Here is a 114,671-nt window from a genome sequence, read left to right as displayed (position 1 = left end):
TGATGGGAGTGACTGGTTGCTGCAATGCTTTGAAGAAGTTTTCTTTTCTGCTAGTGTTGGAGGGTCTCCTGCTGAGGCGGGAGGTTGGCTCACTGTGGGGACAAGGACACTAGCAGCAGAAGTTCTGGGAAGTAGTCTGTGGCGTGAGCCCTCCCAGAGTCTGCCCAGACCTGTCTATCTCTTCCTCCCCTCTAAAAAGATTTTTTGCCTGTACTTTCTAACTCAAGTGGTGGCATCATTGTCCATACAAGTCCTACAAAATGAAAACCTGTGTATCGCTCACAACTTTTTCTTTTCTTTCCAGATCTATTAGCCGTCAAGCCATTCCAGTTTTACTTCTGCACCCCTACTGTTTTTGCCATAGTTCAGTTTCTCCTCACTTCTATCCTGGACTGAGGGCATAGTTATTCCTGGACTGAGGGCATAGTTATCCCTGCTTCCCGTGTTGTTTTCCTCAAATATACCCACCAATGGCTACCAGAGTGATCTGTTATGAAATACTGACCAGGTTACTCTTCTGCTTAAACCCTTCATTAAATAGCTATCTGGAATAAAGTTAAAATTCCTTAGTATGGTATAACGAAGCTCCCTAACATCCAATCCAGTCTCGTACATTTATTCCAACTCCCGTACCTCATGTTAAGCTCCAGCAACATTAAAATGCTTTTAGATTCCCCATACCCACAATTACTGTTTGACTCTAGCCTTTTCCTTATCTATCCCTTCTGTTTGGAATCCCATGACTACCTCTAACTCATTAAGACTCAGTAAGAAGTCATCTTCTCCCAAGAGCCTTCCCTGACTCCCTCTCCTCTCAACCCCCAGGCTAGCTTCAGCACTGCAGTGGATTATCAATCTTTTGGGCAGCTCTGCACGTGAACCTCAGTTCTACATGGACTCCTCCAACTTAAGATTCTTTGTGGGAGACCAGGGTGCAGCACTGTGATGAGTTTCCAGTAATCAGATACACCTGTGCCAGATTTTGATTCAGCTGCTGGAGACAAGAAAGAGGGAAATGTGTTTTGGCAAAGGTGACAGTCACTGTCATTGTCCAAAAGTAGGCAGGGGTGGTGATTAGTAGCAGGATCCAGTGACGTTGTGGTGTGATACTGAGCATTGTTCCTGGCTTCAAAGACTCAAATCTGGCTTTCTTATCCTCCCAAAGAGTCGGTGAGCAACCTATTATTATTTGAAAACTTCATTTCTGCTTAAGTTTATGACTTGGGGATTATTGTGTACACTAAATAATGCTCCTCAGCACACTTAATTTGCTTTTACTGTATTTAGTTAGATAATTTTCTGTTTGCATCTCCCTCACTAAGCTCTGAGCCTCTTGAAAATAATTTACTCTGTTTTATATCTCCAGTGGCTAGAATATAGTAGCTACTCGTTTTTGTGTTCAAAAAATATTTATACAAAATACAGTGGAAAAATGTATGCCAAGAGTACAGCAACAGAATTGAAGATGACAAAGTAACTCCAACAGAAAGAATATACCAATCAGACCTAAATTTTTTGCCAGGAAGTATCTGTTGAAACACCCTCTGAAGAAATTTTTCCTTTTAGGTAACAGAAATGAATACATTTAATCACAAATTCACACTGATCATGACTTTACCTAAAAATTAGCATACAATATTGTACAAACACTGACATTTAAATCCCTAAACTGCTGCAACTTAGATTTAGTTAGCAAAAACCATATTCAACTATCAACATGGATTTAGTGTTCCACATAAATTAGACACTAAAACCGGTTTTTGAAAGCCTTCATATTGTTTGAAGACTAATCAAAAGTTGTAAAAATGTATGAAAGAACTAGCTATAAGAATCACTCCATTTTCATAGTATTCTTTTTTACTTTGTATGCAAATAATGGGTTATGCTGTAGAATTTAATTGCTACAGTGAAAGACTATTTTGGGGGAATTCACTGTGGTGCAGTGGTTAAGAATCCACCTGCCAATGCAGGGGACATGGGTTCAATCCCTGGCCCAGGGAAATCCCACATGCTGCAGAGCAACTAAACCAGTGTGCCACAACTACTGAGCCTGCATGCCACAACTACTGAAGCCCACATGCCTAGAGCCTGTGCTCCGCAACAAGAGAAGCCACAATGGGAAGACTGTGCACCTCAATGAAGAATAGCCCACACTCGACGCAACTAGAGAAAGCCCGCGCACAGCAACAAAGACCCAACACAGCCAAAAAAAAGACTACTTTGGTTCTCACTGAAAAAAAAAAAAAAAAAAGACTAATACTGCTCTTTTGTTCAACTTTAAAAGTCTAGGCCCTCCACCATCACCCTGATACCAAAACCAGACAAGGAAGTCACAAAGAAAGAAAACGACAGGCCAATATCACTGATGAATATAGATGCAAAAATCCTCAACAAAATACTAGCAAACAGAATCCAACCGCACATTAAAAGGATTATACACCATGATCAAGTGGGGTGTATTCCAGGAATGCAAGGATTCTTCAATATACGCAAATCGATCTTAACAAATTGAAGGAGAAAAACCATATGATCATCTCAACAGATGCAGAGAAACCTTTTGACAAAACTCAACACTCATTTATGATAAAAACCCTGCAGAAAGTAGGCATAGAGGGAACTTTCCTCAACATAATAAAAGCCATATATGACAAACCCACAGGCAACATCGTCCTCAAAGGTGAAAAACAAAGCATTTCCATAAGATCAGGAATAAGACAAGGTTGCCCACTCTCACCACTCTTATTCAACATAGTTTTGGAAGTTTTAGCCACAGCAATCAGAGAAGAAAAGGAAATAAAAGGAATCCAAATCAGAAAAGAAGTAAAGCTGTCACTGATACAGATGACATGATACTATACATAGAGAATCCTAAAGATGCTACCAGAAAACTACTAGAGCTAATCACTGAATCTGGTAAAGTAGCAGGATACAAAATTAATGCACAGAAATCTCTGGCGTTCCTATACACTAATGATGAAAAATGTGAAAGTGAAATCAAGGAAACACTCCCATTTACCACTGCAACAAAAAGAATAAAATATCTAGGGATAAACCTAAGGAGACAAAAGACCTGTATGCAGAAAATTATAAGACACTGATGAAAGAAATTAAAGATGATACAAATAGATAGAGACATATACCATGTTCTTGGATTGGAAGAATCAACATTGTGCAAATGACTCTACTACCCAAAGCAATCTACAGATTCAATGAAATCCCTATCAAACTACCAATGGCATTTTTCACAGAACTAGCACAAAAAATTTCACAATTTGTATGGAAACACAAAAGACCCCAAATGGCCAAAGCAATCTTGAGAACGAAAAACGGAGCTGGAGGAATCAGGCTCCCTGACTTCAGACTCTACTACAAAGCTACAGTAATCAAGATAGTATGGTACCGACACAAAAACAGAAATATAGATCAATGGAACAGGATAGAAAGCCCAGAACTACACCCACACACATATGGTCATCTTATCTTTGATAAAGGAGGCAGGAATGTACAGTTGATAAAGTACAGCCTCTTCAATAAGTGGTGCTGGGAAAACTGGACAGGTACATGTAAAAGTATGAGATTAGATCATTCCCTAACACCATACACAAAAATAAGCTCAAAATGGATTAATGACCTAAATGTAAGGCCAGAAGCTATCAAACTCTTAGAGGAAAACACAGGCAGAACACTCTGTGACATAAATCACAGCAAGATCCTTTTGAGCCACCTCCTAGAGAAAGGGAAATAAAAACAAGAATAAACAAATGGGACCTAATGAAACTTCAAAGGTTTTTCACAGCAAAGGAAACCATAAACAAGAGCAAAAGACAACCCTCAGAATGGGAGAAAATATTTGCAAATGAAGCAACTGACAAAGAATTAATCTCCAAAATTTATAAGCAGCTCATGCAGCTCAATAACAAACAACCCAATCCAAAAATGGGCAGAAGACCTAAATAGACATTTCTCCAGAGAAGATATACAGATTGCCAGCAGACACATGAAAGAATGCTCAACATCATTAATCATTAGAGAAATGCAAATGAAAACTACAATGAGATATCACCTCACACCAGTCAGAATGGCCATCATCAAAAAATTTAGAAACAATAAATGCCAGAGAGGGTGTGGCAAAAAGGGAACACTCTTGCACTACTGGTGGGAATGTGAATTGATACAGCCACTATGGAGAACACTATGGAGGTTCCTTAAAAAACTACAAATAGTAGGACCCAGCAATCCCACTACTGGGCATATACCCTGAGAAAACCATAATTCAAAAAGAGTCATGTACCACAATGTTCATTGCAGCTCTATTTACAATAGCCAGGACATGGAAGCAACCTAAGTGTCCATCATCAGATGAATGGATAAAGAAGATGTGGCACATATATACAATGGAACATTAGTCAGCCATAAAAAGAAACAAAATTGAGCTATTTGTAATGAGGTGGATAGACCTAGAGTCTGTCATACAGAGTGAAGTAAGTCAGAAAGAGAAAGACAAATACTGTGTGCTAACACATATATATGGAATTTAAGAAAAAAAAGTCACGAAGAACCTAGGGGTAAGACAGGAATAAAGACACAGACCTACTAGAGAATGGACTTGAGGATATGGGGAGGGGGAAGGGTAAGCTGTGACAAAGCGAGAGAGAGGCATGGACATATATACACTACCAAATGTAAGGTAGACAGCTAGAGGGAAGCAGCCGCATAGCACAGGGAGATCAGCTTGGTGCTTTGTGACTGCCTGGAGGGGTGGGATAGGGAGGGTGGGAGGGAGGGAGACGCAAGAGGGAAGAGATATGGGAACATATGTATAACTGATTCACTTTGTTATAAAGCAGAAACTAACATACCATTGTAAAGCAATTATACTCTAATAAAGATGTAAAAATAAAAAGTCAAGGCCCTGGTTAACACACTGGTAATCTCTTGATTAGTCACCTTGGTCCTCATCATGATAGCCATCTGGCTATTCTGCCTCAGATAACCACTGTCACTGATTTCAGATCCACTTGTCCTGTGGATGACAGGCTCTGTCAGAGCAGCAGTCTTTGGAATGTTCATTTGCTGCTCAAGCCCATAGTCACTTGTTCTCACTGGGAAACAATCCTGTTGGTATCCATCTGTAAAGACTGTCGAGTTGAGAGGGGAGAGAGCAGAAGTAACAAGAACTACAATTCTGCAGCCTGTGGAACAAAAACCACATTCACAGAAAGACAAAATGAAAAGGCAGAGGACTATGTACCAGATGAAGGAACAAGATAAAACCCCAGAAAAACAACTAAATGAAGTGGAGATAGGCAACCTTCCAGAAAAAGAATTCAGAATAATGATAGTGAAGATGATCCAGGACCTCGGAAAAAGAATGGAGGCAAAGATTGGGAAGATGCAAGAAATGCTTTAACGAAGACCTAGAGAAATTAAAGAACAAACACCTAGAAGAATTAACAAACAAACAGAGATGAACAATACAATAACTGAAATGAAAAATACACTACAAGGAATCAATAGCAGAATAACAGAGGCAGAAGAACAGATAAGTGACCTGGAAGACAGAATGGTGGAACTCACTGCCATGGAACACAATAAAGAAAAAAGAATGAAAAGAAATGAAGACAGCCTAAGAGACCTCTGGGACAACAGTAAAGGCAACAACATTCGCATTATAGGGGCCCCAGAAGGAGATGAGAGAGGGAAAGGACCTGAGAAAATATTTGAAGAGATTATAATTGAAAACTTTGCTAACATGGGAAAGGAAATAGCCACCCAAGTCCAGGAAGCACAGAGTCCCAGCAGGATAAACCCAAGGAGAAACAGGCCGAAACATATACTAATCAAATTGCAAAAATTAAAGACAAAGAAAAATTATTAAAAGCAACAAGGGAAAAATGACAACATACAAGGGAACTCCTGTAAGGTTAACAGCTGATTTCTCAGCAGAAACTCTACAAGCCAGAAGGGAGTGGCATGATATACTTAAAGTGATGAAAGGGAAGAACCTACAACCAAGAGTACTCTACCTGGCAAGGATCTCATTCAGATTCAACAGAGAAATCAAAAGCTTTACAGACAAGCAAAAACTAAGAATTCAGCACCACCAAACCAGCTCTACAACAAGTGCTAAAGGAACTTCTCTAAGTGGGAAACGAGAAGAAAAGGACCTACAAAAACAAACCCATAACAATTAAGAAAATGGTAATAGGAACATACATATCGGTAATTACCTTAAATGTAAATGGATTAAATGGTCTAACCAAAAGACACAGGTTTGCTGAATGGATACAAAAACAAGACCCATATATATTCTGTCTACAAGAGACCCACTTCAGACCTAGGGACACATACAGACTGAAAATGAGGGGCTAGAAAAAGATATTCTATGCAAATGGAAATCAGAAGAAAGGTGGAGTAGCAATACTCGTATCAGACAAAATAGACTTTAAAATAATATTATAAAACATAAGGAAGGACACTACATAATGATCAGGAGATCAATCCAAGAAGATATAACAATTATAAATATATATGCACCGAACATAGGAGTACCTCAATACATAAGGCAAGTGGTAACATCTATAAAAGAGGAAATCGAGAGTAACACAGTAATAGTGGGGGACTTTAACATCTCACACCAATGGACAGGTCATCCAGACAGAAAATTAATAAGGAAACACAAGCTTTCAATGACACATTAGACCAGAAAGATTTAATTGATATTTATAGAACATTGCACCCGGAAGTGGCAGAATACACTTTCTTCTCAAGTGCACATGAAACATTCTCCAGAATAGATCACATCTTGGGTCACAAATCAAGCCTCAGAAAATTTAAGAAAACTGCAATCGTATCAAGCATCTCTTCTGACCACAACACTATGAGATTGGAAATCAACTGCAGGGAAAAAACTGTAAACAAAACAAAACACATAAATGGAGGCTAAACAGTGAGCTACTAAATAACCAAGAGATAACTGAAGAAGTGAAAGAGGAAATCAAAAAATATCTACAGACAGGGCTTCCCTGGTGGCACAGTGGTTGAGAGTCCACCTGCCGATACAGGGGACACAGGTTCGTGCCCTAGTCTGGGAAGATTCCACATGCCGCAGAGCAGCTAGGCCCGTGAGCCATGGCCGCTGAGCCTGCGTGAGCCTGTGCTCCACAACGGGAGAGGCCACACAGTGAGAGGCCCGCGTACTGCAAAAAGGCAAACAAACAAAAAAAAACCTATAGACAAATGGCAACAAACCATGATGCTCCAAAACCTATGGGATGCAGCAAAAGCAGCTCTAAGAGGGAAGTTTAGAGCAATACAATCCTACCTCAAGAAACAAAAAAAATCTCAAACAATCTAACCTTACACCTAAAGGAACTACAGAAACAAGAACAAACAAAACCCAAAGTTAGTAGAAGGAAAGAAAAGGATCAGAGCAGAAATAAATGAAATAGAAACAAAACAATAACAAGATCAATAAAACTAAAAGCTGGTTGTCTGAGAAGGTATAGAAAATTCATAAACCCTTAGCCAGACTCATCAAGAAGAAGAGGGAGAGGACTCAAATCAATAGAATTAGAAATGAAAAAGAAGTTACAATGACAGCACAGAAATACAAAGCATCATAAGAGACTACTACAAACAACTATGCCAATAAAATGAGCAACCTGGAAGAAAGGGACAAATTCTTAGAAAGGTATAACCTTCCAAGACAGAACCAGGAAGAAACAGAAAATATGAACAGACCAATCACAAGTAATGAAATTGAAACTGAGATTAAAAATCTTCCAACAAACAAAAGTGCAGGACCAGATGGCTTCACAGGTGAATTCTATCAAACATTTAGAGAAGAGCTAACACCCATCCTTCTCAATCTCTTCCAAAATACTGCAGAGACAGGAACACTCCCAAACTCATTCTACAAGGCCACTATCACCCTGATAGCAAAACCAGACAAAGATACTCTAGAAAAAGAAAATTACAGACCAATATCACTGATGAATATAGATGCAAAAATCCTCAACAAAATACTAGCAAACAGAATCCAACAACACATTAAAAGGATCATATACCATGACCAAGTAGGATTTATCCCAGGGATGCAAGGATTCTTCAATATACATAAATCAATCAATGTGATAAACCATATTAACAAACTGAAGAATAAAAACCATATGATCATGTCAACAGATGCAGAAAAAGCTTTTGACAAAATTCAACACCCATTTATGATAAAAACTCTCCAGAAAGTGGACATAGAGGGAACCTACCTCAACATAATAAAGGCCTCATACGACAAACCCACAGCAAACATCATTCTCCATGGTGAAAAATCGAAAGCATTTCCTCCAAGATCAGGAACAAGACAAGGATGTCCACACTCACCACTATTATTCAACATAGTTTTGGAAGTCCTAGCTACAGCAATCAGAGAAGACAAAGAAATAAAAGGAATACAAATTGGAAAAGAAGTAAAACTGTCACTGTTTGCAGGTGACATGGTACTATACATAGATATCCTAAAGATGACACCAGAAAACTACTAGAGCTAATCAATGAATTTGGTAAAGTTGCAGGATACAAAATTAATGCACAGAAATCTCTTGCATTTGTATACACTAATGATGAAAGATCAGAAAGAGAAATTAAGGAAACAATCCCATACACTATTGCAAACAAAAATAATAAAATACCTAGGAATAAACCTACCTAAGGAGGTAAAAGACCAGTACTCAGCAAACTATAAGACACTGATGAAAGAAATCAAAGATGACACAGACAGATGGAGAGATATACCATGTTCTCAGATTGGAAGAATCAATATTGTGAAAATGACTATACTACCCAAAGCAATCTACAGATTCAATGCAATCCCTATCATATTATCAATGGCATTTTTTACAAAACTAGAACAAAAAAATCTTAAAATTTGTATGGAGACACGAAAGACCCCAAATAGCCAAAGCAATCTTTTTTTTTTTAACATCTTTATTGGAGTATAATTGCTTTACATTGTTGTGTTAGTTTCTGCCGTATATCAAAGTGAATCAGCAATATGTATACATATATCCCCATATCCCCTCCCTCTTGCGTCTCCCTCCCACCTTCCCTATCCCACCCCTCTAGGTGGTCACAAAGCACTGAGCTCTGTGTGCTATGCTAGCCAAGCAATCTTGAGGGGAAAAAAATGGAGCTGGAGGAATCAGACTCTCTGACTTCAGACTATACTACAAAGCTACAGTAATCAAGACAATATGGGACTGGCAGAAAAAACGAAATATAGATCAATGGAACAGGATAGAAAGCCCAGAGATAAACCCACGCACATATGGTCACCTTACTTCTGATAAAGGAGGCAAGAATATACAATGGAGAAGAGACAGCCTCTTCAATAAGTGGTGCTCGGAAAACTGGACAGCTACACGTAAAAGAATGAAATTAGAACACTCCCTAACACCATACACAAAAATAAACTCAAAGTGGATTAAAGACCTAAATGTTAAGACTGGACACTATAAAACTCTTAGAGGAAAACATAGGAAGAACACTCTTTGACATAAATCACAGCAAGATCTTTTTGGACCCACCTCCTAGCATAATGGAAATAAAAACAAAAATAAAGGGGACCTAATGAAACTTAAAAGCTTTTGCACAGCAAAGGAAACTATAAACAACACGAAATACCAACCCTCAGAATGGGAGAAAATATTTGCAAACGAATCAACAAAGGATTAATCTCCAAAATACATAAACAGCTCACGCAGCTCAATATTAAATAAAACAAACAACCCAATCCAAAAATGGGGCAGAAGACCTAAATAGACATTTCTCCAAAGAAGACATACAGATGGCCAAGAGGCACATGAAAAGCTGCTCAACATCACTAATTATTAGAGAAATGCAAATCAAAACTACAATGAGGTATCACCTCACACCAGTTAGAATGGGCATCATCAGAAAATCTACAAACAACAAATGCTGGAGAGGGTGTGGAGAAAAGGGAAGCCTCTTGCACTGTTGGTGGGAATATAAATTGATAAGAGCCACTATGGAGAATAGTATGGAGGTTCCTTAAAAAACTAAAGATAGAATACCATATGACCCAGCAATCCCACTACTGGGCAGACACCCAGAGAAAACCATAATTCAAAAAGATACACGCACCCCAATGTTCATTGCAGCACTGTTTACAATAGCTAGGTCATAGAAGCAACCTAAATGCCCATCGACAGACGAATGGATAAAGAAGATGTGGTACATATGTACAATGGAATATTCCTTGGCCATAAAAAGGAACAAAGTTGGGTCATTTGTAGAGACGTGGATGGACCTAGAGACTGGGATAGTGAAGTTAAGTCAGAAAGAGAAAAACAAATATATATTAACACATGTATGTGGTATCTAGAAAAATGGTACAGATGAACCAGTTTGCAAGGCACAGAGACACAGATGTAGAGACCAAACATATGGACACCAAGGGGGGAAGTAGAGGGTGGGTGGTGGTGGGATGAATTGGGAGATTGGGATTGACATACATACACTAATGTATATGTATAAAATGTATTTTTTTATATCTAATATGTATAAAATAGATAACTAGTAAGAACCTGCTGTATAAAAAAATAAAATTCAGGGGCTTCCCTGGCGGCTCAGTGGTTGAGAGTCTGCCTGCCGATGCGGGGGACATGCGTTCGTGCCCCGGTCCGGGAAGATCCCACATGCCGCGGAGCGGCTGGGCCCATGAGCCATGGCTACTGAGCCTGCGCGTCCGAAGCCTGTGCTCCGCAACGGGAGAGGCCACAGCAGTGAGACGCCCATATACCGCAAGGAAAAAAAAAAATTCAAAGATAAAAAAATTTTTAAAAAGCCTGTTGAGTTGTCCTCTGGTTGTACCTCTGAGCACAGATATCTCCCCTGGTACTTGGTGCTAACATTCTTGCCTGCTGGCTCCTCTGTTAGTCTGCAGGTACACTGTGATCTGGTTTGTCAGGGTTTACATTCTGGCATCATAAAGATCTCTCATAGTTCCATAAATATCTGCTAGACTGATACATTAGTTCAAATCTGTAAACCAATTCCACTTTGGCTAGCTTTTCATTTTCTTTCATCAAAGCATCTAATTTTTCACATACGTGGCTTCAATGTTAATGGTGGCACAGAACCCTTTTGTTTTAGCGGGACGTAGAGTTAGGGTTATGGCATAAGAGCAAAATATGGCCTGCTGTTCATAAATAAAGTTTTTTTGAAACACAACCATGCTCACTTATTTCTGTATTATCTATACCTGCTTTCATGTCACAATGGCAGAGTTGAGTTGTGACAGACTGTATGGCCTAAAAAGCCTGAAGCAGGGGTCCCTAACCCCCAGGCCGTGGACGCATACCAGTCCTCGGCCTGTTAGGAACCAGGCCCCCCAGGAGGTGAGCAGTGGGCAAGCTTGCAAAGCTTCAACTGCTGCTCTCAATTGCTCGCGTTACCACCTGAACTATCCCCGCCCCGTCCGTGGAAAAACCGTCTTCCATGAAACCAGTCCCTGGTGCCAAAAAGGTTGGGGACCGCTGGCCTAAGGTATTTATTATCTGACCTTTTATGGAAAAGGTTTGCCAATTCCTGCTCCAGAATCAACAGTGTAGTCTGGACTGGATCATGTTTCCATTCTCAGAAAGACAATTCGCCTCAAAAATGTCATGTGGCTCCGTACCTGCAGTAGATAGAATAATGGTCCCCAAAGATGTCCATGTCTGAATCCTCAAAACCCTGGGGATTTACCTTACATGGCAAAAGGGACTTCGCAGATGTGATTAAGGATATTGAGATGGGAGATTATGCAAAGTGGGCCCAGTGTAATTACAAGGATCCTTAATAAGAGTCAGGAGGGTCAGAGTTAAAATGAAGATGATGTGATGACAGAAACAGAGACATCTGAAGATGCTATGCTGCTGGCTTTGAAGATGGAGGAAGGGAACACAAGCCAAGAAACATAGGCAGCTTCTAGAAGTTGGAAAAGGCAAGGAGACAGATTCTCCCCTGAAGTCTCTGTAAATAACCAGCCCTACCAACCTTGACTTTAGCCCAGTGAGACTGATTTCAAACTGCTGACCTCCAGAACCGTAAGACAATAAATTTCTGTTGTTTTAGGCTACTAAATTAGCAGTAATTTGTTAAAGCAGCAATAGCCAACTAATACAATACCATAAGCCCAAGCAGCTCTGATTAAAATTGCCAATATTCTCCAACTGAAGTCAGTTTAGCAATTCATTGATCTTCACTGAATCCCACTGCAGTGTGAATTTGTAGAGGATTATGTTATCTTTAAAGCCCAGCTAGAAATGGTCTCAGTGCTCATGGCTATCACCCCTTCTATCAAATTGCAAAGATCTTATTCAGCTTAATCCTATTTGGAGGCAATCTTTTGATCTCACCTGAGAGGCTGCAGGAAGGTCCTTTGTTCAAATTAGTCACAGTGATTCTGACGACAGGAGGCGGCCATGACAGATCGGTAATCTTTCACTCTCAGCTTCCCTGATCCTGGAGCTGGGGAAGGGCTGCCACGGGGAAGGATTAGAGCTTGACTCCTCTTGAAGTCCCAGGGGACACCCAGGTGGGTGGTGCACAGGCAGTGCCTTGTGACATGGTCCTGCTGAGTCTGCAGACCCCCACGGTCTGCTGCTGAGTCCCACACAACTGCCCGCTACCAATAAATGTTCCCGAATGAACACATTGCTCGCTCCTACCACCACATCACAACTTACCTCTGGGAAAGCATTACCTGCTCCTTCAGGGTCACCTCTGAGTGGTACTAAGGAATAGATATTCCTATGCAGCTTGCAAAGCCTGCAATTTGTTGTAGAAAACTCCCTTATTGATACTCACAAAACACTACTATCGATCTTCACTAACAATCACAGTGGGCTGGATGAAACAAAGCAGCACAAACTGGAGATTGGAGATGATCATCCCTGCTCTGTGGCACTGAATGTCTGCCACACCCAGCCCAGGTGAAACAGTACAAACTTCATCAATATGATGTACTAATAGATGGGAGAGTTTAAAATCCTGAGTTGTGTGTAGCGACCAGAGAGAGAATTTAGAATTAAGTATATGATGCTCAAGGTTTCTCGGTCCTCAGGCCTAAGGTTCTGCAAATGAAACACAATTCAGAGCACACTACTCCTGACCCTGAAACAAAATGCAGAGTTCCAGCTTCACAACTAAGTAAAAGGCTGACATAAAATCCAATCTTTACTAAAACCATGTATTTCTAGAATTCACAGTTCACAAAAAGTTGCAGAATCATCTTATTTGTTCTCACAACAATCTTGAGAGAGAGGTCAGAAATCTACATGTTTCAGATGATGATAGACTCCCACCACCACTCCCTGTTCTCCGAGGACACTTGGGAGAAAGCATAACTGAAGAGCTACTTCCAGGCAGGAAAGGGAGCAAATTCATGACAGGAAGTAAGCAGGCAAACCGGATTTGGAAATTTTCTTCAACATTTCCTTCTGTTGTGCAGGAAACATCTGACACCCTTTCCTTCCTTGGTTTTTGTAATTCCTACTTTTCCAACAGTAGAAAGTTCTACTAAAAATAACTGCCTACACAGGTACTTCTCAAATTTAACACGCACACAAATCACCTGGTAACTTGATGCCGTTGGCCTGGGGTGGGGCCTGCATTTCCAGTAAGCTCCCAGGGTACACGGATGGTGATGCTGCTGGTCTGAAAACCACACTTATAAAATCACCTAGGGACTTCCCTGGTGGTCCAGTGGGTAAGACTCCATGCTCCCAATGCAGGGGGCCTGGGTTCGATCCCTGATCGGGGAACTAGATCCCACATGCATGCCACAACTAGGGAGTCCACATGCCGCAACTAAGGAGTCCATATGCCGCAACTAAGAGCCCACATGCCACAACTAAACACGTCGCAACAAAGATCCCATGTGCTGCAATTAAGAGCTGGCGCAGCCTAAATAAACAAATATTTTTTAAAAAAAGCATCTAGCAACCACTGTGGAGAACAGTATGGAGAGTTCCTTAAAAAAACTAAAAATAAAGCGACCATATGATCCGGCAATCCCACTCCTGGGCACATATCTGGAAAAGACAAAAACTCTAATTAGAAAAGATACAGGTACCCCAATGTTCACAGCTGCACTATTTACAATAGCCAAGACACAGAAGCAACCTAAGTGTCCACCAACAGATGAATGCATAAAGAAGATGTGGTACAGATATACAATGGAATACTACTCAGCCATAATAAAAAGAATGAAATAATGCCATTTGCAGCAATATGGATGCAACTAGAGATTATCATACTAAGTGAAGTCAAAGACAATTATTGTATGATATCACTTATGTGTGGAATCTTAAAAAATGATACAAATGAACTTATTTACAAAACAGAAATAGACTCAAAGACATAGAAAACAACTTATGGTATACGAAAGGGGAAAATGGAGGAGGGATAAATTGGGAATTTGGAATTAACAGATACACATCACTATATATAAAATAAACAACAGGGACCTACTGTATAGCACAGGGAACTAGAGTCAATATCTTGTAATAACCTATAATGGAAAAGAATCTGAAAAAGAACATATATGTATAACTGAATCACTTTTCTGTATAACCTGAAACACTGTAAATTATACTTCAATAAAAAATAAATTAAAAATAAAGAAAAAGCAAGACCTAGCAGACATCTAGTGTTTACAACAATACTCATCTTTTCATAAACTTGCTACCATCCCAATGACCTCCCCTTTGTTAGGGATTCATCATTTCTTCAATTTCATAATCTTTATAGGATGTTGCTGCTTTTTTCCATTCTCAAGCAATCTTAAGCCTCATCAGTTAACTCTTTCTTAATTAGATTTTTCCGGCCTTCGATCTGTCCTCCCTCCAAATCATCCTGCTATCATTTAGCTTTCCTACAACAAGGAATCCACCTAGGTAAGGAGTTTCTCATGAAATCTAAATTCCTTGACTTGGACCTCGGGGCTCTCCAGTTTATTGTTCACTATGTGCCAGCGTTCTAGCACTGTCCACGTATTAACTCATTCCATCCGTACCACAACCCTGTAAGGCGGACAGTAGTATTTTCTCTACTTTAGATGAGGAAGCTGAAGCACAGGTTAGGTAAGTTGCCAAGGTCACAAAGCTCTTAAGTGTCTGAAGTCAGTCTGGCTCCAGAGCAAGGTGGAAAGGCTCAGCCTGAGGCATAAGTTTAAATTCAGGATCCATCAAAAATTGATGCGAGACTTGGGCAAGTCACAATATCACTGGACCCCATCTTCCTACCTCATAAAATGAAAGAGTTGGCCTCACTGGCCTGTTTCTTTCCCACGGAGTCTATTCACCTACGTTTCCTATTCCTTAACAGTATCAGGTGATACTTCTGTCACCCACTGTCTTCAGTGCCACCTCCGCTAGTGCTCCTGCCACTTCTCCCCCTCCCACCCCCTATCTGGCTTGAACTACTGTGTGGACTTGTTAGTTCATCACTAGTGCATCAGTTTCCACATCTGTCATGGCTGGGAAATACTTACCTCTTCAAGATCCCAGCTTTTGTGTTTTGCTAGGATTTTGTCATAGGAAATGGCTTAATGACGAGGCCTGCAACATAGACATATTTTGAGTATACAGTGATTCTGCTGAAATTATATTTGACAAAATGAATTTTTAAAAAATAATTATTTTATTTATCTCTGGCTGCGTCTTCATTGCTGCACGCAGGCTCTCTCTAGTTGCGGCGAGCAGGGGCTACTCTTTGTTGTGGTGTGCGGGCTTCTCATTGTGGTGGCTTCTCGTTGCAGAGCACAGGCTCTAGGCGTGCAGGCTTCAGTAGTTGTGGCACACGTGCTCAGTAGTTGTGGCTTGCGGGCTCTAGAGTTCAGGCTCAGTAGTTGTGGCACACGGGCTTAATTGTTCCACTGCATGTGGGATCTCCTGGACCAGGGCTCGAACCCGTATTCTCTGCATTGGCAGGCGGATTCTTAACCACTGCGCCACCTGGGAAGTCCCGACAAAATGAATTTTTGACCTGAGTTTCTTCAGTTAGTCTCTCCCATCTCTTGGGATCTGAGCGTTACTGGGTTGTCAAGAAGTTACCCCCAGAAACGTGAGAAGGTTCAGGCTAAACATGGAGGGAAATCAAGAAAACATACTCATGGCCCTTAGAAATGCTTTTATTTATAAAATAACTACTTAAATATAAACATCTCTAGATACAAACACTATTCACAAGAGACTCTTGCCTTGCTTCCTTCTGACCAACCAGCAGACTCAGGGGGGCCAAGGAGTTCACAGGTGTCTCCCAATTCATCATAACTTTAAGGCAAAGGTGCATTTGGAGGAGCAAGGGCTGTAAGGCTGTTCTTAATTCCCTTTCTTAAAAGACAAAATTCACGGTTTCCTGTTCCAAGGTAGGCTTTCTTGTCTGGGGCAGACCTTAAGAATCAGAGCCCTGCTCAAATAGAAACTTCAGAGAGAGATTCTTAGTGTTAGGATTAGTAAATATCTTCCTGAGGTGGAGGGAGGCACAATCAGGCACTTTAGATTCTGTTTGGCTTAGACCGCGGTCTCTGAAGCACGGGGGCTGATGAAACAGGAAATGCTTATTTCCAAGTCTAGGATAAGCTACTTCTGGGACTGCTTATCCGAATTCAAATAAGACACACGCGTTATGTTTTCTGCATCTGTGGACAGTAGTGTGCTTGGATGAAGAGGAGAGGCATCCAGCCTCCCAGCAGGCTAGACTGGCTTCAGCCCATCGCAGAATGAGTCCCTCTAATGAAATGGCGGGAGCTCTGATCCTGTTCTCCTAGGAGAGTCTATCAGATATTGAGCTTCAGGAGAGAGACCAGGAGACATTATCACGCACAGACCATATAAAGTAGGATGACTGTCAGCAAGGTGTGGAGGATAGCACCTAACAGGAAGAGAACCTTTCAGATGAAGGTTCAAGGAAAAGAAAGACCCTAAGCATTTTTTAAAAGGAGAAAGAAAGTAGTTGAATTTTGCCCAAGCAATCTGGAAGTGCAGTGAAATAAATAAGAAAAGATTACAGGTGGTAGCGTTTTAGGGACCTTTAGAAATAAGGGGTGTGTGTGTGAATGTGTGCCAGACACTGAGGTTTTAAAACACCAGATTTGGTACAAGGTCGACAAACTCCTTGCCACATGCAGAGGCGCAGCCTGAAAGGGCTCCCAGAGAATTCTTTTCATCCAAGTCGGTTTCCAGTCAGTCGATCATGGCGCATGGGGCCACCCCAAACTCAGTATGGCACAACCAACACCAACTTCTTCTAATGCTATAGCACAGCTTCCAGCATATATTGGATACTGGTCTTCTGACTGGAAATTTCTCGTTTCCAAAAGCTGACCCCAGGATTGGCCTCTCTTCTCACGGTCACTGAATCACTTGCAAGCCCCAGGGTCCATTTCAAATTCTAGAAATTCTAGCAAGCATCAAGGTTGACAGCCCAATCAAAGAGAGCAAGACTTATCTTGTGCCCTACTGTGCCATGGTTAAGCCATGCAGGCAGGGCCAGTGTCTCAAGAGCAGGCGCCCTCTCAGTGGACAACAGGACCCTTCAGCAGAAGGAAGCAAAGGCAGCAAGGTTGAATGGGAGGCAGAACAGGTTCAGGTGTACTCAGTTTTGCAGATATAATTGGATGGAACATAGCCCTTCTTCCCATTAACTTCGGCTAACCACCATTCTGTATTTCCTGTAACATCTTTAAACTCCAGGATCTTGAGTCTCTGATTGGCTGACACACTCAGCTCATTTGGGTTCCGTGCCTTGAAGGTATAGACAGCAAAATAGACCTGTGTGAGGAAGAGAAAGTGAGTTAGGAAATGGGAAACAGCTTAGAGCAAAGCTGCCCAACAGAACTTCCTGTGGTGATGGGGACCATCTGTATCTGCACCATGCAATATGGCAGCCCTTAGCCACATGGCCATTGAACACTTGAAATATGCCTAGTGAAATGAAAGAACTTAATTTTAAATTTTGTTTAATTTTACCTAACTTAAATAGCTACATACGGCTTGTGGCTACCCCAATGAACAGGTCAGATTTAAAGAAAACCAAAATTCACATATTTTTACTTTCAGAGTTGCCTTAAAGAGTGAAAGAAGCTGCAGTCAGCATGGAAGATGGATGAGACACAAGGATGCCCTTCCATACCCCTAACACAGAAATTCTGAATTTAAAAAACTTAAAAAAAAACCCAAAACACAACTAACCTCAAAGTGAGAAAGGATGCTCTCTAGGTGCCCATAACAAAGCTATCATGCAAAGCAAGGGTGGTATTCAGTGATCAAAAGGAGAAGTCAGGAGGCCCGCAGGGGCACAGGGATGAATACACACCCGAAGGCTGGGGTTTAGGACCTGCTCAGGAACTGGAGCTTATGACGCTAGAAGTGAGCTCCTTGCACAAAGTCAGAATCTAAGAAAGGGCCATTTCCTCCCTTATCACATCTAGAAAAACTGCCTGCTGGTGGGTCCAGAGCTGGGATGTGCGTCCTGGGCTGTGGTTTGTAACAGAACCACAGAGAGCTCACAGACGAAGGTAAGACACACACAGAGACTCACTGCTGCAAGTGAGCAAAGGCAAGAGGCAGGTGGCCAGGGATTCCTCAGCTGTGGATGTGAAAGTGGCTTTAAAATATGTAGGTTTAAAATGTTTAAGATACAAAGACAAGAGCAGGCCATTATGAAAAGAACAGGAAAAACTGAAACAGAGCCAGATTTTTATTTCTGAATTCTAGAAATAAACATATAGTTATTTGAATAAAAAACTAAGTGGACGAGTTAAACAGCAGACTTTATACAATGGAAAAATCAGCACACTGGAAGAGTGGGAAAAGCTTCATGGTAAAACCCTGTAAATGCCCCAAGACACAACAGCCTGTGAAGTCAGCCAGGGAAGGGCCCAGAAGGGGTGGAGCTGCCCACTCTTACAGCAGCGAGTTTCCACAAACGCTTTAAGGATTTGTCTGCGAGCCCATCTCCAGGTCACCCCCAGGCCCTGGGAAAGCCTCTGACTCACCCACTCCTGGGAGGGCATCACCTGCATCTGCTCAGGTGCAGTAACCACAGTACCCAGGCCGCACTCACCTGGTTGCCTTCCGCCTCGCTGTTTTCCAGCTGTCCGTTTCTGTCATCCAGAGACAGGGCTGTTCTTGCACATCCTTTTACGAGGAGGTCTCTACCCTGCCCATTTCGCCCTGGCACGGAGTAAGCAGCCATTTCTGGATGCCTGGGGTTTCGGGAGCTCCTCAGAGTGGGAGCAGGCTGCTGAAGGTCTCTGGCAGCGTCTACCGAATCCCAGGGCCCGTGCTGGGAGGGGGAGTCTGGGTCCGAGGGGCATCTGGAAGGGCTGCTCTCTGAGTTCAAGGATGCGCTGAGAGTTCCTTGGTCAAATTCCGTCAGTGAAGATGTGTCTGGAGGCTGTTTCTGGGAAGGCCCTGAGCTAAAGGACACGGCCACACTGCTGGGGTTGAAGGTCAAGGTGCCGCCGCTGTTCTGCCGCCGGGGGAACCTGGGGGAGGAGCTGCTGTGCTCCGACTCAGTGGAGGAGTGGCTGCCCACGGAGGCGTCGGAGTGGCTGCGGCGTGCATTGTAGGGCTTCAGGAAGGAGCTGTACACAAAGCCTTTGGTGACTGCGGGCAGGAAAAACAAACATGAAGAGCTTTTCGTGGGAGGAGGAGGGTGGAGGAAATCAGGAGAGAAGAAACTATGGTTTAAGGTCAATAGTGAGACAAAATAAGATTCCTAGAGACCAACAGAACAGACACCATCCCAGGGCACAATGTGGGTGGTAGAGACAAGATGCTGTGGCCTCCTGCCAGTTCACACCTATTACAACCGCACCACAGGTGAGTGACAAGGGGCTTTGCTGAGAATTAAGAGACAGTAACATAAACAACCACAGACCACATGTCTGAGTGAGCATGAGTAGATGAAGAAAACAGAAGGGCCAGACCATGGGAACAAAGGCTAAGGGGAAGACTTAACTAAGGATGTGTTCAATTGTCCATCGAGTGTGGTAAAAAGGGATTTTAAAAACCATCCTCAGCATGACAGAGGCCCTCGGATATGCCTCCCTGCCCTCTCCAACCACACACTTGAATCTGTCCCTGGTTTAGGAATGAGGTGGGAATCCTGTGGGAACTAGCTGCTTACATTAGTTAGAATACACATCGAACACATGTTCATATCAATAAACTGCCTAAGATGAGGACAGAGAGGGCCCTCAGCTAAAACTTTTAAGCATAGATTAGGGATTGAGATCCCTAATCCATAGGAAAAATTGTTATATTTATTAGGAAAGAATTATCTGTTAAGGCAGGGACCCAGAGTATGTAACCTCGACTTGAGCAAGGGCCATCTCTGTCTTGATCTTCAGAGTGTTTCCTGGACCTAAAAAAAAGGCCAGCCTGCACTTGTTCTATCTGCTGGGCAATGGGGAGGAGTCCCCTGAGCAGATGCCAAGGGGTGGAGGGTCTAAGAGCTGATGCTATGAGCTTCTGGCTACCACTTTACTCAGCAGGATTTAGCAGATAAGGAAGAACCCCAAGGACAGGGGGGGCTCAAACATCCTGGATCTTCACTAGGAGTTCATCTGTCTATCAGTGGCTCTCACCTGTCATCACCCTGGGGGCCCCATCCTTCGTCCTTCCTTTCCCACTTCAATCTTTACTATTTTGGGTAAGCAGAGCAGGGGGCTGAGGGAGGAGAAAAAAATCCACACAACACTTTTAAAGAAACTGAGAAATGTTAAAATTTTCAGTTCTTGTGGTATGAACATAGATGTTTATTATAGAGGCCCACAATCCTTTTCTAAAACACTCGGGGCCAGATGTGTTTTGGAATTCAGATTTGGGGATTTAGGAAAGGTAATTAAGTATACTATAGATTTCATGATATACCCAGCAGGGTCTGGGTCAACACCCCATAGTCAAACCCATTCATGTTTCTGTAGCAAAACGTATGCGACTAGTCACACCAAAAGGGAAGAGTAATGATCATAAACAGCCTCACATCATTTGTTCAGGTTTTGTCACCAAATGAGTTCAGATCAGGGCAGGTTTTGGCAAATTAGTTCTGAAAAAAAAACCTCTGATATTTCAAAGCTTTTCAGATTTTGGAATTGTTATTCATTATTCTTCTTTGTACGTTGAAAAAAAAATTCTGTATGCCTTCCCCACCCCCACTCCCAACAGAAAAAAAAGCTGTAAGCTGTTTTTAAAGTCATTCCCTAAATAGTCATGAAGTAAAATTGTTTGTTGGTTGGGGGCAGGGGTAACTCAAAAAGCAAACAACCCCTTCTTAAAGGTTTTAAATTCATATGCTCACAAAACACACCTACAGAACTTGTGGTTCACTCAGGTTAGAATCGAGAGGGCAAAGGACCCTTCAGGCAGGATTCACTGTCTGTAAAGGTAAAGCAAGGCAAGATCTTGCAAGGTAAGTAATGGAGTCTCCTCTGGAATTTTTAAAAAAAACAAAAACAAAATCAAAGACTGGTTTTGTTTCAGTAATGACTTGAGCATTACACTCTCTCGAGATGGAGACAACTTTTAAGGTTGCTTTTCCCTTTAACCGAACACTCTCATATTTTTCTCTGGCCTACCCAGGATTCAGGCACAGCCCAAATCACTCTTTCCTCATTCAGAGTTACAGTAATCTGTCGCCTACTGTTCTTACCTCCATTGTCAATCAGCCAGCGGTTCTGGCTGCCCATGGGGTCCTTTTTCTTAATCACGCCCACCAGGTCACCTTCCAGAAGTGAGACGTCCAGGTCCTGGGCAGCATTGAAGTTCCGTTCTGCTTGGAAGAGCTTTTCAGGGGGATACCTTACCAAGAGGGAGGCCCGGAGTTCTTCCGACTGAAGCATGTAACTTGGCTGAAAGGCAATATAAGAAATACAATCATCAGGCTTCCCTGGTGGCGCAGTGGTTGAGAGTCTGCCTGCCGATGCAGGGGACACAGGTTCGTGCCCCGGTCCCGGAAGATCCCACATGCCGCGGAGCGGCTGGGCCCGTGAGCCGTGGCCACTGAGCCTGCGCGTCTGGAGCCTATGCTCCACAACGGGAGAGGCCACAACAGTGAGAGGCCCGCATAACGCAAAAAAAAAACAAAAAAAGAAATATAATCATCAAAACCCCTTCCTGGCCGTTATCCCAGCAGCTCTATTTAATCCCGTATGCTGTCAGTCTCAGAAGTGGAGGCAATGACAGCCAGCTCCCTACTCCCATCAGATGCCTTTGCGCCTGAGTCAGTCCATGTGGCTACAGGTAAAAACTGTAATCTCTTGGGTCACGTTTTGGTGCCTTTGTAGTAAGAAAATTTAACACACCCTTAGTTTTATATCTGTTATCCTGTAACAAAAATATGTGATTAAAGTGCCACCTAAAGAATCAAAATATCTAAGTAATATGAGTAGGTCTTCTTGTATTTTACTGTATGAATCTAAACAACTGAGACTTTCCTTATCTAGACTTCATATCTATAAAAACAATATTCATAAAAATAAAAAGTAAACGTGATTAAAAAATCTGATTTCCTCTTTTAGATCACATAAATTAATGTCTATGGGATTACATGGGGCAAAAATATTGTAAGCACAGATAAATCAGCAGTCTTTTAGGTTTTTACCCCATATAATCTGGTATATCTTACCGTACTTTTCAGAATATGCAAGAATCGAGTTCAAAAAGAAAGTAACTCCAGGTTAAAAAGTGGTCAGCCATTAACTGTTCGGCAGTGTATCAGATAACCACCTTTTCCAATACATGATCAAAAATACGGAGCCTGGCAGAATTAACATACCCTTAAGCCAGTTCCTTTCACTGATCAAAGTACTAATATTAATCCTTTACTAACTCCTTTCATTGTATAGGATAGGATCCAAGAATGCTTTTCAGAGGGCATTGTGAAGTCTGTACCAGGAGGCACACTAGTGGTGCCTAGTGATAGTGAGTGAAGGAATGAATGAGAGCATGATAGATTTGAACTCAATAACCTTTATTCTCCAATTATAATAAAATATTTAAACTCCTATTAAATTGCTCATCTGTAGAGACAGAGCTGAGTCCATCAATATTAATAATAATGATGATGATAATAGCTTACTTGAATAATGCTAACTAATAATGGTGTCAGGCAACGTCCAAGTGTTTTACATATTTTAACTCATTTGAATCTCAAAACAACTCTATGATGTAGGTATAACTATTATCTGTGTTTTAGACATGAGGAAACCAATGAAGCACTTGCTCAAGGACACAGAGTGAGTCATTGTCAGAATTGGGATCTGAACCCAGGCGGTCTCACTCAGGAGTTCACACCTTAACCACCAGGCCATATGAGCCTCTCCAGTTCCACTCACCAGGCCCAGGAGTGGCTTTCGGGTGGACTGGCGCTCCATAGTTTTCCTCTCAAATGACCTCTTGGTGGCAGGAAGAGATTCTGGGAAGAAGGTGAAAACCTGGAGTTGCTGCAGGACCCTGCTGTGCTCCTCATGGAAGACGGCAATCAGGTTCCCTTCCCTGCTGGTGACTTTGAGTAACTGGAGTCCATGCACAGGGAGACCAGAGACAGAGGAAAGAAGAGAACACACGTGAACGATCCCAAGACTGGCACAGTCTCCTTAAAACTCCTCAAGTGTAAGCCACCAACACCGCAGCCCAGTGCCCGCAGCCCAAGCTGGCTGGCTCCTCCGGGATCTCTCAGGGTGGAAAGAGAGCCATTTAAAGGCCACAGGTTCCCCGGCTCCATCAAGGGATCAAGAATTCTGATTCCCGACAGGCCTGACCCAGTGACATACTTAATCTACCTAGTTTAATAATGTCTCTGACAACCTGGCTGTGTATTCCCAGAAAAACTCCAGGAGAACTTGGGATTCTACCTCTCCATGGGGAGGGCGGGCCTCACCGAGAGCAACGGCTTCAGCTGCTCCAGCGCCTGGCGCACGAAGTCACAGTGGGCCTCGGCGTAGCCATGCACACAGTTGCTGAAGAGGCCCTGCGCATACTGATGGAACTTGGGCAGCTCGTCCAGCAGCTGGGCGTTCAGGGCCTCGTAGTTGTTCCGGGCCGACTGCAGCTCCTCCAGGGTCTTCTTGTCCTTCAGCTTCTCTGCCCGTTCTGTACAGTTATAGAAGTCCAGAAGCTTGTCAAAGCGTTTCTGCACCAGCTTGTGGGGCCCCGTGAACATGTTCAGTAACTGATTCAGGGGAGAGATGACCAGCCGCTCTGTCCTCTCCTTCTGTGGGGACGAGAAAGGCATGGCGTTCAGTGTCCCGAATTTGTTATGCTCAAAACTATCTTCAGGTGGATTTTGTTATGTCCTGTACCACCTGCTTTGCTCCTAGTGCACAAGCTAAACCCATGCAGATCCGACACCAGATGTACGCACATATTCTACAAAGCTTCTCAGCTTGTAACTCTTCACCCAACTATTTGCTCACGCCAAACAGTGTGCAAAATAGCTGCATAGTTGATAAATGCTAAACTACATACATGAACATGATGTTTGCATTACAACCCATTTGTGACCATCTGTCTGGTATCACTTGCGTGTATGTGTCTATATATAACTTGAATTTAACTTAATATTTAGTTGTTAAAAATAGAATTACCATATGACCCAACAATCCCACTCCTGGGCATATACCCAAACAAAACCATAATTCAAAAAGATACATGCACCTCTATGTTCACAGCAGCACTATTCACCATAGCCAAGACATGGAAACAACCTAAATGTCTGTTGACAGGTGAATCGATAAAGAAGATGTGGTACATATATACAATGGAATACTACTCAGCCATAAAAAGAACAAAATAATGCCATCTGCAACAACACGGATGCAACCAGAGATTATCATACTAAGTGAAGTAAGTCAGAAAGAAAAAGCAAATAACACATGATACCACTTATACGTGGAATCTAAAATATGACACAGGACTTCCCTGGTGGCGTAGTGGTTAAACAATCTGCCTGCCAATGCAGGGGACACGGGTTCGAGCCCTGGTCTGGGAAGATCCCACATGCCGCGGAGCAACTAAGCCTGCGTGCCACAACTACTGAAGCCCATGCACCTAGAGTCTGTGCTCCACAACAAGAGAAGCCACCCAATGAGAAGCCCATGAACTGCAACAAAGGGTAGCCCCCACTCTCTGCAACTACAGAAAGCACGCGTGCAGCAACAAAGACCCAATGCAGCCAAGAATAAATAAATAAATAAAATATGACACAAATGAACCTATCTATGAAACAGAAACAAAATCAGTGACATAGAGAATACACTGGTGGCTGCCAAGGGGGAAGGAGGTGGGAGAGGCTTGGATTGGGATTGGGGATTAGCAGATGCAAACTGGTATACAGAGAATGGACAAACAATAAGCTCCCTCTGTGTAGCACAGGGAACTATATTCAATATCCTGCAATAAACCATAATGGAGGAGATGCCGCCGTTAGCCCTGCAGCCACCGCGGAGCTGATACTGCTCTGAGCCAGCCAGCCGCCGGGAGTGGGGTGGCGGCGCAAACATGAATGTTGGAGCTGCCCAGAGTGAGGTGAATCCAAATACCCATGTAATGAACAGCCGGGATATGTGGCTGACATATGCTTTGGGAGTTGGCTTGCTTCATATCGTTTTACTCAGTATTCCCTTCTTCAGTGTTCCTGTTGCTTGGACCTTAACAAATGTTATACATAATCTGGGCATGTATGTATTTCTGCATGCAGTAAAAGGAACACCATTTGAAACTCCTGACCAGGGTAAAGCGAGGCTCCTAACTCATTGGGAACAACTGGACTATGGAGTACAGCTTACATCTTCAAGGAAGTCTTTCACAATTTCTCCAATAATTCTATATTTTCTGACAAGTTTCGATATGAAGTATGATCCAACTCACTTCATCTTAAACACAGCTTCTCTCCTGAGTGTGCTAATTCCCAAAATGCCACAGCTACATGGTGTTCGGATCTTTGGAATTAATAAGTATTGAAATGTGTTCTGAAATGAACAAAAATTTTTTACAGCTACTGAGTCTTCCGTAAGGAGGGAGTGGTTAGTAAACTGCACTGTCTCTGTGATAATGTGAAATGAGAGGTAGCTGCACTGGAGAGCCGGCTGCGGGTGCTTCAGAGGCTGTTTTGAAGTGCAGATTCTTACAAGAAGATGCCTCTGTTTAATGAATCTGGTATCCTTCTGACGAGGGGCTTTAGTTAAATGGCTATAAAGTAAGGGTGTAGTAGATAAATCCAAGGAAATAAGAGATTTATAAGAAACCAAGTCCAGCTTAGCTTATAATGAATGGGCGTTATGTTAGGAGAAGAAAATGTTTAATCATTCAGTCATGGTCAGTTTAAGCAGAGTTACATGTAAACCAGAATCATTTCTTTACAAGTTTATTATAGATTGTTTTTATTACCATGCATATTCCTCTTGTGTTATCTAAGAGGATATATCCCTCTTGTTTTATACAAACCAATTCCTACCTTACGAATGTACTTTTTTGGTTTTGCAGGCTCAACACTGTGTTGATGGATTTATTAAGTTACTGAGTTCAGGAAGGTCCACCTTCACGACTCATGGATGATAGAAGGTAGTCAGGCACCTTAGACGCAGCCTCTGAGGCGGCCTTCTAATTTTGGAACAAAGTGGGTTTTGCTGCCTTTCCAGGTACAAGGCTGCTAAACCAATTAAGAAAATAATTTATTTCTCATAATTAAAGTATATGGTAACTTAAAGTTCTGCTTATTTGGTTGAGCAATCGAATTGTTGAAGTCTGCCATTCTTTAGCGTTGGAAATTTAAAATGGACAACTACATAGCCAACCTGTGATCTGGCAGAAACTGCTTCTCTAGCAATACTATCAGAGTAAATAATGGAGTCTTTTTTTAGCAGGTCTGCAGTAAAAGGTATCTTTCCTTAGTCCTCCTGCTCTCAATCTCCATACTTTGCCCATTAATATTTTGCCTGTCAATGCACGAGTCTTAGTATAGATAACTCAGAATGGTAACTATTTCCAAAGCAGCAACCATATTGAATCCTTGTGACTTAAGAGAAGCTTTCTATAGTTGCTGACATTAATTGCAAGAAATAACTATATTCTACTTTGAGAAGTAAACATGTCAAAAAAAAGTTCTGATATGTGATGAAACTGAAAAACCTAGAACATTTGTAAGCAAAACTGAGTGAAAAGAATTATAATACCAACTTAAAAGTCAATTTGTTTCAAACTGACTTTTGGAGGTAATGATCATTGTTTTGTATTTCAAAAGTATTGAGTTTAGGAATCAGTTGTATGATAATGCCTTTGTATGTTTGTCTTTTCTCATGTATTTTTAAATAACCAGTAATCTATACTTTAATAAATTTTTCTTTGGTGTAAAAAAAAACCATAATGGAAAAGAATATAAAAAAGAATGCATATATATGTGTAACTGAGTCACTCTGCTGTACAGAAGTTAATTAACATAACACTGTAATTTAACTATACATCAATAAGAAATAAATTTTAAAAAGATTTAGTTGTTACATAATCTGGGGTAGAGAAACTTTCACACACCCATCATACCTCTTCTACTCATAACTACTTAGTAATAATCTGTTTTCACTTTTCAAAAGTTTTTGTCTAATTCTTTCTAGAGGGATAGACATAGAGGGCACAATATTGACACAAAAGAACATAAACAGGTGCTTAGTAAATTACTTTTAATAAGATGCTACTGTTAGAATAACCGTATGTTCCCCCAAGTTCCCCCAATGTTTTCTAAAGATGCTTCAAGCATCCAGAGATCTCCAAGAAACTATCAAAGCCCACCCACTTCTACTCAGGAGATATATATAGAATATATATTTAGAATTTCCCAAGCAATTTGGCATTTAGTAGTCTTTACAAAATAGTTTGTGCCATTTCAAAAATCTGTTTGTTACTCTCTTAACTATGCAAAAATATTCCGTTTTAAGTTATTAGTTCTTTAGTTATTTTCTTTTGATCAGTTATCAGTAGTGATACCAGATTAAATTTCCTGGTTTTCCTTTATCCCCTGAAACTGGGCTGATCACAATTATAAAAAAATCTATTTGCAGGGCTTCCCTGGTGGCGCAGCGGTTGAGAGTCCGCCTGCCGATGCAGGGGACATGGGTTCGTGCCCCGGTCCGGGAAGATCCCACATGCTGCGGAGCAGCTCGGCCCGTGAGCCATGGCCCTGAGCCTGTGCATCCGGAGCCTGTGCTCCGCAGCGGGAGAGGCCACAACAGTGAAAGTCCCGCATACCGCAAAAAAAAAAAAAATCTGTTTGCATACATGCAGGTCCTATCTGTCCTTTCAGCTGATTGAAAGTCAGGTTCTGAATATAAAATTCTGATATGAACTTAGCTAAAGAACACTAGGATTCCTGGTCCATGGAAGCGTGTCTCTATGGAATTAACTTTTCCATGAGCTGGATGTTAGAGAGAACCCTGGGAAGAGACCCAGCCTGAAAAAAGTGGGCTGAAGAGTCACTTACAAAATTTGTGAAGAGCTGGTCACTGATGTAGCGATGCACCTTCTCGAACTGTTCCAAGTCTCTGTGTCCCTTCTCCATGCACACATCCCACATGCTCACGGCAGCCACCACCTTCACACATGCCGATTCCTGCAGCCAGTTACAAACACAGGTAAGACCAGACAGAACTTCTAGCCTCCATCATTCATCCTAGATAGCAGTTAGCAGTCAGAACCAAACCGACCTGCCCGTCCAAGGGCTGTCACCCATTGCTAGGGAGACAAGCCTTTTAAGAGTTGGGTGCTCAGGTGTATACTTGCTACACATTTAGATAACATGGGGAGAAAATAGCCAATAGGGAGATATCAAAATTAGAGGAATTGTAGGGTAAAGTCCTAAGGCAAGGGAACCATACTTGGTCAAATCTCTCACTTTAAGCCAATGTGTTCCTGGAAAGTCTTATAAGCCCTCAATTTTACTTGATCACATTTTCAAAACATGAATGGAGAGAGTTTGCTATTTAAAAGAAGTGTCGGAAGCACTTCAAATCAGTGGGTATTACTCAATAAATGATAATGACAGGTAACTAGATAAAAAACAAAAAGTTGGATTCCTATATACTAATATAAATTCCAGCTAGATTGACTAATATAAAAAAATAGAATGATAAAAGTACTGGAACATAGGACATCTTTTTAAAATTATCTTGGAATGGAAAAGACCTTTTAAAGTATGACACAGAACTAAGAAACCATAAAAGTTTAGTTAGACTACACAAAAATAAAACTCTTCTACACAGAGAAAACATTTTAAGCAAATTCAAAAGTCAACAAACTGGGGCAGGGGGTATTTGTAAGCCAGCAACTCAGAAGAAGGGCTATTTTCTCCAACATATACAAAGGTATTACCAGTCAATAAGAAAAAGAACAATAAATCAATAAATAAGTGCCCCCAAATATAGACAAATCACAGAAAAAGAAATATAATGATTCAAACATACAAAAATATCCTCAACTTCATTCATAATATGAGAAATGTAAATTCAAACTATATTAAAATAGCAATTTTTACCTTTCTTGCCAGCAAAGATAAGACATTTTGATTTTGATAACACTGTTTGTTAGCAAGGGGTGGGGAAACTGTTTCATACATTGCTGGTGGGGAGTTTTCACTGGTATGATATCTATGAAATTTGCATTGCTTTATGATTTGGCTCAGAAAATCTAGTACTCTGGCCTTCAGATATACTCACATAGATCAGAAAAATGATCTACATGCAAGGATATTTCTCGTGCCAATGTTTCTAACTTTTTGCAACAACTTAAACATCCATCGATGGGGACTAGTTAAATTTATTATGGCATGTCCATAACAATTAAATACTATGCAGTTGTAAAAAAGAACAAGGCAGCTCTGTGTGTGCAAATATGGAACGATTTCCAAAATGCAAAACCCAAGGTGCTCAACAGTGCGTGTGTGTGTGTGTCTCTCTCTCCCTCACACACATATCTCTGACAGAAGAATCTGATAGATGTGTCCGCCTCTATAGATGACTAGGAGACAGGGGAGGGGGAGGAGTTATTTTTACTTTATACTTATCCCTTTGGTAGTTTTTGAATTTTGTACCATTTTACTTAAAAAAAAAATAACAATAATGATTTTTAAAAAGCAAAGGATCTCTTTTAAAGGAAATTATTTGTTTCATGGGATGAGATTTTCCTGTGTGAGGGACAGGGGTACATGGTATACTTATATAAACACTATTCTATTAAATCAACAGAGAAATTACGGGTTTTAAGAGAAAGGATTCTAGTCCTGGTTCTGATTTCATGAAGGAAGCACTGCCTGAGGGAAGGAAGACCAGGGCCCGCCTGATCTCCCAAGTTCTTGCAACTCTCTAGGACCTATTCGTGGCTCTAACAACCTTAGAGGCCTATGTACAGTTGTAAATAAATATTATTATTAGGAAGCACACCCCACAGGAACCATTCTCTTACTATTTGATCTTCAAAATGATTTTGACAAAATGAACTGTCACAAGTGCTTCTTCTATAACTGGGTACAGGAGACAGGGGGAAAAAAGGGTGATGAAGCTCGAAAGAGAGGAAGGAAAGAGCTAGGTCCCTTTACTATGAATACAACAGTGCTGATCTTCTGACATTGTTTAACTTTTAAATAACCTGTAAGAGGGCCTTCCCTGGTGGCACAGGGGGGTTAAGACTCCACGCTCCCAACGCACAGGGCCCAGGTTTGATCCCTGGTCAGGGAACTAGATCCCACACTCATGCCACAACTAAGAGTTCGTGAGCCACAACTAAGGAGCCCACGTGTCGCAACTAAGGAGCTGACGAGCCAAAACTTGCTCACCTGCCGCACCTAAGACCTGCTGCAACCAAATAAATAAATAAAACAATAACAGGAGGATATTCGTTCAGTAGTTATATCTGTAAGAATCCCAATAAAAAGTCTGTCATGGCATACTGGTCATTTGAGTCCAGGTTATTCCACATTCATTAAGCAATATGCGGATGAACAGGAGAGCGGATGGAATTATACCATATGTGATTCCTTTTTTTTTTTGGCTGGGATCTTAGTTCCCTGACCAGGGATTGAACCCAGGCCCATAGCAGTGAAAGCACCGAGTCCTAACCACTGAACCACCAGGGAATTCCCCACTGTACATGATTCTAATGAGAGTGATGTCTTTACTCACCCGGATATGCTGGAGGTAGAGAGACAGGTCTCGGATAAAAGATTTGATCAATCTTTCTTGCATTCGGAAGTTTTTCTCTGTTTCTTCAAATACTTCATCTTTAATCTGTTCAAAATAAAAAAGTGCTGTTAGCAAATTGGGACTCTCCCTCAATAGATCTTATTGGCAAAATAAGATCTTTCTTAAAGCATCTTTTGTTTAAATTTTAAGCCTTTGATGTTTCCCTGAATCATACTGAATTGGATTTGACAGAGCTCCTAAGTACACACAGGCCCTCCTGGCTCTAACTGACCCCCTCTGTTCCTGATGGAAACCCTTTGCTGGTCAGGCTGTTTGCTTCACCAGTATTGTTGCCTTGCCTGGTTTGCCCTCCTCTCTCCCTATGCCAAACCTGCCCCTCTCCTTTAAGACTCAGATTAAATCTCTTGCCAACATGAAACACACTCTCACGGAGCTCCAGTTTTTTTAAGTACCACAGCGTGTAGAGAACAAACTACAAAGCTTAGCAACTGATTCTTTAGCTGGTATTTTCCACCCACTGTATCACATACACATGGTTCAGTGCATGAAGTCTGGAGACTGGATCTACTCTGTTGATAACTGTTTTACAAATCACTCAAACCTTAGACTTTACATTTCCTCATGTGTGACAATATGGTGTTGAACAAGGTGATCTCTGAAATCCCTTCTAGCTTAACATGTCTACAATTTTAATTTTGTCTCCCCAAATAGATTATAGCTCCTTAGGGGTGTCTAAAACCATGATAACTATTACATGGTGACCGATTTGGCCTCCTGATTTGCCTTTATACACACTGTAAGCAGCTCACCAAGGCTCGGATGGAGGGTTGGGTGGATGGATTTAAACGAACAGTAGCTGCAGGGTCCTGTATCCACCAGCTAGCAAACACCAGGGGAGGTACTAAGAGGGGAATCTTGCCAATTCACACCATGCAGGCTGCCCCGTGGAGCCCTGAAAAGCAGCCAAAGACAGGCTGAACCTTCAAGCGCAGGAACCTCACCTGTGGGGCAAAGCCAGTGAGGTGCTTCAGGTGACTGCTAACCCGGTTGGATTTCTTGATGATGGAGTGGATGTTCAGTTTAGAAATTTTCTCCATGAGGCTATCTTCATCACCCTTTCGGTACTTGAGGACTGGGGAGTGAGTCAAATTGGTGAGTGAAGAAAGCCCTCTTCTGAGCATGGACAGACTACAAATGAGACTAACAACCCAAACTAGAGCTAGTGCTTGTTTTCAATGAGCTTATAACTGAGTACGCAAAACGTTAATCCAAATCACCATTTATGGACAGATCAGATACCTGGAGAACAGCAGAGACTGTGCGCAGACTGGAGAAGGTTAGAGACAAGGAAGGAAGGTCGCAGAGGTGTAAGGAACAGAGCCTAAGATTTGGAGTCAAGGAAACCTGAGTTCAGTGCCTGGGTCTGTCATTTCATCAAGGTGTGGCCTTAGGGAATTCCCTGGTGGTACAGTGGTTAGGACTCTGCACTTGCACTGCCAGGGCCTGGGTTCAATTCCTGGTCAGGGAACTAAAGTCCTGCAAGCCATGGGGTACGGCCAAAAAAAGGTGTGGCCTTAAATAAGCCACTTAACTCCTCTGAGCCCCATTTTCCTTTCCAATAAGATGTAGAAAGTAACAGTACCTGACTTACAAGACCACCTTAAATGGTCTCATATACAAACAAGATATTTATATACAATCGTCTCATAGTGAAATGCTATGCAGGAGTTTTTGATTAATCTATGTGTCATGCATCAGGCACAGTTTGCAGAAAAGCCTGGAAATAAGAGTAAAAGGGTAGCAAGGGAAGGCTGGGTGGTAGCAAAAAGGCACACTTTACTGTTGTAGGAGATTAAGATGACATTACATGAGGAGATATGAACCAAGACAAAAGGCCAGATGGCCAGAGAGCTTTAACATCCACAGTCAACATTAAACACGGGTGTCATGGCTGAAGCGGAAGGGAAAAATGATTTTAGATAAATATGGAGATTAGTGGAGAGACAGGCAAAGAGGCTATATTATAGATTCTTTGAGGATATGAATAATAAATCAGTTTAGCATGGTCACCATGCTATACTCATTGAGTGTTCAAAATCAAAGCCTCAACAAGAGATTTGATGAGACAAAAGAAATGGTTCAGTTTGTTCTATATTATAAAGAAAGAGAGGGTGTTTGGCAACTGACTGCACAGTTCTGTGGGGGAGGGGAGGGGCACAGACCAGAGGCAGGACTGATGGGACCAGGGAGGCGGGCAAACCCGGGTCTTCTGAAAGAACACAACAAAGTTCTAGCTTAAGTGGAAACACTGAAATATCCAACCAGACGTGCGGAGCAAACACACATAAGCATGGACTGAAGAGGACTGCCTTCAATGAGTTGAGAAGGCAATCACTCATGCTTGAAGGAACTATCCTGATCAGCCATTCTCTAATAGGTCTTTATATCTCTTAGGAAAGACTCATTGCTATAAGCTTTATCACAGGTGCCTTATTTCCAACATGCATGGTTGTGCTTTTATTATGATCACTGTTTTTTTTCTTCCATTATCTCATTTTCCCCAAATTCTATTACCATTTCTTCATCACAGCCCTATTACCTACCATCTGCTTGTCCACCTCTGGTGAAGTAATTAATTCTTTTGAGAAGGAGAACATTCTCAAGGGTATACCTCCTTTTCAGCAAGTATGCTTTTCTTACCCAGGTCCTTTCGACGTTTATATTCATTAATGTTAACGTTGATTTCCTTGACTGCAAGGACTGCATTGGTTAAAGGCACTTTATCTGGGTGGGACTCGGGGGTGGAATTCAGCAACTCCATCAGCAGCAGTGGGTAGCGCATTACTCTCTGCACTGGTTTGATGAGGAAGGAGCCCAGGTTAATATAATTTGTGCATCCCCTTCAGGAAAAGGAAAAACAGAGACTTCAGTCAACTGTCAGTAACACAGGGCCTACAGGTAGTATTTGTTATTCCTAATATAGCTCCGTTCTTTCACCCTACTTCCCAACTTAATTCATTCACATTTACTGGGCACCTAATAAACACCAGGCAGTGTTCTAGGTGCTGCGGATTTAGTAGTGACCCAAAAAAGTCCCTGCCCTAGTGGAAAGAGGCAGACAATAATCAAACAAACATTATATGAAGTGTCATTTGGTGGTAAGTGCTACGGAGGAAAATACAGCAAGGCAGGTCTACTTCTAGGTTTCTGTCTATAAAGGAAGAAAATAATGAAACGAGCTTCTGCATCAAGTGGCAAGAACTTACCATTCATTGTACAGGCTCCTACAGGGCAGTGAGCATGAAAAGAAGAAACAACTGATTAAAGAAAATACTGATGCTGATTTTCACATTCCTCTCAGAACATGTTAGTCCAACTAATGCCTATTAGCTGGGCAGACAAAAACCACATGGGACAGAAGGGGAATTGTGAATGTCTATGGTGGCATATCTAGTCTATTAAAAAAAGTCAATAAGCCCTTAACTTCACTTTGACCTACTTAGACATATATTATATCCTTATAGCCTGCCTCCCTAAGACAGGAGACTCTCACCTGATGGTCAAGAATAACTGACTTTATCTTCTTACCTTTTCTCTCATTTGGACCAAACTATCTTCCTGGCAGCTTCTTACCTGAAAATGCTAACTTAATACTTTGTGTGTATAGATAAAAGTGATTTTAATGGATAAAACTACAAGCAGGAAGCTACTTAAGATTTCCATGATACAGAATGGGAAAAGGCAAGTTACATAATAGGACCTATGATAATGTATCACTTATGTTTAAAATATGATAGATCCATAACATAGACACGGGAGTGACTTCCAAAAGGCAGAACTGAAGAGCTATGATGGAATGAAGTGCTCAAAACTCCTACTTAAGATCTGCCAAGGAGTCCTGAAGATGCTTCTGGATCTTCTCATCCTTCTCATATATTTCCAGCAATGAGATGGCCTCATCATGATTCTGGCAATAAACCTTGTATGTTCCTTCAAGCTCATCTCGGTGATCAAGAAACACCGGTCCTTTGGAATATACACAAACATACAGTGTTTTTTAGTAACTTTCTTCTCAGCATACTAAATGGAAGGTATATAACCAAACTTTAATACCAGATAATCCTATCACAAGAAATGAGAATAAGACTATCCTTCAAATTAATATGATATTTCCATGTAACCGCTTAAAATTCTACTTATTTAAAGCAAAATTTAAGAGAACTATCTCATCCATGTATTTATTTTTCAGAACGCACACACATGCACACGTGCATGCACACACACACAGCTGGTCCCTGAAACAGAGTCCAGTCCCTTTTCTGTCAGGCAGAGTAAGGCATTTGCAAGTACTCTCCGTATAGGCATGTGATCAGAACCTGTAAAGACCCCTCAGCTCTCTAAGCCCCAAATCTCCACAGGGGTGAAGAGATCCTTCTACGGCAGCAGCTTCCAACCTTTTCTTTGCACATAAATACACAAGACTATGAAGTTTATCATATTAATAAATACATTAATTTATAATATAAATTATATATAAATATATTAATACTATATTATATAAATATAAACCCTCTGAATCTATGATATAATAATATGTGTACTTCTTTATAAAGCACTGAATAGCAAAACATAGCAATGAATCTAATAATCATCATAATTTCAAAGTATGATGAGTGACACAAGAGACTGGTATAACGTGTTGTTTCTGGTCATTGCTGGAATTTCGAGATACTGCAACAACTTAATGTGATACGAGCAGGTGACTTCAGTTGGTGACAAAGTCACTGTTCCCTACAGTCATACCTTAAATCAATGCTAAATTTCTGTTATAAATAAACTTCTATACAAGTTGGTGGAGTACTTGAAATCTACTCATGGACCCCTGGTCTACGCCATTTGGGCATAGGAATAATTCCTAAGCAAACTTCCCCGGAGCAAGTTCATTTAGATCAGCTGCCTGAATGTGCCCATTCCCTGAACTGTTAAAACTGCTCTTCCTCTTGCCCCTCTTCCCTCTGTGTACCTGGTCCTTCCTTCTTCAGCTTGCACTGCTCCCCAAAAGACAACGTCCTCTCATCCTTGAGCTCCTCCCTCAAATTATGACCCTACTTACTGCTTCCCCTATAACTATTTCTCCCAGCCGCTGTGGGCATAAACCCCTTCCCTCAGGGAACCCCATCCGTTTCTCTACAAGGTCACCTCTGTTCCCTCCATGTTGTGTCCTATGGAATTCCCTATTCTCGTGCAGAGCACTTTCTATTTAAATGAAATGTATTTCCTTGATTATAGCTCCTTCCAAAAGAGAGCCTTGACTATGTCCATACAAACCACACTCATGCTGCCGTCCAACTGGCAGCCTTTCTTTGTCTAATCCTGTGACTCAACAGGCACAGGAGTTAAGAGTGGGGCTGCTTCCTTTTGACGTTCAGGGCCACTTTGGAATCCCTGAGCCACCAATGTCTTTATCCAGTTTCACCATCCGGTATTTGCCTGTCTTCGCCCCTTCGTATCCATTCCCCACCAGCACTCCCAGAACCTTCACTCTCACACCGGTTACACTGTACCTCCTCCATTCATGGGTTTTACCCTCCCTAATGGTGACTCTTCTACATCAACTACAAACTAACAAAGCTACAACTTAATTTACAGTGTCTTTCAAATTTGGGTCAAAACCCATGAATGGGTCATGGAATCTACTTTATGGGTATGATCAACACATTTTTGAGGAAATAAAATGGAATAGAAAAGAACAGAAAACATTGAACACAGTAAAAGTAAGCACAGACACACACACACAAACATGTATCCTGGTCATTAGGTAAAATGTATTTCTTTCTGTGGGACTTGCTTAAAATAATAAAAAAAGCCAGTTCCTTAGATATTACTACATATCCAGAGTCTCCTTGTACTTCTTCCTCATCTCAACCTCCTCGTCTTCTAAATCATCCAAGCCCTGAACACCTACCAGTCTCTCCTTCCCTGTGGACCCTGTCCTGGCTGTAACTAGAATCCTTCTCCAATCAGGCTTATAAGTTAATTCAATGATGCTTTTTCCAGCATCCTGGATTACCCTGGATTTTCACCAAGTTATCCCCTCACTGTATACTTTTCCATTTTTATTCCTGGATCATAAAAACTGCTTGGAAGGCATACTTTTATTAAAAGGGGAGTTAAGGTGTAGTGCAGAACAGTTTGAATAGTATGCTACTGTTTATATAAAATTTTTAAAATGGGGATGGGGGACCAGGGTAGAGAAATATATATGTAATTGCTGTTATGATAAACTATCTCTGGAAGGAGATATAAGAAAACTGGTATCATTAGTTGCTTCTGGTTGAGAAGAGCTGGGTGGCAGGGGACAGATAGAAGAGTTTTCATTAAGCAGTTCTTGGTACCTTTCAAATTTTGTGCCATGTGAATGCATTAAAAATAAGTTACATTTAAAATATACTCAGGGTTTCCCTGGTGGCGCAGTGGTTGAGAGTCCGCCTGCCGATGCAGGGGACATGGGTTCGTGCCCTGGTCCGGGAAGATCCCACATGCCGCGGAGCGGCTGGGCCCGTGAGCCATGGCCGCTGAGCCTGCGCGTCCGGAGCCTGTGCTCCGGAACAGGAGAGGCCACAACAGTGAGAGGCCCGTGTACCGCAAAAACAAACAAACAAACAAAAAACAAATATATATATATAATAATAAAATATGTATTATATATGAAAATAAATTAAACTTAAGCAAAATAAAACATTGCTTATGCAATTCATGTCAATCTGCCCTTTGCTAGTGGCTCAGTGAAGCTTTAACTTGCCTTCCCTGACTTCTCAGAACCTTCCCTTATCAGACACTCAAAACCTTGTCCTTTATTAATTCCCCACTGAATGCACTGCTTGGCCTCCTGGTGGACCAAGACTGGAGCCCCCAGGCTGGTGCTCTCATCCAACCTCGGCTTCGCCTATTGCATACCACGGTCACTGCACACTGTCCCTCCTTGTAAAGCTCTGAGCCGGACGGTTCCTAGGCCCTCTCCTCCCCCATCCTCCGCATGCCTTCAGCTCATCTCAGTCGGCTACCTAAATCCTCGGTTGTCTTGGGACAAGAAGGGGAAGGGAAAAACAAAAATAAACAGCTGATATTGTATGGGGGTGAGATTATGGATATTCTGTTTTCATTTCCTCTTTTTACTGTTGTCATAATACACAGGTAATAAAATAAATTGAAAAAATGTTTGATTAATAATTAATTTCTTTCAGATACCAGTTTCTCTCATTTCTTTCATAATTCAAATTAATAACCTACAGATACTTATTTCAAGTGCCTTATGAAATCCTATAAATTGGCTTTTATGCTTTATAGGGTGACCCCTATAAAAATGAGGTCACCATGGCTACCTCTAATCAATGTGTGCTTCTTCTTCCTCAACCTCCCTGACCTCTGACCTCTCCAATTAAACTGAGAGCAGGACCCCAGGCTTCAGTTTCTCTTGCAGCTGTTCTGTACAGGATTTAACAGCCTATGCAGAGATGACAGAAAAGACCTGAGTCTGAATGTTAGTCCCATCAAGTACTAGCCATGTGACCCTGAGCAAATTACTTCCTGCTGTAAGTCTCAGTTTCCAATCTGTAAAGTAAGATTAATAGCAGCTAAACCTCATAGGGTTGTTATAGGCAACAAGTGTGATAAAGCTTGACATACCTTGAAAGGGTGTGTGGAGTACAATAAATACCAGAGAAATGTTAACAAAGTTGCACTATCACCTAACATCCCACAGCCATTCCTGCAGGAGGGCAGAGCCGTGACTGTTCTTATGTCCATTTCTCTCCCAGGTGAGTCAGGTCAACACCACCTAGCCTAAGTCAACATAATGAGCCTACTCCCCTCTCTAGTGATCTGTGTAGGCATACGCATGTGACCCAGCTCTGGCCAATGAGAAACAAAGAGAATTCTGGTGAGGGGGCTCTGGAAAGGCTGCTTACTATTAAACGACACAGGGTCAATTTTTCCTTCTGCTAGATGTTGTGATGTGTGTAGTGGAATGGCTAGAACTGTGGTAGCATCTTGTCACTATGATTCCAATAATATAGCAAAGTGATAAGATGTCCCCCTCCCACAAGGCACCAGAGCTGGTCTGTATGACCAACAGAATATGGCAGAAGTGATGGTATGTAGTATCTGAGATCAGGTTATAGAAGACACTGGGGGGACTTCCCTGGTGGCACAGTGGTTAAAAATCCTCCTGCCAATGCAGGGGACACGGGTTCAAGCCCTGGTCCAGGAAGATCCCACATGCTGGGGAGCAACTAAGCCTGTGCACCACAACTACTGAGCCTGCGCTCTAGAGCCCGCGAGCCACAACTACTGAAGCCCATAAGCCTAGAGCCCATGCTCTGCAACAAGAGAAGACACTGCAATGAGAAGCACCCCAACGAAGAGTAGCCCCCGCTCGCCACAACTAGAGAAAGCCCGCACACAGCAATGAAGACCCAACGCAGCCAAAAATAAAGATAAATTAAAAAAATAAAAAGAAGACACTGGCTCCCATCTTGAGCTTCCTCTTCCTCTTGGATCACTCACTTTGAGGAAAGCCAGCTGCCATGTCCTGAGGTCATGAAGATGGTGAAGAGGCTCACATGACAAGGAACAGAGGCTTGATGAGCTGAGTGAGCTTTTGGAACTGGATCACTGATTGAGCCCCAGATGACAGCAGCCCAGGTAACAGCTTGACTCCAACCTCATGAGAGACCCTGAGCCAGAATCACCTAGCTAAGCCACTCCCAGATTGCTGAATCACAGGAAAGTGACCTAACGTGTTTCTAGTTTTAAGGCACTAAATTTTAGTATAATTTGTTACACAGCAATAGATAACTAACACAATTCCTTTGTTTATAAGAAATAATTGTTTTTCAAACATTTTGACAATGACCCACATGAATAAATACATTTAAAATCATGACTCAGGGCTTCCCTGGTGGCACAGTGGTTGAGAATCTGCCTGCCAATGTGGGGGACACAGGTTCGAGCCCTGGTCCGGGAAGATCCCACATGTCGCGGAGCAACTAAGCCCATGTGCCACAACTACAGAGCCTGCACTCTAGAGCCCGCAAGCCACAACTGCTGAGGCCACATGCCACAGCTACTGACACTCACGAGCCTAGAGCCTGTGCTCCACAACAAGAGAAGCCACCGCAATGAGAAGCCTCCGCACCGCAACGAAGAGTAGCCCCTGCTCGCAGCAAGTAGAGAAAGCCCGTGTGCAGCAATGAAGACTCAACGCAGCCAAAAATAAAATAAATTAAAAAAAAAAAAATCGTGACTCAGTATACATATACAAAAAATTGGAAAAACGTTTCAAAAAACTATAGTTATTATTTACAGTACATTCTGATATTTTCTATTTTATTTTATTGGAAAAATATATATTGGGTGCTAATTTTTTTTAAGAGACCATTCAGTAGTTTTTTTTTTTTATTAATAAGACTATAAATAAAGAAAGGCATCCTTTTTTTTTTTTTTTTTTGGCCACATGGCTTGTGGGATCCTTAGTTCCCTGACCAGAGATCGAACCCAGGTGCCCTGAAGTGGAAGCTCAGAGTCCTAACCACTGGACTGCCAGGGAATTCCCAAAAAAGGCAACTTTTTTTTTTTTTTTTGCGGTACGCGGGCCTCTCACTGTTGTGGCCTCTCCCGTTGCGGAGCACAGGCTCTGGACACACAGGCTCAGTGGCCACGGCTCACGGGCCCAGCCACTCCACGGCATGTGGGATCTTCCCGGACCGGGGCACGAACCCGTGTCCCCTGCATCGGCAGGCGGACTCTCAACAACTGCGCCACCAGGGAAGCCTGAAAGGCAACTTTTTGAAGATCAATTCTCCACGGCATTTCTACATGACTTGGGACAGCTCTTGTCCCAGATTATATTTCCAAGGATGTTTATATAAACAGAAAGCCTTGGAAGATAGAGATAGATTCTCCTTCCTGGACAGACGGCAGGTTTGATCCTGACCAGAATAACAATGTCTTCTTCCTGTACAAAGTTGGACGAATCTGCCAGAAGCCTGCTATAATACTGCAGTTTATCTAAGTGTGATTGGTTCTTTAGCTGTAAGATAAACCCACTGTGTTACTGGGTTCTAAACTGATCTCATGACCCACTAACAGGCTGCAGCTGTTGGTCTGAAAAACATCATATCATGTGACAACAAAAATTTCTTCTATTGCAAGCATCCTCTGTCACCTCAAGGTATATAAAAGGAGAAGCAGGGGCCAAATAACCTTCGAACTAAGTAATTAACACTTATTTTTCCTAACAAAACTACTCAGTACCAGCTGGGCCCTTCCCCTGCCTCCTACCTATGAAATTAAAAAAACAAACAAACAAAAAAACCTGCTTCTGAAACAATGGCAGGGGCTCATACCTACGGCATCGCTGATTTCCAGATCAGCCAATAATTGCTTTGAGACCTTAATCACCATCTGCATATTTCCAAAAAGTCCCTCAAAATCAATGTTTGGTATCTGAGAAAGGAAAACAAAACAAAGATGCATAGAAACAAAATTAATGGCATATCATTCACATTAAGAACATCTCTTCAAAGGATGATACAAAAGCTGCTCAAGGTTATCTTCACTCACTCTCACGAAGTTTCCAGAATGGGAACATCTAACATCGCCTTTAGTGTCACCATCTGTCCTTGATCCAACTACTTTCTGCTCCCCCCTCCCCTACTACCACAGTAAAATGACCGTAGAACCAATTTCTATAATTGTACTGGGACACAAATTCCACCCAGTACCCAAAATCAGATGGCACCGTCCACTTCCTAGAGAAGTTCTGCGAGTGACTGCACCAGAAGTCCACACTCAAGCTGAGCCCAAGTGGTCAAGTAACAAGCAATAGGATTGTAAATCCCTGGGATATAACGTTTTTTCCCTATTTTCGGCATCTAAGAGAGTGTCTAGCATACACATATTAGTAAGACTTTCTGGAATAAACCTTATACAATCAGGTGCTACAGCCAGGTAACCCACCATCCCCAGACTTCATTATATTATTGCACAGCCTCCCAGTAAAGTGACAATCTCAGACTCACTGGAACTGTTTTCAGGAGCCACAGAAACAGGAAATGTCCTAGGAATTATTGCAGTAACTTAAGTTAATAAGTTAATAATGGACTTGATAAGTGACAGGATGGTGAACGCTTAAGTTGATGACAAATGTAAACTGGGGCCCTTGAATTAAGAGCAGCAAACCCAATACATTTTATTTCAAACCCAATAAATCTTTGTGGTGAAAGCTCCCGTACCCTAATGCATCAGGCTTGGAGAACCACGTTCAAGGCAAAGCTAACTTTCTCCCACAGTTCCCACCTGTGCCTGCTGCAGGGGTACCATGATCCGCTCCATACACATTTCCAGATCCCGAATGTAGTCTCTCTCCGTCTGAAGAAGTTCCTCTATCACCTTGGCTCTCTTCTCCAGCATCCTCTGCTCTGGGCTTTCAGTGGACACAGACCCAGAAGGGGCCACTAGTGCTGAAGACTGGGAGGAGAGGAGTGTCATTTCTAGAAAGGAAAAGAGAACTGGTCAGTAGCTCTGGGTGTAAAAGCAGGCCTCTGCAATAGTTTCAGTTGAAAAGAACACATTCTTTGAGAACCAAAGGTCTCGCAATTGTCAATCATCAGGAAATCTGATCCTCAAGTCAGTTCTAATCACGAAGATGAAGAGCTTAGAAAGCCATCCCTGCAGAAAGAACTTCTCCCATCTGCGATACCATTTCTAGAATCTGTCCTAAAAACAAGTCGCTGGCCCATTTTATGAGGACAAATCAGCGTCTACAACCTCCTTGGGAAAGAGGTTGAAAGAGGTGCTGTTCTTAAAAAGAACTGCTTGGTTAAGAATCTGCCAGCCAATGCAGAGGACATGGGTTCGAGCCCTGGTCCAGGAAGATCCCACATGCTGCGGAGCAACTAAGCCCGTGCACCACAACTACTGAGCCTGTGCTCTAAAGCCTGCAAGCCACAACTACTGAGCCCGCGCGCCACAACTACTGAAGCCTGCGCGCCGCAACAAGAGAAGCCACCACAGTGAGAAGCCCGCACACTGCAATGAAGAGTAGCCCCTTGCCACAACTAGAGAAAGCCCGCGTGCAGCAACCAAGACGCAATGCAGCCATAAATAAATAAATAAATAAAAAGAACTGCTTTCACTTAGTTAGGTATAAAACCCGTTTCATGAACTTAGCAGCAGAAATACCAAGCTGGAAGTTACAAATACTGATACAGCACATTAAAAATAATATTATGGGGAACATAATAATGCCAACTAAGGGAAAGACAAAAATTAGGTAGGAATTATCTGTCTGAGATCTGGGTGACTGTAGGGCCCACCTTATTCCAGTTACTGTGATGGTGGATTAATATTAGCATGTAATAAAATATGTAAAAACTGTTTAGATTCTCCCTATCATAACATTAATGAAGGGGACTTCCTTGGTGGCTCAGTGGTTAAGAATCCACCTGCCAATGCAGGGGACACGGGTTTGAGCCCTGGTCCGAGAAGATCCCACATGCCGCGGAGCAACTAAGCCTATGGGTCACAACTACTGAGCCTGCGCTCTAGAGCCTGCAAGCCACAACTACTGAGCCCACGTGCCTAGAGCCTGTGCTCCCTAACAAGAGAAGCCACCGCAATGAGAAGCCCGCACACCGCAACAAAGACCCGACGCAGCCAAAAATAAAAAAATAAAATAAATTTATAAAACAACAACAACAACCAAAAAAACATTAATGAAGACCCACAAGCAAGTTTTGCTACTTCAAATGTCCTGGAAGATACAAATGTCCTATAAGTACGAAGTTCTTTAATAGTATTTTCAATAAAAAAAACCTCTATAGAACCATACCACATGATCTAAGAATGAAAACAAATATGTATTTTGTCATTAGCTTTTACAAATACCTGTTACTTAGATACATATGAGGAGAGAACTATTATCTTATGCATGAGATGGCATTTGTTCATTTAAAATGAATGTTAAATGCTAAAATAAACTGAGAAAATTTCAACAGTGAAGCAATCTCTGCTGTTTACTTCAAATTCCTTAAGATCCACTTTAAAAAATGACAAATTTGGTAAGTAAACATACTAGCAAGTCTGAGTTTGATTACAAGAATATTTTTACCCAGATCTAAGAAGCAAAAACACAAGTGTTCAAACTACTTACGGAAAACTAGGCTTTCACAGCAGATTTTAGTCTCCAAAAACCTTCCCCACTGCTCCTTCTCTAAGAATTTAGGAATTCCAATGTTTAAAAAGTGTAACCCAGATTCTGGCTTCTAAAGACTACTCTTCAGTAAAAGGAACCAGAATTCTTCATGTGGAAAGGGCATGGAGCCAACTTGAAGGAGCTCCCACTGGCCAAATCTGTACAATTTGAGTATCAAAATAACTAAGCACAGCAAAGCATTGTAATCCATTGACTAAAGTAAGAATCCACGAGCTCTTATTGATAGTATATAAGTATATAAATAAATGGGGGAGAAGAGAAAGCTCTTTCTTATGGTAGAATGTCAGCTAATAAATATAGAACAATGGAATTAGAAAAATCAGTATTTTGCAATCATCGGAATAAAATTTGGTTCAGGAACAAACCATCAGTGAATGATTCTGGTGTTGGTGGTAGGGTTTTGATGATGATCGGGATATCTACATAGTTTTGAATTAGTTATTAAAAATTATTTATTACAGAAATGAAAAAGTGACTCTAGAGTGGAGAAGTGGGTTACACCATAACCTAGTAATCAAAATTAACACGACCAATTAGGGACAAATAGACATCATGTGCTACCAAATGTCAGGTCTAGAAGTAACACAATAACCCTATATAGAAAGACAGTCGAAGATGCATAATCTGAAATGAATCTTGAGGAAACATCAGACAAACCTAGGGGTTTGCATCCTTCAAAATGTCATGTCATAAAAGAGGAAGCCTGAGGAGCAATTCCCAATTAAAGGTAACTGAAGGACTTCCCTGGTAGTCCAGTGGTTAAGACTCCAAGCTTTCACTGCAGGGGGTGTGGATTCCATCCCTGGTTGGGGAACTAAGATCCCACATGCACATGGTGCAGCCAGGAAAAAAAAAAAAAAAGGAAGAAAAGATAACTGAAGAGATGACAAATAAATGCAATGTGTGATCCTGAACTGAATCCTGATCTGGGGAAAAAATTGCTACAAAGGACATTAATAGGACAAGCTGATGAAACTGGAATATAGACTATAGATTGGGTGTATGATTAAACCAATTAAAAATTTCCTGAAATGGACAGCTACACGTAGAAGAATGAAATTTGAACATTCTCTAACATCATATACAAAAATAACTCAAAATGGATTAAAGACCTAAATGTAAGACCAGGTATTATAAAACTCTTAGAGGAAAACACAGGCAGAACACTCTTTGACATAAATTGCAGCAAAATATTTTGGATCCATCTCCTAAAGTAAAGGAAATAAAAGCAAAAATAAATGGGACCTAATTAAACTTAAAAGCTTTCTCACAGCAAAGGAAATCACTGACAAAATGAAAAGACAACCTACTGAAAGGAGAAAATATTTGCAAATGATATGACCGATAAGGGATTAATATCCAACATATATAAACAGTTCATACAACTTAACATCAAAAAAACAAACAACGCAGGACTTCCCTGGTGATGCAGTGGAGAAGACTCTGCGCTCCCAATGCAGGGAGCCTGGGTTCGATCCCTGGTCAGGGAACTAGATCCCACATGCATGCCGCAACAAAGAGTTTGCATGCCACAGCTAAGGAGCCTGCTGGTGCAACCAAATAAATTAATAAATATTAAAAAAACGCTATTTCAAAATGGGCAGAAGAACTGAATAGACATTTTTCCAAAGAGGAAATGTAGATGGCATATGAAAAGATGCTTAACATCACTAATTACAGGGAAATGCAAATCAAAACCACAATGAGATATTAACTCATACTTGTCAGAATGGCTGTGATCAAAAAGAACACAAATAACAAATGTTGGCAAAGATGTGGAGAAAAGGGAACCCTCCTACACTGTTGGTGGGAATGTAAACTGGTATAGCCACTGTGTAAAACGGTATGGAGGTTTCTCAAAAAACTAAAAACAGAACTACCATATGACCCACCAATTCCACTCCTGGGTATATATCTGAAAAAAAAAAAACACTAATTCAAAAAGATATATGCACCCCAGTGCTCATAGCAGCATTATTTACAATAGCCAAGACATGGAAGCAACCTAAGTGTCCATCAACAGATGAATGGATAAAGAAGATGTGGTGTGTATACATATACACACACACAATGGAATACTACTCAGCCATAAAAAAAGAACAAACCTTTGCCATTTGCAGTAACGCTGATAGACTTGGAGGGAATCACGCAAAGTGAAATAAATCAGACAAAGACAAATACTGTATAATATCATTTATATGTGGAATCTTTTTCTTTGGCCGCTCCATGCAGCACATGGGAGCTTAGCTCCCTGACGAGGGATTGAACCTGCGCTCCCTGCATTGGAATCTCCAAGTCTTAACCACTGGACTGCCAGGGAAGTCCCTTATATGTGGAATCTAAACAATACAACAAACTAGTGAATATAACAAAAAAGAAGCAGACTCACAGATATAGAGAACAAACTAGTGGTTACAGTGTGGGCGGGGAGGGGCAATAAGAGGGTGGGGGAGTGGGAGGCACAAACTGCTGGGTATAGCATAGGCTCAAGGATGTACTGTACAACACGGAGTATACAGCCAATATTTTCGAATTACTGTAAATAGAAAGTAACCTTTAAAAATTGTATTAAAAATATTTTTTAAATAAAAAAAATTCCTGAAATGGCACATCTATTGTGGTCATGTATGAAAATATCCATATTACACACTGGCACTTACTAAGGGGCATGATATATGCAACCTAGTCTCAAACAGTAAAGAAAAAAAAGTGTGGGTGTGTGTGTGTGTGTGTAGAGAGACAGGGGGAGAAAGTAAGCGAGAGAGAAAATGAAAACAAAAATATGGCATAATGTTAAATACTGGCAAATGTGAATAAAGGAGGATCTGCGTACCACTGCAATTTTCTATAAATTTGATATTATTCAAAATAAAACTTAAAGACATAATTAGAAAATTTCTCTTTTTTTGGTAGAATGACAAAATTTCAAGCATAACTCTTATTTCATCAGAAATTAAGTAAATTATGATTAAATTGTAGTGTACAAAAAATTGATTTTCAATGGCCTTATTTTAAATTTTCTTCGTGATTTCAAAGCTACAGAATTTCAGTCTCAAATATGGTTTCAGAAGCTGTAAGTTGAGAAGAGAAATTCACCTTAAACACAGGACTAAAAAGCTCTGGAAAGGGAGAACACTCACTGAATTCCTACCACGTGCTAGGCGCTTTACGTGTTATGGCCCTGAACTCATTTAATATTCACATCAAAACTCTAAAGTAGTATTATTATTCCCATTTAACAGATAAGAAAACCTAGCCTTTGAGAGACTGACCAACTTGTCCCAGCCTATGTAGTGAGTAAATGGCAAGTCTGGAATTTGAATCTAAATATATTTAAATCCAAATCCTGTATTTAAATCCACTTAATCCTGCACTATTCTGCCTCTCTAGCCTGGAATCTCAATTTTAAAAGGTCAGGGCCTATTTGCTTCAAATCTTAAAAATTCCCTGGAAACTATTATCTCTCAAGAATCAAAGTTCTATTAATTATAATACTTGAAAGCATAAAATACCAGCAAGCACTCATCAATTAGAAGTCAGCAACTTACAACCTAAGAGACACAATTAGATTTTTATTTATATTTAAGAAGAGAAAAAGAAATGGTAACAATTCTTCTAAAATATCAGCATGCTATTTTTTCCCTGCAGGTGGATTTATAAATTCTGGAACAGACTTTAAAAAACAAAAAGGAAAACAGTTTAGCTCAATCAAAAATCCCTGTGGGGTGTTTTTGCTAAATTGTAGTTTCCTGGGCACCACCCCTGAGATTGATTCAGCAAATCTGGATGGATCTGCAGTTTTAACAAAATGCTAGGTGCTTCTGAAGATGCAGGTGACCTCCAGGCTCCACACACACATGAATTAATACTCAAGGATTAAATCAAACTAGGAATACCTGGCTTGAAATAGCTGCAAATGTAAAACTGTTTTTCCATTATTCCAAATATACCCTAGGGGGAAAAAAATGATCAACAATTTTACTATCTGGGACACCAAAGTGAGAGAGCGGGCCCCTCACTCACCCTGAAAGCCTTTGAATCGTGCACTCCCCCACTCTTTAACTGGGGGAACCCTGAGAAAGTCCATTTTCACCTCTGGGCCTCAACGTCCTCATACGTACAATGAGGATAATAATACCTGTTTTGCAGAACTGTTGAGCAAATTAAACAAGGTAATTACTCAACACAAGTTAGTTCTCCCACAACGGGCCAGAAAATGCTACCTGTACCAGGTTAAGGTAAAATGCACCGAGGAGAAATGGTTCAGATACCATAAAGTTCCACTTTTCTATAAGAACAATAAAATCTGGGGATGCGGAAGCACATGGAGGAAACTGAGGCCCAGTACCAGCCTAACAATAAAAGTTGCAGACTAGCCCCACTTTCTTCCTAGGGCGGCCCGGGAGGCGTTAGGAGCTGGGGCTGACTGCACAAACTTACTACTGTGATAAAGCAATTAGGGATGGGTTGTTTTTTTTCTTTTGTCCCACCCCATCCCCTCCCCCGCAAAGTCCCCATTCCACTCCTTCTCAAGATATCCTCACCCCCTCAGGTTAGTGCATGGTCCCAGGCTCATACCTCAGTGTTCCTAGGAAGCGATTCAGTTAACCTGCAGCTTCCCACAACTCTACCAACCACATTCCAAAGCAGAGTTAAAGAGAAAAGCCAAAAGCCGCTCACTCTTCCCTTGCCTCTGAAAGCTGGCTCCGTCTTTGCTGGGGAAAATTTTTGAACCCCTGCGAGGTCCCAAGCGGCACTTGAATGAGGCGGCTAACTGTTCTACCTGCTTTTGTGAGGCTCCAGCAACCCTGGGACGTACCTGCAGCGCCAAAATTCTGGTGCAAATGTTCCCACGGGTGGAAGGGCTGGCAGGCAGAGCAGAATCTTCCCAGAGCTCTGGAATGCTCCACAACCCCCTAAAATCCTTTGAATAGGGTAGGCATTTCCCCCAGGCTTTCCCATATTTACATATGAATCGTCCCGAGTCCTCCAGGCTATCACAACAGGGCCTGTTCTAAAGGACGGAGCTGGAATCCTCCACTTCCTGGACTGAGATGCAGAAGAGCGGGCCCAGCTCTGCTCAGAGTCAATGCCTTTTCCCTATTCGCTTTCCTTTCCTAGTCCTAAAACAGCCACAACTCCACTTCAGGAATTGTTTTTTTTTAATGTATTTATTTTTGGCTGCGTTGGGTCTTTGTTGCTGCGTGCGGGCTTTCTCTAGTGGCAGTGAGCAGGGGCTCACTCTTCCTTGCACGTGGGATCTTCCCAGACCAGGGCTTGAACCCGTGTCCCGTGCATTGGCAGGTGGATTCTTAACCACTGCGCCACCATGGAAGCCCACTTCAGGAGCTTTTAATCACGAGTTTTATCTCTTTTTCCTACCCCTTGCTACATATTGTGTTTTTTTGGGTACTCTTTTCAGGGAAGCAGTCTTATAAGAGGCAAGGGTGTAAAGGGGGCAGCATTTGTCTACTTTTCTGCCCTTAGGACCTCTCATTCGGCAGGCAGTCCCTCTCCCTGGCCAGGCACAGGCCTCACTTTCCGCGCCCCCTCCGCGCTCCCCCCCCCCCCCCCCCCCCCCCCCCGCACCGGGTCTTGGTACTCTAGGTACCTTACCCTAAAGCCATCAGAATGCATATCTTACCAGGCTGGTCCCAGGACAGCAAGAACAGCACAGAGTAATTCACTGGAATTGGGAGCCATGCTCACAGCTCACAAACATTTACATTTTAAAAGAAAGTGAGGAAAAGAAAGTTGCCGAACAACATGTCATTTTTGTTTAAAAAAAGAAGGTGGAAGAAGAGGAGGAGAGAGAAAAAAAGGAGAGAAAACATGCAAAAACCTCTACATATTTCCATATACACACATATAATATGTAAGTGCACAGAAAAAGGTCTGGGAAGAGAATACACTACACTTCTCAGCGAGTTTTGCCTCAGAGAGGGAACTGGGATTTGGGATAGAAGGATCAATGGGGACTTGAGCTGAATCAGTACTTTTTAATCCCACAAGAATCTATTAATGTATTGCCAGTAATTTAAGACAAACTGTCATGCTAGCCAAGATTCATCTCTACTAGTGAAATTTTAAGCAATCTGAGAGAAGAACTTTTGGTAAAGAGCCATCCCACTGCTACTAGGATGGCACCATTGACTCCTGAGGCTTTACTGGATGGTGCCTAACTCCCGGGTTGTTGCCTCCCATCACCATCGAATGCAACTCTTTTTAACTTTAAATTTTACCACATATTTATATGGCATTTACTCTATGTGTCAAGCATTGTTCAGGCACTTTACAAATACTGGCTTATTTAACCCTCATCACAATCCTACTATCGTCCCCATCTCACTACTGATGAATGAAGAGAAATTCAATAACTGGCCAAGTATGTGGAAGATGTGAGCCCACACTGGCTCCAGAGCCTGCAATTGCTACTCTGCCTCTAGTGCTTTTTCCAGGCAGGCAAATCTTGGGAACTGTGACCTGGAAATCTACTTGTGGGTTTTGGTGACCACCTGGTAGCTAATGATAAAATGATGTGATTTTAAAGCACACTTAACCTCTGTATAGCCACAGGTCACCCACCATTAAGACTGTGAACAATTATGTATTTAATCACATATACATATGTTCACATCATTATAGCTGTAAAACCCTACTCAGTATAACGTAAATAATCCCCCAGACAGAATCAAATCTAGCAGTGTCATACACAGTAAATATTCAATAGTATTCCAGACAATTTATGGCAGAAATTATGTGCAAGTGAAGGGATGTTTATCAGTGCATAAAGAAAATTTAGAAACCACCAAAATTTCTCCCAAAAGGGGCCTGTTAAATAAATTGCTGTGTATCTGCATAACAGAATACTATTACAGCCACTGAGATACAGATTTATATTCATTAATACAGAACATTGTCCCATGTGTGTTGTTAAATGGAAAAAGATTACAAAAGAGTTTGTGAGAGAACTGCAATTTTGTTAAAAAGGGAAAAATATTTTCAATGCACATATTTGAAAATGAAAAAGTCTTGGTGACAAAATTCTGATTTTTTTCTTTTCTTTTCAACTTACTGTATTTTCTAGTTTTCCTCTAGTGAACATATAATATTGACATGACAAATAATGAGGTGGAAAAAAGAACATGTGCTATACAACAAGAATACTCTACTACTCAGTCCTCTCTCAATTACCCTGTTAAATCCCTTTCAAATTCTTTCCTCACTTTTTTATAATCTGAGATTTCTTTCCTGACCTAATCCCTTCAAATTGCTGAAGAAAATGGGTAATAAAACACTTGAAATAACAATCTGCTAGTCTAATAAGAAAAGCAAAAAAAAACCCCACCTGCTTAGCAATCTGTCTAGAAAACTCTGAGAGGAAGCGATCTTTGTAAATTTGTTCATATTCCCACCAGGCCAAGTAGGGGATCATTAAGTCCTGGTTTTCCATGTGACCACATCACTCCAGCCAGCCCACCTAGCCCCACCACTTCTTTTCCTTCAGTACCTATGTTACTTGTATTTGGAGAAAGTTTATCCTGCTCAATGTTAAACTTTCAGCACTGTGGTCCCTGACTTTTCTGTAGGACTCATAGCAGACTCTTCCCGGATCACCAGACTTCAGGGAAGGATCTATTATATTTTGGTCCTAAATCTCAACAGTAACTGAAAAAACTTTCCCTGTGCCTTTTGCTCAGTGACTGCCTTGCCTATTGTGGCAAGTAGCCTCCATCCAGCACAATCCATGCTGGCAGGGTTTCCACCTCAGGAAACCCATTTCCCCCTTCTTCTACCAGACCCTGGCCTCTAAAAGAAGAGCAAACAAGAGTCAAGTGCCCAGAGTACAAGAGTCTGCAACTTCTTATGCTGCCAGGATAGCGAAATTAACACTAGATCCTCTGAAACACCATTTTTGAACACTCACCAAATCCTAGAAAGGTGTGCTGTTAGGGTGCTTAAAACTATGAGGTTATTATTATTGTTGAATCTTTAGGCAGCAGAAGTGAAATAACCAAGAAGGCAAAGATAGTTTTTGTAAAATAATAATTAGAAATAAACCATCACTGTTTAATAAGCAAATTTTGATTACAATCAGCCAATAAAACTTTAGATGAAAACTTTATTTTCAGACACACATCTGATGTTTTATTTACCAGGTCTCTTGAAGGAAGGTATTATTGCTCTCATTTTTCAAATGAGAGCAAAAAGCAATGAAATGACTTGCCTGAGACCACGCAGCTAATAACTATTCGAAACTAGCATCTCAAGCCGGTGCTTTCCATCAAATGTCAAGGCCTGTTCTGGGTTGCATGGCTTTTTGATATGAGTGTGGCTGTTTCCTGCGCTGTATTTCCATTTTTTTTTTTTTTTTTTTTTTTGCGGTACACGGGCCTCTCACTGTTGTGGCCTCTCCCGTTGCGGAGCACAGGCTCTGGACGCGCAGGCTCAGCGGCCATGGCTCACGGGCCCAGCCGCTCTGCAGCATGTGGGGTCTTCCCGGACCGGGGCACGAACCCGTGTCCCCTGCATCGGCAGGCGGACTCTCAACCACTGCGCCACCAGGGAAGCCCTGTATTTCCATTTTTGATAATAACATTACAGTGATGTCTCAAATTTTGCTCATGAACAGGACCCTCTGGTTATTTTTCTGTCCTACTCTAGAAAACCAGATTTTCTTCAGCTTCTATTAGTTTACTTTTTTTTTTTACTATTAGTTTACTTTTATTCCTTCCACTTGTTCTCACATTTTATGTATCTTTTAGAACTGTGTACAAAACAAAACAAAAACCAGTTGACCTGAGTTATAATCCCGTTCAAAGTTTTAATTACAAAAATATATGAAAATATTGAATAGAGAGCTACCAAGCAGACTGCTAGGCGATGGGGCAAAGTACAGAAAGCTGAAAAGCCCTCTAAAGCTTTCTTCCATCTCAGGCAAGTCATTTCATCTGTCTGGTCCTCAGGAATAGCAAACCAAGTGGGGTGAAACTAGGTGGTCTCAGACATAAATTCATGAAACAAAACAATAATACAAAATAGAATGAACTTAAGCATTACGTATTTTGGTTACATTAATTTAAAAGGGTGAACCCAGTCTTTCAAAATAAGGATTCTTTCCAAGTGTGATCCAATATTTTTATGGTAAAATCTGATTAAGCCTAGGATATCAGTTAGTACTATCTTATTTTCTAGCTGAAACCTGGGGAAAAAAACAAAACCTCAATATGAGGGAACATAAATTGGGTTTTCCCCGGGACCCCAGTCATTCATGCTGTACAGGCTTCAACGAGCTCTCAGCATCACAATAGTCACTCTGTTCCCCTATATCTCCCCTGGCTTCCACTTCTAGGGACATATGTGGAGCTGCTTCTAGATCTTGAGAGGGCAGCAGGCTCAGTGAATTAAGGTACTCAGACTACAAGTCAGAAGATCTGGGGGTCTAGCCCTGCCCCCACCTTACCTGAAATGTTACACAGCCTCTCTGGGCTGTTGTTTCCAGGTGTGTATAACAGAGCAGTTGAGCCTCTTTGGTTACCTCCAGGCTCTAAAATCTTATGTACTTTCCTACTCTGTTACTTCACTTACTCCTCTTGGTTTGGTATAACTACACTAGTCTCTAACTAGCTCCACAAGGAGTGTCACTTAGTGTGTCACTTAGTTACTAACCTGGGCAGTTAGTCACTTCCCCTCCCCGAGGTCTGTGCTATTACGGAATATAGCACAACATATTTTAAGTATTTGTTTCCTTATTATTCCATGAACATAACAAGCTCAGCTTGTCTCTGAGCTTTTCTGCTTACCTACTGTCCTTTTAGCCCAGTTAGATGAAGGCTTCTCTAGTCTTTGGATTACTCTTTTCTCTAAACTTTACTTCTTGGGTAACAACACAAAATAATACTATTTATCTTTTGATGTACATGTTCTGTGCCCTCAAATAGAATATTTCACTAGATAACAAATATTCATTGAGTACCTACTGTATGCTATGTAAGGGTCTGGAAACACCACCTTCACTGCCATCATGGAGATTAGAGTCTACTGAACTTTTCTGCATACCTAATCTGTACCTAATTTACAGTAGGTAGCACAGCAACCAGCACTTAAGAGAAGGCACCAATTATTATTATTATTTAGAGTGCCCTACACATTGTTCTGCATGATTGTAATGAAAAACACTATGCAAAGATTTTAAAAAATCATTAAATATCCTAATTTTTGTTTGTCTTAAGTACTTGGCTGCCATACCTATGACACTGGGGTAAATAAGGTTTCAATCTTCCCCTGAGGGGCAGAGGGTAGAGAGCAGAGGAAACTGAATTCCATATCTCCAAATCACTGAGGAAAGGACTAGAGGAATTCTACAATAATTTTTGTCTAAGTATTGCTGTGAGGTCAATGGTAAGTGGAAGCATCTCCATATTTCGGTAGATGCTAAGATGCGCACTTTTTCATATTTTAACATTCCAGAAATGGAAATGTCTTTTCCAATCAATAGTATGTTAATTAAAGTCTTCTAGGGACTTCCCTGGTGGTTCAGTGGATAAGACTCCACGCTCCCAATGCAGAGGGCCAGGGTTCAATCCCTGTTTGGGGAACTAGATCCTGCACGCATGCCACAACTAAGAGTCCACATGACGCAACTAAGGGCCCACATGCTGCAAGTAAAAATCCTGCATGCCACAACGAAGATCCCGTATGCCACAACTAAGAAGCCCACGTGCTGCAACTAAGACCTGGGGCAGCCAAAATTAAAAATTAAATAATTAATTAATTTTTAAAAGGAACTAGTTTTAAAAAATGCTTCTAATTAGAAGTCTTTCTTTTTTAAATTTTTTAAAAATTTATTTATTTTTATTTAAAAAAATTTTTTTTTTCATTTTTGGCCATGCCACTCTGCTTGTGGGATCTTAGTTCCCCAACCACGGACCAGGGATTGAACCCGGGCCCTTGGCAGGGAGAGCACTGAGTCCTAACCACTGGACCACTGGGGAATTCTCTCTTCTTTCTTTCTAATGCTACATAAATTATTCAGTGTCTTACAATAGATGGTATTTTACTTTTTTTTTTTTTTTTTTTTTTTTTTTTTTTGCGGTACTTGGGCCTCTCGCAGTTGTGGCCTCTCCCGTTGCGGAGAACAGGCTCCAGACGCGCAGGCTCAGCGGCCATGGCTCACGGGCCCAGTCACTCCGCGGCATGTGGGATCTTCCCGGACCGGGGCACGAACCCGCGTCCCCTGCATCGGCAGGCGGACTCTCAACCACTGCGCCACCAGGGAAGCCCTAGATGGTATTTTAGATTCAACGAAATGCAATATATTTCATCTGTTTGCCTCCTCTCAGCTTATGATTTGAAGGGGTTTCTTGACACCATGGAATGAGGTCCGTGATCTAGAATCTAGCCCTGCTCCCTGCTGTGCGGCCATGTACACAAATGTGTATCTTCCCACCAGAAATGACTTGCATTGCACTGTCACACCCCTGTGACTTTGACAGCCTGATGTTTACACAGTTCGGGCACTTTCTGGTTTCTCAGGAAATATCAAATTGGAAAACTCTGTGTTAGGGTGGGAGTGTCAAGTTTCTGAGCTCCCAGCCCAACATTCCTTTGAAGGCTGGGCCTGCCGTTGCACTGCAAGTCAGCTGCTTGAATTAACCCCCCTCCCACTGCCCCCCCTTCAACATCCTCAGGTCCACAGGAATGACAATGCCCTAGAACACTGCCTCTTCCTATCCTACCTCAATTTCTTGCCTTTCCTGGTTATCTTGTTGCTTTTACAGAGACCTGGGATCTTCCCAGAGCAATATTCCATTATCAATGATGAAACATTACATAAAAATAATGTAGGTAACAGCTTGTGGAGAAAGCAGACAGTCTAGCTTACTGAGACTACCACACATGATCCCAGTAGGCAGGACTGCCTTACTTTCTCTAAAGCTTCGATTATCTCCCAACTCTTGACAAAATAGGGCCCTTCATTTATTTCCTTTGGCCTCCACATATTTTCTCATTCCCTCTTCTTTGCTTCCTACCTACTCATCTATCTTCAAACAAGCACAGACATCTGATTTTAAAAAGTAAATACACGAAAACTTTGTTCAACTCTGTGCCCCCCTCAGCCACAGTCACACCTCTTTGATGCTTTCTATGCAAGGTCTTGAAAGAGTGGTCTTCATGCCCTCCCTCTATGACCTCCCTCCCCCATCTAAATCCTTTGCAATTAATTCTGTGTCATCACTATATGCCAGTAATATTGCCTTTTTAGTCAGCCGATAACCTCAACAAACCCACGGCATCATCCTTGACTTCCCTGCAGCATCTGAAAGTGTTGGCCATTCTCTCCTACTCTATGCCCTCCGGTTTTCTTCTGCCCTCCCCTAGTGTTCCTGCCATCTCTCCTCCTCCTGTCCCACGCTGTGGGCATCCCCTAAGCCTAGTTCTCAGATGCTTGTGCTTTCCCCAGCCATTCCCATCCTCAGAGAAGTTATCCACTCACAGTGTCAGTGATCACATCTCAGAGGGTGAATCACCATGTGCAGGTCCAGCTCTGACTCCTTCCTCAGGTTCTGGTCCAAACTCCCATCTGGTTTGTAAGATTTCAATACGCTAGTTCTTCCCCACACCGTGTTCCTCTTTGTCACCACAACTCTGCATCTTTGCTCATAGGCTTTCCCCAGCTGGGAATTTTCTCCTTGCTTCTCTCTTCCTATCTCAACCCCACTACTCCTTTAAGCTTTAGCTCAAATTCAAACATCTTCCTAAAGTCTTTTCCATTAACTCAAGTAAAAACTGAGCTATTCCTCTTCTGATTGTCCATAGCATTAACTGTCTATGCTAGATACTTCTCTACTTTATTTAATTATTCATATTTTTACATTTTTGTCTCTTCAACTGATCTATAAACTCCCGTGATGGGGAGGGGTCGGGGGGGAGGTATCCTTCCCTGGATACCCCAATGCTTGGTACAGTGCTAAGTACAAACACTAGTTAATAAACGCCTGTTGAACTGCATTCAAAGGGGATATGGGATCTATGTGCTGGTATAGTATGATTGATGATGATGATGATGATAGCAGCTCATGTTTATTTAGCATTTACTATGTGCCAGGCTGTGTTGCACTATTCTGAATATTTGCCCATCTATAAACTCACCTATTCCTCATAATACTATCATGTACGTACATTATTTGGTTTTGTTGATGAGGAAACTGCAGCATAGAGACAATAAATAATTTATACAAAGTTACACAGGTAGCAGGGCCAAGGTGGGGGAAGGTACCTAATAGTTCTTCTTATTGCAGTTATAAAATTGTATTTGAATCATTTGCTTATATGCTGCTTTCTGTTTAAAACTGTGAGTTCCTGAAGGCAGGCACAAGTCTTACTCATCTTATCCAATGTCTCATTAGGGACACGGCTTGCATTTGGGGCAGAACAGTTCTTCACTGTGTAGGATGGTCCTACACCCTGAAGACATTTAGTGTCCCTGGTCCTTGCCTCATAAATGCAAGTAGTCCCCTGCACCCTGCCATTGTAACAACCAAAAGATATCTCCACCCATTTCCAAATGCTGGGGCTGAGCTCGCCAAGCCTCAGAAAGCCTGCCGCCTCCAGAGCCCTCTACATACCAAATCGACACCTCAACAGTCCCTAGAGCTCTGATTTAAGCTAGGTGATTCCTCATCCCAGCCTTCACTACTGCCATTTGGACCACGGATGGATACCTAATCAATGGATACCTAATCAATTCATATGATGAGGCCTAACTAAAAAACTCAAGCTGAGTCAATTATACTCTCTCCTGGGAATCTGAATTAAGAACTACCAGGCAGGGCTTCCCTGGTGGCGCAGTGGTTGAGAGTCCGCCTGCCAATGCAGGGGACACGGGTTCGCGCCCCAGTCCGGGAAAATCCCACATGCCGCGGAGTGGCTAGGCCCGTGAGCCATGGCTGCTGAGCCTGTGCGTCCGGAGCCTGTGCTCCGCAACGGGAGAGGCCAAAACAGTGAGAGGTCCACGTACCGCAAAAAAAAAAAAAAAAAAAGAACTACCAGGCGGATTAGATAGAACAGAGGCAGAAGCTGCAAGAATGCCCCAGAGAGTGTTGGGACAACTATGGTTATGTGCAATCTAGTGAAGGAGTAGAAAATATAAGTGGAAGGTGTTGGTCTGTGGTTAGAGAAGACCAAGGCAGAGGCTCAGAGAACAGCAAAAACATCTTGAGGAAAGATGGCCTGTGAGAAGAGGGATACAGAGAAAGCGAACAGCTGGCCCATGGGGTACCTGGCGTCAGTCCACTTGTACTACAACAGCAGCCTTAGCCCTCCTCAGGGTCTTAAGGTCGTTTCTGTCTAACCAGAACATAGTACAGTGTTTGGTACTCAGTAAATTTGTTAGATAAAGATACGTGAATGGCTCATGTTTGTTAAAACAGAACCAAATTAGAATAAAAGCTGCAAAAAGGGCTCTGAAAACTGTAAAGCATGTAAAGTAAAATGGTACCACTATTACTACTACTGATGATGAAATGCCACAGTTCATTCTGCTGAACTTTTGTTACTGCCCAGTTAATTCCTAGAAGCAGGCCCCTGGTCTCTGGAGGGGCAGAGACCTCTTGGCACCTGCTATACTCATGGCTTGTAAGCAGCCTATGAAATTAAGAAGGATACAAAGCTAATGCCTTGGGGACTTCCCTTGTGGACCGGTGGTTAAGAATCTGCCTTCCAATGAAGGGATGTGGTTCAATCCCTGGTCAGGGAACTAAGATCCCACATGCTGTGAGGCAACTAAGCCCCCATGCTCTGGAGCCCACATGCCACAACTAGAGAGAAGCCTGTGTGCCACAATGAAAGATCCCGCATGCCACAATGAAGACCCCATGTGCCACATGTAAGACCCAATGCAATCAAATAAATAGTAAATAAATATTAAAAGAAAAAAAAGCTAATGTCTTGGATTGGCAGATATTTTATTCCAATAGTCTGAATATAGACTGTAGCTATAGAGATATATTCACATACTCGCAATGAAAAGAAACCTTGACTCTGAGAGTCTTAAAAACTTTGAACTATCTGTGTAACACTGGGAAAAGTGCCTTCAAATCTGTGCAGGTTTTTATCTTGGGAGAAAAACAAAACAAGATTTTCTTGCTCCACTGCAATTACTGTCCAACCTTTTAAGGAACCGCTTTTACAGTAGGCCCTCTGTATCCACAGGCTCTGCATCTGCCAATTCAACCAGCTGCAGAGCGAAAATATTTTTAAAATCCAGAAAGTTCCAAAGCAAAACTTGAATTTGCTACACTGGCAACTGTTTAAACAGCATTTACACTGCATTTACAACCATTTACAGAGTATTAGGTATTATAAGTAATTGAGATGATTTAAAGTATATGGGAGGATGTGCATTAGGTTACCTGCAAATACTATGCCATCTTATCGAAGGGACTTGAGCATCTGTGGATTTTGGTATCTGCAAGGGTGTGAAGGTGGGGGTAGGGTGTTGGTCTTGGAACCAACCCCTCGCAGATACAGATACCAAGAGATGACTATATATCCCTCATCACCACTTCCCTCCTAAAATCCCTGTAATATGCCTTGTGTCTCTGTTGCTCCTATTCCTCACCTCATGTCCCAAATGGTCTTTACTTAGAACACGTCCTCTCATAGCTTTGCCGCATGTAACACAGTTGAACCCACTCCATTCGAAGCCCTTCTCTGGCTCCCATAACACAATACTTTTCTGTTCTTATGTTCATTTATTTGAAATGAACCTAAACCTGCACTTCTGGCTTTAACTGTGGTGGTGTAGTAAAAGCACTGGTCTGGGCATCAAGAGACCCAGTTTCTATTCCTGGTCTAAGGATCGACCAGTTACCTTGGCCACACGGTTCAACTTCTCTGAGCTCTGTCTCTTCATTTATAAACTGAGTGAGTTGGATTTAAGTACTTTTTCACACTGTGACTCACATTTTACATTGTGGTTCAGTAGATACATACATACATTTATCTAATCCATGTATGTATGTGTATATACACACACTAAGAGGTATTACATGCTTACTTTTACTACATGAGATGTACTTGAAACTTTCTATTCATTTCTATTTTATTTTTCAAAAAATGCTAGTTGTAACCCACTAAATAGACTTCAAAACCCAATCACGGGTGGTTACCCACATGTATAAAATACTAGACTTGTTGAAATGTCACGTTCCTTCTAGTAATAATATAAGAGGATTTTGTGTTGTAGCCTTCCAACCCTGAACCATTAGCCTTAACTCACATCTGAATTCCAGCTTCCTATTTCTCTCTGTAAGAGTTCTTCATTTAGATATCATAATATATCACTTAAATTAACCTAGTTAACATGGAATTTGAAGCACCAGGTCCCCTTCCCATCAAAACTATTTATGTTATTAGCAAGTGTAAAATCCTAGTGTTGACTTTTGGTCTAGTAATGGTAGAGTAACCTACATTGTACTAACCTCCCTACTGAAAATTATTAGCAACTCTGGACAAGATTTTTTTTTTTTTTTTTTGTGATACGCGGGCCTCTCACTGTTGTGGCCTCTCCCGTTGCGGAGCACAGGCTCCGGACGCACAGGCTCAGCGGCCATGGCTCACCGGCCCAGCCGCTCCACGGCATGTGGGAATCTTCCCGGACTGGGGCACAAACCCGTGTCCCCTGCATCAGCAGGCGGACTCTCAACCACTGCGCCACCAGGGAAGCCCCCTGGACAAGATTTTTTTAAAAAAAATAACTGTGTGAAGACACTAGAAAGCCACCAAAAGCAGCCAGAAACTGGAGGGGATACGACTTGAAACATGGCTGGAAAACTAGGTAAGATCCCTATGTACCTGATACCTCCTCCCCCTACCCCAAGGCAATCCCTAGTCTTTCAGCATGCTGGAGAATAAAGCAAAAACTGAGAGCCAGCAAGTGGTAATCTTACTGGGCTGCAGAGTCAAAAAGGTTCTGGGGCTCTGAAGTGGCTTGATGTTAAGGGAGAAATCCTGCAAAAGAGTACGCTGCAGAGAGGACAGCCCCAAAATCTATGCAGAAATTCCCTTCAAATCCTTGAACTGTACATGCAGTGATGAGACTCCAGGGAACCCAGCAGAAAGCGATAACAGCTGGAGGCTAAAGAGCCCGGCAGATATTCACAACTCTCTGCAGCTGGGAAGACAGTTTGAAATCTGAGTCCCTTCAAATCAGGAAGTTCAATACATATGTCCAGTGTTCCACTTAGAAACCTCTGCAGAGCCGCACCTTAGGAGTAAGGCCCACCTCCCAGGAGCCATACCCTAGGACTAAGGGCAAAACCATAACAAACCTGCCCTAACAAGAATCTAAGCTTGAGGCCTTCACAGGAGAAACTGATAAGAAAGGTGAGGGGAAGGAAAAACCCTGGCAGAACAACTTGGTTTCTAGCCTGGGAGATGGTCAAGGAGCAGGCACTGAACAGCGCTTTGTCTCTCAGATGCAGCAGGTGGAGGGTGGGGAAGAGTGGGGGAGAGGAAGGCACGGGCATTCCACTTGGGTAATTACACCTGCAAACACAGGGTGTGAGGGCAGATGTCTGTCCAGTTGGGGGAGGGGGGTCAGTCTGGATCTCAGCAGGGCGGGGACCATGCAGTGACAGTCGGGGTAGGGGAAGGATTTGTAAGGGGGATGAGAGATGGGTAGATAAAAGATGAAGAAATCATAACTTATGAGCACCTACTATGTCCCAGACATGTGATTAAGTGTTTTATTTATATTATCTCACTATGAGACAGGTATGATCATCTTCAGTTTACAAATAAGAAATCCAAAGCTCAGAGAAGCTAAGTAATTCGTCTAAAGTTACACTATTAGTAAATGGTGGAGCTGAGATGTGCATTCAAGGCAGAAGACCAACTCCAAAGCTTGTTTCCTTTCTGTTATCAACTGCTGTAACTGTAACTTTCAGGAAGGGCAGTGGCACATGTGCTGTAAAACAGCTAGCAAAGAACATTAGAAAACAAAAAGATCTCTGGGACAGACTAAGATTTTGTTACAAGTCAAGGAGGATATTAGCGGTATAAAAAGGGGTGTCAATATGAATATACTATCAAAAGTTAAGTCCTCAAGTAGAGAGAGAGTTGTAAAAATGGAAATGGTATAAAATGGAACTGAGCTGATTTCAGAGAGCTCATAGGGCATATTACAACACTCCAGAGAGAAGGGTTTGACTCCTAAGTCAAACAGAATAAACACAATTAGGAGGCTTAATACAATAAGGAACTAAAGATAGGAAACAAAGTTCATCTAAGGAACGGCTGTGGGGGAAGGGAAAAGGAACGATGTAAAAACTAACCTAAGGAATCACAGAATCAGATTTTTTTTTGAGCTGGAAGGAATTTAGAAGTCATCCAATCCCTATCATTTCAGAGCAAAAATGCACCTAGGAAAAAACACCTAGCTGCTAAACATCTCAGCCTCCCAACTAAAGCCGGGTTTCATTTTTATCTTTATAAATACAGGTAGAAAGCCTGCTTTGTCCAAAATGGTGCCCTGGAAATTCAAGTTAAGTCAAGCCTGTGTTGGAAGACCACTGGATAAATTCCAGGATCACACCAGGGACTTATGTTTTCAGTGGCCCCCACCACAAATCTAACCGGTGGGCCTATTCTGAAGGAGACCTGGATGAGAAAGCTTCACTTGGGAGGAAAGTGTGACATGGATTTTCCAGATTGTTCACATTTTCTGACTCTAATCCTTCTCCTCTCATCATATGCTGGACTCCCCCCAAATTGGCCAAAACCAGAAAGTCTGTTTGGCATGAGTAGAACAGATATTTAAAAAAAAAAAAAAAAAATCAAGACTTAACAGGAACAACAACAAAATAAAATAAACATAGTTCATTTGAGACCTGGAGAAGAGATGACAAACTGGCAAGAAAGAAAGAACCTCTAATGATAAAAGACTCTTAATATCCCCATTTTACAGATACCTTAGTTAAAGCTCAGTGAGATGAAGCCATCTGAATATTTAACATGTACAAAGCACCATGAAGAATATAAATAATCTTCTCATTTCCACAAGGGTTTTAGTGCTCACCATTCACTTAAGATTCCTGAATGTCAAGGAATGAACAAAGTATAAAACAAGTTAAGTCTTCTATCCCCCTAATGTCTAAAGTGTAGGGATTGAGAGAAAGAACACGCCAGGAAAATAAATTTTCACTTGGTGCCCTGGTAAAGGACTTGCCGTCTCCATAAAACAAACAAAAGATATTAAAGTAAAAAGGGAAAGATACCTGGGATTAGAGACCCTGACAAAAACCAAGAAAGGTAAAGGAGAGTTCCCATGACAACAGTCTGATTTTCAAAGCCATGTCACAAATTTACAGCACTATGCACGCTCTCGCTCTGTGATGTGCCACCCAGAAGAATTAAATCTCTAAGGCTGTTCTCACTCAAGATACACTTAATAAGAATTTTGGGGGCCAGGTTCCTTAAGTATACAAATGTACCTGGTACCTGGTAGAACCATCACCCCTTTTATCTATTTCCAGGTCTTATCCTCTAAGAAGGCTGGCTGAGTTCATACCTTGGGCTCTCTTCCTGTTTTGCACAAATTCTGAGCATCTCAGGGTGCTGGGTGCTGTGCTGCGGAAGCGGCTATTCCTTTTCCAAGTCTCTGGGCCATTTAATTTTCTATCTTCCTCTAAATGCCAGCTATTCTTCTCTAATGAATTGCCCCAAGGAATGCCACGATGATGTTCTCCTTGGTTCCCCCCGGTCCACTGATTCCGCAGACCCTCCGGGATGACCCCTCTGCTCCCAGGTGCCATCATTCCTTGTCTGTCAATGCCATTACACTCCAAAGTCTTCATTTGGTGGAGAGAATCTGTTCCTCTGTAATTCTGAAATTTATATTCACAGTTTGCAAATAGAGTATCAGAGCCTCTATTCTCCATATCAAAATTACTCTGATCCCCGGCATGAGTCTTCACTTTGAGATCGATTTTATCATTTTGATAAACATTCCTGTCCCTGTCACAGTATTTGACAAATTCATTACCTTCACTGACACCATTCAAGTCTGGGAAGTCCACAGACTGACCATTAGTATAATTCCCAGGAACATGATATAAATCATTGAGGTCTCTATAATAAAAATTAGTTTCTTTACAATCCTCAAGATTGTAATTAAAATTCCTGCGGTCTATATGCCGGTTTTGAGGCTGACCAAAATTCTCCACAGAATCATCCAAACCCCTGTAGCCAGTCCATTGTCCAGTTTCTTTAGAGTCCTCAGGATTATGATTCAGATTCTTACGATTTACGCAGCCATTCGTCTCCCCACATCCTCCAGCTTTCCAGGTTACATCTGGGCTTCCTGCAAACCAATCATCCTTAGTCGCAGGGTTCGGATTCCCATAATCTACGTTTTCTGAATTCTTATAATCATTTCTGCCTGGAGTCACGCTTCCGTGGTGCATACAGTCCTTTCTACTTTCCTTTGATTCCTCATTGTCTATATAGCTTGGTTCACTCTGCTCAAAATCCCAGTATCCACAATGCCTTTTTCTGTAAGGTCGATTCTGCCCTGTGGCCTGGTATCTGGAATCCAAGTCACCTTCTCTGTAAAGTCCATCTAGCGCTGTAAGGTCCCTTTTCTGTAGACTTCTGCAATCTTCATACTCCCAGCTGGAGCTCCAGTGCCCTTTCTCCTCCAGTTCTCTTTCTTTCCTCATCTCATGGGTTTCACACATATTCACTGTGCTCAAAGACACACGCTTTATCGCTCTCTTCCATGGACCTGGGTTGAACGGAGATGTGGACAGGTGCGGTGTAGCCTAAGCCTGAATCTGTCCTTCTTAAAGTGTCTTAAAATGTCTCCCAAAGCACTTTAAACGTTCTTCTTCCTACTCCAGTTGGAGCACTGGGAGATGTGAGGTTATTTCGACCTCAGGATCCAATCAGTGGGCTGCTCTATCTTTCCCCAGGGAGCCCAGAAGGTAATTAGTAACTAGCGTTCATGTGATTGGAGTTGGCAGCTTTGTTTGGTGTTTCCCTCAAGCTGGTCAAACTGGCTTGGCTGCTTTATGAGCTGAAGGTAAGAAGCATTTTTTTTTGCAGAAAAAGCAGAGTGAAAGAGAAAGAGCCCCCTTTAAAAGCCCGAGGTAAGATCATGTAACAGTCTCATCTGCCTCTTTAATCCTTTAGTAATCAATCAGGGGTACGAATAAATGCTTTCATGCGCAGCTCAAACGGGACCTCCACTACCTGTCCTCCGAGTTTGGCTTTCTACTCTCCTTGGACATCTGAAACTCTTCGGGATTCCCCTTCCCTTTAGTCAGCGGCAGGACTCTTCCGCCTTTGAGAGCTTTGCTTTTATGGGATTCAGGTTACCCATTAGTGTATACTCAAATCACAAGCTGTTCCAGCTCCTGTCTGCAGACACACTGGCTTATCCCACTCAGGAAAGAAATAGTACATCTTTTATTCTGATCTGGTGTATGGAATTTTATAGTGTAAAAACTCTTTCCCAAAGGAATAGTTATATATGCTTTCACACTTTCCTTGATACTTGTCATGCCAGAGAAGCATCAAAACCATTCATCTCCTAAATCTCTTTTCTAATTCATACAGCATATTTAGGAACTGGAGAATGAGGCTGGAAATCAGAAAGGTGGGTATAAAAATACCATTTTGAATTCATCAAACATTAGATTATTTTATGTGAAGCACTGTGGAAGAGAAAAGGATGAAGTTGGTCTCCGTCTCTTACCCTGCAGGAGCAACACACTATAAAGTAAGATTGCATGTGAAAAGTGCTTTGACAAACACAAATGGCAATGGCAACAAAGCAGAAGTCCCTGGTAGGACAACTGGAGGTTTCATGGAAGTGGTAGCATTTGAGCTGTGCCTTCAAGCATAAGCAGGGTTTCCAAAGACTTTCCACATATGGAGAACTAGGTAATGGGGAACACTCTGAAGAATAAGTAACAGGGATCATGCTGGAGGGGTAGGTTGCAGCAGATCCCAAGGGACTCGAATGCCACTTATTTTATTCAATGGATAATAAAGAGTCACTGAAGGTTTCTGAATAGGGGAGTGACATGCTAAGAGAGTCTTTAGTAAGATTACTCTTTTAGCTATCTGGTCATCTATCAAGTATCCTTGAACTTTTATCTAATCCCTATTTGTGAAACAATGTAAGTACCCTAAGGAGACCAGGGTTATATGCTTTATCAATAATGAGATGTTGGTCTTCCCTGGTGGCGCAGTGGTTGGGAGTCTGCCTGCCAATGCGGGGGGGGGGGGGGGGGACGCGGGTTCGAGCTTCCACATGCCGCGGAGCGACTAGGCCGTGTGCCACAACTGCTGAGCCTGCGTGCCACAACTAATGAAGCCCGCGCAGCTGGAGCCCGTGCTCCGCAACGGGAGAGGCCACCGCAGTGAGAGGCCCGCACGCTGCAGCGAGGAGTAGCCCCTGCTCTCTGCAACTAGAGAAAACCCGTGCACAGCAACGAAGACCCAATGCAGCCAAAAAATAATAATAATAATAATAATAATAATAATGAGATGTTTACTCTTGGGTAAACCACTTATTCTCTCTGGGACTCAACCGACCCATCTATAAAATGAGGCAGCTGGCCTCAATGACATCGTTGATTCCTCCAGTTTTAAAAATCCATGCTTCTATTTTCCTCGCAACTCCTTTTTCCTTTCCTCAAATACCTAATGTGCTGTTACGCACCTTTTAGGTTCTACACTAATAGTTACTGAATGAACCTCTAGATTGTTAAATCTGATTTCCATGCAAAGGTTTTTGTTCCATAGTTCTGTTGCAGTAGTAGCAACAGCCCTGGCAGCTGCCGTGTTGTCAAGTGTGTATTAAGTGCCAGGATCAGGATGAGGGGCTAGAAAGTTGATATAAATGCTTTTTGACCTTCACTAACTGTAAGGAGGATATTATGTTATCTTTATTTTACCACAGATAAAGAATCTCTGAGACTTTGAAAAACCTGTCCAAGATCACATAAACTAGTACAAGAAGGGGCCATAATTTGAACCCAGATCTGTCTGACTTCACGGCACTAGACTCAGAGGAGTATCTCAAAAACGTAGGAAAGCCTTAATTTCCCTCAAACCAAGTAAACAAACAAGTACACTCTATCATGGTCTAATTCAGGGGTGGACCACCGCTGAGGCAAGTGTGCACACACCTCGCCCCACACTGCCATTCCCTCTTTGTCTCCAGTCCTGGCCTACTTCCACCCTGCCCCAGTGCTGAACCTCACCACCCAACTGCGATGAGCACTTGTACCAGCACATTACAGAAAGACTGTCCAGTATCAACCGGCTCAATAATCTAAAACCTACTGCCTAAACCCAATAAAGACTGTGGTTTGGTTCACAAACCAACAGGATGACAACATAATTTGGGAGGACAGCTTTGACTATGAGTTATACAGAGGAACAGTGTAAAAGAGGGCACATGGGAGGAGGAATTAGGACAGCTAGCTTCTAGAAGTTCAATTTCTGCTAATAACCAGTTTGTAGCTATGCTTAACCTCTGGCTGTCAGTTTTCTTAGTGTAAAATGAAGAAGTTAATAGTTTCTCTGCCACTTTAAATCTAAAATTCTATGATCTTACTTATTTCTAAGTTAAAAGTAAAGATTTATCTTTCCCTGTTATGGAAAACAGAGTTTCCTTTGGCAACTTAAAGTCTTTGATAAAGCTAGCATGATAAGAAACACACCTAGTAAATCGACCAAGAGAACAGATAAAAAGAGGATAAATTACAGGTAAGAAGGATACTAGTTATAAAAATAATCCAGTAGTAAAGGTTACACAAAGGTAAAAAGAAATGATCTTTGGATGAGTGGAGAGTGAAGAGCTGGTTATAATATGGAGCTCCTCTCTCCCCACCTCACCCCCTTTTCTCTTTTTCTAAGCCCTACTGCCTGCAGGACTTTAAAGATATAGTCTGTATAAAAATGTAAACCGCCTCAGGTTTGCCTCATTACTGAGACCCAGAACTAATCAAAAGCTGTGAATGGGTTGCACTTTTCATGTGATAAATCTGTGTGCAAAGAAATGTGGCCCAAGGGAATGAGGAGCATAACGGAGAAATAACTTTCTTATTTTTCTCAGTCCTAGTCCTACTAGTGAAATACAACTTTGTAGATAGTTATCTTCCCTTTCACTTGAAACAACAGTCACATCCCACAGGCCCTCTTCAAAAGCCCTGAGCAGTACTCTGCCATGATGTTTGTTACTGTTACTATAGGGTGGCTGATCAGCTACAATGACCATCCCTGGATAGAAATTCTCCGAACATAATGCTAGAAGTGAAGGTGGGGCAGCAGGATTTGAAGGATGAGAGAAAAGAGGCAGAAAGTAGAGGAAAGGTAAAGGAACAAAAGGGAGGAGACAGTAAAAAAAAAAAATAAACAAATCTAGTAAGAACAGGTAATTACCTAAACTTTTCACAGTATCTCTGTAACTGCCCATGTGGTTCCTCCGGCCTGATGATCAATTCCTCCTCACTTTCTAAGACTCTGCCCCAGTGACGCTCTCTGATTCCCATAGTTCTTGCTATTTTCCAGAGCACCATGCAAATATCCCTCTCATCTTACCTGTTACTTTATTATACTTGTTTACCTCCTTTTATTACACTGAAAGCTTGAGGGCAATGACCAAGTCCAATCTCCAGCACAGCTCTGTACGTGGGGCACAAGAGGTACTCCCATGTTTAATGAGTTGATGGTGGTCATATTTATTGGGCACATGCTAGATGCAAGGCAGAGGGCAGGAGAGCTTACAAGTTAAAAGCACAGGGTGTGCTTTTTTTTGAATCCTGACTCTGCCACTAACTAGCTGTATAATCTTGGGAAAGTTACTTAAGCTCTCTAAGCCTGTTTCTTCATCTTTTCACCATCAAATCTACCATCCTACCTGCATCTGTACCCATCTGCTCTGCTTTCCCTCTTGTTAGAATGGAAGAACTGTCTCTGCTCTGATAACAGGCCAATCTCTCTCTCTCTGTTGGTTCACTGATCCACTCCCTCCTGACCCCTCAAAGACTTTGTTTCGGCAATTAGGCCCTCCCTCTCCTGCACTTCAGTGTGCCCCCTCTAACTATCAGTCTCATGAGCCTATGAATGTTTCCTATCTTTTTAAAAATTTTATTTATTTATTTATGGCTGCATTGGGTCTTTGTTGCTACACACAGGCTTTCTCTAGTTGCGGTGAGCGGGGGCTACTCTTTGTTGCGGTGCGCTTCTCATTGTGGTGGCTTCTCTTGCTGTGGAGCACGGGCTGTAGGAACGCGGGCTTCAGTAGTTGTGGCACGCGGGCTCAGAAGTTGTGGTTTGCGGGCTCTAGAGCACAGGCTCAGTAGTTGTGGCGCACGGGTTTAGTTGTTCCGCGGCACGTGGGATCTTCCCAGACCAGGGCTCAAACCCGTGTCCCCTACAATGGCAGGCGGATTCTTCACCACTGTGCCACCAGGGAAGTCCTGTTTCCCATCTTACAAAGAACTTCTGCTTTGAAAGACTTGAGCAAGCCAAATACTCAATGCCTCTATTTCCTTACCTCTCACTCTATCTTTAATCCATTCCAATAAGGCTTTTATCCCTTTGTTATCACTTTACTGAAACTGCCCTTGACAAGGTCATCCAATCCAATGTCATTTCTGAGACTTCATCTTACTTGGCTTCTCAGTAGCTTTTGGACAGAGTCACTTCCTCTTTCTTGAAGCTCTTCCTTCACTTGACTGGCTGCTCCTTTTCCTTTGCTAGTTCATCTCCCTTGTCTTCCACATTCCCAACATTGGCTGCCCCAGGTCTTTTCCTTTGTACCCAGTTACCGAGCACACAGAAGGAATTCAAGAAATTCCTTGACTAGGAATGTGGTTTCCACTCTTAGTGCAGCTGCCTCTCAGCCTAAGGGTTAATTAGGAGGAGCTGTAAAGAAGACCCTATCATTAAGGTTAAAGTAACTTGAGGGATCTCAATACAGCAACAGCCTCCAGCTAAGTGGGAAGAGGTTCTGGAAATGAGGGAGAAGACAGATACTTAAGATCAAAAAGTAAGTTCCCCAGTAAAGGAAGAGACTATGGACTAATGAAAAGACAACTGACTGGGATAGGGGAAGGCAGAAACAGAGAAAAGAGTCTGAGAGCACTGTAAAAAGAAAAATAAAGACTGCAATACAGGAAAATAAGAGGTGTTGGGGGGATCTGATATACTTTGAAGGATGTTCTAAATGGACAGGGCTGTGAGAAGCATTCAAGATGTTTTAGAGTTTAAACCTTATGATGCACTTAAAGGTGAGTTAGGTGAGGGTTCAAATAGAGAAACTGGAAACCGTGAGCAGTTTGGGGATGTTACTAGTATGAATGAGTAAACACTTTGGAAACTTAAGTAACTTCGTGATAAGCCAACAGTCAAAAGTATATCTGGGGCTTCCCTGGTGGTGCAGTGGTTGAGAGTCCACCTGCCGATGCAGGCGACACGGGTTCGTGCCCCGGTCCAGGAAGATCCCACATGCCATGGAGCGGCTGGGCCTGTGAGCCATGGCTGCTGAGCCTGCGCGTCCGGAGCCTGTGCTCGGCAACGGGAGAGGCCACAACAGTGAGAGGGGCCCACGTACCACAAATAAAGTATATCTGTGAGGAAGGATTAAATATTTTAAATATATATATGTCAATACATACATATATGCTCTTAAATCCACAGATATATGTAATTTAGCAAATAGTTTTCAACCAATCAGAGTACTAAAAATGTCACTGTTGGCATAAATTATTTTGGAAGTAAGTTGGCAAGAGTCAGTTGGGATCCTTCCACCTTGAGCACTTGTAGATTTGAGTTTTCCAACTGTTGCTTCCTACCACCCACTCTCAGAGGTCAAGCAATCCCTCCTTAAGTCAAAACACGCTGCCACTTCGCTGTGGCACAGTGAGAATGTACATAAAGCTGTGCAGTGAAACCCACCTGAATCTGAATCCTGGCTCTCCCACTTACCAACTGTGAGACTTTGGGCAAACCTCAGTTTTCTCATCTGTCAGATGTGGACAATTTGGGGAACTGGAAAAAGTGTCTAAAAGCACCTAGCACATTGTTTGACAAAGTATAAGCGCTCAATTATTTATAATTGCTGTCATCATCCTACTCTTTCCGTTCCTATCTTCCAGACAGCTCACTCCCTGGGCCTCTTCTCTTTTTCCCTATCTATACTTTTTCTGTTTTTTTAAGTAATCTCATTAAATGTCATGACTTTAAATAATGTCTATGTGCTGAAAGAATTTATGTCTATGTGCTGTCAAAATTCATTCGTCCCAAATTTATGTCTCCAGGCCTAACTCCTCTGAACTCTGGCCTGTGTATCAAATTGTGCAGTTGACCTCTGCCTTGTCCCACCTCCCCCACCAACCAACGTCTCCTGCACTCTTCACCATTAATTGAGAAATTACTGGCAACTCGTCCTTCCAGTTGCTCAATCTCAGGGTCATCTTCATCTATTTCACCTCACATCCAATCCACCAGCAAGTCCTACTGGCTCCAACTCCAATATACCTTATATATGATGTTCAAAATAACTGAGCACTTCTCCTCAACCCCACTCTGCCATCCTGGTGCAAGCTACCATCACCTCTTGCCTGGATCATTACAGTAGCCTCCTAACTGGTCTCTCTGCCTCTGCACCTCTGTCTTTTCTCAACGCCACAGAGTGACTCTGTAAAGTTCTAAGATCATGTTGCTCCCCTGCTCAGAAGCTTCCTGGGGCTTCTCGTCTTACTCCGAATGATGGGCTACAAAGCCCATGCCTTTGCTCTAGTTGAACTGGCCTCCTTGCTATTCCTCAAACAACAGGCACACTCTTATACTTGCTGGTCTAGCTGCCTGAAATAATCTCCCCCACCCCCCAAAATGGTTTGGCTGGCTTCCTACAATCATTCAGATCTTCACTCAAAAGTCACTTCCCTGATTCCATAGGTTCTTTTGCCTCCTAATAATACGCATATTTTTACTTATTGTTTGTCTCTCCCCATGGGGGCAGAGATCGCTGCTATAACTCTAGAACGCTGCCTGGAATATAGCAGGAGCTCAACGGTATTTATTGAATAAATGACTGCCCCAGAGTTTTTCATCTTTGGTGTCTTGCTACATCTGGTAAAGTGAACAGTAGTAGTCAACACGCTCAGGTAGCCAGTGGCAGCAGGAATGCCTGTGGCTGAGGCAGGAGGCTAGCTAGAGGCAGGTCTTCTCACTAAGTGCTGCAAAGCCTGGGTGAAATCTGAAACCCATACTTGAAGTCCCTGGAGCTATTCCAGTTTCTCCACCCCTCTGCCTGGAGCTGAGGTGAAGAAATGTTCACAAAGCCACACTACAAACTGCAAAGACTAGTGAGTCACGGGCTAATTATAAGTTAACCATTCCTAGCTACGGTTCTTGACATACATTAAACCCTGTCTCCTAAAAGGAAAACTAGCTTCTGTCCTGAAACAACATGGACTCTGAATGGCTTCTGACTATGGTTGCTGTTTTATGGATTTATATACCAAGATAAAATCCATTACAAGTAACTGAGCTAATTTTTACTGAGCCAACACCCTGAACTAGATGTTACAAAAGCCGAGGATATTGGGTTTTTTCTTATATACTGACAAACTAGAAAGAAAAACCATTATTTCTTTTACATGAACTTTTATATCTTAAAAGACCACAAAACGTTTTACCTTTTAAACTCTATTACCTTTTACTAGTTTGGGAAAGAATTCTTATACCTGAGGCATTCCAAGGAGTCTTCAGAATAATAAATTGCTTCTGTATGTAGAAAAACCATACTTTCAATTTTTAAAAATCTGTCTGGAATATTATGTATCACTTCAGTGTAAAGATGTTATTATTCCATATCAGTCATTCTCCAACTGGTTAACCTAATGGCTCTCTTTAGTGGACCTTAGATCTCACCCAATATCTTGGTGAAAATGTTACTTTCCTGAAAAACATATTCTGATTTGATATGCAACAGTCATTTAAAATTCAAATTAAAAATTACCCCGAGTGTCTCTGGCCAACCTTCTTCCTGGCATTACCTTAAGGGGAGACGTTTAGGAGCAAGGTTCCTGATGTGGAAGAGGCTGACTCTACAATTTACCAACCACTGCACTGATTTAGAACAACAGGGTCTTGGCCCACACAGAAATTAACTATGGCCATAATTCAAAGGCAGCAAGACAGAGAGACAGTGTGATTAAATACAGAGGTCAATATCAGTATGATCACTAGAGTTTCAAAGATACACAAATACGAATGATACTATGACTATATCCTTTTTATTAATCAGTGTATAGCCAGTGCCTGGGTCATACTATGTGCTGAAGAAATGTTTGCTGAGTAAAGAAATGAATGTACAACCCTGACTGTCCAATTCAGGCATGTGAACCTCTCCTCGAGGTAGAAAAGGACTATGATATGCTAAAATGAGATTCTCTCAGGGCCACAGGATGTAGTTCTAATAAGGGCTTCTAAAAGTAACTTGTACTGGTAAATCTGAAAAGTCTGTGGACTAATGCTGAATATTTCTACTGTTTCAGAAGCCAAACTATTTATCAGATTTGAAGGTACCATTTTTGGTTTTGTTTTGTCCATGCCCCGCAGCTTGCGGGATCTCAGTTCCCCGACCAGGGATTAAACCCAGGCCACGGCGGTGAAAGCCCGGAATCCTAACCGCTAGGCCACCAGGGAACTCAATTATTATTATATGCTTAAATTATTAAGCAATTTATTATTCTGAAGACTCCTTGGAATGCCTCAGGTATAAGAATTCTTTCCCAAACTAGTAAGGTACTGTGTTTTAGATATGGACTTCTACTTGTTAATTAGCAATTCATCTGACCAGAAGCTCCTGGAAGGCAGACAACACATCTATGTTTATTACTATATACCCTGCCCTTAACACAGTGCCTGCCACATGGTAAAAACTTAACCAACATTTGCTGGATGAATGAGTGATTGACTCGATATCATCCTGAAGCCTACAATGACATATCATTCCCCAACACACTATACTCACAAATGCCTCCTAGTATTCTACCCTGACTCTACATGATAATTCCAGACTTAAAACTCCTAATTCTCAGACATAGCCAAACACTAGCTTATCTAAAACTACTAATAAAGGACTTTCTATTTCCAATAATTGAAGTTTAGGCCAACCATCTCACAGAAAGAAAGCTTAAAAAGTTAGACGAACTATTTAAAAATCTTAAAACTATCATCAATGACAAGATGGTAGAGTACAGGCCAAAACCAAAAGGAAAACTAGAATCCAGAGAGGTAAATAACCACAGAAACTACAATGCCCTGGGGCATCTACCAGTCCCAGAAAACTCAGCTTTTGTTTCAATGGCCCTCTGAGGAGAAGAGGTCGATAACCCAAAGCCCAAGGCAAGGTAAGGAGTCTAAAAGGAGACCTTTTCTATAAATAAGCTAAGATTCCAGAGACTCCTGAGAGAGAATCAGAACTGGACCAGCCCTCCTGAAAAATTACATCTCGGGCTCTAATACCTTCACCGTCCAAGGTACTTTAAGCCTTGAAATTAGTTTAAGGTGGAGGTGGACTGAGAATGATATCGTTTCCATGTGGGAATTCCTCCTTAGCGTTCCTTAAGGAATTTATATTACGATAATATTTATATAATTTATATTACGATCTTAACGATTTCTGAATCGTAAGAAAAAATCAGCCGAGAAATCTGGAAAAAAAAGGAGAAAATACTATAATTCTCTGTGAGAATAAAGCTTAACAATAAATGTAGAGACATTACTGGTTTGAAAGAATCTACCAGTGTCAAGTTGAAAGCAAGAGCAGAAAATACTGACCCACAGAGTAACGATTAAGGTTGACCGGGACAAAAGTACATAGGAGAAAAGTGACTAGGATCTAATCAGTTAGTATTGCTTGTAACTGTTGCTATGTTATGAATATGTTTATAAAGCACGTGCGTTCATGGCCCTGTGCGCTAACAGTGAGTCACTCTTGCAAATAAAATAAATACTAATAAGGGGCTTCCCTGGCGGTGCAGTGGTTGAGAGTCCGCCTACCGATGCAGGGGACACGGGTTCATGGCCCGGTCTGGGAAGATCCCACATGCCGTGGAGCGGCTGGGCCCATGAGCCATGGCCACTGAGCCTGCGCATCCGGAGCAACGGCCTGCGCATCCGGAGCAACGGGAGAGGCCACACAGTGAGAGGCCCGCGTACCACAAAAATAAATAAAAATAAATACTAATAAGCTTATTTGCACAGTGTATTTTATATAAACCTTGTAAGTGATGGTCCAAGAAATATCAAATTTTAGAAGTAAAATAAGTCCTTAAATTGGCAATTCTGACACATGATTCTGTGTAGCATTGAATCTTGCTCAGAGGCAAATGTTCCATTATTTTAATACTACTCAAAAATGTTTGCTCAGTGTTTTCCAGTGTTCGTATTTGCTATAGGTTATAGTTCTTTGTAAGTATTTTAACAAGAGAAATGCAGAGAAGATGTGAATATTAAATATTGAATCATTATGTTGTATTACCTGAAATTAACATATTGTATGTTAATTATTTCAGTTAAAAAATTTTTCAAAGATGTGAATATTGTCACAAATTTATTGTCTAAAATTTGAATTAGCAAAACAATATTGATTCCAATGGCAAAGTCAAAATCAGAGCAAGTAGACAAAATATTTTCACTGTTAAAAAAGAATATAAGCACACATATGTATAACTGAATCACTTTGCTGTATGGCAGAAATTAACACAACATTGTAAATCACCTATACTTCATTAAAATTTAAAAACAGAAATATTCAATGCAAATAGTTGCTAGAAAATAAAAAAAGAAAACCTGTCTGTAAAAAAAAAAAAAAAAAAAGAAAGATTATGAGCTTATGCAAAGCAACATGTACCCTAATGGCCCCATCTGAAGATGTTTTTGGATACATTCTTAACACTCAACCAACATCAAAGGAAACTTTTTTCTATGTCTGGAATATTAGTCACAAAATAAAGATCAACTAATACTTTGTGTATTTAAAATTTTGTTTTAAAAATCACTTTAAATACTAAATATTTGTGGTATGATTTTACAGTTTTTAAATTATTTTTATTTAACATTTATTTTGTGTTAATATTCCCTTATTTTAATGTTTTATATTATCAGATGTCTAGTATCATGTTATTTTTCTAATTTTGATAAATATTTTTGAGTTATGTAAGATATTAGGGTTAAGGGAACTCTACTATTTCTGCAACTTCTCTATAAATCCAAAATTATTTTAAAGTAAAAAGTAAAAAATAGGGACTTCCCTGGAGGTGCAGTGGTTAAGAATTCGCCTGCCAATGCAGGGGATGCGGGTTCGAGCCCTGGGCAGGGAAGATCCCATGTGCCACAGAGCAACTAAGCCTGTGCGCCACAACTACTGAGCCTGCGCTTTGGAGCCCACGAGCCACAACTACTGAAGCCTGCAGCGCCTAGAGCCCATGCTCCGCAACTAGAGAAGCCACTGCAATGAGAAGCCCGCGCACCGCAACGAAGAGTAGTCCCCGCTTGCTGCAACTATAGAAAGCCCTCGCGCAGCAACGAAGACCCAACGCAGCCAAAAACAAATAAATAAAATTTTTTTTAAAAAAGTAGAAAATATTTCAAAGTTAATTATCAGGTAGAGAATTTTACATGTCATTAAAATATATAATCTCATAATATTTTGGTTCATAATAATAAAAACTTATGCATTTATTTCATATATATGTGTATATATACATAAAATCTCTGACACTTTTAGTATAATCCTAACACAGGAAAATTGTTCACTGTTGATTATTACAGTCATTACTGTTATTACTTAAGAACATGTAAATAAAAGTTTTTTTTAAAATACAGAATAATTTATAATTTCAGGAATTCCAATTTCTTGTTCCTGAATCTCAAAGATTACTATCCTTCAGGAATTGGGAAACATTAGCTGACCAGAAGCAGCTGACAGAAAGAAGTGCAAATCCTCTCTGGAGACAGGTGCCTTCATCTCCGGTCTTAATGTTTTCCAAATACTATGACTAGCACACAGTAAAAGGTAACCAGACACACAAGGAGTCTAGACCACATGAATAAGAACCATGTGACACCAAAAACAGTCCCACTAAGACTTAATATCTTGGAATTATCATATGCAGACTATAAAATAACTATTCTTACCATAAGTAAAGAAAATAAAAAACAAGCTGAAAGATACCTACAGGAAATAGAAAACTATAAAAGGTAACATCAGATTTGAAAAAAAATACAGCTTCTAGGAAATGAGTCCTCATGATGTAATAATTCCAGAGTTTTAAGGAGCAATATGAAGAACAGTATAAAGGCTATATATATTTAAGTGTGAGCTATATGTAAATCTATATACCATCCTATACTTAAATTGAATCCATTCAATGTATTCCCTGTTGATCTAACTAGATTCACACTTATATGCATAAGGTGGAGCTGAATGTAAACCAAACCGTCACGTGTATCCTGCTCTAAAACCACCAAGCACAAACCAGAGCCCTCAGCTGACTACAGTTCAAATAAATAAAGCCATACCCTTTCTTCTTATACTTAAGTCTTGCAATTAGAAGTGCTTCTTAATTATATTTCTTCTAATTTCTCAAACCCCTATTAAATGCCTACCACATGATAAGCATAGCTAGGCATTTGTCCATACATTTTCTTATTTAAAAAAAGAAGAAGAATAAAAAGAAGAGGAAGGAGGAGCAATAGCTACAATAAAGAACCTAATTTTGGGTCTGGCACAGCACTGGACTATTTTGCTACCACTGACTGTGTCTGACAAGGGGACCAGCATCTCAGCACTGACAGTCCTTAGCTCTCCAGTAGTCCAAGTTCAAAGTAACAATGGAGGAAGGAGATCTTTGAAAGTTCTGGAAGGTAGAGCAGAAACTTCAACTTCATTCAGTTAAACTAAATTCACCAAGTATTTACTCAGTCTACTACCTGTTGGATACTATACCAGGTGTGTGGGAAATGACAAACCAACTAATGTACAGTATCTGTCTTTTCATTAGGCTTAAAATTTTCATTGAGAGGCATATAAACAACTAAATATAATGTCAATCAGGATTAGATAAATACTGTATCAAAGTTCTTTAAATCTTATGCCTTAAATTTCAAGGTTAGAGATTGTATGGGACTGGATTGGAGGGGTAAAGCCTGGTGCTCAAACTGATTAATTCTGCCTCTTTCAAGGGACTTCTTGTATTGCTGGATATACTTTTTATGAAGACAGAAAAAGATGACCTTAAGAGGAACTGTCAGTGATTGCAAGAAATAAGTAATTTCATCATACTAGCAATTGATACAAATAATACACCTATTGAAAAGCAATCAAGTCAATATTAATACAGCCAATGCTGTATTTGGTGAATGCAAATAAAGGACAGTTTCCTGATTAAGACTATACACACCTACTGCAGGTCTTTCACAGCATTAAACTTTTAGAACTTAAAAAAAAACATAGTAAGAACACGAGCTGAATTATTAGTCCTGAAAAAGAAGGTCAATTGAACAAAAAAGAATACCAATTTCATCCCTCAGTACCAGTCCATTACTCCACATAGTCCTTTAAAAACACTGCACACTGCTTTTATGCATAGAAGACATAATATTTCTCTGGAACACTACTAATTCTAATAAGTATCATTATTGAGAAATTTTTGCTACCTGGAATTTGGGAGAGTTTTGTTCTCTGTCACCTGTATATCTAATGCAAGAACAGTTTACAAGCATATCTCAAAACTTGTATGTATGGAAGGTGACGGAGAATCTGGGGCTTGCTATGGCTTTGAGGATGTAGCGCTGAGCCAAAGTTCCCTCAGGATTCCATTTCAGGCACTCTGAAATCGTCAAGGTATCTGGCATTCCCCAAGAGTTCAGATACTCATATTAAATGAACACCCTCTTGAGGACATGTCTAGGTGCTCACCCTCGTGCTTCACCTTGAGAGCAAATGTCACCACCGCCCTGTTGAGCACAAATGACCCAGGGGCCCAGTGATCTGGCTGGTCCCTAATTCATCATCCTGCATGTGCTCCAGGACACCCTCCCGGGCCACGCCTCTGAGTTTGGAGTTCCCGCAGAACTGTGCCCACTTGCACAGCAATTCTTGCCTGAGCATATTTTAGACAGAGGTTTCCTCTCTTTCTGTAATCCGTCTGCTTTCCAACTTCCAGAAAATTACTCGCCTTCTGGCCTTCTGATAATACTCTTTCTTCTTGGAATTTTTTATTATTATTTTTTCATTCACTTTTAGAGATCTAAAGGACAAGGGAAAGTTGGTATGTGTACTTGGTCTGCCATCTTGATTTAGTCTCTCTGGGTCACCATTACCTTGTTTTCATTTATTAGGATCCTGCAACTCCTAGACCCACAGAGTGCTTTTTATTATTGACTTTCCTAAGGACATGTAGGTTCAGAGCTCTCTGGCACGCATGCCAAAAGGCATGCAGTCATGCTCTCCTCAGGCCCTAGACCAGTTGCTATTATCTCACTCTTTTCTTCTTCCTACTTTATAAATTATTTCTCTTGATAGGCTGGTGAATACAAATGAAGTCTCCAGAGCCTGGTCACCCCCAAGTTAAGAGACAGCATTTCAATTTTTGAATGTGCAAGGTGGGAAACAGTAAACCATAGTAGTTAAAGACATGGGCTCGATTCCCGGTTCCCTTAGCAAGCTACTTAATCTTTGCAAGTCTCGGTTTCCTATAAAGTAGCCATATGAATTAACCCAGTACCTTCAAGGTAACTGTGAAGATTCTTTGTGACAAATGCTTATTAATACATTATAAATGTTTGTTATTATTATTGAAACTTAGTCCCTTGACCACAAAGATACAACATACTGTTTTCTCATGAGTCTTAGCCTGGAAGTCTTTAGTCCTGAGCAGAGTCTGGTTAAAGTTAGTTATATCTGGGGACTTCCATCTGCACAACTGCTATGGATGTCACTGAGGTCTGAGCTTTTTTACCTGAGCAGCAAATGGAGTTAGGAGGCTATAGTGGTCATAGGATACATTCAGACAGAGCCATCTAATTGTGGTGACAGAGCGAGAAATTAGGTAATAAAAAGCAAACCATTCCTTAACTGTCCATCATAGATGGTAACATATCCCTAAAAGCCTGGGTAGGCTGTTACTTGGACTTGAGGGTGTCAAGAAACAAGTATATACTATCTCCTCATCACTTACCTCTAAGCTGCTGGAGTTCCATGTTCAAACTCTCAATGTTACTCTCGTAGAACTCAAGATTCTCAGGGGTCTCTGCCCTTAGTGATTCCTCTTGCTTCTCCTCTAGCAGTAAGTTCAGCTCTTCTTGAGCCCTGCAGCACATATCCAAGTCCTGTTCCATCTCCTGAATCCTCACCAAGACTAAGGGACACTGGGAAGTCTGGTCCAAAGTTTTCTCCATGTTCTCAGGGCCCTCCTTTTCTAGGCTCTCCCAGCCAGGACGGTTACAGGTTAGGAGCTTGGGGGGTACTGCATTCGTTCTTTGCTGGGCCGAGGGAGGCAGGGGAGCGGGGCGAGAGGGTCGCATTGCCAAGGGTGGTTCCGGTCTCAGGCTCTGGTCCACTGGCAAATGGGGAGGAGTGGATGCTGGAGTACAGGGACGGGGTGGCGGTGGCCTTAGAGCCTTTCTCCTCTCAGGCAGCTCCTGCTGGATGATTAGCTTCGAGGAACCTCGGAAAATATCCTTTTCGGAGTTAAAGTCCATGATTGAAAAGTGGCGCAAAATTTTATCTGGTTCTGTGCCGGGCCCTGACAAGCTCTTCTCAAACTCTATCAGTTGTTGTGTCAACTTAGAATCCAGGTCCGTGTTGCCGTCTCCCTGTGAAAGTGCCACTGCTTCCACAGCAGGTGTCTTGTCTTGCAGACCAGGCTTCATCTCTGATCTCTCTGATGCAGAGCAAAAGCTGGAAGCATTTTCTTTGGGTGTGAGGTGCTTTTTCACACACCTCGCCATGCCCTGGAGCTGAGGGCTCAACTGGCTGGGTCTGACTGCCCTGGAGGCTAAACGGGAAAAGGTGCTATGAAGAGGTGGCACTGGCTTCTGAAGGGTTTTCGGCTGGGAGTATGTTCTTCTGGGAGGTAGGCTGGAGTAGTTTCTAGTCCTTGCTTCTAGAGGAAGAGGGTCAGAGTACTGGTTGGGGCAGGGGTTGCTTCCTCCTCCTATAGAATAATACTGGTTTTTCTGCAATTCGGGATGAAAAGGTACTGGAGTTTGGGACGTAACACCATTTACCACCTCTGAAGGATCCTTTGTGGAAGAGTTTTTGGTAAGAAGCTGTTCGTGCCCTGAACCTGTGCTTCTTGGGGGCCCCTCTGAGGTGCCCACATCCCAGTGAGAGTTTTTGTCTTCTTCATACTCAGAAGTCAGATGCTCCAGTGGGGAAGTGGATGTTTCAGAAATAACTGAGTTGGACTTCTCTGCTTTATACTCATGAGATTCATGTCTTTTTCCTTCCACTTCTAAGAAGTCCTCTGAACAATCCAAAGATGTGTCAGGGATGTTGGTGAGGCTGCTTTCCTGTGGCAGATCCACGGTTTCCTCCACCCTTGTTTGAGGACATAACTTTACAAAGCGGTAAGGAAAGATGCCTGTCCTGCCCTTCAGTGATCCTTCTAGCCAGCCATCTTCCAGGGTCCCCAGGATTCGGATTTTATCGCCTACTTCGAAATCCAACTCATTTGGCTCCAGGGCTTGGAATCTGTAGAGGGCAATCCCATAGGTGCCTGGCTGCTCGCCTTCCTCTTCTGGCTGTCTCTCTTCTCCTGTGTTGGTACCTACTTCACCGTTAGTAATGCAGTCATCGCAATTTCCAGAACTTACTGACTCATCCACAGTCCTCAGGGGCCCCAAAAGCTCTACAAAACCTTCCGGAAAAATGCCTCTTCGACCCTCTAACTCCCCTTCAAACCAGCCTGGTTCAGGAACTCCAATAATGGTAATCACATCCCCTTCTCTGAAGTCCAGCTCCTCATCCAGCTGGGCAGAGAGCCCCATCAGTGCCCGGGCCTGTCCCATTGAATACTCGGGAATCTGGAGAAGGGCACTCTGTGAGTGCCACTGCCGACTCTGTGAGGAGAGGCAGAGCTCCCTAACACATGAGGATGGGAAGAAGCCCCGGGCACCCCAGCAGCTCCGGCCCTGCAGCCACCCGGCAGTGGGAGTGCCATCGAGAACCACTAGGTCACCTGAAGAAAGAGAAGAGAAGCAAAGATAATGACCTCGGTTATCACCTCAGCAGGATACTGGTATAACTAACTAACAGTGCAACTCACCATCTTAAATAGCTACCACATTCATGGGAATATAAACCTAGAGTTTTAAGTGCATGAACACTTTTTGACAATTTAGTGACAACATAGTGAACATTCCTGTAAACCCATGGTTTTCAAAATGTGGTCTGCTGAACCCTGGGGGTGGATCCTTAAGATCCTTTCAGAGGGTCTGTGAGGTCAAAACTATCATATTTTCTTCATACACTTCATATACTTCAGTCAAAACAATGTAACGTGGTAAACTGAATATAGATTCAAGTAAAAGAATCTAGATTTCTTCTATTAAACCAAGTATTAAAGACATCTGCAAAAACTGCAAACCAATGTTACTCTTCTCACTAAATTTTTTTTTGTTTAGGAAACTAGTTATTTTTCATAAACTTATTTATGTTATTAATGCTAATATGAGTTTTTAAAAATAAATTGATAATTTAAAAGATTTCTCAGCTTTAACAGCTAATATGGTAAATATCAATAGACTCACACAAGCAAGTGCTCTTTAGGGTCTCAAAAACTTCTAAGAATGTAAAGGCATCCTAAGATCAAAAAGTTAGAGAAATGCTACTACCAGCAATAGTCTGTACCACTGGATTCATTTATAAATGATGAAGAATATAGTCATGGCCACTATAGTCCTTTGAATAGACGGATCTAATTTCTCACACTAAATTATATTCAATATCAAAAATCGAACAAAGAAAGAATCTTCAGGAATGGGTTGGAAGTGTAGGGTGTGGACAACAAACTGTTCATTTATTTTCTCCAGAGCCCTTCTTTTTTTTTTTTAAACATCTTTATTGGAGTATAATTGCTTTACAATGGTGTGTTAGTTTCTGCTTTATAACTAAGTGAATTAGTTATACATATACATATATCCCCATATCTCTTCCCTCTTGCCTCTCCCTCCCTCCCACCCTCCCTATCCCACCCCTCTAGGTGGTCACAAAGCACCAAGCTGATCTCCCTGTGCTATGCAGCCGCTTCCCACTAGCTCAGTTTTACATTTGGTAGTGTATATATGCCCATGCCACTCTCTCACTTTGTTAGAGCCCTTCTTGAACTATCCTTATCCTGAAAATACATCATAATGAAATCTTAGAAGAACGTTCTCGTAATCGGCAGTTTGTTTTTGAAAATAACCAGTAGTTCCAATATTGCTGTTTCAGGCTATCTTCACAAAATATAAGCTAAACAGTTAGCATCTGCCTTATTATTGAAGAAGGTGAGGAAAGGATTTGCCCCAGTTAAAAAATTACCCTATAGTTTTGCAGCAAACTGTTTTGCAGCAAACTTTTAATTATCTGATTATGAACTATTCATTTTGTAGATCATCAGTTTTAACTTTTTTAACTAGCTCCACGCTTCTAACTTCCTTTCGTCCTCTAATTTCTTCTCTCAAAATATTTATTCCATTCGTCACTTACTCTTTGCTACCTCATCCAACTCCCATCATATCTCTCTTAAACCTCGCCCCAGACACTGTCTCTTCCAGTCTACCAAATCATTCATGCCAAACTAAGATTACAAATGTACCCATTTTATCATATCCCTCCCCTGCTCAAAAGTTTACCATGAGGCATGAAGGCTTCTTCCTACCGCCTAAGGCTTCTACTCTAATAATCCTATTATTACTACGGGAAATATATTTTAAAAAATAAGTTTGCTGTGGACACTCTCCAAAGAGGTTTAGTTAACTAAGCTACCAAAAGGCTACTCTTATGTTTTCACCTCAGTGCAAACTGGTATTCACATCCAGTCACAACCACCCCTTGCCCCATCCCCAGCTATCCAATATTATCTCACCTCTGAGACCCTATTCCACACAAGGGGACTTTCATTGTCTCCTATAGAAGCCTCTCCATCTGAAACCTTAGCATGCTTCCCTGAGAAACCTTAGAAGCCTACACACATCTTGGCCATCTGTAGCCTACTAAAGAAATGATCACTTATATCAACAATTTTGACACTTGTATTTTTATGTACTACACAACTTCTAATGTAAGATTTTGCATTTACTGGTAGGCACCCAATACATTTTCACTGATTTCATGCTGTTTCGCTTAGAAGTCCCTGAAAATAGGGTCTTGGTCCTATATTTCTATTTTCCTTTAATTCCTGATTCAATATCCATTGGTCAGAGCTTGGGGTCCTGAGAATTACAAGTGACTTTTTCCCCCACTAGTTCTAAGGCCACTCCATCAGGACCACAGAGGGAATTCACTGGAGACATGGCTACTGTTCAGACACAGTAGGTCTTTTGGTGATTAAGAATAAAAGTGTGGGCTTCCCTGGTGGCACAGTGGTTAAGAATTTGCCTGCCAGTGCAGGAGACATGGGTTTGAGCCCTGGTCTGGGAATATCCCACATGCCGCAGAGCAACTAAGCCCATGTGCCACAACTACTGAGCCTACGCTCTAAAGCCCACGCGACACAACTACTGAGCCCGCGTGATACAACTACTGAAGCCCGCGTGCCTAGAGCCCGTGTTCCGCAACAAGAGAAGCCACCGCAATGAGAAGCCCGCATACCACAACAAAGAGTAGTCCCCACTCGCCAAAACTAGAGGAAGCCAGCGTGCAGCAATGAAGACCCAACGCAGCCAAAAATTAAAAAAAAAAAAAAAAAGAATAAAAGCGTGCCAAAACTCCCACTCTCCTGGCTTTGAAATGAACTGGCTTTCTTTCCTTCCTTCTGTCCTTCTTTCCTTCCTTCCTTCCCTCCTCCCTCCCTCCCTTCCCTCCTTTCGGCTGTATTGGGTCTTCGTTGCTGCGCGTGGGCTTTCTCTAGTTGCGGCGAGCAGGGGCTACTCTTCGTTGCGGTGTGCGGGCTTCTCATTGCGGTGGTTTCTCTTGTTGTGGAGCACGGGCTCTAGGCATGCAGGCTCGGTAGCTGTGGCTCGCGGGCTCCAGAGTGCAGGCTCAGCAGTTGTGGCACACACGCTTAGTTGCTCCATGGCATGTGGGATCTTCCCAGACCAGAGATCGAACCCTTGTCCCCTGCATTGGCAGGTGGAGTCTTAACCACTGTGCCACCAGGGAGGTCCCTGAACTGGCTTTTTGCTTGTTCGTTTGTTTTGTTTTGGTTTTGGTTTTTTTTGCGGTACATGGGCCTCTCACTGTCGTGGCCTCTCCCGTTGCGGAGCACAGGCTCTGGATGTGCAGGCTCAGCGGCCATGGCCCATTGGCCCAGCCGCTCTGCGGCATGTGGGATCCTCCTGGACCGGGGCACGAACCCGCGTCCCCTGCATCGGCAGGCAGACTGCCAACCACTGTGCCACCAGGGAAGCCCTGAATTGGCTTTTTTAAACCTGCAGAATTAGAATATTTTCTTGTTTTACCAAATCTTCATGAAACCCATATAACAGGGTTTGTTTTCTTATTTTCAGTTGTTTTTTTCAGACTGTTTTTTCCCTTTCCTTCTTTCTTTTTTTTTCTTTTGGCCATGTGGCACAACTTAGTTCCCTGACCAGGAATCAAACCCATGTCCCCTGCACTGGAAGCACAGAGTCTTAACCACTGGACTGCCAGGGAAGTCCGAAAACAATGTTGTTTGTTTTTATTTTGGCCGTGCCATGCGGCTTGCAGGATCTCAGTTCCTCAACCAGGGATCGAACCAGATCCATGGCAATGAAAGGCTGGAACCCTAACCACTAGGCCACAAGGGAACTCCCTGGGTGACTGTTTTGATAAGCTTTATTACCTGGCAGATTGTCATTCTGTTGATTATTTCTATATAATAAAGGTTTTGTTTGTTTTTTTTAAGTCACAATTTAGGCCCTGAAAAGCACTTTAGAGATAATTTTGGTGAACACTTTTATTTTACAGCCTGCCCTGTTACTGAGCTTTTTGCATTCCTATGCCTTAGGAATAGAGGCTGCTTAGTGATCATTTCTAAATTTCAAAAACAACAATAAGAGGAACTCCTGGAATAGAGTGAACAAAAGAATAGGAAGTGGGGTGACTCTTAGGGTCAGCCTGAGCCTTTTGCTTATGCACGATTAATCCTAGCCACCACGTTGCTTGTTTCTTCCGGTTAGATTTTTTTATTCGAACAAGAAATGCATTAAGAATAAGATGATAAGAAAGAATGAATGTCCTAGAATCTGAATATAAGTAGTTTGACCCTGCAGTATAAAGTCCCTCACTGAAATCTACTGCCCAGGGACTCTGTACTCTATGCAGACCTACCACTCTTTACCTGGGTTTCCACACGAGCCATATCAGAACCTTAATCCTGATCTCTCACACACATGGCACCACAGATTTATGACACAAGTGCTTTAACTGATAATTATCATTTATCTATCTATTTATTTGTAAATAAGTTTATCAATTTAATTTTCATTGGTCTTTTCTGGGAGTTGAGAGGTGGCCTAGAAGCATGAGCTTATAGACAAGGGATAAGCATTCTGTGTTGTGTCAGGCAATTAAATATTTCATTGCTCTCACTAATTTTTTTTCTCTCCTCTTTCTCTGTCTTTTCCTTGTTGTTTTGTTTTTGTTTTTTGTTTTTTCTCTCTTTTTCCCCCTCTTTATTTTCTAGGACAGCACCTACATTGATCTAAGAGACAAACTTGTTTCTGAATTTAAATATAACTCAAAATACAGGGAACAGACCAAAACAAATGGAAAGCTTCGGGAAAAGGAGAAAGGGTGACACCTGCTGGAAGAACCACTGGTGGTCTGGATTCGAAATAGAATCTCCCAGGGAAAATGTACATACACACAAAACTTCACATAATTATCAGGAAATAAGGTCCCCCGAAGCACATCCATGAACCCCAAGAATCCCAGGTTGAGAATAATAAAATAGGTAATCTTTATTGGGTGCTTACCCTCTGCCAGATGCGTTACATGTATAACCTCATTTAATCCTCACAACTACCCTGATGTATGTATTATTATTTGCAGACAAGGAAACTGACGCCAAGAGAACTTAAGTAATTAGTACAGAATCACAGTTATTGAGTTGTGAAATTGGATTTAAATCTAGGGCCATCAGAATTCTTATCCCCTAAACTATACTGCCTGCCCTAAATACATATATATTTTTAATAATATAATTTTATAGTTAAAATATATAATTTTTTCTCTTATAACTCTCAATATTTCTGCAAGATAAGTAAATAACAACTAAAGGCAGCATGGTAAAACAAAACAGATCTCAAACATTATCCCACATGCTCTTAAAGGTTTCCAAATCCCTCCTGACATATATTAAATCACAGAAGAGGAGAAGCTTCACTGCTACACTGAAGGACCAAAGGAAAGGCAAAGAAACAGGGAACTGGATTAATAGTACTAGAGGACAGGGATAAAGGAATGTATATACTCATGAGCGGAGACACTGATCTAATGGAAAAAGCAGAAGGGCCATTTTCAGTCTAAGAAGTAGAAGGGCCATTCCAAGCAGTAGACTTAGATTCAAGTCATAAACTGTATATAGTATAAAACAATACTTTCATTTTTTTTAGTGATTTTGTTTCTAACTAGTAAAATATGTTATATATATAGAAAACAAGAGGAATTAAAATCATTTCTGTGTCTCAAGCTAAACTTCCCAGAAAAAGACAAATTGTATAGATACACCTACTTTCCCCATCCTCAGAGGCTATTATGTTCAAATCGGAAGACATACAGAGCTAAAATACGTGAACAGCATAGAAGGAAAGAGAGCTGAATAGTCAATGTGTTTACTGGCAGCACAGTATCACAGAAGACAAAACCACTAATAATTAGTACATCTCTTTCTACTCTCTCTTTTCCTATGTATCCCCCCTTGCCCTGCATCCTCTTCTTTTGAGCTCTGCTTATGTTTTTCAGCTCCACAGCCTTAACTTGTTAAAAGATAGTCAAGATAAGATCTACAGACTCCAGGACCCAGCCTGACCTTGAGTCAGTCTTGGTAGAGGTGACTTGTGGCTGAAAGGTCCACACCAGGGTTTTCCTGAGAATCTCAGGTGGCTCTGGGATTCCTGAGGTGGATTTTAACTTCAAATCAAGTTCAGAACATATCAGTCCAGTCTTCCCAGGAGAGGCATTCAGCAGAAAATCTGTTTAGTACCTAAGACTTGACTATGCAAGATATATTATGAAGCAAAAAAACTAATTCCAGAAGCCACTTCCTCAAATTCCTCAAATGTTGTAGACACACTGTATATTCCCACATAGTACATTGTTATACACAGTATTTGCTCCAGGAACCAGGTGTAGGAAAAAACAATGCCAGGCCACCCACATCCTCTGCACAGCTCTGGTGGAAGCCACTGTGCCTTTGCTTCTACCAGACCCTCTGAATGGTCTGATGTGGACTCAGCCCTCCTATGGGAGAGCTGTGAGTAGGGACAGACGAGGCTCCCTCCTATAACATCTTCATCTATTTCTGTCTGTCTTCCCAACGCGGATTAGCAAAAAAGCACACAGAACAGAGGTAGAGGCTTAGTGTAAAGTGAAGGCAAGAAACTCTGAAAGCTGATTTTGAGGATTAAGGTCAAAGCTCAATATTCCTTTCTTCTCACTGACTAAGGGTTAGGGACTTTGCTAGGTCTCTCTCCCCACCTCTGCACTCTCTCTGCCATATGTGTACACAGTTTAAGAAATTAAGCCTATCCCTTTAGTGCCATACTCAAAAGAGTGACAACAGTAATAACATACCTAATAAATTATACAATTTTGATGACTGTTGTGAGTCATCATAAAATTGCACTGATCATAAGCTTCAGTTTGTGGAACACTACTGGCTTCTGTGCTTAGGCAGAAGTGTATGGACTTAATCAAGTACATGTGCCGAAACGGTTTAGTCACTCTTTAGACGTTCATATGTCTATCAGAGTGTAAGAAGTGAGAAATACTTGGAATATCACTGAGACATGGCTATGACCATCCGTTTTAAACCACTTCCCTTTAAACTGGTTCTGATGAGAACTTTAATAACATTACCTAATAGTTAAATAGCAATGGGGCTGTTTTGCATCTCTCTCTTAATTTGCATACCATAATTCCTGCTCTACTATTATGCATTAATAAATAGTATGTTGTTAGCAAAGTCATATCAATTTTTACGGGAAAAAAAGATAACTGTAGTCTGAAGTGTAGCTACAACCTGGGGCAGTAGAAAGAGAATACTGGACTTACAAATAATCAGGTGATGTAACTTCACATTCTGAGGCCAAAACTTCTCAACTGCAGGTAACATTCTTTGAATCTCATTCGCATTATTATTATCACTTTTTTAAATGGTAAGTGGAGGAAGTCATTATTTTTTAAATGCAGTTAATAATACCCACTTTGCTACCTGCCAGGTCTGTGCTGAGAATGAAATGAGAATGTATTTGTGAGAAAAAAATGCTGTGGAAATTATGAAATGCTACTCAAATATAAGGCATTATTATTGTCAGCACTATCTTGGTATTACTGAAGACTCTCTAGAGGTTAGTCACATAAAAATTCAAAAAAAAGATCTAGTTGTCAAAATGGACTGACTCCACCAATCTTATTTTAAACAGTCTACTCTTGGATGATCAACTTACCTCGATGGAGGGAAAGGCTGTTCAATTCTAGGGATGTAAATTCACAGATACAGACAAACAGTCTCTCGCCCTCTTTTAGACTGGGAATGGTAACAACTTCCACAAAACTGCTGGGGAACTGTCCTGAAAATAAAAGCAAACATTTCCAATATTAAAATTCCTTTTTTCTGTCTGTGTACCAGGACAAAAAACTTTTTTCTGAGCCCATTTATAAACCCTGAATTGAAAACTCACTGAGTACTCATCACTGGAGAATATAGTATAGAAAACATGCAGTGCACAAAATCAGGTGCATGCAGAACACAGAGAGTGCAATTCAATTCAATGAGCATTTACTGGGTGTCACTCTGTCAAAGGCACACTGCAGAGGGGAAAATGAGTAAGACAGTCTTGGCCCTGAAAGATCTTAAAATTTGATTCAGATATAAAATCTAATTCAGACATAAACAATAATTCAGTTTGAAATCCAGTGTCACATCCTAGGTACACAAATTGCTATGGAAGTTCAGAGAAGGTAGGAAATGGGTCAGGAAGAAAATGAAAAGTTTTATGAAAAAGACTAGAGTTGAATCTGAAGACTGGCAGGGTTTTAACAAGTAATAATAGACAAACAGGGCCTGTCAGTTGGAACACATTGGAAAGTTTAGTTGATTCCACCTTCTAACTATCTCTTGCATCTGTTCACTTATCTCCAGATTCACCACCTCGGTCCAAGCCATCAGCACCTCTCACCTGGATTACTGCATCCACTTCCCATCCCACCTCCCTGTCTTTGGCTTTGCCCTTTCCTACCATTCTTCAATCTGCAGCATCAAGCCTTCTAAAAGACAAATCTGATTGTGCTTAAAGCACGTTTACAGTATCCTGTTTCCACAACTCCTTTCCATGGCATGCGCTGTCCTCCATGATCTAGCTTCCGCTCATCTCCCCATGCCATCTCCCCCTGCTCAACCATTCACACTCCATATGCCAGACTGAACTTTCTCAGTCCTTCCATGTTCTTTCTCTCTCATTCCAGGGCCTCTGAATAAGCAATTCTCTCTGCCTACCCTCTTTGCCTTGCTAACTCCTACTCACCATTTTTATCTCAGCTGAGATGTCACTTCTACTGGGAAATAATCTATCATCTCCCAAATGTGGCTTAAGTAACAATAAGAGTCTGTTCTAAGGATTGTATGATATACTCCAGCCCAGACTTCCATAAATATATATAAGTTAAAGATTGGATTTAACATAGATGCATAGTGTGGGGGAAAACCTTCCAGCCTTCCCTTGGCAAATTCATAAAAGAAACTGGTGCTAACATGTTTTCAAGAATAGAAAAAAGGAAGCCAGGTGCATGGAAAGTGGGAGTTAAGTGCATCTAGGGTAGAGGGCAGATTTAATAAATTTAGGACACCCACGAATCTAGGAGGGCAGCTGGTACCTAACCATGTCAACCTTTTAAAGGAACCAGTAAGGAGAGATGCAGTGATAACAGACATTCTCTCCTTGCTGGTAGAAACCACAGTAAACACACACAGAAAACACAAAAGGATCTGAAGTGTATTTATTGGGCTTCCCCTTAAACCTTTATTTTTAATATGGAAAGAAGGGAGGGTCTGTGGTCTATTTTGTACGTGAGGAATTATGAACCTCTTACCTGTCACATCCTCTTTCTTTCCTAGAAGCCAAAATTCATCCACCACTGCCAACACCTCAATAACATCTCCCACAAAGAGCGGCAGTTCTTCTGATACGCTAGGGCAGAAGTCAAAGATGGCTCGAACCACTGAGCCAGCCTCCATCTTTTATAACCTGGAAAGAAAGGTCAATAGAAATGGGAAAGCATAAGTATTTAAGACACTGTAATATACATTGGTATCTTGAGAATTATCATTAAGATATAAAGTATCTTATTAATAATAAATTATTACTAAGATATAAAGTATATATAAGACTACTTATAATGAAGTCAAAGCTAAGCAAATAAGAAGTTTGTACTTTTAAAAAATCAAAATACTGGGCTTCCCTGGTGGCACAGTGGTTGAGAGTCCGCCTGCCAATGCAGGGGACATGGGTTCGTGCCCTGGTCTGGGAAGATCCCACATGCCGCGGAGCAGCTGGGCCCGTGAGCCATGGCAGCTGAGCCTGCGCGTCCGGAGTCTGTGCTCCGCAACGGGAGAGGCCACAGCAGTGAGAGGCCCGCGTACCGCAAAAAAAAAAAAAAAAAAAAAATCAAAATACTGTCTCATTTCTTTAAAAACAATAATTTCCTCATATGTTTTCATTTAATTCTCCAAGTCATTCTGGAATTGAAAAAAAAAGTGACTTATAGCTATGTGGAATAGAAAACATGCAACTTGGAAATGCAGACTTTCCAATATGCTTTAAGAAGGCAATATGGGAATTAACATTTTTAAGGTACCAGGCAAGAGGGTACTCTTAAAATATGGTATTTAAAAAGTAGGGATTTAAAATATGGCATTTCATCTATTCCCCATAACTATCTTTTTTGCTTATCTTTTTCCCTTTGTATTTCCACATGTATTTATTTTATTTTTTCTTCAAGTTTTATTGAGATATAATTGGCATACAGCTCTGCATAAGTTTAAGGTACAAAGCATAATGATGTGACTTACATACAACATGAAGTGATGATCACAATAAGTGTAGTGAATGTCCATCATCTCATACAGATACAAAATGAAAGAAAAAGAAAAAAACGTATTTTTCCTTATGACGATGGCTCTTAGGATTTACTCTCTTAACAACTTTCATACATAACACATAGCTGTGTTAATTATATTGATCGTGTTGTACATGATATCCCTAGTACTTATTTACCTTATAACTGGGAGTTTATACCTTTTGACTGTCTTTGACCAATTCCCACCCCTCCGCCCGCCCAGCCTCTGGTCCCCACAAATCTGATCTTTCTTTCCATGAGTTTATTTTTGAAGTATAGTTGACCTACAACACTGTCAGTTCCTGTTACACAACTTAGCGATTCAATATTTCTATGCATTTCAAAATGATCACCACGATAAGTCTAGTCATATGTCACCATACAAAGATATTAGTTATTAACTATATTCCCCACGCTATACCATGACTCATTTATTTTACAACTGGAGGTTACTTCTTAAACTCTCTCACCTATTTCTTTCCTCCCCTCACCCCCCTTCCTTCTGGAAACCACCTGTTTGTTCTTTGAATCTATGACTTTTTTTGTTTTATGTTTGTTCATTTGTTTTTTAGATTCCACATATAAGTGAAAACATACAGTATTTGTCTTCCTCTGACTTATTCATTTAGCAGAATACCCTCTAGGTCCATCCATGTTATTGAAAATGACAAGATTCCATTCTTTTTTATGAATAATATTCCATTGGCATGGAATATTCCATTCCATCTTCTTCATCCATTCATCTATTAATGGGCACTAAGCTTGCTTCCATAGCTTTTGTAAATAATGCTGCAATGAACACAGGCGTACATATATCTTTCTGAATTAGCTTTCTTCAGATAAATACCCAGGAGTGGAGTTGCTGGATCATACAGTAGTCCGATTTTTAATTTTTTGAGGAAACTCCATACTGTTTTCCATAGTGTTTGTACCAATTTACATTCCCACCAACACTGCATAAGGTTTCCCTTTTCTCCACATCCTCGCCCACACTTGTTATTTATTATCTTTAACAGCCAATCTGACAGGTGTGAGATGACATCTCATTGTAGTTTTTCTTTGCATTTCCTTCATGTGCCTGTTGGCCACCTGTATGCCTTCTTTGGAAAAATGTCTAGATCCTCTGCCTGTTTTTTAATTGGGTTGCTTGTTTTTTTGATGTTGAGTTGGATGTATCATTTGCAAATATCTTCTCCCATTCAGTACGTGGCGTTTTCGTTTTGCTGATAGTTTCCTTTGCTGTACAAAAGCTTTTTTTTAATATAAATTTATTTTATTTTTGGCTGCATTGGGTCTTGTTGCTGTGCATGGGCTTTCTCTAGTTGCAGGGAGTGGAGGCTGCTCTTTGCTGCAGTGCACGGGCTTCTCAGTGCAGTGGCTTCTCTTGTTTCAGAGCATGGGCTCTAGGCATGCGGGCTTCAGTAGCTGTGGCACACAGGCTCAGTAGTTGTGGCTCGTGGGCTCTAGAGCGCAGGCTCAGTCGTTGTGGCGCACAGGCTTAGTTGCTCCACGGCATGTAGGATCCTCCTGGACCAGGGCTCGAACCCGTGTCCCCTGCATTGGCAGATGGACTCTCAACCACTGGGGGAAGTGACTGAGAGCTTTTTCATTTGGTGTAGTCCCTCCCCACAGCTATCTTAAAGATGAGGGTACTGAGGCCCAGCAAGTTAGAATATTTGTTCAAGATCACAGAGCTTACAGCAGCAGGGCCAGGATTCAGACTGAGTGCATTCCGGCCTCTACCTACTGAGACTGTGCCTGTAAAAAAACCGATTTGACCTGAAGAACAGCAGCAGGACCATACCTCAGTGGCCCAGATTTAAAATGCATTGAAAAAGACAAATCCATAAGAAGAATAAGAAAGGGCTATGTAGATGGCACCTCCAGACAAGCTTTAGTACACTATACCAGATCAAGAATGTGTTTTCGGTTCAAGGACGCCTACGGCCCAAACTTGCATACTATCTTATGGTGTCTGCGCTGTAATAAGACAATGTGTCTGTTACTTTGTGTCAAGAGAGCCTAAGGACATGTTAAGCAATAGAAAGGGAGGCAATAAATAGAGGGCATTGCCATCAGCCATGATTACCTTACACTTCTCCAAGGTCTTTTGTAAGGAGTGGCAGAAGATCTCCAGAGTATCCAGGTCCCAAGCCTGTTTTTCTTTATTTGCCTCAAGTATCATTTGGTGTTGGCAGAGATGAGGATTCTAACTTTCATCTCACATATAACAATAAACAACATCAGAAAGCACTAAGTGCCTAATTACAAAAAAGGATAGTTATAGCTCTAAGTTTACAGTCTACAAATGATGTGGACAAACATTTAGGCACATAAGAAACTGTTCAGTCCGTTAATGTGAAGGGCCTATAAGATTTTAATGGCACATGCAACACACATATTACATATTTAATTTGAACTGTTGAGTAAAAAGAGCTTATCTTTGAGTTACTGAAACTTTTTTTCCTATAATGAGATGATTTGGGTACACAATGGAGAAGAGAAGTAGCTAGTACCATTCCCCACATCCTCTCCCACCACATATTTTCTTTAAGTATTAAAAAAATATAGAATTAAAATCACACACTGAGGAGGCAGCATAATGTGAATGCAAAGTACAAGGCTCCTTGAGTCAGAGAAATCAAGGTTCAAATCTCAGCTCCACTAGTTATTAGCTTTTTCACCTTGGATATATTACTTAAACTCTTTGGGCTTCAGCTTCCTTTTTCAGAAAAATGGAGATAATCATACTTTCAAAATAATCATCAAGAGGATGATAATGATAAAAATAATTATACTAATGCCTAGCATTTATTGAGCACTTACTATGTGCCATGCATTGTACTATGAATTCCCTCACTGAGTTCTCACAACAACCTTATTGTATATAATTGATTCCCATTTTGCTAGTGAGGATACAAGGTCAGAGAGCCTATATAACCTGTCCAGGTCACAAAGTCAGTCAGACATGGAATAGGAACCCAGATCTGCCTGTCTCCAAAGCCTTAATCAGTATGCTAATAGTGTGAAAGGACCTAAGCCAGCACCTAGGTGCTCAATAAATGTTAGCAGTTATTACTAAACATCATTCCCATAATGAGCTACAAGGTCAAATGTGTACCACCAATACAGCATCACCAGAATGTGATATTTCAAGTATATAAACTCTACAGAATTTACCATTTCAACACGTCAAAACGTGGTTAACTTTGACCATGTTTTTAAAATAGGCACATTATATACACCCTTGCCTTCTTCAGTAGAAGAAAAGACACTGAACATGAACTTAGTAAGTTCATTATTAAGACCATACCTTACTGTACTCTGCTGTAATACAAAATACCAGTACTATGTAACTTTTAGGTCTTTCTCTTTTAATGTCAGCTTTCCCTTTGCTATCACTTTATTTCCTCTGTCAACTTTTCTACCTCTTTCTAGATTGTTGTTTATAATCTGTTAGGGGGTTGGAGGACCACACACACACCACCAAAATTATTTAAAGTTTCCAGATAAATAAAAAGTAAACATGCGCCAAATGAGAGGCTAACAAACTCTTCTGCAGTGGTAAAGTACATGTGGTAGTGCTAGAGTCCTTCAACAGTTATTTTTTGTGTGCTCTGAGGCCCCTTTCTTATTTTCTGGCTGTCTTCCAGACAGCTGAAGTTGCCAGATGTCAAATTTCCACATAAGGGTGGTGCCATAAATATTTGTTCCCTAAAACAAACAACATTTTTCAAAACCCTTAGCCATCTATAAGTTATTAAAACAATTCCTCAAGGTTGAGCCAAGTAGATATTATTTTCCTTCTACTACTATATTTTCTCAAATTCCATCTCACTGTCAGACTAAATATATACCTCATTATCTAAAGTATCAAGTAAAGAATTAGCATAAGCCCCACAGGATAACTTAGAGACCTACCCTGTTACATGGAGGAGTAACCTTTGTTATTTGAAAGAGTTAAAGCTTCTCCCTGAGAACCTTCCTGCTTTACCAGAATATGACTCAGAAGCAGAGGAGGGTCTGGCTCAATAAATACTTTTACTGACTGACCTCCCACCCTATTGGAAGGAGTGTGTAATCACTGAGGAATACACATCCTGGAAGGGTGATGAAATCAGAGCCTGGCTAAACTACATGATTTGTGGGTGAGACCAGAGAGGAGATCTTTATGTCCTCTGTTTTATGTGGAATATCGTGAATTTCATCTGTCTTCCCTGTATACACTATAAAAAGCAACAATTATTGTTTTTGTCTGGGCCATTTTAGAAGCCTGGACTGGGAATTCCCTGGCAGTCCAGTGGTTAGGAGTCAGTGCTTTCACTGCCGTGATCCGGGTTCAATCCCTGGTCAGGGAACTAAGATCCTGCAAGCCACACAGTGCAGCCAAAACAAAAAACCAAAAAAAAAAAAAAAAAAAGAAAAAACAAAACAAAACAAAAAAACACCCCAGAACATATGTTTTGAAACTCAGTCATAACTAGCTTATATATGAACTGTTCCACCAACTTCAGATGGAAGTAAAAAGAACTACATTGGAAATCAGAAAGCAGATGGCCTTGAGAGAAAGCAGAGGAAATAAATGCCTGTATGGCACAAAGTCTGGGACATCAGAAAGTTTGCTATGAAAACAACGCTTCTTCTCTTGCTGGTGAATGCCAGCCCTTCTACCTTTGCAGAGTCACTGCATTTGAGGTGTAAAGATCCTTCATTCTTCAAACGCTTACAGGACGTAAAACTCTATGAGGGAGGAGATTTTTGTCTGTTTTGTTCACTGGTCTGGAGTAATGCTCAATGAGTAATTTTTGGTGAGCAAATGATTTATTGAACTTTAGGAAAATACATGGAACTGTTCATATCAAAATCTCTACTTCCACTTACCTGAAACTAAAGTAACCATCTCTCCTCCACAGTTTTACCTTCCAGCTTCAGTAACAGTGTCATATAAATCTTTCAGACCAAACGTTACAATCTTGCACTTCTTCATCCTCTACAGACCACAGACAGTAGGCTCAGCTCTCTGGCAAAGAGCTAAACCAGAACCAGGGTTCAGGTCTGTTTGACTCCAATGTCCATGTTCTTTTTACTATAAATGTTACTTCTCTTAAATCTCACTGGTTCTTCCTCCAAAATCTCTAGATTTCCTTTTTCCTCTCCTTAGTCCTCCGATATTGTATTATGAAAATCTTCAAACAGCCAAGTTGAAAGAATTTTACACCCACCACCTAGAGTCTACCATTAACAGGTTACTGCAGCCACTTTATCACATACTATCTCTCTCTCTATCCATTTATCAGTCCATGTTATTTTTTGATGCATTTCAAATATATTTTATCTTTGATGCATTTCAAAATAAAGCACAGACATTTCCCCCAGTACTTCAGCATATGTCTTAACTAGAGTTTATTATTTGTTTACAGTTTGTCTGTTTTCTTTTTGGGAAGTACCATTTTCCTCTCTTCTTGGCTAAAGATACAATTCTTTTCTCCCCACTCATCTGTCAGTGAACCTGGTTAATCTTTTAAACTGTCAATCTTTACATATTACACAGTTGCTAAGAATTTACAAGGTTTTCCTACTCTCTGTAATTCATGCACATATTCAACAAATATTAATCAAGCCAAACAGAGTCAATTAAATTCCCACGCAGACTAAAAATTTGGCTCTGCTGGGTAGACTAATCATTGGATGACCCTTTAACCCCATATTCTTTAAATATTTATTCTCTAATTCTGTTGGTGACTGACAGGAGCATTTAAACTCTCCTCTATTGTCCTAAGCAACTCAACTCCTATCCCAAGGTATCCACCCTACACAGGACAAAATAAGACCCTGCAGATAACCTGACCACTCTCTTAGAAGGAGATACTCAGGCTTATCTTTCAATGAGGGAGAGATCTAAAGAGCAGACAACTGTTTGGTTTTTCGTTTTTGTTTTTTTTTTTTTGCTGTGTTTGGTCTTTATTGCTGCTTGCGGGCTTTCTCTAGTTGCAGCCAGCAGGGGCTACTCTTCTTTGCAGTGTGTGGGCTTCTCATTGCAGTGGCTTCTCTTGCTGCAGAGCATGTGCTCTAGGTGCACAGGCTTCAGTAGCTGTGGCTCACGGGCTCTAGAGCGCAGGCTCAGTAGTTGTGGCGTGTGGACTTAGTTGCTCGGCAGCATGTGGGGTCTTCCTGGACCAGGAATCGAATCCATGTCCCCTGCATTGGCAGGCGGATTCTTTTTTTTTTTTTTTAACATCTTTATTGGAGTATAACTGCTTTACAATGGTGTGTTAGTTTCTGCTTTATAACAAAGTGAATCAGCTATACATATATCCCCATATCTCCTCCCTCTTGCGTCTCCCTCTCACCTTCCCTATCCCACTCCCCTAGGTGGTCAGAAAGCACTGAGCTGATCTCCTTGTGCTATGCGGCTGCTTCCCACTAGCTATCTGTTTTACATTTGGTAGTATATATAAGTCCATGGCACTCTCACTTCATCCCAGCTTTCCCTTCCCCCTCCCCATGTCCTCAAGTCCATTCTCTACGTCTGCGTCTTTATTCCTGTCCTGCCCCTAGGTTCTTCGTGACCGTTTTTTTTTTTTTAGATTCCACATATATGTGTTAGCATACGGTATTTGTTTTTCTCTTTCTGACTTACTTCACTCTGTATGACAGACTCTAGGTCCAACCACCTCACTACAAATAACTCAATTTCGTTTCTTTTTATGGCTGAGTAATATTCCATTGTATATATGTGCCACATCTTCTTTATCCATTCATCTGCTGATGGACAGTTAGGTTGCTTCCATGTCCTGCCTATTGTAAATAGAGCTGCAGTGAACACTGTGGTACATGACTCTTTTTTTTTTTTTTTTTTACATGACTCTTTTTGAATTACGGTGTTCTCAGGGTATATGCCCAGTAGTGGGATTGCTGGGTCATATGGTAGTTCTATTTTTAGTTTTTTAAGGAACCTCCATACTGTTCTCCATAGTGGCTGTATCAATTTACATTCCCACCAGCAGTGCAAGAGGGTTCCCTTTTCTCCACACCCTCTCCAGCATTTATTGTTTCTAGATTTTTTGATGATGGCCATTCTGACTGGTGTGAGGTGATATCTCATTGCAGTTTTGATTTGCATTTCTCTAATGATTAATGATGTTGAGCATTCTTTCATGTGTTTGTTAGCAATCTGTATATCTTCTTTGAAGAAATGTCTATTTAGGTCTTTTGCCTATTTTTGGATTGGGTTGTTTGTTTTTTTGATATTGAGCTGCATGAGCTGCTTGTAAGTTTTGGAGATTAATCTTTTGTCAGTTGCTTCATTTGCCAATATTTTCTCCCATTCTGAGGGTTGTCTTTTCGTCTTGTTTATGGTTTCCTTTGCTATGCAAAAACTTTTAAGTTTCATTAGGTCCCATTTGTTTATTTTTGTTTTTATTTCCATTTCTCTAGGAGGTGGGTCAGAAAGGATCTTGCTGTGATTTATGTCATGGAGTGTTCAGCAGGCAGATTCTTAATCACTGCACCACCAGGGAAGTCCCCTGATTCTTAAATCTGCAGTGATTTTTTTTTTTTAGTGCCGCAAGGATACTTTAACACTTTCTATGGACTGAAGACCTTGGCAGCTACCTTTTAATCCATTTTTGCTCCCCTGATGTACCAAGGAATACTCAAGATGATATGAGATAAGCTGTAGTTCCTGCCCCCAAGAAGCTTAGCTTAGTCCCCACCATTTCCCCAAAATATGTTCTGAGGACACTTATCATATTGCACCCAAATACAAGAGCTCTATGGTCATTATAAACCTGGGAAAGGCTATAAGCCATATTTCTCTCTTGGAGGGGCATAAAAAATAAAGACTGAGTCAATCCAGGCAAGAATCACTTTTTAATCCAGCTTTCCTAAATTTTCTGGCAAAGCACACTTTTTTCAGGTCAACCTTCAAATTTTTAAAATTGTTTCTCACCCCACTTATTCATAAATAGTCCTTGTGCAGTCCTAGCCAATCAAAATGCTCTCTGCTCCCATAAAGCACTTTCTGTCCAGAACTTGTTCTTTCTTTACATGCTGTTTCTTTTTTCCATGGGGGGTTCCACTGTCTGTCCACACATTTAAACTCTCCCCACTCTCTACTGCTTCCAGATGATGCCCTTCTCTCTTGCTCAAGCCCACCTCCACCTTTCATGTCTCAGCTCCCTTGCTCTTATTCACCTTGTAGATTTGTGAGACATCAGACTGGACATGTAAAAGTTACAGCCATGAGAGAGAATGTATTAATGAAAACATACTCAGAAATTGGGCTTCCCTGGTGGCGCAGTGGTTGAGAATCTGCCTGCTGGTGCAGGGGACACGGCTTCGAGCCCTGGTCTGGGAGGATCCCACATGCTGCAGAGCAACTGGGCCTGTGAGCCACAACTGCTGAGCCTGCGCATCTGGAGCCCGTGCTCCACAACAAGAGAGCCTGTGATAGTGAGAGGCCCGTGCACCGCGATAAAGAGTGGCCCCCGCTTGCCACAACTAGAGAAAGCCCTTGTACAGAAACGAAGACCCAACACAGCAAAAATAAATAATAAATTAATAAACTCCTACCCCCAACATCTTAAAAAAAAAGAAAACATACTCAGAAATAAAAATAACACTTAAAAAAGTATATCATGCAACCCAAGTGTCCATCAAAAGATGAATAGGTAAACAAAATGTGGCATATACATACAATGGAATATTATTCAGCCTTAAAAAGGAAGGGCATTCTGACACATACCACAACATGGATGAACCTTGAGCATATTATGCTAAGTCACAAAAAGACAAAAACTGTGTGATTTCACTTATATGATGTATCAAGAGTAGTAAAACCCATAGAAACAGAAAGTAGAAGGGTGGTTACCAGGGGATGATGGAAAGGAAAATGGGTACAGAGTTTCAGTTTGTGACAATGGAAAAGTTCTGAAGATGGATGGTGGTGATTGGTTGCACAAAAATGTGAATGTACTTAATGCCACAGAACTGTACACGTAAAAATGGTAAATTCTATGTTATATATATATATTTACCAAAAGAAAAAAGATTTAAAAATCTATGTCATAAAATGTGAGAGAATGTGAAAGAAGGCCTGGTAAACTTCAATAATTTTTGATAAGAAACATATCTGCAAGTCTGGACAGACTTTACTAAAAAAATCTCCTGAGATAACAAACTAGACTTTTCCCCTGCTAGACACAGATATCAAACCTGGGATAGACTGAGAACACTGAACAATAAGCCAGTGCTGGGTGCCTTCCATTTCCCCTTCCAGGTCTGTCCTCCACCCTTCTGCTCTGCTCTGTGCTCCACAAGGCTGACCCCCAAGAACTGCATCAAGGCGCTCTTTTACCTCTGGCTTCCAGTTGGGTTCAGCCAGTGGGTGGCACCAGGAGGAGATCTGAAGGCAGAGGGATGGTGAGGTTGGGTATTTTATTCCCATGTGTCCCTCCCTGCTGGGCTGTGGGTTGGCTATATTGTTCTACTAAAGGCCACAGCCACCATCAGAAAACCCCCTCAAAACAGCTCTTTCTCTTGGGTTAGGTAACCACCCGGTTTCTTGCCCCTGAGGTCTGGGTGGCTCACCTGTTATCCCTGGGGTACAGTACAATTCTCTGTTATTTTCCCTAAACCTGTCCATTCCATTCTAAGTGGGACCTCCTCAAATTATCCAATTTGAGTGTGCCTTCTATATTCTGCTGAGCCCTTGACAAATACATGCCCAAAAGGATTTTCTGAATTTATGAGAACTATGCATAAAAAAAGAGACAGGGCTTCCCTGGTGGTGCAGTGGTTGAGAGTCCGCCTGCCGATGCAGGGGACACGGGTTCGTGCCCCGGTCCGGGAAGATCCCACATGCGGCGGAGCGGCTGGGCCCGTGAGCCATGGCCGCTGAGCCTGTGCGTCCGGAGCCTGTGCTCCGCAACGGGAGAGGCCACAACAGTGAGAGGCCCGCGTACCACAAAAAAAAAAAAAAAAAAGACAGAAAATATAGGAAACTATATAAAGTTAGTTTCCTAAATCTACCATTCTAAATCTAGGTGAGAGATAAGAGGTAGATATATAAATTTTGAAAGCTTAAAACATGTTTAGAAAAATATTGATGCCTGGGGTCCTGTGCACCCACCCTTCAAAAAAATCTCCACTTTTTTGACAGATTTGGTGCATCGGACCCAGACTCTAAATTGTTTTGAAATTCTGAGCAACCTATTTTACTACTAGGAAAGTAGGACACAATGTGTGAGAGCTTTGAAAATTTACTATATTCTTTCAAATAGCACGGATGACACCTTGCACATTCTTCCTAATATTGCCCAATTCATAGTATAAGTCTAAATTCTGGACTTTCAGAAGAAAATTTCTGAAGGAGTTTCTTTAACTAAAAGACAGTTTCTCCTTTCTTGTTTGCTCCTACAAAGTGGGTGTGCTGGAGCAACACAGGTACATCTTTGTCAACCTGAGAAGAGATGCAAGAGGGTCCTCTTCGTAGGGACTCTCCAATATAGGTTCCTTCAAAGGAATATGCTTTCAGGAGCATCTGGAAATTTCCTCATGTCTTGAAACTGAACTCTCCATAAAACATTTTGGGGAATGGAAATCCATTTAAAAAATTTCAAGTCCAAGCAATGAAAAGTAATATTTAACTTCAAAAGCAATTGCACAGTTCTCTTATTCTTGGCAATATAGGACTAAAAAGAATGAGCTCTTTCCTCTGGGTGAAAGGATAAGAGGTGTCAGAAAATGAAGTCTAAGTCTGTTTCCGGAAGGAAATGAGAGAAGCTAGGAAAACATCATTTCCTCCTCTGGTTTATGTCACTAGAGTTCATTTTGGACAGAAGGTCAGCAGTCACTGCCAGGTGATTACTCAGAAAACTAGCAACAGATGAAGAGGAAAAGTAGAACCCATCTTGATCATGGTGGCCCCCATGAAGCTGAGCAGCATGGCCTGGGCTAGCTGTCCTCCAACAAGTATCTTCTTCCAACCCACTGTGCTCTCCTGATGACAGCAGCACTGACTCGCATGTACTTTGCTAAACAGGTTATGGAATGTTGGACTGTAAGAAAAAATAAAAAGCCTGTTCTGACTTAGGTGGGATGATTGTACATGAGAAATGAGGGTAGAAAAGGAATCTGCTATTGTAAACTGTCTTACAGTTTATATTATATTTTGCTTATTTCAAACTTGTCTCAAGTTGGAAGGCAACAACCTCAGCAAGGGAACAGGACATAGATCAGAGTTTCTGCCAATCATGGAAGGGCCCTTCAGTCCTCTTCAGGATTTAAACGGAACACCTCTCATCTAAAACAACTAATTTTTTTTTTTTTTTTTTTTTACAAAAGACAATTCAAATTAAGAAAGCTTCAGGACTGACTCTTATGGGATAGCTGTTTCAACTAACTTGAAGGATTCCACCCTCCCTCTCTCTCCCCCACATTAAGCTGATATTTTTCTCCCTTTTTAGTTATTTTTTCAATTGCTTATATATCTCTACATCAATTTTGTCTTTTTTGGCAAATTGCACTGGTGGAGGAAGGTCCCAAGACTAATATTTTAGGACTACCAAATTTGAGGACATTTACATTAAAGAAACATTTTCAAATGGGTCAACCTAAGAGTTCCTTAAGTACTTGCTCAGGTTCCCATTTCTTAAATCCTGCATGAAATCTCAATTATGAAATTTAAGCATCACTGACTCCTAAGTAAATACATTGGACATGTCTGAGCTAAGGAGCTTTATTAAAATTAGCAGCTGTGATACGTTTTGTATACAATAAATGCCCAGATAATACAACTGACAGCAACTGCAGAAGTGCAGATTAACTTGAAACTATAAAGTGAAACTTCAGGGTGAAGCTGCAGTTAACAAGGAACGAAACAAACATGTGATAACAGGCAGTTTTTAGGACAGTTTCCAGGAGATGCCAAGAACATTTATTAACCCAAGCTATGAGGATTAATAGTACAGAGATCTGCAAGGTAAGCATCTTTTTTCTTTTCCTTATCTCTTTCAAGCACAGGCTAGTTTTTTGGCTAAAGAAGATTAAAAAGACAAGGAGTTTCTCTACCCTTCAGGTTTTTTACAGTATAAAATATTCTTGATATTTTGTAAGAAAGAATCAGAAAAGGAATTTAGAAAACTAAAGGTTCTGAGAAAGAAAAATAGAGAGGAAATAAACTGTGCAGTTGGAGTTAAAAATAATTGAGACCATTCTCAGGGTGAGTGATTCTAGATCATTCTATGCAGTACCAACTTCCAAAAACCGTGGAAGAGAGGGACCATCAGCTTTATACAAATAAGTGAAAACTAACACTTCTAGTTATAGAAACTAGAGTCACTATACTTGAAAGGAAAATGTATATATGGATCTTCTGGTAATTTCTATCCAAGATGAACCAGAGGGTTATGCCAAGACACAGCAAACTTGGTGAATGGTGGATTCCTTAGATGGTATCAATGAGGATTAAATGTCCTAAGTCAGGATGTTCAAACCTAAAATTCAACAATGGAAAGGTTCACTTGATTTAAAAGAGATCTCTCACAGGAAAGGAAGGGCAATGGTATGATATGTAAAGAAACTAATGTATCTACATGGAAACATGTGAATCTAGGAGTGAAACATTAGGAACTGTAGCTAGGATAAGAAAAAGGGAGAAACAAACAGGTGGGAGATTTATATTACAGGCTGCCATGAGAGATGAAGAACAAAGATGATATATTAATAATAAGATTACAAAATCGATACAGAAACTAACCAAAAGTAGTGTCTGGTAGTTGATATGAACTATAATACTAATTCCTTAACAAATAGCAAATACATACAAATCACAGTCCAATTAATTAGCTACATCCTAGAGATTTCAGAGTCCTTTGCTGGGCTATCTAGGCAGCTAGCATGTCAGATCACCATGATTCCCACCAAGAGGAATGAAGGAAATAGTTCAGGACTTTGCTCTAGTTCTGCATACTATTTTGTTTTGGCTTTTTTTCTCTAAACCATGAATAGGTGTTGAATTTTATTAAATGTTTTTTCTGCATCTACTGAGATGATCATTTTTCCCCTTCTATTCTGTCGATGTGGCAAATTACATTGATTTTCAAATACTAAGTCAACCTGCCATTTCTGGAATAAACCCTACTTGCTCGTGATGTATTACTCTTTTTATATAGTGCAAATTTACTTTGTTGAAGATTTTACACCTATGTTTCCCAAAGGATATTAGACTGTAATATTCTTTTAAGTGTCCTTGTCAGATTTGCCAATAGGGTTAGGCTAGCCACATAAAGAACTGGAAAATGTTCCTTCATCTTCTAATTTCTGAAAAAGTCTGTGTAAGATTGGTATTATTTCATCCTTAAATATTTAATAGAATTTGTTACTGTAATAATCTGGGCCTGGAGAACTTCAAGGAAAGATTGTTCATTAAAAATTCAATAGCTTTATCACATATGGGGCTACCCAAATTTTTCATTTCTTCTTGTACTGATTTTGTTAAGTTGTATTTTTCCATGAAATTTGTCCATTTAACCCAAGCTGTCAAATTTGCTGCATGAAGTTGTTCAAAATATTCCTATATTAAGATTTTAATATCTGTATGATCCATAATGATATTGGAAATTTTGTTTTCTCTTTTTTTCTTAGTTGTGCTAGGGGTGTATCAATTTTGTTCATCTTTTCAAAGAACCAACTTTTGACTCTGCTAAATGTCTCTATTGTTTGTTTTCTAGTTCATTGATTTCTTCCTCTATTATTGTATCTTTGTTATTTCCCTCTTTCAACTTTAGGTTTACTCTGTTCTTCTCATTCCTGTGAAAACTTAGATAACAGATTTTCAACCCTTCTTCTTTTCTAATATAAGCATCAAAAGCTATGAATTTCCCTTTAAACACTGCTTTAGCTACACAGATTCTGATACAGTGCTTTCACTTTCATTCAGCTAAAAATTTCCTAATTTCCCATTGATTTCTTCTTTTAACTATGGGTTATTTAGAAGGGTAACATTTACTTTCCAAATATTTCAAATATCCAGAGATCTTTCTGTTATTAATTTCCAGTTTAGTTCTGGTGTGGTCAGAAAACATGCTCTATATTATTTTAAATTTATTGAGATACTTTATGGCTTGGCATATGGTCTATCTTAGTGAGCGCTCTATCTGCACTTGAAAAGAATGCAGTTGTTGAGAATGGTGTTCTACTAATGTCAGTTAGGTTGAGAAGATTGATGGTGTTATTTCATCTCATATATACCCTTGCTGATTTTTTATCTACTTACTCTATTAATATTGAGAAAAGAATGTTAAATCGCTAACTCTTATTGGGATTTGTTTTTCTCTTTAATTCTGTCAGTTTTGCTTCATGTAATTTGAAGATCTGTTACTAGGTAAATGCACATTTTGAGTTTTCTATCATCCTGATAAACTGACCTTGTTATCATAACAAAATGTCCCTCTTTATCTCCTTACCTTAAAGTCTACTTTCTCTGACATTAATATAGCCATGCCAGCTTTTCATGCTTACTGTTTACTTGGTATACCTTTTTCTTTTTATTTATTTTATTTTTATTATTTTTTACTTTCAACATGCCTATGCCTTTATATTTAAGGTACATCTCTCTTTCCTCCCAGCTTTATGGAGACACAATTGACATATAATATTGTGCAAATTTAACATGTACAATGTGATGATTTGATACACATATATATTGTAAAATGATTACCACAATAAGGTTAGTTAACACATCATGCACCTCAAATAATTACAATTTCTTTTCTTGTGGTGAGAATATTTAAAATCTACTCTCTTAGCAATTTTCAAGTATATAATACAGTATTGTTAATTACAGTTACCATGCTGTATATTAGATCCCCAGAACTTATTCATTTTATAAGTGGAAGTTTGTTCTCTTTGACCAACATTTCCCCATTTCCCCCACCCCCCAGCCCCAGAAACTACCACTCTACTCTCTTTTTTTATGCATTTGGCTTTTTTTTTAGATTCCACATACAAGTGACATCACATAGTTATTTGTCTTTCTCTGAATTTCTAAAGTGCATCTCTTTTAGACAGTTGTTAAGTCTGATCATTTATACTTTTAAATTAAAACATGTGGACCATTTAATGTAATTACTGATCTTGCATTTGTTTCTATTTGTCCTATTTTTTAATTCCTTCTTTACTGCCTTCTTTGGGTTAATCAAATATTTTTTAGTATTTCATTTTAGTTCCTCTAGTGGCTTTTATTTATACCACTGGATTTTTCAAGTGGTTGTTTTAGGGATTGCAATATGCATCATTAACTTATCACAGTCTACTTACATTTAATATTATACCATTGTACATACAATGTATGAGATACATAACTGTATAATTCCATTTACCACACCATCCTGTCCATTGTGTTATTGTTGCCATATATATTATTTCTACATATTTGTGGTAGCTTTAAAGTAGATGCAAAATTTTTTTGATACTACTCCCTATCTCCTCTCCTCCTGAGTGTGGGCCATACTAGTGACTCATTTCTAACCTACAGAATGAGGTGGTAGTGACAGTGTGTGATTTCCAAGACTAGGTTGTGAGGACACTCAGGCAGTCTTATGGAGAAGCCCACATGGTAAAAAAAAAAACAAAAACTGAGGCCTCCTGCCAACAAGCATGTGAGCAAGCATCTTGCAAGGAGATTCTAGGGTCCCAGACAAGCCTTCAGATGAATGCAGCCCCCACCAACATTTTGATGGCAACTTGTGACACACCCTGAGCCAGAACCACCCAGCTAAGCCACTCCTGAATTCCCAACCCACGGAAACTGTAAGATAATAAATATTTAGTGTTTTAAGCCATTAATTTTGGAGAAAATTTGTTATATAGTAATAGATAATTAATGCAATATATTATAAATCCCATAATACAATCCCATTTTTGTTATAAACAATCAGTTGTCCTTTAAATAAATTAAGAAAAGAAAAAAAGTCTTTCACTTTTGCCTGTACAATTACCATTTCTAGTGCTCTTCATTCCTTTCTATAGATCTGAGTTTCCTCCCGGTATCATTTCCTCTCAGCCTAAAGAACATCCTTCGGCATTTCTTGCAGTATAAGTCTGCTGACAACAAATCTGCTCAAATTTGAAAATATTTTAATTTTACTCTCATTTTGCAAGGATTTTTTGCTTAGTATAGTATTTTGAATTGATGGCTTTATTTTTCTTCTTTCAAACTTTAGAGATGTTGTCCTATTGTCTTCTGCCTATTTCAAATGAGATGTCAGCTGTCATTCTTTGTTGTATGTAATATCTTTTTTCCTCTGGCTACTTTTAAGAATTTTCTTTCTATCTTTGGTTTTCAGCAGCTGACTACAAAGTGTTTAGGTGTAGTTTTCTTCATATTTACCATATTTGAGGTTCACTAAGAGTTTTGGATCTATGGGTTGATGTTTTTGACTAAATTTGGGGAAATTTTGGTCATTATTTCTTCAAATATTTCTTCCTCATCTTTCCTCCTCTGTTTAAATGATTCCAATTAGACATGTTAAATTACTTGATACTGTCTCACTGTCACTACAGCTCTATTCTCCCCATCCCCAATCTTTCTTCTTTTCAGCTTGTATAACTTCTATTTATCTGTCTTATAGTTCATTGGCCCCTTTCTTCTGCAGTATCCTTCCTGCTCTCTTAAGTCTATCCAGTTAATCTTTATTTCAGCTGTTGTACTTTTCAATTCCAGAATTTCCATTTGGCTCTTTTTAATAGTTCCATTTCTCTGGTGATGGTCCCTATCTATTCATTCATTACGGCCATCTCTTCTTTTAAATATCTGAACATACTTACATTAGCTGTTTTAAATTCCTCATGAGCTAAATCCATCATCTCAGTCATCACACAATGAGTTATACTTTTTCCTCTACAGTATGTGTCACATTTTTGCTTGTCATATTTTCACTTCTTTGTATTCTAGTAATTTTTATTGTATGATATACATTGTGTATGATATGTTATAGATGGTCTGGATTATACTGTTCCTTTAATGTGTGTTGAATTTTGTTTTGACATTCAGTTAAACTACAGGAAGATCCTCTTGATCCTTTTAGGCTTGGTTTTATATCATGTAGGTTGGGTTTTGTCCTGAGTCTTAAGGTATGGCATTTATTGTAGGTATTATTCTTACTCCTAAAGTTGTCCTAGCTGGGGTCTCAAAGGAATGCCTGTAGTGCTCATCAAGGTCTCTCTACTCTGGCCGGACTATAAATCCAATATTTCTGAGCACTGTTCACCCTCAGGTATCTCTGCTTAGCTCTCGGCCCCACAGAAGCCACTCTGACTCAGGCCTCACAGAAGCTTGCCCTGTGCATGCCCAGCCCAGCCCTTGGCCAAAGACCTGAGATAAATCCCCAAGAAGATTCCTGCCCCTATATCCATTTGCTGCTGTCTATCCTCCTTTACTCTGACCTACAAATCTCAGCCCTCTCAGACCTATGAAAACGAAAGCAGATGGTTGTTGTAATAAGCCATTAAGATTTTGAAGTTATCTGCTGCACAGCCAAAAAAAAAAAAAGGACACAGTGTGATATTAGCTGTTTCGACTGGATCAGCTGAGCACTTCACTTTTCCATCAAACACGCATAACTCTCATTATCTGGGTAAACTATTATCTTCTAAGACCCAACTCATGATACCTCCTCTATGAAGCCTACAAAATTAACCCCTATCTCCTACATGCTCTATAGGGCAGGGATTCTTTTCGTCTATTTTATGTACCGATGTATATCAAGCACCGAGAGCACTGCTTGGTATGTAGCAGGCCCTCCATAAATAGTTGAAGAATTAATGATTTAACACACTGAACTACTTTAAGTTATATATCAAAATATATATTCATATTCCCAATGATCATGCTCCTCTTTCACACAGAGCTACACAGGACCTCACAGGACTCATTTCCACATTAGGAAGGTTGGGCTTTGATTTTAGGTACTTGGGAGCACCTGAAATATTCAAATAAGCAAGTATATTTGTTAGAATTAGAACTGGTTCTAAGTAACTGAGCACCCGCAAATACAAGGGGGAAAAGTGTGTTTGTGTGTGTGTGTGTGTATACACACAATTTTTTTTCCAGATGAAGACAAAAAGGTATTCCAAGGTAAATCATCCTGGTCACTTATCTTCATATCATTTTTTTTTTTGGAGGGGGGTGCGTTGGGTCTTCGCTGCTGCACACAGGCTTTCTCTAGTTGCAGTGAGCGGGGGCTACTCTTCGTTGCAGCACATGGGCTTCTCATTGCGGTGGCTTCTTTTGTTGCAGAGCACGGGCTCTAGAGTGCAGGCCCAGTAGTTGTGGCGCACAGGCTTAGTTGCTCCACGGCAAGTGGGATCTTCCCGGACAAGGGCTTGAATCCGTGTCCCCTGCATTGGCAGGTGGATTCTTAACCACTGTGCCACCAGGGAAGTCCTTCATATCATTTTTGAAAAACAGGTTTATTGAGTTATAATTGACATACTATATAATTAATCCATTCAAAGTGTACAATCCAATAGGTTTTAGTAAAGTCCCAGAGTTGTGCAACCTGCACCACTATCAATTCTAAAACATTTTCATCATTTCAAAAATAAACTCAATACCCATTAGCAGTCACTTCCCATTTCGCTCCATAAAATCTCCCCATCCATCCCATCCCTAGACAACCAGTAATCTACTTTCTGTCTCTATAGACAGAAAGATTTGCCTATTCCATATAAATGGAATCATACAATATGTGGTCTTCTGTGACAGGCTTCTTTCACTTAGCATGGTATTTTCAAGGTCTTCATATAATTTTCAAATACAAATATAATCAGCTTAAAACACAAAGAATAATTAAGAGCACAGATTACAAAGCCAGACTATCTGGATTTATCTCCTATCTCCACCCCATATTAAAGTTATGTGGGCTTCCCTGGTGGCGCAGTGGTTAAGAATCCACCTGCCAATGCAGCGTACATGGGGTCAAGCCCTGGTCTGGGAAGATCCCACATGCCATGGAACAACTAAGCCTGTGCACCACAACTACTGAGCCTGTGCTCTAGAGCCCACATGCCACAACTACTGAGCCCGTGTGCCACAACTACTGAAGCCAGCATACCTAGAGCCTGTGCTCCACAACAAGAGAAGCCATCACAGTGAAAAGCCCGTGCACCACAATGAAGAGTAGCCCCCGCTCGCCTCAACTAGAGAAAGCCCACACGCAGAAACGAAGACCCAATTCAGCCAAAAAAAAAAAAAAAAGGAATAAATAAAATAAATTATTTTTTTAAAAATTACATGATTTGGCTTCCCTGGTGGCACAGTGGTTAAGAATCTGCCTGCCAATGCAGGGGACATGGGTTTGAGCCCTGGTCCAGGAAGATCCCACATGCCGCGGAGCAACTAAGCCCGTGCGCCACGACTACTGAGCCTGCTCTCTAGAGCCCGCGAGCCACAACCACTGAGCCCGCACGCCTAGAGCCCGTGCTCCACAACAAGAGAAGCCACCTCAATGAGAAGCCCACATGCAGCAATGAAGACCCAGCACAGCCAAAAATAAAATAAATAATTTTTTTTAAAAATTACGTGATTTGAGGCAAGTTACTTAACTTCTCTGTGCCTTAATTTCCTCACCTATAAAATGGGTTTAGTAATAGAACCTGCCTCACAGGATCAGAGTGAAATTTAAATTTGTTAGTATACATAAAGCACTTAGAATAGTACCTTACATATAGTAAGCACTACACAGGGGTTAGCTGTTATTATTATTACTGTTGTTATCATCATCATCTGTGTTAAAGAGGAGATTATGGATAGATAGTCTCAAAATCTTTTTCATAGTTGGGGAATGACTGCTAATGAATACAAGGTTCTTTTTCAGGGTGATGAAAATGTTCTGGAACTAGACAGTGGTGATGATTGCACACCTCTGTAACGTACCCAAAAAACCCCACTCAATCGCATACTTCAAAAGGGTGAATTTCATGGTTTGCGAATTATATCTCAATTTTAAAAACTGAGTGGCTCTCTTGTTTCAGAAACTGCTGTACTTCAAGCAAAAAATAGTGAAGGCATACATGGATATCCTGCCTTGAAAAAAGCTAGAAATTTAAATAGCCTCCCTATTTGTGCCCCACCCCATCCCCAAGTTTTTCCTGTACTTATGTTTTAAAAATGTGTCCTTGCTATTAGCTGCAAATGGAGGGTAGGTAATACAGTGTTTGATTATGTGCCCTTTCACTGGGCATGGCTACATAAAGGAGTAAATTTAAGATGAGAAATCATTTTTGCTACTAAATTGTATTAAGTAATAACTACATTCATAACAGTTAAGAGCTCAGACTTAAGTCAGAGAGAATTAGGTTCAGTTTTTGGCTCTGCCGGTTGTCAAGCTATGTGACCTTGGGCAAGTCACTTAAACCATTCTGAACTTTTGTTTCCTCATCTGTAAACTGAAGATAACAACAGTAATTTATTTCATGGTGTGTTATGAGGATTAAGTTTGATCATATAGGTAAAACATTTAATACACTTCCTGGTAAACAGTAAGCACTCAGGTATTTTGTAAATGTCACCTATGAGGATTGTGGTGGTGATGATGGTGATGGTGATGGTGATGGTGATGATGATGATGATGATGATGATGATGATGATGAAGGGGGAGGAGAAGGAGAACTGTCATCGTCCCACAGACTGATTGTAACAATAATACAGATGAGGCAGCAACTTCTGGGTGGGGTTAACTGCTCAAAACTGTTACTGTCTTTTTGAGAGGAAGGGGGAGTAATGTGACTCTTTGTTGTTACTGGTCACAAGGACACAGCAATTGACATCCCCTTCTACCCTAAGCTCTAAATGAACTGTGTATTCCCACAAGGATTTGGCAGCAGTTTCACTTACAAGATCCTTGCCTATGGGTCTAAGAAAACCTTTGCCAAATGCCTTCCAGGGATAGAAGAGGAATATGAAATTAATTTATTTACTCTTCTAAAAAAACCCTCTACTTCTAGGAAAAACATTAACACTATTTTTCAGTTCTTCAAACTCATCTACCTTTGAAAAATTGTTCTTCGGCTTGACATTTACAATTTAAGATTGCCACTGCCCTACTTTAGACTCTCACCATCTTTTCTTTGGGACCATGGCAATAGCTTCCTAATTAGTTACCTACCAGTCTTATCTCCCTCTGTTCTATTTTCCACACTGCAACTAGGATTACTGTTTTTTAATACAAAATCTCATAATTCTTTACTGCTTGAAGTTCACAAGAGCTTCCCATCCATCACTGGTAGGAAGTATCTAAAACTCCTGTGCAGATCGTACAAAGCTCTTCATGATCTGGTCCCCATGCATAAGTTTGGCCTCATTTCTGGACATTCTCCACCCACCATACACCCTAAACTCTAGCCTCATCAAAATACTGGCAGTTCTCTGCAAGGCAGTACAGCTTTGTAACACTTATTATTAGAACACAATACATCTACAGACTGCTTTTCAAACATACTACTATCTCATGTGTGTGTTCTTGCTTCCTGTGATCAGGGTGAATATGAAGTGCTTATTTTTGTTAACTGAT

The 114,671-nt window shown here is 41.0% G+C and overlaps 1 protein-coding gene and 1 pseudogene across 2 annotated transcripts; one reads left to right on the top strand and one right to left on the bottom strand.

Moving 5' to 3' along the window:
• Positions 1–17,651: 17,651 nt before the first annotated feature.
• On the bottom strand, positions 17,652–92,215 carry DNMBP (dynamin binding protein). 2 transcript variants are annotated; one of them, XM_065894122.1, is made up of 16 exons: positions 92,071–92,215; positions 90,429–90,551; positions 80,810–82,813; positions 42,614–42,807; positions 41,662–41,761; positions 35,134–35,281; positions 34,522–34,539; positions 33,956–34,155; positions 32,257–32,387; positions 31,235–31,339; positions 28,543–28,671; positions 23,953–24,285; positions 23,408–23,587; positions 21,724–21,922; positions 19,132–19,676; positions 17,652–17,837 (listed from the first exon to the last, which is right to left on the bottom strand). In XM_065894122.1, exons 1-16 carry the CDS (start codon positions 92,213–92,215, stop codon positions 17,652–17,654), a joined length of 4,740 nt encoding a protein of 1,579 aa, XP_065750194.1. The 2 variants fall into 2 exon arrangements, with proteins under 2 accessions (XP_065750194.1, XP_065750195.1); XM_065894123.1 differs by lacking the exons at positions 80,810–82,813; positions 90,429–90,551; positions 92,071–92,215 and adding an exon at positions 64,105–65,272.
• LOC136136148 (ORM1-like protein 1 pseudogene) lies at positions 25,572–26,033 on the top strand (annotated as a pseudogene).
• Positions 92,216–114,671: the final 22,456 nt, after the last annotated feature.

This window comes from Phocoena phocoena, chromosome 16 (assembly GCF_963924675.1).
Source record: "Phocoena phocoena chromosome 16, mPhoPho1.1, whole genome shotgun sequence".
Classification (NCBI taxonomy): Eukaryota; Metazoa; Chordata; class Mammalia; order Artiodactyla; family Phocoenidae; genus Phocoena; species Phocoena phocoena.
This window is presented reverse-complemented; position numbering and strand designations above follow the sequence as displayed.

Excerpts from the sequence above, each read along its gene's own strand:
- DNMBP (XM_065894122.1), bottom strand. The coding sequence starts at position 92,215 with ATGGAGGCTGGCTCAGTGGTTCGAGCCATCTTTGACTTCTGCCCTAGC. Across the intron at positions 35,282-41,661 it reads GGAAATCAGCGATGCCGTAG|GACCGGTGTTTCTTGATCAC; the intron begins GTATGAGCCCCT and ends TATATTCCAAAG. Across the intron at positions 31,340-32,256 it reads TCACTGGCTTTGCCCCACAG|ATTAAAGATGAAGTATTTGA; the intron begins GTGAGGTTCCTG and ends TATTTTGAACAG.